The 116,915-nt window shown below is 59.7% G+C and overlaps 10 protein-coding genes across 12 annotated transcripts in view; 6 read left to right on the forward strand and 4 right to left on the reverse strand.

Annotated features, from left to right (window-relative positions):
* The window catches only part of ZPBP2 (zona pellucida binding protein 2), a 6,393-nt gene extending 5,861 nt beyond the window's left edge, over window positions 1-532 (forward strand). The window contains 1 exon segment of the mRNA XM_054088015.1: window positions 1-532. This exon segment is cut by the window's left edge and continues 838 nt beyond it. The gene's annotated coding sequence lies outside the window, so the exon portion shown is untranslated.
* A 7,481-nt stretch (window positions 533-8,013) lies between these two features.
* LRRC3C (leucine rich repeat containing 3C) lies at window positions 8,014-19,343 on the reverse strand. 2 transcript variants are annotated; one of them, XR_008453590.1, is made up of 3 exons: window positions 11,410-11,545; window positions 8,325-9,318; window positions 8,014-8,117 (listed from the first exon to the last, which is right to left on the reverse strand). XR_008453590.1 is itself a non-coding variant. In XM_009570592.2 (2 exons), the coding sequence occupies exon 2, from the start codon at window positions 9,238-9,240 to the stop codon at window positions 8,458-8,460; it is 783 nt and encodes a 260-aa protein (XP_009568887.1). In that variant the 5' UTR covers window positions 9,241-9,318; window positions 18,691-19,343; the 3' UTR covers window positions 8,444-8,457. The 2 variants fall into 2 exon arrangements, 1 of the variants encoding a protein (XP_009568887.1); XM_009570592.2 differs by lacking the exons at window positions 8,014-8,117; window positions 11,410-11,545 and adding an exon at window positions 18,691-19,343 and having other exon boundaries at window positions 8,444-9,318.
* ORMDL3 (ORMDL sphingolipid biosynthesis regulator 3) lies at window positions 17,965-26,856 on the forward strand. Its single transcript, XM_054088654.1, has 4 exons — window positions 17,965-18,091; window positions 23,227-23,433; window positions 24,966-25,117; window positions 25,268-26,856. The coding sequence occupies exons 2-4, from the start codon at window positions 23,260-23,262 to the stop codon at window positions 25,401-25,403; spliced, it is 462 nt and encodes a 153-aa protein (XP_053944629.1). The 5' UTR covers window positions 17,965-18,091; window positions 23,227-23,259; the 3' UTR covers window positions 25,404-26,856.
* Window positions 26,857-30,543: 3,687 nt separating this feature from the next.
* On the forward strand, window positions 30,544-38,174 carry GSDMA (gasdermin A). Its single transcript, XM_009570570.2, has 11 exons — window positions 30,544-30,567; window positions 30,814-30,932; window positions 32,053-32,312; window positions 32,963-33,173; window positions 33,734-33,899; window positions 34,006-34,099; window positions 34,859-34,906; window positions 35,136-35,290; window positions 36,065-36,215; window positions 36,699-36,772; window positions 37,572-38,174. Exons 3-11 carry the CDS (start codon window positions 32,102-32,104, stop codon window positions 37,806-37,808), a joined length of 1,347 nt encoding a protein of 448 aa, XP_009568865.2. The 5' UTR covers window positions 30,544-30,567; window positions 30,814-30,932; window positions 32,053-32,101; the 3' UTR covers window positions 37,809-38,174.
* On the reverse strand, window positions 38,004-40,306 carry LOC128854461 (uncharacterized). The gene is made up of 2 exons (XM_054088016.1): window positions 39,854-40,306; window positions 38,004-38,219 (listed from the first exon to the last, which is right to left on the reverse strand). Exons 1-2 carry the CDS (start codon window positions 40,304-40,306, stop codon window positions 38,004-38,006), a joined length of 669 nt encoding a protein of 222 aa, XP_053943991.1.
* On the forward strand, window positions 40,258-45,295 carry PSMD3 (proteasome 26S subunit, non-ATPase 3). Its single transcript, XM_054088652.1, has 12 exons — window positions 40,258-40,479; window positions 41,802-41,992; window positions 42,331-42,468; window positions 42,652-42,788; window positions 42,887-43,077; window positions 43,241-43,344; window positions 43,452-43,566; window positions 43,830-43,949; window positions 44,029-44,132; window positions 44,368-44,523; window positions 44,621-44,671; window positions 44,785-45,295. Exons 1-12 carry the CDS (start codon window positions 40,305-40,307, stop codon window positions 44,860-44,862), a joined length of 1,560 nt encoding a protein of 519 aa, XP_053944627.1. The 5' UTR covers window positions 40,258-40,304; the 3' UTR covers window positions 44,863-45,295.
* A 2,092-nt stretch (window positions 45,296-47,387) lies between these two features.
* On the forward strand, window positions 47,388-53,054 carry CSF3 (colony stimulating factor 3). The gene is made up of 5 exons (XM_054088653.1): window positions 47,388-47,710; window positions 47,982-48,145; window positions 48,489-48,596; window positions 49,298-49,444; window positions 49,868-53,054. The coding sequence occupies exons 1-5, from the start codon at window positions 47,695-47,697 to the stop codon at window positions 50,036-50,038; spliced, it is 606 nt and encodes a 201-aa protein (XP_053944628.1). The 5' UTR covers window positions 47,388-47,694; the 3' UTR covers window positions 50,039-53,054.
* A 155-nt stretch (window positions 53,055-53,209) lies between these two features.
* MED24 (mediator complex subunit 24) lies at window positions 53,210-73,712 on the reverse strand. 2 transcript variants are annotated; one of them, XM_009570550.2, is made up of 26 exons: window positions 73,621-73,712; window positions 72,844-72,982; window positions 70,156-70,238; window positions 69,674-69,712; window positions 68,121-68,194; window positions 66,774-66,997; window positions 66,086-66,197; window positions 65,468-65,618; window positions 65,111-65,224; window positions 64,402-64,449; window positions 63,884-63,966; window positions 63,415-63,501; window positions 62,990-63,101; window positions 62,255-62,397; window positions 61,430-61,467; window positions 60,671-60,753; window positions 58,958-59,136; window positions 58,730-58,829; window positions 58,304-58,479; window positions 57,965-58,229; window positions 57,223-57,404; window positions 56,842-56,935; window positions 56,395-56,494; window positions 54,370-54,447; window positions 53,705-53,853; window positions 53,210-53,566 (listed from the first exon to the last, which is right to left on the reverse strand). In XM_009570550.2, the coding sequence occupies exons 2-26, from the start codon at window positions 72,971-72,973 to the stop codon at window positions 53,450-53,452; spliced, it is 2,961 nt and encodes a 986-aa protein (XP_009568845.2). In that variant the 5' UTR covers window positions 72,974-72,982; window positions 73,621-73,712; the 3' UTR covers window positions 53,210-53,449. The 2 variants fall into 2 exon arrangements, with proteins under 2 accessions (XP_009568845.2, XP_053944626.1); XM_054088651.1 differs by having other exon boundaries at window positions 63,884-63,969.
* Window positions 73,713-82,244: 8,532 nt separating this feature from the next.
* Window positions 82,245-102,221, forward strand: THRA (thyroid hormone receptor alpha). Its single transcript, XM_054088100.1, has 10 exons — window positions 82,245-82,343; window positions 91,501-91,553; window positions 92,990-93,193; window positions 95,762-95,823; window positions 97,118-97,218; window positions 97,308-97,455; window positions 98,583-98,788; window positions 99,212-99,358; window positions 99,452-99,710; window positions 101,794-102,221. The coding sequence occupies exons 3-10, from the start codon at window positions 93,141-93,143 to the stop codon at window positions 102,042-102,044; spliced, it is 1,227 nt and encodes a 408-aa protein (XP_053944075.1). The 5' UTR covers window positions 82,245-82,343; window positions 91,501-91,553; window positions 92,990-93,140; the 3' UTR covers window positions 102,045-102,221.
* A 4,826-nt stretch (window positions 102,222-107,047) lies between these two features.
* Window positions 107,048-112,431, reverse strand: NR1D1 (nuclear receptor subfamily 1 group D member 1). Its single transcript, XM_054088093.1, has 7 exons — window positions 111,703-112,431; window positions 111,520-111,608; window positions 111,279-111,423; window positions 109,470-109,933; window positions 109,156-109,341; window positions 107,776-107,986; window positions 107,048-107,689 (listed from the first exon to the last, which is right to left on the reverse strand). The coding sequence occupies exons 1-7, from the start codon at window positions 112,196-112,198 to the stop codon at window positions 107,490-107,492; spliced, it is 1,791 nt and encodes a 596-aa protein (XP_053944068.1). The 5' UTR covers window positions 112,199-112,431; the 3' UTR covers window positions 107,048-107,489.
* Window positions 112,432-116,915: the final 4,484 nt, after the last annotated feature.

Consider the following 116,915-nt stretch of genomic DNA (forward strand, 5'->3'; position numbering starts at 1 on the left):
AAGAGGGCAAGTGGGGAGGCTGCAGAGCCTCCTCTGCCTACTTGCTTCTACATCTTTCCCTTCAGCTGTATCAAATCCTCGTGGCAGAGCCCTGCCAGCCCCAGGTGCTGCGCTGTCTGAGCAGATGATCCTTTTACACCAGCTGTAAATTCCCAGCAAGTTCACCGGATGACTAACAAGTCAAGTCCCAAATTGCTAAAGCACTGAGATAATGGGAAAGGATTCTTTCCAGCAAAGACTTATTCCACTTGGCTTTTGAAGGGTGGCTGCTGGAGCTGCAGAAATTGATCATTTTGCTCAGAAAAAAATCAGCATTAATAAAGATTTTATTTCCCGATTTCAAGAGTTGCATGAGAGTAACCCTGATTTCTCCATGGTGCAGCTCCCACCAGAGCAGTCGGACTGCCGCAGGCTCCCGAGAGCACAACAGCAGAGCTACCAGAACACAGGCTTTTAGAACTTGGCTTTAAGCTCTGTGAGCTGCTATCTTCCAGACTTTGAGGGACACTAGAGAGCTCTTCCCCTCGCTTCCCTGCTGGCCACCGCAGCCCCTTTTGCAGTCGCTTGTGCTGTTGGAACCCCCCCCGAGCAAAGGGATGCTGCACCCCATTCCCTGCACGCACACAGCCATGGAAAGCCTTGCTCCCTTCCTAGCAGGACCATTCCTATTTTTTTCCCCAGTAGGTAAGACTAAATCAAGCAAAGGAGCACCTCCTACTCAATAACTTCAACTTCTTATGGCATCTAGAAATCCCTTGGTGGGTATTCATCCAAAAATCGACCAGATTCAACCCAGTTTAACTTATCCCTTTTGACAGGAACACAGCAGGAGACCGTATGGGCACAGACCACGCTCCGAGCTTTTCAGATTCATTACGTATTAAATACTGATGAATAAAATGTACTGTAACGAGCATTTAAACTGCCTGTAGGCTGATTATCCGAGCTGCCAACTGGACACTGTGTGCGCAGCAAAGGCTTATACAGATTAAGCAGACGGGGTTGGCAGCCACTGCTTGCGTCCCTTGGCCTATTTTACAACAGAGGAATGCCATGTGCATCAATTATTAGAGGGAAAAAAGCAGTGAGTAGGTACTAAGTGCAATGGCAAGCGAGTCACAACGGAACACTTACTCCCTCCTCTGAAAGCTGGAGGAACAGGGAGCTTTTAGAGCGCCTCAAGTTTTTCAGGGGGCCTTCAAAGTAGAAAAACTGGTCAAATATTTCAGTGTTGGGTTGTGGAGGAGTTTGTGTCATTAGTTCTAGGGAGGCTTGCATGAAAAACTGATGGGAAATGGCTTAATTCTGGCTTTCCTGCGTAAGTCCTTTCCAGCCAGCCAGAGCTCCCCAACTTCCCTGCCTGTGACAGCCCAAACACAGCTGAATCTTTTCTTTCTAACACACCACCCCTGCAGCACTCTCCATTCTCCCCTCCCTGCTCCCGAATGCCTGGCACACTTCAGAGTTTACAAATCACTGTAAGCAGCTCTCCCTTTCTTTACTTTTAGGTACTTTACCTTTACTTTTCACAACCACTTCCTACCTCCTCCGCTGCTATAGCTCACAAGGAATTACAGGAGCCCTCCTTATGGCTTTAAATCATCTTTATTCGCTCCCCTTTGGTTTTACACAGCACTGTCTTGGAAATCCAGGTTGTAGCCAAGATTGTAGCCTGTAGGTTGCCCTGACCAGGCAGCTCTGATCTGATGAGTTGGGTTGGAAAGGACCTCAAAGTCCATCCAGTCCCACCTCTTGCCACGGGCAGGGACACCTCCCACTGGATCCAGTTGCTCCAAGCCCCATCCAACCTGGCCTTGAACCCCTCCAGGGATGGGACAGCCACCACTGCTCTGGACAACGTGTTCCAGGGCCTCCCCACCCTCACAGGAGAGCATTTCTTATTAAGGTCTCATCTTAATCTCCCCTCTTGGAGCTGGAAACCATTCCTCTCATCCTGCACTCCCTGATCCAGAGCTTTTCCCCAGCTTTCCTGGAGCCCCTTTCAGTCCTGGAAGCTGCTCTAAGGTCTCCTCAGAGCCTCCTCTTCTCCAGGCTGAACAATCCAACTCTCTCAGCCTGTCCTCGTACAGGAGGTTCTCCAACCCTCGGATCATCTCCGTGGCCTCCTCTGGACTCACTCCAACAGCTCCGTATCCTTCCTTTGTTGAAGGCTCCAGAGCTGGACACAGGGCTCCAGGCAGAGAGGCGATCAATTCCCACAAATAATAAATTCCAAATTAAAACTTCTCATCCCTTTCTCCACACAGGCCTCCAATAACTCAGCCCTTCCCGCAGGCTGTGAACCAAAACACTTTTAAACATCCACAATGATAAAAACAATCTGCCCATCGGAAGCCACAACTCAGTCTTTTACCATCAGAGCTCCCTTTTTCCCCAGCCTGGAACAAACCGCTAAGAAGCACTTAACAAACGCATGTTGAAGCACTCACCGTGGAGCTCCTGTGCCCACCAGCTGTGATGGGACCACGTCCTGACAGCAACATCTCCACTCTGGTGGGAAGGTCACCTCCCAACTCCTGACAGCATCTCTGTTGATCCACAAGTGAGCTGTTCCTCTAAAGTTAAGTCAAGAGGAGTTGAAGAGATCATAGGGCTCCCCAAAATGACAGCACAACATCCTGCAGCCCCTCAACTCCCTTTGACGTGGTTGAGAATGTCCCTCTGACCAGTCGTTTATAAGGAGAAGGGCTGGGAGGAGCGGAAGCAGGTGCCCTGGGATTGGCACATCCTGGGAACTCATCACACCTGGGACGTGGGGATAAGCCAAGGAAGCCCTGGGTGCAGCTGCTGCTAATCCATCCCAGGGGAATCTTCCCGAAGAGCCAGTCCAAGGGCTGCTTTGGTGGAAAGTGGCTTGAAAACAAGACCTGGCCAAGAGTTGAGGGAGTAATTTCTCCCCTAAAGAACCCCTAGGTGATCATAGAGTTATGGAATGGGTTGGAAGGGACCTCAAAGCCCATCCAGTTCCAACCCCACTACCACGGGCAGGGACACCTCCCACTGGTTCCAGTTACTCCAAGCCCCATCCAACCTGGCCTTGATGGGGATGGGGCAGCTGCAGCTTCTCTGGGCAACCTGCACCAGGTCCTCCCCACCCTCATCTGAAGAATTTCTTCCTAATGTCTCATCTAAACCTCCTCCCCTCCAATTTAAAGCCACCGATGCTGCAGGTCCTCTGGGCTGGGTGGCATGGGGACAACCCAGGATGCAGCTCGGGGCCTCGGTGAGGATGTGTTGTTGAGAAAGCTTAAATCCCACACTCTCGTGGAGGTAGGAGGAGGGCTGGGACATCGCTTGAAGGAGATCTGCCAAGTCAAAGCCAACAGCTGGGAGCCGAGGTGCTTCTGTGAAAGGCAAAGTCTATTTGGGTCCAACAGCTGCGGCGAATTCCTTGATGGGACTGATGGTTTATATAAAACCACACATATTTTCGAGTGCTCTGCTGAACTGGAACCAGGGAATTGGGGAGGAAAAAAGGAACTTGTGCTGCTCTCTGGCACCTAAATCCTGGGCTGGAGCGAGGCTGTGGCAGTCCAGGATGCTCCCATGGGAATGGAATGGACACGAGCCGCAGCCCATTGGTGCTGACAGCCCCACGTCTCCCATCGAGGCAGGAAAATTGCTTGAGAAGATAGCGAGCAGAAAATTTGCAGGTTCCCCTTCTTTTATTCCCAGCTACAACCTCATATTAAAACAAAGGCAGTCGGAAAAGTGGTCCCTCTGCCCAGCGATGCCCACGAGGGCTGGAAGGGAGACAGCAGTGAGTCAGGAGGGGAGCGTGAGATCTTAACCACACACAGGAAGAGATGCTGTGATTTTCAGCTCCGTTTTGGTTCCTTATCTCCCAAAATTTCCTCCTGCCCAAGTCCAGTGACCACATTTTCTGCGCAGCACCGTTCCTATAACGCGCACCATCATCGGATTAATGAGTCCTTTGCAGGCAGTGAATAAGTGTGATTCATTATTGGCAGCAACGCCACTCTAAATGGATTTTTTTTGGTGGCGAAAATAAATAAATAAGGCTGCATAACTGAAGGGCTGTTGATGAAGTGTAGACCAGCGTTAATCACAGTGAAATTGCTGCTATCAGTCCTAATTATTGATAAATATTTTTCTAATTGTGGAAATTAAACAAGTAGACATCCTTCCTTCCCTCTTCTAAATCTAATCAGTTGAAAGTTCAGGATGCAGGCTGGGGCCGCGGCTGATGAACGTACTTGGTTCAGAGGCTGAGAAAAACATCGCTTTACCTTCCTTCTAAAACACCCACCCCGGCAAAAGGGAATGCACCGAGCAGAGCGGCTGAAAGGATGGACCCGCACTCAGCTCGATAAAGAGCCCAGAGGAGCCGGGGGTGACGCAAAGCCTGGCTCGGAGAATCGGGGGGTCATTAAGGCTGGAGAAGCCCTCTAAGCTCATCCAGGCCAACCATCAGCCCAACGCCACCGTCCCTGCTAAACCATGTTCCAAAGTGCCACATCTGCGTGTTCTTTGAAGCCCTCCAGGGATGGAGGCTCCGCCGCTGCCCTGAGCTTCACCACTCTGTCAGGAAAGAAAGTTTTCCCAATATCCAATCTAAACCTCCCCAGCACAACTCGAGGCCGTTCCCTCTCATCCTATCCCTTGTTACTTAAGAGCCCGGCGCCCACCTCACCTCAACCTCCTTTCCAGGAGCTGCAGAGAGTGATGAAGTCTCCCCTCAGCCTCCTCTTCTCTAGATTAACCCCCCCAGATCCCTCACTGCTCCCAGAACCCCCGTTTTCCAGCCCCTTCCCCAGCTCCATTCTCTTCTCTGAACACACTCCAGCAGCTTCCCGGGAGCATCGCTCGATCCCTGGGCTCCCGGCAGCATTCGGAGTTTTGGTGCCAGGTGGGCAGAAGAGGCGTCACCGCCACCAAGGACCCAGTTCTTAAATCTTGCCCCAGTGACACATTTTCCTCCATCCCAGAGAGGATACCCAGAGGATGCCCAGGGCAGTTAATTATCCGCCCGGCGTGGGTGGGCAGAGCGCCTTGGAAGTTAATAACGGAGATTTACCACCGTGCTGGCACCGTGCAGAAGGAGGTCACGCTGCTAATTCTCCCGTTGCTGATCCCAGCAGATAAATCTACAGTACATCAAGAAACGAATTACCCAGAAACGCAGCATTAAAAAAAGGATGATTCTATTTCCTCGCTTAAAGAAAAGTGTTGGCTTTAAGGCTGAGCCCTCCCAGCTGCCGGCAGGAGCTCGCCTGCAGCAGCTTTGCTGCTGGGGAGTAAATAACGAGGAGAAAATCCCTCCTTGGGACGTGAGCCCTCCGGGCGCCTGGCATGCTGCCGGCCCCAGACCTCCTCCAGGTCTTCAGACCCCTCCAACACCAGGGCTGGACCACGGGTACCTCCTCTAAATAATCCCATCATCCCAGTTTTCTGCTCTTCCCCATTCCCTGTGGCACCTGATTAAATATCCAATTATCCTTAGAGCATAAATCCACTCCAATTCACTCCATTCCAGCCCAAGTTATCTTGGACTTGATGGTCTTAGAGGTCTTTTGCAACCTTAACGATTCGATGATTCTATGACCTTCCCAAAGCTCATTGCAGATTTTTATGAGGTTGCTCGTCCGTTTTACTCCCCCGTCCATCCGCGCAGACCGGCGGCTGTTCCACACGGAGCCAACATCCCGCATAGCGGGGGCTGCTACCGGAATCCACCTCCTTTCCCCCGCGCTCATTAGTGTTGGCTGTAACGAGCCTGGTGGTTTCCATCCTAATAACTCCTTGAGTAGGAGAGCCAGCGCAGGCGCCAGCCCTGGGGATTCGGTGTTATCCAACCCCCGGGGGAAACCGGTGGGACCACAGGGAGCCACAAATGCACCGAAGGGGTGGCAGCAGGGGCTGCCCATCCTCCTGCCCCCTTCCAGTTGCTCCCAGTGCCGCGGGAGGTGGGTTCGCAGGGAGCGATCTGGGCTGGGGGACGGTAACCATCTGCTTTGGAGCCTGGGGTCCGCGGGCTGGCGCAGCCGTGCGGTGCCGCGCTGCGTCTGGAGACAGACGAGTGACAAATGAGGTTAATGTCGCGCGAGCGGGAGCTGTCACCCCACGTTAGGTCCCGGGTTTCACCCTCTGTGGCACCGCGCTTCGGCACGCACCAGGCGAAAAGGCGCTGGTGAACCAGCACGGAGCTGCTGTGGATGCTCTTGTGGGGACTTTGGGCTTCCCTGCCCCGTGTGCCGTGGGGTTTGATCCGATGGGGCGGCAGGGAGAGGAGCAGGGCCCCCCACAAAGTCCTGGCACAACGCGGCTCGGGGACCGGCACCGTGCCAGTGACCTGAGCCGCGCTCGCAGGAGCCGAGCCGTGGGGTGTTGATTTATTGAAGGCGAAGGCAGTGTTACCGGAGGGACCAAGTATCGCATTTCTGAAAGCGCCAACCCGGGAGCACCCAGCAGAGCCAGACGTGACTCCGGGAAAACATCGGCTGTCACAGACCCGTCCTTTGCAGCCAGGATGTCACCAGGGCTCAGGGCAACCCTGGCAGAAGGCGATGCCGCCTGCCTCGATCCCAAACCGCAGCGGCAGACAGCACACGCCGGGCACAGGCTCCAAAAGTCAACTTTATTGTCGTATAAAGAACATAAAAGGTCCCTTAAACAAAAACATATTGGGTCAGACGGTCCCGGGTGCCTCCACACACCGTGGGCACGAGCACGCGGTGGAGCATCACCCGGGGCCACGGTGCGGCGCTGGCTCGGTCTGGTCCCCCCAAACCCCTTTTCTCCGCAGCTGGTTGAACGGAAAGGGGAGCTGCCGTGGGGCTGTGGATCCAAGAGATGCCTGGATCGGAGCTGGGGCGGAGGCGCTTGTGCGTTGTAGACCCTCAGGTCTGTGCTGGGAAAGGAGGCACTTGTGGAAGGGTGCGGGCGTCGCTCCCGGCCAGCTCTGGCCCCACAGCACCCACTGGCACCCAGGGAACGGGAGGATGGGCAGCAGGCAGGGGCCAGAGCCCTGCCTACACCGAAACACGCTGCCCGCGCCAGGGTCCGACGCCAGACCTGGCAATAAGACGCCGGGGAAGCCGGAGCCGCGTCTGGCCTGGCACGGAGGATGTTCAAGCAGCTTTGGTTGGTGCTCTTGGTGAATTAAGGCAATTTAGCTACAGTTGGTTTGTCTGGATTTGCCCTCTTTCAAAACCATCTCTCTCAGGGGCCAGACGCTTGGGTGGAAGAGGTTGGCTTTGCTCTGAGTTGCTGCTAGGACTCCGAGTGCCCAAAGGTGGGCACCGACACCCACCCTCGCCTCCACCCACCAACACCAGGAACCTGCCGCCCAATACTGGAAGCATCAAGAAGGGACATTGCGGCATTTTAGGGGGGATTCGGGAGTGGGGAGAGGAGGAACAGCAGCTCCCTCCATTCCCGCTTGCCGTCACAGTGAGCGGTCGGCAGGCTCGTGACTCCGTGATGAGGGAGAGGTGGGAGATCTCCTCCGTGGCAGATTGGAGCAGGATGGTGAGGGGAGCTACACCCATCCACGCAGTCCCTGGGGAGCACCGAGGGGAAACCTGCCCCCCGGCACTGTGGCAGGGCTGGACCCACTGCCTGGAGCCCTCGGGGGTCCCCCCCTCTGTCAGCACCCACATCCCAGAGGAGCTCGTTTCCCACTTGCCTCTTATTCCCCATTTGCTTCTTACAGAAACTGGTGGCTCCGAGGGTGAAGATGCTTTGCCCATCAGCCATCCCATCTCCAAGCGAGGACCCCCATATCCCTCACTCTCCCTGGCCTGGGGGTGCTGGGAAAGGAATGCGGAGCAGAGGGAGCTGAGATGGGAGCCAGGATGGCACCATCCAGCACAAGAGCCGGAGTGGGGCACCCCAGGACCTGCCTCTTGCCTTTCCCAATCGATGTGTCCTCACCTCTCGCCCTGTCCTTTGGTCCCACCGGGCTGTGGTCACAGCCCGTCACCCTCCCGGGGCCGGTGACCCGACAGGGCAGTGGCCTGGTGGCCGTACCGCCCCTCCCCATGGCCCAGACCTGCAGGGAACATCCCTCTGGCAGCGCAGGGTGAGCCGGGAAGGGATTCAAACACCGATTCCATTAATGCCCCAAAGGATCTCTCTGCAAAGGGAATATAAACGTTTTAGATGAAGTCTAAATGTCCACGTTGGTCGGAGCATCAGCCGCACGCCGGGGCGATGCTCGAGGTCTCTCCGGTCCTTCACAAGGCAGAGGCAGCGAGCGGACACCGCAGCCGCTCCGTGCTCGTCACCGATAGCAGCGTCGGACCGCTTCGCTCCACGCTGCACCGGAGCCACGCACTCACCGGCCGTGGCTCCTGCTGCCAAAACCCAAATCCATGACTATTCCTGTGCGATGACGGTGCCTCGCGGCTGCTCCCACAGTTGTGGAGCGGCCGATCTCCAGCCGATCCCCGTGTCCTCCAGGATGCCGGTGCTTCACACCACTGTGCTGATGGTGGATGACTCCTCCGACCTTCGCTGCTTGCTGGGCAGAGACTTGAGATACTCCAGGTGTCGCCGGGCATCTTCCTGGTTCTGCCGCACGTAGTAGACCAAGTAGGAGATCACCATGGTGAACCAGCCGAACATGGTGACCAGCATGGCGATGTCCGTAGTTCGTTTGTACACGTTGCAGAAGTCCGTGTCGGCGATGACCTGCAGGAAGGCTTTGCCAACGTGCTCCTCGTGTGCAGAGGAACCACACACGATGCCGCTCGAGGAACCGGCCACCAGGTCCACCGTACGGATCAGCTCCTGCAGCCGACAGTCACACAGCCAGGGGTTGTTGGAGAGGTTGACCTTGGCGTTCAGGTTGCTAAAGGCTTCTTTGCTGATGGACACCAGCCTGTTGGAAGACAAGTCCAGAGAGTGCAAGTGCTCTGCCAGACCCCGGAAAGCCCCGCTCTCGACGCTGGCGATGGCGTTGTGGGACAGATCCAGCTCCAGCAGGAGCGGCAGATCCCGGAAGGCGTCGCGGGGGAGGAAGGGGATTCGGTTGGAGTCCAGGTAGAGCTTGTTGGTGTCATTGGGTATGTCTCTGGGGACCTCGGTCAGCTGAGCGTTGCTGCAGCGGAAGGTCTTCAGCCCCTCCTCTTCCGAGGGGTAACAGCCCTTGGGGAACGCGGCGGCCGAGCGGAGGCAGGAGGCCAGGAGGAGGAGGCTCTGCAGGAGCTGCCACATGGTCACCAAGCAGAAGGGGACCTGCTCCACCGCAGGCATGGTGCCGCGCTGCCTTAATCACGCGGCTCCTGGCCCAGTGGCTCTCGCCCACGGGGGTTTCAGCTGAACTTGGTGCATCTGAGGTGGAAACAAGGGGACAGCGTCAGGCCAGGGGTGACAAAAGGCAGAACCGAGCTGCGCACTTGGCCATGGCACAAAGACAAGGATGGGGACAGCGATGGCTCACGCCTCCCTCCATCCTCTGCCATCCGTGGCCTCGCTCAGGGCTCTTGCGTGGCAGGATCAGACCCCGAGGGGCTGAGCGAAGGCACATCTCCTGCGCGCCGGCAGCTGGGCTGTAACAAACGGAGACGGCTCGGGCTGAGCCAAGGTCACTGGTGTGATCGCTCGCTCGCAGAAGGCCGATACATCCTGCAGCGGCGGCTGGCGGGACGCGCCGGAGGGTGAGCCCTGGCTGCAGGCAAGCAGCCGCCGCAGGCAGCCCCCCGGCCAACGCGATGGAAAACACGTGCGGGCAGAGACGGAGCAGATTCCCACTCCTCACCTCCGCTCTCCAGCAGGACTTTCCTCTTTTGGGGGGACTGGCGCAGGTGGGTGGCTGGGTGCCACCGTCCCCTGCCCGATGCCACCCCAGCTATGGGGCTTGGCTGCCCACACCACCCCCGTAACCATGGTCTCCATCCAACCCTTAATTCCGGAGGGGAAAAACGTCAGCAGGAAAGAAACCAAAACAGAAAAAGGAAATTCACTGGAGCTGGAGCGAGTTCCCAGGGTGGTGGCAGCAGATAAGGGCCACCACTGAGCCTTGTGAGCGTGCTGCCCAGCTTTCCCAGCCGTGGGTCCCACTGCATTCAATCCAGACCATCCCTGGTTGGGCTGCGGCAGCAGAGCCGTCGGGGCAGGATGGAGGTACTCTCCCACCATCCCACAATTAAAGACGTTGGCATAGAAGGGCACCTTGTGGCATCTCAGCTCAGTGAGATGTGTTGCAGCGCATGGAAAGCCCCGTGCTGTGACACTCCTGGGACCTCCTGGTGCCACCACCTCCCTGGAGCACCCTAACACCCACAAACCTGCTTCAGGGCGCCGAGTGGGGCTCCCCGGCGAGGGGCAGAGGAGCCCACCCAAGGGTGGCCCTGGTAGCACAGCCTGGATGAGCACCCTGGGTGCCAGGCACCCCAACACAGCCCAACTGTGCTGCTTCCCCCCACTCCCCATAGGCTCCTTGAGGTGCCCAAGCAGGGACCAGGGCTTCAAGCAGCTGAAGGGCACCAGGAACCCCAAACCACATCAGTATTGGGGGGGGAACAGCCCCCCAGGTCTGCCAGGAGTAACCTGGGGCAAACGCTGCCCCTCGGACCCCCTCCTGCTGCTCCTGGGGATCCATTCCCACTGCCCCTTGGACCCCCCTCCTGCTGCTCCTGGGGACCCCATTCCCACCGCCCCTTGGACCCCCCTCCTGTTGCTCCTGGGGACCCCATTCCCACTGCCCTTTGGACCCCCCTCCTGCTGCTCCTGGGGACCCCATTCTCACCGCCCCTTGGACCCCCCTCCTGCTGCCCCCCGGGACTCCCTCTTGCTGCCCTTTGGACCCCCTTCTTGCAGTCTCTTGGAACCCCCATCCCGTTGCCCCTCGGAACCCCCATCCTCCTGCCTATCAGCCCCCCTTTCTCTGCCCCTCAGCCCCCCATCCTGCTGCCCATCAGACCCCCATCCTGCTGCCTCCCAGCCCCCTTTCTCTGTCCCCCAGCCCCCCTTTCTCTGCCCCTCAGCCCCCCTTTCTCTGCCCGGAGGCGAGCGCAGCCCCGGGCACTGCGGGAAACCCACCGGGCTGAGCCTGGCGCCGGTGACCCGGTGCGGAGTTGTGGGGGGGTGGGGGGGTGTTCGCCCCATGGGACCCGGGGAACCCCCGGAGTGGGATGCGGCTCTTCGTGTCCCCCGGGGTGGTCCCCGGTCGCGGTGCTCCAGACTCACACAAGGTCGGGGGGTCCCCTGCAGCCCCGTTTGAGATGCCCGGAGGGGGGGGAAGGACCCACCGGGGATGCCCGGGATTCCCCCCCCGTCCCCGCTCCGGGGGCGTTGCGGGCGAGGGAAGCCCCGGTGCTTCCCCGGGGGAAGCTGAGCACAAAGCAGGGACCTTCCTACCGGTTACCGGGGATGGAGGCTGGGGGGGGGGGGACGGAGGGGGGAAGTGGGGTTCGGACTCACCTGCCGTTCGCAGCCCCGCGCCCCGGAGCGGCCGCGCCCCGCGCAGCGCGGCGGGCACGGAGCCGGCGGCGGAGGCGGGGGGGGGCGAAACGGGATCGGTGGGCGGGATCCTCCGACCGGGCCTCCCCGGGGCTCCCCGCCCCCGGACCGCCCCGCCGGGGGGGGGCACGGACAGCAAAGAGCACCCGCGGCCCCGCGAATGGGTCCTTTCCAGCCTCCCCCTCACCCTCGTGGGAGCCCCCCCGGCCACGCAACCGCGTCCTTTCCAACCCAGGAATGGGGTTGGGGGGCACCGGGACCCCCAGCCCCGCAAACGGGTCCTTTCCAGCCCCCTCGAGCCCCGTGGGAGCCCCCCCGCCCCGTAACTGGGTCCATCGCACCCCCTCGCCGTCCCACGGGAGAGGCTCTGTCCCGGGACCTCAGCCCGGCAGTGGCGGCAGAGGAACGGGGGGACCCGGCAAGAAGCTCCCGGGACCCCCGAGCCCGAGGCACCCACTGTCAGCGGCTCCCGGGGAGCTCCACGCCCCCCCCGAACCCTTGTGGGACTCCCACCACCCTCCGGCCGCCACACCCCTGGCCCCGACACCCCCGAATCCCTCCTGGGAGCCTCTCGGGGAGAACAGGACCCCCCCCCGACACCGTGGGGTCCCGGTGCTCCCACCCCGCCCTCAGCCCCCCCCCACCGCCGGGCACCGGCATCGCTTACCCGGGGAAACCGGAGCCGCGGCGGCAGCGTGAGGGGGGGGCAGGACCTCTACCGGAGGGGGTGGGGGGGCACACCGGGCCCCCAGCCCCGCTCTGCCCGAGGTGGGGGGCGCTGGGCTGGGCTGGGCGGGGGGCGCTGCGAGGGTCCCGCCGCTCCGGGCACCGGCGGCGCCGGCTCAGCACCATGGAGAGCGGCGCCGGTACCGGCCCCGACGCGTCCCGAGCGGGTGGGGTTCCCGCGGCACCGGCACAGACACCGAGAGCCCTGCGCGGGGCAGCGCTGGGACCGCTTGGACGGCACTGGGATTGCCCCTGGGGGACACTAGGACCGGGCATCGCCCCACCGGGACCGGGAATCTCCCCATCGGGCACGGGGGATAGTTCCACCGGGCACCGGGGATCGCCATGGGGGGACACCGGTACCGAGGATCTCCCCACCGGGCACAGGGGATCATCCCGAGGGGACATTGGTATAGGGGGTGGCCCCATTGGGCACCGAGGATCACCTCGGTGGGTACCAGGGATCATCCTGGGGGGACACCGGGTACTGGGGGTCACCCCATCGGTACCAGGGATGGTCGTTGGGAGACATCGGGAACCGGGAATCACCCCACCAGGCACTGGGAATCATCCCGGCAGGTATCGGGGATCATCCTGGGGGGACACCGAGTACCGGGAATCACCCCACGGGGCACTAGGGATGGTCCCGTGAGACACCAATACTGGGGATCACCTCACTGGACACCGGGGATCACCCCCGGGAGACAGTAGGCACCGGGGATTGTCCCAAAGGGATATCAGGCACCTGGGAACACCCCACCAGGCACTGGGGTCGCCCCATTAGGCACCGGGGATTGTCCCACGGGAACACTGGGCACCGGGAATCATCCTGGGGGGACACCAAGGCACCGAGATGGCCCCATCAGGCATCATCCCAGTGCGACACCGCTACCGGGGATCACCCCAGCCCCCGGATTGCCCCACCGGGACACCGGGGGTCCCTGGATAGCCCCAAGGGGACACTGGACACCGGCAATAATCCCAGCAGGACACCGGGGATCATCCCAGGCCCCACATCATCCTGGGGGGACACCAGGTACCGGGGATGGCCCCATCAGGACACCGGGCACCAAGGGCAAGGATCGTGCCCGTGCCGTGTGGCAGCAAGGAGGGTGGCAGCCGCCTGCACCCCGTTTTTCTTTGGCAGGAAGGCGCGCGCGCTGCCATCCTCCCGCTGCTCAGGGATAAACCGTTTACCGGGCGCCTGGCCTGGATCTTGGCTCAATTAGGAGAACAAAACCTGACGGGAGAGGCACAGGCAGGCAGGGACGGAGCCAGACGCTCCCCGGGGACCCCCGTGCTCCTCAGGGAGACCCCAGCTCCCCAGTTGGGGGGCAGGCAGAGAGGACCGTGCCAGGACCAAGCCGGTGGTGCTGCCCACCGTGCCCCAAGCTCTGCGCCCCACGGTGCTGCCGCCAACGAGGGTTTGCCGGAGACTCGGCACACACCATGGAGGGCTCCAAGGCTGCCGAAGGGTCCGTGTTAAGGATGCTTCAGCCACACTGTCCATCGCTGGGGCTGGGACCCAAGACCAACACCGGGCTGGGGCAGGGGGGTCACTGGAGCAGGGCTGGCCCGGGACACGGCCAGGAGCGTGGCAGGAGCAGCCAGGGAGCCACCCATGCTCCGCGCCCTTGGGCACCTTCCCTGGTGTCTCCCTGTTTGCTTGAGGAGCAAAACAGCCCCATGGTGCCCATCGCTGGCGTCCACGGAGCAAGAGCGGTGCTGGGACCGCATGGCATTACCTCCAGATGACACCGCTGCCCACCGCGGGATGGGGCCGGTGGGATTTGAGGATCCAAGGCAGCAAGCAGGGATCTGGGGGTGCTTGAGCTTTCGGTGAGTCCCAGCTCATGCCGGGACCCAGGGAGGTGGCGGATGCTCCAGGAGCAGCACCGGAGCTGCACCCTACGTGGCGATGCCAGGACACAGCACCCGCCAGCCGGAAAACCCAACGCCTGCAGTGCAGCACGACCCCGCGCAGACCCTTCCCGCTGCAGGGATGGCTAAAAATAGCCAGCACCGGCTTCTTGCTGCTACCACAGTGCTAAATATAGATGGAATCGACAGGGCAGCGGGATCGGCAGCTCAGGAGAGCAGGAGGGGAGCACAGAACCCCGGAATGGGGGGAGAGCGGGAGTGAGGAAGACTCGGGGATCCATATGGGCACAGCCCCACTGAGCATGGAAGAAACATTGGGCCAAGCAGCTGCCACCGGGGCTGTGGATGGGGCTGGAACCCCTCCTTGGGAACCCCCTATGCCCAGGGCTGGGGTTCCCTGGGTGGATGAATCCAGTCTGGGGAGCCCAGGGAGTGGGTTTCCCCCCCTCCCCAACGCTCGCACCGGCAGCCAAAGGCTGCCTGCTGCATCCCCGAGAGGGATTAATATTTATGGGCATTTAAAAATAGCTGCCACATTGTGCTTCCCCCTCACGTGCGGAGTCAGCGGGGTGCGGGGAAGCTGCTAAATTAGATGTCACCGCGCAGAGGGAGCCGCTCAGTCAGGCAGGAGCTGGGATAAAAATAGAGCCTGCTGTGCGCGCGTGGCTTCCCTGCAAAGCAGGGCCAGCTCCTGCGGGATCCCCCGCCTCCGCACAACGGCATCCCCGCTCCTCACTCTGTCGGCGAGGGCACGGCGGGATTGGGTTCTTCTTGGAACCCATTGGTGACCCTACGGCTGCTTGAAGCGCCCGCATGGCCCACAGTGCCCACAGCTCTCCGCTGGCAAGGTCCGGCTCCGGGAAGCAACCCCGGTGCCGTGCCAGCGTGTGGCACCCAGGCACCTCGTGGTGTCTCCATGCCTTCACCATTCCCAGCCAGCACACAACAACGCGCCAACAGCCAGCTCTGAGGCTGGATGGATGCGCATAGGGTCAGGATGCAGATTGGAGCTTGGGAGTCCCATGGGGATGGAGGTACCAGGAGCACCCGCTTCCAGACAATGCCAAGATTGATTACTTCCATGCAAAGCAGTGCCACGAACCCACCAAAACCAAAACGCCAACTCCAAATTGGCTTTGCCAAGTATCCAGAGAGGGATGCAAGCAACACCCTCAGAGCTGATGCACAACGTGGGCAACCGGAGAGCATCACAACGCCGGGTTCCGCACCCAGGGATGGGGGCTCTGCCCTGCCCAGGACCCCGGCGCAGCTCCGGGCAGGGGTTTATTTTGCGGCACAAAGCATCTTTGCAGTTGGGCGATGGTGCTGCACCCGCTGCCGGGAAGAGCTGGCGGCGGCTGGTGTGCACAAAGCCCTGCACAGATGGCTGCGCGCACCGCGGGGCCACGACAGCACCACGCTATTAGCTTTGATCGCTCTGCAAACAAAAGCAGAGCCAGATGGTCTCCCCTCGTGCTCCAGCGCAGGAATCCAGTGCTCCCAGCCCCTGACCTTGGCCTGGCGTCCCGGCAGCCCGCTGCTGGCCTCCTCGGGTTGGTTGCACAATGCCTGGTTGGTGCCTCATTGAGGTTTCCTGCTGGGAAGAGCAGCAGCGGAGAGAGGGAGGGAGCTGACCCTGCCTGAGCAGGATGGAAGAGCCTGGAATGGTCTGAACCCCCCGAGCCCTCTCCTGGGGCTGATCCCCCCCCAGCTTGGGGAGGGCAGAGGATGGAGAAGGCTGTGTTGGCTTCTGCTGGTCCTTGTCATCATTAGTAGGGATTATATGATTCCAACTCCTTCTCAGGCAATCACAGAACCATGGCAAGGTTTGGGTTGGAAAGGACTTCAAAGCCCATCCAGTCCCACCCTCTGCCATGGGCAGGGACACCTCCCACTGGATCCGGTTGCTCCAAGCCCCATCCAACCTGGCCTTGAACCCCTCCAGGGATGGGGCAGCCACCACTGCTCTGGGCAACCTGGGCCAGGGCCTCCCAAACCTCACAGGAGAACATTTCTTCCTAAAATCTCATCTCAATCTCCCCTCTTTCAGCTGAAAACCATTCCTCCTTGTCCTATCCCTGCACTCCCTGATCCAGAGACCCTCCCCAGCTTTCCTGAATCCCTTTTCCATCCTGGAAGCTGCTCTGAGGTCTCCCCACAGCCTTCTCTTCTCTTCTCCAGGCTGAACAAGCCCAACTCTCAGCTTTGTATGGGAGGTTCTCCAGCCCTCGGATCATCTCCGTGGCCTCCTCTGGCCTCGCACCAACAGCTCCGTGTCCTTCTTTTGTTGAAGATTCCAGAATTGGACACAAGACTCCAAGTTTTCGGCAGTGTTTTGTGTTCATAAGGTGATCTTAGGAGGTGGGTAAACAATTTTGCAAGGTACGGTTCTGAGGCTCCACATCATGATGTGAATTGAAGGATCCATCATGTTACTAAGAGCGCGACGAGGATGAATATTATGGGTTATTGGTCCCTTGTGAAGCTTAGTGGGATTTTGATGTCGATGGTGAATTTGACTCTTGGGGAGATGGCACTGTCTGTATCGGAGTACACGGATGCTGCTGGCACACGGCTGGTTGGGAAAGCAGCTTGGACAGCATGGATGGTGGCGGTTGGAGAGTTTGGGGATTTCCTGACAGCAGTGGAAGCAGCGTTGGCGCGAGGATGATGTAGAGCAAGGAGCGTGGAGCAGCCACCGGCCTTGGGTGGGGGATGCCCATGGCAGGGCACGGTGCCAGGACTGTGGCTCCCAGCATCCCCGCCCCCAGGACTCCAGCTCTTGGGATAATGGGTACCAAGGCTCCAGCCTCCAGGACCCCAGCTCTATGGGGTCTATGGATTCGGGAACTCCAGCTCCCAGGACAACGGCTCCCAGGACTCCAGCCCCTGGCACTCCATCTCCTGGGACTACGGCTCCCGGGACAATGGTTCCTGACAGTCCAGCTCCCAGGAAAACGGCTCCCAGAACTGTCTCCTGGGATAATGGCTCCAGAGACTCCAGGTCCTGGGACAACGGCTCCCCGCACCTTGGCTCTCAGGACCGCAGCCCCCGGGACCCCAGCACCCAGCACTCCCTGTCCCAGGACAACAGCTACCAGCACTCCAGCCGCCGGTGCAGAGGCTCCCAGGACCCCATCCCCATTTCTGAGACCCCATCCTCGGTCCCGGGATCCCATTGCCGAGTGCCAGAACCCTATCCCTGATCCTGGGACCCCATCCCTCGGTGCCGGGATCCCAATCCCAGTGCCAGGACCCCATTCCCAATCCTGGGACCCCATCCCCTGGTGTCAGACCCCATCCCCGGCCCCGGAACACCAGTCCCAGTGCCAGGACTCCATTCCTGGTCCCGAGACCCCATCCGTGGTCCCAGGACCCCATCCCCGGTCCCGGGACCCCAATCCCAGCGCCAGGATCCCATCCTCCGGTGCTGGGACCCCAATGCCAGGACCTCATTCCCCGGTGTCAGACCCCATCCCCAATGCCGGGACTTCATCCCCGGTGCCGGGACCCCATCCCCGGTGCCGAGACCCCATCCCTGGTGCCTGGACCCCCTTCCCCAGTGCCAAGACCCCATCCCGGGGCGCTGCGGGACCCCATCCACTAGTGCCAGGACCCCATCTCCCGGTGCCTGGACCCCCTTTCCCGGTGTCGGGATCCTCTTTCCCGGTGCCTGGACCCCATCTCCAGTGCCGGGACCCCCTTTCCCGGTGCCTGGACCCCATCCCCAGTGCCAGGACCCCATCCCCGGTGCCGGGACTCCCTTTCCCGGTGCCTGGACCCCATCCCCCGTTGCCTGGACCCCCTTTCCCGGTGCCAGGACCCCATCCTCCGGTGCCTGGATCCCCTTTCCCGGTGCCGGGATCCCCTTTCCCGGTGCCGACACCCCACCCCCCGGCTCCGGCCCCGCTCCCGGGACTCCGCCCGGGACTGCATCTCCCGTGGTGCCGCGGTGCCGTCCCGCGGTGCCCGCCGGGAGCGCAGCCGGGGAGCGCGGCGGAGCGAGTCCCGGTCCCGCCGAGACGGGCCGAGCGGGGTGAGTGCGGGGCAGCCGCTCCCGAGCCCCTTCCCGGGGGGAACGGGGCCATCCCGGGGCGCTGCGGGGCTACCAGAGCCCCGACCCCTCCGGGGCGCAGGGGGGCGGCCGAGCCCCGGGCCCGGGCGGGGTTTTGGGGGGCGGGGAGGGGGTTCGCACGGACCCACCGAGCGGCCCGGGGGTCCCGCAGGGGTTCGGGGGGTCCCGGACGGCCCGGGGGGAGCGGGAGGCGCTGATCCACCCCCACGGGCTTTGTGCTCTTCCCGGAGGTTTGTGACCATCCCGGGAATTCACATCCTTCCCAGGGCTTTGTGCCCATCCCAGGGCTTTGTGCCCATCCCGGGGACTTATGCCCTTCCCGGAGGTTTGTGCCCTTCCCAGGGATTTGTGACTATCCCGGGAATTCACATCCTTCCCAGGGATTTGTTCCTGTCCCAGGCCTTTGTGCCCATCCCAGGGATTTGTTCCCATCTCGGGGCTTTGCAACCTTCCTGGGCTTTGTGCCCATCCCAAGGATTTGTGACCATTCCGAGGCTTCAGGTCCTTCCACGGGCTTTGTGCCCATCCCAGGGATTTGTGACCATCCCCAGACTTAATACCTTTCCTAGATTTTTGTGCCCATCCCATGGCTTCACATCCTTCCCAGGGCTTTGTGCTCTTCCCAGGGGTTTGCATCCTTTTCGGAGCTTTGTGCCCATCCTGGGCTTCGCATCCTTCCCAGGGCTTTGTGCCCATCTCAGGGCTTTGTGCCCATTGTGGAGCTTTGTGTGTTTCCTGGAGCTTTGTGCCCATCCAAGGGGCTTTGTGCCCTCCCCAGGTGTTCATGCCCTTCCCAGGGCTTTGCATCCTTGCCAGAGCTTGGTGCCCATCCTGGGGTTTGTGCCTTTCCTGGAGCTTTGCACCCTTTCCCAGGCTTCTCGTCCTTCCAGGAGCTTTGTGCCTTTCCTGGGACTTTACGCCCACTCCAGGGCTTTACATCCTTCCCAGCGGTTCGTGCCCATCCCAGGCATTAGCGCCCATCCCGGAGCTTGGCACCCTTCGTGGGACTTCACGCCCTTCCTGGGGTTTCACACCGAGGTAGGCAAGTTCCGCACACCCACCACGGAGCGTGCCCTGCGCATCAACACCATCTCCCTAAACTCAACGGAAAGGGCCAAGGGAAGCAGAGCCCCAGCAGCTCCTGGGCCCACCGGAACGGCTCCCGCTTCTCCTCATCCCCATGTCTGATCCCTGGAGCTGCAGAGCAGCCAACCCTCACTGCTTTCCTGCCGGCTCTACCAGTTCCAGGTCCTCCTGACTTCTCAAGGGCATCCCCAGGGCACAGTCCAACAACAATTCCAGGCTGGAGCAGGACACAAAGCAGCGCTGCCTTGGCCTGACCCCTCGCTCCACTCCCTTGCCTGTCAGTTGCCTCTAACCCTCCGTGTTTGCCAACACCTTGGATGTCCTGGATGCTCGGGTTCAAACACTGATCCCATCTTGCAGAGTTTAAAATAGTTACCTGTTTGGGAATTGTGGTTGCTGCCAGAGATAAGGATCTCGGCTCCTCAGTGGCTCCATGGAATCATAATCATTTCCATTGTGGGAACACTCAGGAAGACTGACCGAGATAAGCACCTGCAGCCCTCCTTCCCGTCATTCCCAGGTGAAGTTCCCGCAACGAGCTGAGGCAGGACAGCGTGCCGTGCCCAGGGAAGATGCAGGAAGAGCAATGTCTCCGCTGAGCACTGACAGAGTCAGAGCACAGCTGAGGCATGAGGAGACAGGAATGGATGATGCTCATACTCCTGGAATAAAAGCCAAGGTGGGAAAGGAGCTGCACCCCTGTTGGTGGCACAGCTATAGGTCCTCCTGCAGCCAATGGATGACACAGCCAGTGGGAAGGCGCTGATGCTGTTTTCTTTCCCCTTTCCTGAGAAGAAGGGAGATGCTGTCACACCAGAAGCGGAGCTGGCAGCCCTGATGGGGCTCCAAACCCCAGAATAGGAACCTTTCCCTACAGAGCCATCCACAGGGAGCCGGTGCAGTGGGAAGTTAGGAACGGGAAGGATCAGGCAGAAGAACAGCTTGGTGTCATCACCCCTTGCCATTTGCCTCTGACCACAGTTATGACTTTTCCCCTCTTTGGATGGACACTGTCCAATGTCAGCGCAGTCCTGGCCTTCACGCTCCGTCTGGTGAAACATTAATGCTTTTCTGTCCCAAAAAACTGCTGTGCAAGTGGGAAAGCAAATCTTGGCCACCAGCTGCTCTGGGGGGAAGCTGGAGTTCCTCCCACTGTCGTGTTCTGCCTTGTCCTTCCTGCAGGTGACCAAATTCTCGGTGTAAAATCAGAAAGCAAACAACATGGGATTGCGGATGGGGGTAGGGATCAGAGCTCCAAGAGCCAGAATTTTGCAACGCTGTGCAGAGCCGTGTGTGCAATCCAAAGGGAGCAAAGAGCTTGGGCACGGGCAGCAAACGCAGCTCAGAAATGGAGAAGACTGGCAGATGGAATATTTTTAAGGTGGGGAAGGATGGGATTGGAGACACATGCAGAATTATCCCTGTCGGGGGACCAAACGCTTGATGTCGCCACTATCTCTCTTGCAAAAATGACTTAACCTCCTCAGTGTCCTAGCATTTCACCAGTGTCACTCTTACAAGCCAGGAAACTGAGGCACCAGGATGGGAATTGCCTTACCTACAGCTCTTAAACTTGGCCCTTTGCCACCCAACTGCAGGTCTGCAGTTGTCCTCGCTTGCAGAGGGGACCAAGAAGAAGCTGATCATTAGGTTTTGAAAAAACACGCTCATGGTTGTCCTGAAATGGAATCTTCATTTGATCACGACATCAGTGAGAGGCATCTCTAGCTGTGAGCTCACCAGAATGTCCTCTGAGCTCCCGCAGCCTTCAGCTAACGGCATCATTTCAAAAGAGCCCTGAAGAGGCTGCCTGGTCAAATCCCCATTCCAAAGAGGAATCTTTTAATTTTTCTGCCTGTTCATGAAACATGATTTTGAAGCCTCCGGTGGGGCCACAGATCACTTCCTGTGCGCAGTCTCTTAAAACATCAGTCCTGCCTTACTGAGTTGCTCTGAGTCTCAAACATGTGGAAAACTATGTGACTGGTTTCCCTTCCCAGCGACGCTATCTGTTACATGCTTGAAGTCTGTCCCTCAGCCTCTCTCCAGCCTTCTCTAGACTAAACAAACCCATTTCCTTCCATCTGTCCTTGCAGGTCGTGTTGTCCTACACCTCTGCTCCTTCTCACTGCTCTCCCCCGGCCACCTTCCAGCTCCTTCCAGAACTGGACACTATTCCAGCTGAGGCCTCACCAATATCAGGGAGAATTGTTTCCTAAGTCTGGCAAACAGCAGTCCTGTTTATGCATTCCACACTGCTGTTTGTCTGCTTTTTGTTGCAGTGATGATTTTTCACTCATGTTACGCTTCACCGCAACCCCTAGATCTCCTGAAAGCCCTTAGGAATTGCACCAAAGGATGGAGCTGCTCCCCCAGCTAGGACAGGAGTGCTGAACCCCAGCTCCAACTCCTGCTTCTAGACTGAACTCCAGGCTTTTCTCTGGAATATCCAATAGCTGGTAGCATTTGATCCAGGTGACAGGAAGCTGAGCCCTCTGCAGACCTGGGTCGCAGAGGCATGCGAGTGTCTGCTCAGTTCACCTGGCAGTCCTGCCTCACTGGAGCTGCGACACCGAGCAAGCAGCTGCCTCTGTGGCTGGAAAAGGCTTGGAAGTTCCAGCGAGCGTCCCAGGAACTGCGGAGTCAAGTGTTGGCTCTTTGTCCCCAGCCCTGGGCAGGAAGCGGGGACCACGCCAGCTTCTGAAAGAAGCCAGGCCCAGCGCTCGGCAAGGGAACTCAAACAGCTGGCAGCGACAGACAGAACGTAATGTGAGATCTGGCCTGGACTCGCCTCTGGAGACCGAAGGCTGCAAGAGCTGGAGAGAACAGCCATGCTGTCCGCCAGCTGCGGGAACCAAAGCAGCAAACCCACAAGGGCAGATATCAGGAAATAGCCCTCGCCTTGGGGTCCTCTGTCCAGGAAGGGATGGACTGTATTATCCAGTGAAACTAAATTTCATGGGACAGGGGTAAAGAGGATTTTATGCAAGAACTTCCCTCATCTTGGTATGAAAACATTCAGCTTTACAGGGATTCTGATTTGTGCTGTTTCCTGTCATTCCTGGAAAATAGTAAACCAGAGCTCTCATCTTCCCAGAAAGCCTTAAAGTGGACCACTAACGGTGCAGCAGCCCAAAAGGACACACCAATACCCATGTTGTCCATAGGGCACCACTCCAAAGACTCGCTCCGAGAAGATGATGCTGGTTTGCTTCCTTGCCTTCCTGGCACTGTTCAGAAAACACCTCTCTGAATTCCTCGTACATGGCAGCTGCTCTTTCCGGGTAGAGAAAGAGCCTTTCTCCTCTGCAGCTCTTGCCACCGAAATATCCTCCCAACACAATTTTCTATGTTATCTCTGACTTTCTGCATTGCTCAAAAAGCAGCTCATTCCTTCCCTGTGGGGGAATTCTTTTGTTCCCTCCTCCATTTTAAATTGGAAGGCAAAACACATAAGCCAGGCCAGGAGACCAGCAGGCCTCCGGAGCCCTGCAGAACCGCGTTAATTTAGTTGAACTAATTAGAAGATCTGATGATACAGACCTGCCGTGCCTTTACACTGCAAAAAATTGTGCTTGCATTTTGAGTTTAAGGTTTGCTGAACCCATAAACACATAGAAAGCTCTATGTGCCAAGCGCTTCCATGGTTAACATCATGATGATGACTTATAAAGCACCTCAAAGTATTTGTTTGAGCCTTGTCAGGCAGTTGTGGGATTGAACCTTGACATCTTGGTTCCATGAAAGTGTTTCAGTAGATCACAAGTAGCTGCTGTCACAGACAGGCTTCCCACATGTTATTCCCAAACCTCTGCCGCTCTCGGATTTAGCTTTCCCTCGCCAACGTAAGCTCTAGAAATGGAAATAAAGAGGTACAGAGAAATGAAAAGACTTGTGATTTCTTTAACAAACAAGATTTCAGGTTTGCTTAACAGCAGGAGGGTGCCCCACCTGGCACGGTTTTGATGGAGCGCTGTTGCGATCCGAGCACTGACTCCCTTCTGCTTCAGTTTCAGGGGTGCCCGTTCAACACAAGAGCCAATATGAATGTGGGAACAGCACACAGCGAGGTGAATCCCAACACCCGGGTCATGAACAGCCGAGGCATCTGGTTGTCCTACGTCCTGGGAATTGGCCTGCTGCACGTCGTACTCCTCAGCATCCCCTTCTTCAGCGTCCCTGTGGTTTGGACTCTTACCAACATCATTCACAACATGGTAAGGGAACTGCGTGACTTCCCAGGGCACGGAGAGGTCATCTCGGTACCAACTGTTCTTTTGAGAGCAATCTATTAAGATTCTTGTTGAAACAATTCCTTTCTCTGTATTTCCAAAAGTGCGGGTTAAGTTACTCAACCTCCACCCCTCAGACTACACCTTTGCCTCTAGGTCATGTATTTAAACCCAGTCTAGGCAGTATGAGACAAACTGTGGTGAGGCCGCTCTGGGGGACCTGAATTCACCTGCCTGCAGGGCGAGTCCCTTTGTCACATCCTCCAAAGAGGAATAGCTGTGACAGGCACAGAAGCTGGCACCGCAGCTTTCATTTCAGTTGATACACTCTGAATTGGCCTCAAGAACTAAAAAACTCGCCAGATTAAAACACAAACTTTGTTCTGCTTAAAGTTAAAGATTAGTCCAGGAAGAGATTTACCCTGTTTAAGGATCAGGTATCAAGGGAACAGATGTTGGAGCGCTGTGCTGGGGTGCTCAGGTATGCGTAGCACGCGGCACCCGATGGGAACCAGGGCACCTGGGTTCCCTGCGATGGCAGAAGCTGCAGTGTTTAACTGCTCCCTTCCGTGCCTCCGCATCCCACTGTGCAAGTCTGGGAATGTTGGGCCCTCTAGGTCATATATTTAAGCCCAGCCTAGGTTCTACGTGATAGCAAACAGTGGCGAGGCTGCGCAGGGGGACCTGAATTCATACAGGAGGACTAATCTGGGCATGTTTGTGTCCCCCAGACCTCTCGCACCCTCAGGCACAGGGGACAAATCACTCTGTCCCAACAGAGATGCAGCGACTGATTTTGCATCCCTTATCTTAAAGAGAATCTTATCCTGGGGGTATTCCAGAGTCAAAAATGACTCCCTTACTGGGGAACCTCATGGGAATGTTATTCACGTTTCTAGTTGGGGGAGGGAAAACTAAACAACTACCGAGAGCTGCTCAGGGCCCTGTTCACAAGCTGCCTGCTTTGCATCCAGCTCCTTCCCCTTATAGGTAGGTCCTAGGATGAAAAAGGAGCTTAAAGACCAGCAGTGGGACACGGGACGCAGCCAGGCGCTTGCTGTTTATCTGCAACTGGTGTTCCACTAAGAGGTTAACTCGTAATCAGAGCAGGGACAGACCCTCACTGCCCATAGCTCTACCAGCACCTCTCTAGAAAGTATTTAGTATTGCTGTTGCATGGTTCAGCCAGTCCGTGCTAATCTCCTGATCCCAGAGATCCAAGGGCTGTAATCTTGCAACCACCTTCTTGGCTCACGCCCAGGAGCTGAACGAGAGGCCTCACGTGTAACACCCAAGCCCGAGCGAGCCCTGGCTAGCAAACTTCCTCCTGAACTCCAGCTCCGTTGGCCGCTGGGAGTTGGGGCGCATTCCCCAGCAGCGCCGCTGCGTCCCTCTAGCGGAACCACACGCTGGTGCAAGCTCCCACATGGCTGGTTTGGAAGCTGAACATTCCTGGTGGTGCAGTGAGGGGGGCAGAGAACACTGCGTGCTTCACGCTGCGTTTGTGTTTGCTCCAGAGCATGTACATCTTCCTACATACCGTGAAAGGAACGCCTTTTGAGACTCCGGACCAGGGGAAGGCTCGGCTGCTCACGCACTGGGAGCAGATGGATTACGGCGTGCAGTTCACAGCATCGCGCAAGTTTCTGACCATCATGCCCATCGTCCTGTGAGTACTGCCGGGCGGCTGAGCTGCCTCATGCATCTATGCCGAACACTGCCGCTGCTGCTGCACCTCCTGACAGGGGAAATACAAACACAAAGCATTATAATTCAGTTTCCCTCTCTCTCTCTCTCTCTCTGTTCCCCTCCTTTCCAGGTATTTTCTAACCAGCTTTTACACAAAGTATGACCGGATACACTTCATAATCAACACCATCTCCCTTATGAGCGTCTTGATCCCCAAACTGCCTCAGTTTCATGGAGTCCGGATCTTTGGGATCAACAAGTACTGAACTGCGTGGCTGGAGCGAATGGAAGAGGAGCAGGGGAGAGGGGGAAGTTCCTTCTCTCTCGTCCTGTTTCTCCACCCCCACGCACACTGGGATATAATTTCACAGCGGCTGTTTAAATGCAGTATCCAATAGACATAGACCGCATGCTGGATCCTCATGCCCAATAAATCTAAACAAGCTCCAGAGTAGAGTTTAGTGCAGAGCAGGATGCGTGACGCTGGGTTTCTTTTATTCCAGCATCACAAATAGATGCAGATACACTGAGACTTCAAGGTACAAAGAGGGAGAATTCTGGGGAGATTGTTATCTATCCCAGGCATTGGATGAGGAGAAGAGGGATGAGGAGAAAAGCTTTTAGTGCTGGTACTATTGCTGTGGTAAATGCACTTTAAAATACATTTCCCTTTCTGAAGCTAGGTGCTTTAAGCGATACGTGGGGGAAATTCAAAGGGATACAGCCACACTTTCCCAATACTTGACTGTTTTGGGGTTTGAGTTCCATTTTTGGGGCAGGGGAGCGGGAGGTGAGGGGGAAGACAATGACAGATTTTTACTTTGCAATCTTTTACACCACTGAGAAAAGGAAGTTCTTTTCCTAAAAGCAGCACAGGAAGGAATGACCTGCAGTTTGATGGAGTTTTCTGTTTTCTATGGTACCATTCGTGTGGTTCAGGGAAAAAGGCCAAGAGATCCTAAATGCTACTTGTTATTTGCAGCTTGCACTGGAATCTGCCTGGTTAACAGCTCCCCACCCCAAACTGCCAATTTTAAAGCACTTGAGCGGTGCAGCTTTAGGATTACAGGTTATTTTAGTGATGACACCACCACTGCCACTGAGCTACGTGGTACACGGAGACCACACAGGCATGGGAGAAACTGAGGACTGGCAGGTATAAGCCAGACCAAGACGGATGGCTGCGTGCTGCAATCAGTTAATGACTGTAATTGGAATTTTTCTCCTCAGTCCAGCTCCTCGATCTCTTAAGTCTGTGTACGTGTTACTGGATGTGTCGGTGGACTCAACTCAGTGTCTGACTCAAGGCAAGCGAGTTTGATTTCTGGCTTACATGGAAGTGTGTCGCAGTGTCCCTGGGGCCTTAAGGTGGTCCCTGGCAAGGGGAGGGAGCTGCGGGAATGCTAACAGAGCACCAGGCTGAACTGGCCAGCAGAAGGCTGCAATGGGCCACCAGTAATTGATTAGTATAAAACCAAAACTGAGCCTTTTTCCCCTAAAATTACCACCCAAATGAAGTAGGTTTGCAGGTTTAGATTTCCTGGCTGAGATAGGTTTCTGCTGTTCAAAATAATCAGTTTTTCTTTTGGGTTGTGTGCTGGATGAGATGTGGTTTTTCCTCATGCTCCCCCCTGTAAACTCCTGAAAGCCTGTATTTTTGTTGTCTTAGTGCTTATATTGTCTCACACTTTTGACAATGGTATAAACATTTTAAATATGCTCTTTCTGTTCCTGATTGTAGCTTTAGAGGTCAGGGTGGGTACTGTCGAGTTCTGTTTGATGGTCTGAGCATAGGACATGGATAGAGGAACTTCAGGTTTGCGTACAAGATCTAGCACTGCTCCGTGCATAATTTTAGGCAAGCTGCTTTCCTCCTCTCTCTCAGACTCACTGTTGGGCTGCTGCGGAGAAGGGAAAGCCATTTAAGTGTACCTCGGCAGGCTGCTGGAATGCATAATCATTACTTAATATGTTTGAAGAAAAAGGCAGTATTTTAAGTGAAAAGGAATTTTCAGGAAGGTGGGAAGAAGAGAGAGTCTGGCTCGATACGCAAGTGCTGTTCTGCAGCGAGAGAGCTGACAGAGGTGCGGTGTACGTGACGGGGGTTAAGCTTTTGAACCACCGTGACGTAAGTACTGCTGTTAGGTAAGGTACTCTATACCCTAAAGCCAATGCACTCTCTCAGCTGTTAGACAATGACTTTGGGAAAATATATTGTTTTCAAAGTGGAAATACTTCATCAATCAGCAAAGTACCTTTGAGATGACTCCAAAATCCACAGCATCAATGCCCAGGAGGCTTTCGGAAAGGCACTGCCCTCCGAGCTGTCCGTCTGTCCTTAGCAGGATGGCTAAGACCATACCCAGAGCGCAGGCTGCAAGTTGCTGAACTGCCCTGAACGCAGAACAGAGCCAACATGGCAATGGTTAACCTGCAGAGGAAAGACAACTCCTTTGGTAGAATACCAGGGCAAAATCATCAGCTTTCTGCAACAGAAACAGTTGCTCTATGCTTAAAAAACCTTACTCCTGCATACAGACATATACTGGTGATTTCTAAGTAGATGCACATTATGCAAAGCCGCCAAAGAAGGTCTGACATTTTTAGCCTAAGTATGAATTAAAGGTGAAGTTCAGCTCTTCTTGATGCAGTACAGCACTTCAGAGACTCTTCAAAGGCCTTGGCATTCCAACAGCTGAGGATTTGAACACGTTAGGTGTGCTTATAACTGACACTATGCACCCTTGATTCTGTTTTGTTAATGTGAAGATCAACTGCAAAACAGAAGGGGATTATAAAGCTCCCAAAAAGGCAGTTTTTAAAGACTAAAACTTCTTAGGCAATGCCTTGATTATAACAGTAAGCTTCTTTGGTTTACCTTGTTCACAGAAATGATTAAAATAGCCGTTACACAGATACGTGTTACATGGGAAATAACGTTCTTTCCAACAGAGGGATAGCATTTTTGCTATGGAATAACTGCTGTTCACTTGGACTCACACAGTTAATCCAGCCAAGGGAAACATAAATGAAAATTGGAGAAATATGGAAAGAAGCGAGAGACCTGAAGAAAGAGTTCATGTTAATAATGTGGTGTTTCAAGCATCTACGTAAGATTAATATTTACTTGAACAATTATACATCTGGTAGCATCTTCCCAAAGATCCCATCTTAAGGGTAAGCTACAGAATTAATCCAAAATAGAAAAGAAACCTTAAGTTAATTGCAATTAAACCAGTTGCAATAGCTACTCGTTAGGTGTACCAGAGGTAGCTGGGAGTGCAGGAGTTTTGGGTACGGCTGTTGCATGGCTCCTCCCTGTCGGCATCACAGGGCCAAATTTCCAGCTTAAGTCTCCACTGCAGGGGTGTGACAGCAATGGACACAGCTCTAGGTCTCCTGGAACTCTGTTGAAACCCCTCCCGGCTTATTTGTCTTTGTTAAATCCATACAGAAGCAAGTTCAGCGCTCAAAAGGCCAATCGTGCACACAAACAATGAGTGAAAGAGCATAGTCAAAGCACTAACGCTTGCATGGGATAACTCATTTCTGAGACAAGGGAGATGGGGACAGCGTGGACAGGAGAAAGGTTTCTCAGACACGTACTTGCAGCTAACGCAGCCGTGATCCAAGGGTGAAGCTTCTCTTTTGCATGGAGATCCAGAACGCGCGTACAAAGACTGTCTGGTCATCCTCTGTTGGATTTTCTCCTAGCTACCTGTGTTAAGGAGGTTATTCATTGTTATTGATTTTAAATGGGATTTGGATCACACTGCATTTGACAGACGTTCCTCTCAAACTCATACTGGCTTCCTGTTTAGTGACCCGGGTGGTGAACTCAGCTGGAGAATTAAAGGTGGGCTCTGTCTTGAGACTGAGAAACTGGGTAATAAGGTACTTAAAGTGCTTTTCTCTTTTGTTCTATCATGAATGCCAAAGGAGAAAAGCTTTAGAAACCCACTACTTGAGCCCTGCACAGGCGCTGGCAGAAGCCATCCCCCCTTGTCCAGGGCAAAGCCTCTTCTAAGCCTCTGTCAGGACCTAGCGCATACTCACAGAGCACGGCAGCCGCTGTGCTGGGCAAGAAAACCAAGTACCAACAGCCTGATGCTTCTGAATTAGGGATCCTCTCTTGAGATTCGTTTAACACCACTAACGGGACGGCACAGCCCAACTCTCTGCTAGAAAAAGCCTTTAAAAGAAAAAACAAGGAAAGAAAAGTACTTCTTTTTTAATCATTGTTTAATTTTTTGTTTAATAGGACAGCAGCTGGCTACGATTGTTAACGCATTAATATTTCCTGTTGTGACTTTAGGTTGCTCTATCATTGCCTATAATATCTTTTAAGCATGCGAGTGTTTGTGTATAGGTAACTCCTGGGGTCAGTTTGTGAACTGAATTATTAGTTGGGGTTTTTAACAGAACATTCTGACATTGTACAAAGTTTTAAAGTTTTTTCCAGTAGCCCTTTTTGCTGTGGATACCCAAGTCTCACATAGAGAACTTTCTAAACTAAAGTGTGAATATTTTTATTACTCCTTTGTACAGTATTCTAAGAGAAACTAATAAAGTAAGTATTCCTGTAAAAACTTGTGTCATTCCATGAATTTTCATACAGACAGGTTTTTTGCTTTTAAACAAGCATGGCAAATGATTGTAGATGGCAATTCCAAGCCCGCCAAGCAACTGACTGCTGCAGAGCAAAGAGCTTGCAGCCCACAGTGTGGGTTCCTTAGCACCAGTGAGGCTCCAGGCTGAAGAGACTCAGTTCTCTTGGCCCTTCCTCCCACGATTGATGATGTTCCAATCCCTTCATCATTTCTGTGACCTCCACTGGACTCTCTCCAGTCATTCCTGAGCTAGGAAGACCAGAACTGGACACAGGACTCCGGATGGGGCCTCCCTAGGGCAGAGCAGAGGGGGAGAAGAATCCCCCTCAGCTGCTCCCCACCCTCTTCTCCACGCGCCCCAGAATCCCCTTGGCCTCCTGGACCGCGAAGGCACGCTGCTCCTCATCCAAGCAGAACAGAAGGATGAATGAAAACCAGTGCTAGAAACTAAACAAAACAGAAGGATGAATGAAAACCAGTGCTAGAAACTAAACTAAAATCATGCTAGAAACTAAACAAATCTGACAGGAATGGTACATCTGTAGGACAAGCTGAAGTTATCCATAGCCACTTTAAGAGACCCACGAAAGGCTGACTCAGGTCAATGACTAACTTTTAGGAAGAGAAGGAACACTGCAAACCACGGGCTTTTCATGCCCTAATTTAGCAGACGTTTCCGGATAGCGGAACGGAAAGGCGGGGAAAGAGCATTTCCACAGGGCAGCTGCATATTTGAAGTCACATTGCTTCAGAGCCACGGCAGACGGCTCTGCACATGGCCCACAGACCGTGACGGAGAAGCCAACCGCCCCACAAGCAGGCGAGTATATTTCTAAGACTTATCAGTATGGAAGAGGGTTGGAGCAAACTGTGAAGCACGCTGTCTGTGAAGTGTTCTCGTTTAGTTTTTTTCTCTTTCTGAAGCCTCCCAAGAGAATAAGTCCTGTGGGCACGACTGAAATGATCCTACATTAAACACACAAGACTGTTTCCCTCTGCAGCTCCATCTCATAGGACGCACCACCCCTTCTGGAAGAATCAGACTGAGTGAGTCTCTTTTTTTCAGACCCCTGTGGGACATCAGGGAGAGGGAAGGTGCCTCCATCTGCTCTGCTGGACTTTCTCTAACAACACTGGACATCGCAGGGTGCAGAAGAGGGGAAGACCTGCACATTTCTCTTCTCAGTAAGTATGGGAAGCTTTTTGACTTGTAGATGAAAGCTCTTCTCTTCCCCCACACCTTCCACACTCCAGCTGAAGCAAAAATCAAAACTGAAACTGCAGTAAAACCAAGCTGCAACAGCATATGAGCAGTGATTTTTTTTTTTCCTGCCTGTCCAACACCCAGCTCTCCTCCATGGGGACACAGGCAGAGCACCAGGGCAAACCTAGGGAGCTGTGCTGGGATGGGTGTTTTACATTTTGGGGGGGATTTTCCATAGAACAAGCTCTCCTACACCCCCCAGGCCTGCGTTCACCTCTCAGCACTTTCACTTCCTTTTGTCCAGGCTTTGACAAAACCGTTTTTCTAACGCTCTATTTCGAAACAACGCTAAGCCACTCCTGTCTGGTGGCATTCAATATCTGAGGGGAAATGCTGAGCAGTAAAAAACAGCAAGAAATTGCTCAATAATTACTTGAACAATTTTTCTTTTTAAGCTTCCATCAGGGCAAAGCATTGATTAAAATTTAAAGCACTTAGGGCCATGATGATTTGACTCAATGATCTCAGAAGTCTTTTCCAACCTGGTGATTCTACGTTAGGCCCTAGGTTAAGGGGCAACGTTGAGCTCAGAAATGAAAATGTAGTGGTATATGCTACAAAAAAACTTAATCCAAAGAGCAGTGACGGATTCCAGTGCTGCAGACCAGCATACTCAGGAGCTGCGACCACATCCTCAGCCTGCAGGATGACCAGGAATTCGTCAGCGAAGGGGGATGAGGCTGAACAAGCCTCACCAGAGAAGCACCCCTCTCCAACTGCTTCCCTAGACATAGCCACGTGAAAGTCGTGCCCATGTACTAATGTGAGATTTTGGGGGGTTATTATTGATTTTAAAAAGCTCTTAATTAAGGGAACAGATATTTTGTTACAACAGGTTGCCCAGTTGTGGGTGCCCCTTCCCTGGAGGTGTTCAAGGCCAGTCAGATGGGGCTTTGAGCAACCGGATCCGAAGTGTCCCTGCCCATGGCAGGGGGTGGAACTGGATGGGCTTTGAGGGCCTTTCCAACTCAAACTATTCCTTGATTCTAACTCCCTGCTTGAAAGTCATTTCGCTTACCTAGCCTTGCCTCTTTCCCTAAGGCACCACCACACTTCACTTTGCTTCAAGAATTTATCTGACTGCAGCAGCATGTTTAAAAAAGTCACCCAATCCATTGTAAACCAGATGGATCCCAGTGGAGATCTGGTCCCAGTTCAGAGCATTTTGGACCACGAACATTTCAGACCCCTCTGTCTGGTGAGAAGAAAAAACAAAGCCATATTCCATCCATCTCCCTGCTACAAACAGACATGGTACAAACTTGATGACGTCCTGCTGCATGGAGACAACAGAAGCACAGGTAAAGACCACGTTAATTCTTAAGTTTTCAATTTCCATAGGCAAAACACTTGGATCATTCATGTCTCAACTCTACCACGTTTCACCTTTCTGGTGTGTGCAATAGTTGTAATATTGAGACTGTGTAATCATGTTTAAGTGACTGTGCCAAATTATTTAGGACATGCGACCATTGGAGCGAGTCCAGAGGAGGCCACGGAGGTGATCCGAGGGTTGGAGCACCTCCCATACATGGATGGGTGGGAGAGTTGTTTTTTTCCAGCCTGGAAAAGAGAAGGCTCCAGGGAGAACTCAGAGCAGCTTCCTGGACGGAAAAGGGATCCAGGAAAGCTGGGGAGGGGCTCTTTATCAGGGAGGGCAGGGATAGGACGCGGGGGAACGGTTTGTAGCTGAAAGAGGGGAGATTGAGGTGAGATCTTAGGAAGAAATGTTTTCCTGTGAGGGTGGGGAGGCTCTGGCCCAGGTTGCCCAGAGCAGTGGGGGCTGCCCCATCCCTGGAGGGGTTCCAGGCCAGGTTGGATGGGGCTTGGAGCAACCAGATCCAGTGGGAGGTGTCCCTGCCCATGGCAGGGGGTGGGACTGGATGGGCTTTGAGGTCCCTTCTAACCCAAACCACTCCATGATTCAGATTCTGTGATTCTATGATTTCAGTGTCCCTCTTTCCCAATGATGACGATCAAGATTTAAGAAAATTTACAGTGGAAAAAAGCTGCAGTGACAGAGTCGATGGGAGTCTAAGCCTTTGCGTTGACTCTACAAGCGCAGAGCTGACAGGAGCTGCCTCATTTTCCAAAGCATGGTCCATTAAGCTGGAAAAGAACCACATACCAGTACCAAAACTTGAGGCACTGACAACGCAAAGGTAAGACAGACGCAAAGCAACAATACGTCCTCTGTCACCTTCCTCCATGCCAAGTTACGCAATGTTTTTTCAACAGTCAAAACCCAAGACTAAGAGCCAAGAGCACGCACCCTCCCTAACTATACTTCTAGGGGGTGGGAAAGAGAGACGATAGATTCCTTATGAAGCTGTAAAGATTCCTTACACAGTTTTGCAATGCAAAGTGTAACCTGGCACATGGGAACACCTTAGCATGAAGCCAAGTCATCCTGTCTCACACTTGTACCTGGAGAGGAGCCTGCAGATCAGGACCGATCACCTGCGCGTGCTGCCAGGCTGCAGCCACGCTGCCCCTCAGACACAAAAGGGGAATACACTGAGGACAGCAAGCATTTCAGCCCATTTTCTGCCCTCTTTTCCCTCCAGAAGTCCCCAACACTGGGATACTTCCATCCATACACACAACACGAGAAAGGAAACAAGTGTAGGGGTTCTGGCTCCCACAGATTACAGGACTTCTCTAACTCAGGAGAACAGCCAGGATAATGCATCCTTTTTTTTTTTTTTTTTTTTTTTTTCAGAAAAATCAATGTGAATCACTCCTTCATTCAACAGCTACAGAAAACAAGACAACATTTATACGTGGTTCATGAAAGCATCGAAGCCTCAGAGGAGACTCACTACCAGGAATCCACAGAGGCAGAGGGCAGCTTCATGGCCCAGCTTTACGCCAAGTTTTGTGCAAAGGTTTGGTTCCTCTTCAGAAAAAGGGAAAAGTCATGGAAAAGTCAGTCCTTTCCCACCACCTCCACACCATCCAGGCCCCCTAACAGTTTTTATTCCCCTTGACCAGGGCACCAGACAGAACAAACAAAGCATAACCATTCCCAAGGGCTGCACCCTGGCCTTCCGGGCAATCGAGCTCTCCATTGCAGATGGATCATGGGGTAAGTACCTTCCAGAAACAACCAACTCCTCCATCCAGGAGACAACAAAGAAGAGGAAAACCATTTTCTGAAGTACCATTCAGCCTCATGGCCACCCTTAGCTCATTTGCAAGGACATGAATGCATATGAGTGACAGAAATCCCATTACACAGTAAGTTAAAAGAGTTACCTGGGAAGAGACGCAGTTTGGAGGGAGGTTGGCAAGGAAATAAAAGAAGGATACTGGAAGTCTCAACTCTAAATTTTAGGAACTGCAGAGCTCCTGTTGAAAAGCAGCAGAGAAGACAGAGGTTTGTTGTCTCTTCTTCTCTTCTCTTTTCCTACTTGGAAGAAAAGAGCCAGAGAGAAAACAGGGCACTGATCATTCAGTGGTGTAAAAGGCACTTCTGATGGATAGGGAGAGGGAAGATTAAGGTCCACAAACCTGCTGCAGGATTCTAGAGACCACGTTTGGCTTGCTCCACGTGCTCCGTGCTTCCCACGCTTGCACAGGTCCTGTTGGGTATAAGCCATCATTTTAATGTACTCATATTTTAACACACTTATCAGCTGATTCAGACCCCAACATAAGACAGAAAGGAACGAGGCCTGGGAATAATGATTTTTAAATAACAGGCATAAGACAAATGCAGTGGATCGAGTGCGAACACCAAGCACTTGAGATTTCCAAACTGGGATACCAGTAGCTTTCGACCAATCCTGGTAAAAAAAATCCCTCTCCAGTTTTAAGTGTTTTTCTAATTCTCATTCTGTTGCAGGTTTAAACTACTTCCCAAAAGAACAAGTAAACATGTTCGCATCCGATGGTAAGTCTTTTACTGCTTTTACTGCTCCCATTTGCACTGCTTTTACCTGCTTTGGGAAGAGGGAATCTCCCAGAATGAACACAACCCCTCAGAAGCAATGTGCAGAATGCTACCAATCCCCTGCAACACCACAACCATCCAACTCAAAACGCCTAAATTTAGGGGTGGCAGTGAATTTCTTGGGGGATTGCCTGGTTTGGAAATGATATGGGGACTCTCTGATTTTCAGGTTCCTCCCAAGAAAAATTAGGAGCAGTGCAGGAAGAGGTTAAAGACAATTGTCAAATTTTCTCCAATTTGTCTTCCAATCTGCTACCAGTATTCTTAAAAGCCATCAAAGCTGTGATGAGAGACAGGAACCTCTTTCAAGAACTGACCGAGAAAGTAAGCAAAGCTCTTCTTGCTACCGGGATTTATAAACACAGACAGCCACGACCACATCTCTTGCCCCAGATGCCGTCCCTTCCGTGTCACAACTACCAACCCCCAAATCCTCAAGCAGCACATCTGTCTGGTTTTCATCACGTCTGGTGCTCGGGACAGACTCAAGGGCTGAAATATCATAGAATCATGGAACAGTTTGGGTTAGAAGGGACCTCAAAGCCCATCCAGTCCAATCCCCTGCCATGGGCAGGGACACCTCCCACTGGATCCGGTTGCTCCAAGCCCCATCCAACCTGGCCTTGAACCCCTCCAGGGATGGGGCAGCCACCACTGCTCTGGGCAACCTGGGCCAGGGCCTCCCCACACTCACAGGGAAACATTTCTTCCTAAGATCTCATCTCAATCTCCCATCTTTCAGCTTCAAATCGTTCCCCTCCGTACTATCCCCACCCTTCCTGATCAAGAACCCCTCCCCAGCTTTCCTGGAGCCCCTCTTCATACTGGAAGGAATGTCCTGAATATAATGAAAATGACATACGTCCTGAATGTAGCCCAGCAGACTTCCCTGAAGGCTTCGAATCATTTAAATTTCATATCCTGTCTTTAACCAGAGCCAGTGTGAACATTAAAGCCTCAATTACAGCTTCATAAATAGTTTAGATAGGGGAGACAAAAAGTATATGACTGTTCATGTGCTGCTGTGGTTAAACTCCAAGGAACTACAAGCCACCTCTTCTCTTAAATCTTAGCATTTCTGTTCCTTATCCCCCCCAGATGGAAGCAATTCTTGATGAAACCAGTAGCTGTGAGCTGAAAACAGAAAGCCCGGACTTAAAAGACCTGTTGAGCAGCTTACTGAACTCTTCACGGCATCTCCTCCTCCAGCTGGCAGGAGCAATTGCCTACACTCTGGATGCTTTGGACGGTAAGGTTTTCTGGCTGTGTTAATAGGGAAATCCAGGGGCACCAGGATATATGAAGAGTAATCATACTGACAAAACTAACAGAACACAGAAAACTTAAGACAATTTAGGTAAAACCATTTCTCCAGTGGTGGGAACGGCTGTGGTTTGTGCCAGGAGCACGGAGCTGCCTATAGTGGGAGTAGCAGAGCAGTAACTGCTGAGAACCTGGCACCAAGCTAACGCTTAGCCCGGAAGAGAGCACAGAGGATCCTTGGAGAGAGGGCTTGAAAGCAGAACTCAACCGTGGAGAAAAGGCAGTGCAAATTCCAGGCTTCCTTTCTCAAGGCTGCTTCTATCTCCCCCCAGTTCCTACACTCAGCAGTGCCATCACCTGTTCCTGGAGGAATGGCTGTTTTCTTCTCACAGGGAGGCTGCACTAATAATTCAGTTTAAAATATCCAAAGATGGGTTTTTTTTGGTTTAAACTTGTTTTAATTCTACAGAACTGAGAGAGGATCAGCTGCTGCTGCTGCTGGAGTCCGTGGAAGAGGGGATCGTGTCCCAACAGCTGAAGCTGGTGAGAGCACAATACATCATGTTTGGCTCCAGATGAAGGGGCAGGGGGCATTATTTTAAGTGAAGCAGCACCTAAATGATAATGACATTAGCAGTGGAATCACAGCTTGAAATAACATCAGCGAGAAGGGAAGGAACAATTGTTTCAAACTTGGCAGGGATCACAATACTGACTTTGAGAGAAACCATGTGAAGACATGAAGAGCTAAGATTTCTGACAACTGTTTTGCTGATAAACTAAATTGGACACAGCTGACTACCATTTTTCTTGAAATGGGGGTCAGTTTTCTGGCTTCTTTAGCTCCAGATTTAAAAAAGAAACACATAAACACACTACAGTTTTAATTTCTTGGACATAACTAATTTGTAAGAAACTGGAAACTGGATATACGTGCACAATAGTCTTTCAGGGTAAAAAAAAATCCCCAAAAGAGGGGAGATTTAAATGAGATTTCAGGAAGAAATGTTTTGCTGTGAGGGTGGGGAGGCCCTGGAACAGGTTGCCCAGAGAAATAGTGGCTGTCCCATCCCTGGAGGGGTTCAAGGCCAGGTTGGATGGGGCTTGGAGCAACCGGATCCAGTGGGAAGTGTCCCTGCCCATGGCAGGAGGTGGAACTGGATGGGCTTCAAGGTCCCTTTCAACACAAACCATTCTAATTCAATACATAACGTGGATTATCCAGTGCACCTGTAAGACAGTGAAGCATTTTAGGAGTCAAAGAGATCATTTACGTAACTTCCACAGATGGGGGGCACTGTGAAAAACACTGATTTTGCCTTTTTTTGTTGTTGCTGCACAGGTTGAGAGCATCCTGGAGCAGGACATCAAGCATAACAAGAAGCCTTTCTGTGTGGATGCCAGCCTGCTCTCCTTCGCACAAGAGAAGGAACAAAAATTAACCATGACCATGGTGGCGATGAGCGGAGTGAAGCTGCAGAAAGATGGATCCGCTGTCTGTGCGGGAGAAGCCTTCTCATCCATGGCAGCTCTGTATGCATCCCTGTACGTCCTCAATGCTCTCAGTAATTCGGATTAAGTTATCCCTGTTCTTTCATCCAGGATGATGGAAAGGGAATTACTTAAGAATGTATTTGAAAGTCTCTGCAAGCCAGTTTCTTTCTCCAAATTTCATCTGTACTACTGCTCAGAGCTGCTTTGAAATGAGGGGGAAAAGCAGGCTTAAGGTGAGAAAACTCCTTAGGGAAGCCAGAATCCAGATACTAAAATTGATTTATCTTTCCCCCCGATATGAACGCAGAATGGCAACGGAAAAATCCACCAGCCCAAATAACCACAAGCCTGTTGGCTGCCCTGTAAGTGATCCTGGTTTTCCCAAAACATTTGGGCACACAGCTGTTTGTGTGATCAATAAGATACACGGCAATAAAACAGCAATAATCCACTTACCCTGGTCCCATCCTTGATTTGTGTGTGACTCAGGAACCTGCTAAGGGTTAGAAAGCTGTGGGATCTGAGCATTTTAATACTGCACAGCAGGTAAAGCAGCCCCTCAGGGCTCCACATCCTAGCAGTAAGGAAGAAATCACAGCATCAGAGAACCATGGAATGGTTTGGGTTGGAAGGAACCTTAAAGCCCATCCAGTTCCAACTCCGTACCATGGGCAGGGACACCTCCCACTGGATCCGGTTACTCCAAGCCCCATCCAACCTGGCCTTGAACCCCTCCAGGGATGGGTCAGCCACTATTTCTCTGGGCAACCTGTTCCAGGGCCTCCCCACCCTCACAGGGAAACATTTTCTTCCTAAGATCTCCTCTCAATCTCTCCTCTTTCAGCTGAAAACCGTTCTCCCTCATCCTATGGCTACAGGCCTTACTAAAACACTTCTCCCCATCTTTCTTACAAGCCCCCTTTAAGTACTGAAAGGCTGCTTTAAAAATAAAGAGAATAACTTCTCACTGACGAACTAGATGTTCTGAAGCCCAGTTTTTCACCCTGCAGGTGTTTTCAGGTCCCCAGTTGCCTTCAAGCCTTGGAGGCTCCCTCAGAATCATAGCATCACTTGGTTGGAAAAGACCTTTGAGATCATCGAGTTCAACCGTACCTGTTCTCCAGCCCCTTCCTCAGCTCCATTCTCTTCTCTGGACATGCTCCAGCCCCTCAGTATCCCTCTTAGAGTGAGGGGCCCAAAACTGAACCCAGGAGTCGAGGTGCAGCCTCAGCAATGCTGAGTCCAGTGGGACGATCCCTGTATTCACTCCATGGCTGATCCAAGCCAGGATGCCGCTGGCCTTTTTGGCCACCTGGGCCACTTCTGGCTCATATTCAGCCACGGCCAACCAGCACCCCCAGGTCCTTTTCTGCCAGGCAGCTTCCCAGCTGCTCTTCCCCAAGCCGGGAGCTACACGGGGTTGTTGTGACCTAAGTACAGGGCCTGGCACTGTGCCTGGTTCAACCCCATCCCACTGGCTGCAGCCCATGGATCCAGCCTGTCCTGACCCCTCTGCAGAGCCTCCCTGTCCTCCAGCCCATGGATCCAACTTCTCCTAACCCCTCTACAGACTCTCCTTGCGCTTCAACCATGGATCCAGCTTCTCCAGGTCCCCCTGCAGAGCCTCCCTGACCTCCAGCCCATGGATCCAGCTTCTCCTGACCCCTCTTCAGAGCCTCCCTGACCTCTTTCCATGGATCCAGCTTCCCCAGATCCCCCTGTAGAGTCTCCCTGCCCTCCAGCCCATGGACCCAGCTTCTCCTGACCCCTCTTCAGAGCCTCCCTGACCTCTTTCCATGGATCCAGCTTCTCCAGATCCCCCTGTAGAGACTCCCTGCCCTCCATCCATGGATCCAGCTTCTCCAGATCCCTCTGCATAGTCTCCCTGCCCTCCATCCATGGATCCAGCTCCTCCAGATCCCTCTGCATAGTCTCCCTACCCTCCATCCATGGATCCAGCTTCTCCAGATCCCTCTGCATAGTCTCCCTGCCCTTCACCCATGGATCCAGCTTCTCCAGATCCCTCTGCATAGTCTCCCTGCCCTTCACCCATGGATCCAGCTTCTCCAGATCCCCTTGCAGAGCCTCCTTGCCCTCCAGCCCACGGACCCAGCCTGCCAGGCTCCTCACCAGCACGAGTGGTCCGGCTGCGCCCTGCAGCGGACCGCAGCCCCGGCCCAGAGCTCCATAAAGGCGGCGGGGGTGGAAGATAAGAACGGCGACCTCTCCCCGTGGCCGAAGCCTCGCACTTCGCTTCAGCGCGGCAGACTCAGACCCGCCCGCGCATGCGCCGCGAGGAGGGCGGGAACAGCCGAGCGGCAGCCGGAAACACCCGAGAGCCTGACGAAAATACCCGAACCTCTGGCGGATATCCCCGAGAGGCCGGCGGAAACGACCGAAGGCGTGACGGAAATACCCGAGCGGCTGGCGGAAGGAGACGAAAGCGTGACGGAAAGAGCCGAGCGGGCTCAGCGGGAGGAGCCGATCGGTGCCGAACTCGGCGCTCAACAGCCCGAGTGCCGAGTTCGGCTGGTCGCGCCTGGCTCCCGGTGCGCCCCGCGGTTGTTGCAGTGTCACGGCCATGAAACAGGAGGGCGCGTCCCGGCGCCGCGGGGACAAGGCCAAGGCGCCCCCCGACGGGCCCCCTCCGGCACCCCCCGACGTGGAGATGCAGGAGGAGGTGGGGACGGGGACGGCGGCTGAAACCGCCGGGGAGCGGCAGCCGCAGCGGGAGCTGGATGCCATCACGTTGGAGGGTGAGGGGGGGCCCAAACAGAGGGGAACGGGGAGGGAGGAGCTGAGGCGGGACGGGGGCTGGTCCCGGGCTGGGGGGAACGGGAGAGAGGAGTGGGAGAAGAGGGGAATGGGGAGCAGGGGGAGTCCCAGGCCAAGGGGAATGGGGGGGTCCCAGGCCGAGGGGAACGGGGAATTGGGGGGTGGGGGGGTAGGCCGAGGGGAACGGGGAGAGGGAAGAGGAGACGGAGATGAGGGGAACGGAGAGTGATCCTGAGCTGAAGAGATCGATGAGGGGGGGTCCCAGGCTGAGGGGAACGGGAGGGGGGGGCCGGGTCGAGGGGAACGGGGTGGGAGTGTTGGTGGAAATGAGGGGGGGGGAGGGAGAAGGGAGTGGGGATGGGACTGGGGGAGGCAGAAACTGAGGGGGGGGCCTGGGCCGAGGGGTACAGCGAGGGAGTGAGAATGATGGTGGGGGGCAAAGGGAATGGGGAGGGGGAGGTGGGGGGGAAGGGGCTGAGGGGAAGGAGGAGGGGAATGGGAGCCTGGGCTGAGGGAAACTGGGGTGGGGGGAGAGGGGAGCTGGGCTGAAGGGAACGGAGAGGGGGGGCTGGGTTTGAGGGAGCCCAGGGAGGGGCCTGGATACAGGGAAATGGCGGGGGGCACCAGAGAGAGGCCCCTGTGACGCGGATCTGGAGGGAGGGGAACGGGAAGGGGCCTGGGTTGAGGGGAACAGGGGACACTGGAGAGGGGTCCCTCTAATGGGGATTGGGGGGCAGGGGTTGTCAGAGAGAGGGACCAGGGCTGGCTTAGGGGAGCCTCCTTAAGGAATCTTGGGGCAGAGGGGAATGGGGGGGCTATAGGGAGCCCTGGGGGGGGGATCCTTATTGAGGAAAGGGTAGAAAGGGGTGTCTGTGGGGGTAGGAAGGGAGGAGGGGAGTTGTCGGGGGAGAAATGCTGGAAAAGGTGTTGGAGGAGGGGAATGGGGCGTCACTGTGGGGAAAAGGAGTTGGGGGGCCCCAAAGAGTCCCTGTAAGGGGCAGAGGGAGCCACAGGAATGCCACGATGGGACCCTGGCAGGCTGCAGGGGAAGGATGGAGCCCACAGGTGGAGAAAGGGGCCTCTGGAGGGGTCTTCTCCAGCCCCTGCTCTGAGCAGGGATGGCTGCAGGGTCGGGTCAGGCACTGGGGATGCTGAGGATGCTCAGTCCCACTCCCACAAATGGTTAGAGGGTCCCAACAGCAGCCGGATGGACCTGGAGGGATCCCAACTCCACTCTGGTGCATCCTTTGGCTGATGCCTCAGGCAGATGCGTGCTGACAGCACATCCCCTGTGCTCCCGCAGATATCAAGGAGCACGTGAAGCAGCTGGAGAAGGCCGTGTCAGGGAAGGAGCCGCGCTATGTCCTGCGTGCCTTGCGGGCTCTGCCCTCCACCTCACGCCGACTCAACTCCAACGTGCTTCACAAAGCCATCAATGGCTTCTTCACCTCCAACAGCACCGTGCGGGATTTCCTCCTCGGCTTCCTCGAGGAGGTACGGCAGCAGGGGATGGGGAGAGGGGCCTGACTGTGGAGGGGCCACCTTTCCCACACCCGTGAGCCTCCAGAGCACCGTTCTGCAGGGTGGGAGCGCACCGGGAACAGCAAGGGCTTGGGGATTCCTGGGACACGCTGTTCAGGAGCGCGTGTGGGGTGAGATGGGTCGCTGCAGTGCTGGCAGGGGTGGGACTGTTGTGCTGGCAGCCTAGGCTGGTTCTCCTGTTACCCCTGTAGCAGAGCTGTCACCAGGACAGGCTGGGGACGGGCCTTACTGCCAGCAGGGCATGAGGTGGGATGGGGGGATGGAATTCCAGCATGTCTCTCCCTACCCAGGTCATGGAGACGGAAGCTGAGCTGCAGTTTCGCCCACGGACAGGGAAGGCGGCCTCAGCCCCTCTCTTGCCAGAAGTGGAGACCTACCTCCAGCTGCTTCTTGTCATCTACCTGATGAACAGCAAGCGATATGTTGAGGTGAGATTCCCCGAGCTCTTCCTGTGGTGCTCCTGCACCAGGCAGAGCCTGGAGAGCATCAGGGACCTGCCTGGTGTCCTGGTGTGGCCCCACACTCTCCCCTTCCCTTCAGCTGTGTTTGGAGGCAGCCCTTGGGCTCAGCCTCCTGGTTCCTCAGCTCTGACCTCTCTTTCCCTCTTGCAGGCTCAGAAAGTCTCCGATGACCTGATGCAGAAGATCAGTTCCCAAAACCGACGGGCCCTTGACTTGGTGGTGGCAAAATGTTATTACTACCACTCCCGCATCTATGAATTCCTGAATAAACTCGACGTGGTCAGGAGGTGGGGTAGATCCTGCATGCAGGCACTCACTGAGCTGTGTCCTGACGAGCAGGGCTCCTTTCTTTCTCCCTCCCTGACATTCTCTCCCGTTCTGGCAGCTTCCTGCATGCCCGGTTACGGACAGCCACGCTGCGTCACGATGCGGATGGGCAGGCCACCCTCCTCAACCTGCTGCTGAGGAACTATCTCCACTACAACCTTTATGACCAAGCGGAAAAGCTCGTCTCCAAGTCCGTGTTTCCTGAGCAGGCTAACAACAATGAATGGGCTCGGTACCTCTATTACACAGGTGAGATCCTGAGGATCCCATGTGGCACCAGCAGCTCCGGAACCAGGAGCTCTGCTTCCCGAGGTAACCTGTTGGAGCGGCTGGAGAGGGGCCTTGCAGGCAGGATGTGAAGCTCTTGTTTGGCTGGATCCAGTTGGATTCACTCTGGCTTTTCCAAACACAGGGCGCATCAAGGCCATCCAGCTGGAGTACTCAGAGGCGCGGAGGACTATGACGAATGCCCTGCGGAAGGCACCGCAGCACACGGCTGTTGGCTTCAAGCAGACGGTGAGTGAGCATAGGGAACACTGGTAGGCTCTGGTGCCTCCTGGCTCCACAGGAAAGCTGCCGCAAGGCTGGGCAGTCAGGACTCACCGTGTCTCTCTCTGCTTAAGGTGCACAAGCTGCTCATCGTGGTGGAACTGCTCCTTGGGGAGATCCCGGACAGGCTGCAGTTCAGACAGCCCTCCCTCAAGCGCTCGCTCATGCCCTACTTCCTCCTGACCCAGGGTACGACAGGCTGCTCCTGCCTGCGCTCCATCCCTCTCCGGTGTCTTGGCACAATGTCCCGTGCTTTGAGGGAGCAGGGAAACCTGGGAGGGAGAGCAGGGGGTATTTCTTTCCTCTTGATGGGAGCTGGCAGCAGGTTCCACTTGGTGCCAGCCCTCCCCTGGCAGCTCTGAAGAGGAGGGGGCAACAGGCCCAGGGGTCATCCCTGCCTCCTGCATCCCTGTCCCTCACTCCTTATCAATTAACACATTCCCCTCTTCCAGCCGTCAGGACCGGGAACCTGGCCAAGTTCAACCAAGTCCTCGATCAGTTTGGGGACAAGTTTCAGGCCGACGGCACCTACACCCTGATCATCCGGCTGAGGCACAACGTTATCAAGACAGGTCAGGAGCCACAGCCGGGGCGCCTGGGGTCACGGTCACGGCCACTGCCGGCGGCTCCACTCTCCGTCCTCCCTCGCAGGTGTCCGTATGATCAGCCTCTCTTATTCTCGCATCTCCCTGGCCGATATCGCCCAGAAGCTGCAGCTGGACAGCCCGGAGGATGCAGAGTTTATTGTGGCCAAGGTAGTGAAGTCCCATCCTTCCTGGTGCTCCCATCCCTGTTTCTCTTCCCTCTCTGTGCCCAATTTTCCATCAAGACCCTTCTTGGGACACCCGAGGCAGCAAGTCCCCTCTTCTGTGCGCTGTGTCGCGGTCCAGCTGCTCCCACCGCCGCAGCCCGCTCCTCCCTTCACTCCAAACGGTTGCTGCAGCGTTCGGGGGCTGTGGGTGCCCTGACCGCCTTTCTTCTTGCTCACAGGCCATTCGGGATGGCGTGATCGAGGCCAGCATTAACCACGAGAAGGGCTACGTCCAGTCGAAGGAGATGATCGACATCTACTCCACGCGGGAGCCCCAGCTGGCGTTCCACCAGCGCATCTCCTTCTGCCTCGACATCCACAACATGTCTGTCAAGGTGAGCGCAGCCGCTCCGGAGGCTGGCAGGGACAGCGGGGCAGAGCTGAGACGTTGCTCAGCTCCAATCTGCCTTCTCTTTCTTCTTTTTTTCCCAGGCCATGAGGTTCCCACCTAAATCTTACAATAAGGACTTGGAATCTGCAGAGGTGAGATCTCATCTGGGTCACTGCAGCCTGAAACTGCTCGTGCTCGGGACGGACGCGGCCATGAGAAGGACGCAGCTCCTGTTCCTAACCTCTGCCTTTTTTTTGCCTTCCAGGAGCGCCGGGAGCGCGAGCAACAGGACCTGGAGTTCGCAAAGGAGATGGCGGAGGACGATGATGACGGTTTTCCGTGAGCCTCTTGTCTGGCTGTATTTTTTTACCTGTCCCTTGGGAAGGCGCTGTCTGAGCGGAGCTGCTCCACGCAGCCCCCGCCCCGCCGTCCGCCTTCCTTTGATAAATACCTGCATGTCCGTACTGTGGGAGGGGGACAAGGGGCTTCCCTGCTCCCCCGTCCCCCACCGGGAACCCTTTTCCCCATAACCCCACATTCTTTTGAGGGTGCTGGTGGTCTCAGTGGTTGCTGCGCCCAGTGGAGGCGTAGACGGAGCCGGAGAATTGGGAGGTCCTGGGGAAGCAGGGTCAGGGCTTATGGGGGGCAGGAGCACACGGCTCCGCAGGGACTGTGGGTGCCCCCAGCTCTCGCGACAATAATGGGGTCAAACTTTGTTAAGCTTCAATTATGACTTTTAAAATAAAAGTTGGAAAAACGCCAGCCCAGCCACCTCCTCCTGTCGATTTGTGGTACCTGTGGGGCAGAGTTTCTGCTCTCTGCTGCCCACTTTGGGGCTCAGGACCAGAGCTGGGGCCACTTCTGCCATCCTGGCTGTGCTGGGACCGGGACCGGCAGCTCTGGGATGGGGTGGCAGGGGCTTTGGGATCCAGGGACCAGCTCAGAGCTGAGCCAGGGAGCATCTGCTCCATCCTGTGCGGATCCTCTTTCCCAGAAGCCACTTTGTTCTGTGGCCGTAGACAGGGAACAGGACTGGGAGCGGGAGTCTGAGCTCCGCCGCCCCCTCACCCTGCCAGGAAAGGCTCGGGGGCCAGGCTGGGCCCCCACAGCCACCAGCAATGGGACCAGGGGCTGTGCAGCCACCTCGAGTGGTTCTTGCCAGCATCTGGGACCAGCTGGGCTCGTCCTCTGGGGAAATGTGGGAATCTCCCACTCTGTGACCATTCTGCGCTGAGCGTCAAGGGTGACGCTGTCCCTGGGGTGATGGACACAACCCGTCCCTGCTCTCGGAGGGCTCCCAGGGGTGATGGACACAGCCTGTCCCTGCTCCGGGGGCTCCCAGGGGTGATGGACACAGCCTGTCCCTGCTCTCGGGGGGCCCTGGGCCAGACCCCACTATCTAGAGTGGCACCAGGGATGCTGGATCTGGCACAGGGGACAGAGGGACACCCTGGAACTGCTCGCTGGGTGCCTGTGCCAGGAGCTGCGGGGAGGAAGGGTGGCCACAAGGCAGAACCCCAGCGGGGTGGGCGCCCAGGACAGTCCCTGGGCCCAATCCAGGCAGCGCCAGCCCCGGGGGAAGTGGTGCTGGGCCACCTCCGCTGCCTGGGCCCCACCACCCACAGGGTTTCGGGTCAGGCCACCACTTCCTTCCTTGGAAAGATGACAGGGGGCTTTGGGCCCCACCAGGCGCTGATTCACGGCCCCCCCCTTCCCCCTGATTCTTGAAAGCATTGACCTGCTGAGATGAAAGCTCCGCTCTGGAAACAGGGTGATCCCCAGGAACTCGGGCCCACTCCAGCGAGGGGCACCCCGTTCCGGAATGGCCCCTGGCTTCCCCCGGAGGCCGAGGGTGGATTTCTCCTAGGAAACCCCACAAACAAGCTTTGCTCCTGAGTTCCTTTTACACAGTTTGGACCCCAGCGCTGCCAGGACCTGGGAAGGGAGGTCATCATTAGGTTTCAGAGTTAACAGCTGGTGGTGCTCATGGATTGGATGCAGCTGCCATGGGTTCCTTTTTCCAGCTGAAGATGGGGGCAGCTCCTGGTGCTCAGGGCTGACTGTCCCCTCACCAAGGTCTGCGTTGTGTAAGGACAGGGGTCCCGGTCCCCAGACTGGCCCCATGCTGCTGGGAGCCAGGCCCAAGTGACACAAGGACCCCTGGGGTCACCCTGCCCGGATGGCTGTGTGTCCGATGCCTCCTGCACTCGTGCTGGTCAGGATCCGGCCCAGCTGGCACCAACCCAGATCATCCTAGAAGGACTTGCGGGAAGCGGCACGAGCCAAAATTCCTACGTCAGCAGGGCAGGGAGCAGCCGGCCCCGCTCCCAGGGCTGCTCTGGCAGCCGCTTCCCCGAAGGGACAAGTGGGACAGCCCCTGGCTGGGGTGTTGGGGTCCTGACCCCACCGAGTGCTCAGTGCTGCACAGCACAGCCCTGCGGCGCCCAGTGGGGCAGGATCTGGCCCTGGGGTGCTAAGCCGGGGGGGGTGCATCCCTGGGCAGGTGCCTGGATGGGGTCTGACCTGACCTTGGCCACCTCCGGCAGGTCCCAGCACCGCACCGGCCACCAGGGCTTGGGCAGCTCAGGGGGACGATGCCCCCACACAGGGTTGGGATGGGAACGATGCCCATATGGAGTTGGGATGGGGATGATACCCCCACACTGGGTTGGGATGGGAACGATGCCCACATGGAGTTGGCATGGGGATGATGCCCCCACGCAGGGTTGGGATAGCGACAGTCCTGGAGGGACTCCGGCTGTGAAAAACCACCTTCCCCTCACCCGGTCACCCGCCAGTGACCCCGTGGCACTGGGCGGCGAGGCGGGAGCCCTGCCAGTGGGTTAATGAGTCACCGAGCCACCCTCCCAGCGCCCAACATCTACCCTGGTGCCAGGGCTCCCCTGGGCACCCATCGCTGCTCCGAGGGGCACCGGTGGCCGGGAAAGCCCCACAGGCTGGAAGGTGTGGGCAGCGGCCGGAGCACCCGGCTCCCAGGATTTGCATGTTGGTGATTAAGACAATGAAGCAATCGTCACTGTTGCCACATCAGTGTGAATCCCCCGGAGCCCGCTATAAATGCCCTAATCGATGAGGCCGCGCAGAGCCGGGGCAGGAGGAGCTGTGCTGGACCAGGCCAGGCTCGCAGAGAGGAGAAGACACCGAGCCAGGCATCATGTGCTCCCTCACCCGTGAGTACCCGCAGCCCCAGCACCCACAGCACCCATTGCAGCGCCCGTAAAACCCTCTGTACTTGCAGCACCCACAGCCCCGGCACTGCGGGATGCAGCGATCACCCCATCGCTCTCCCTTCTCTGCCCCATCCATGGGGTCTGTGCCCCCTTCCCTGGGCTGCATTGGTGCCACCATCCCTGGAGGGCATCTGCCAGCTGAGCCCAGACCCTGGCGCTGGGCTGGGGACCGCGGTGTCGCTGGGATGGGCGCTGAGCCGTATTCCCGCAGGAGCGCTGGCGCTGGTTGCGCTGCTGTGGGCGCCGTGGCGGGCGCTGGATGGGGCGCCGCTGGCCGAGCTCTCGGGGGACCAGGACTTCCAGCTCTTCTTGCACAAGAACCTCGAATTCACCCGCAAGATTAAGGGGGACGTGGCCGCGCTGCAGCGCGTGGTGGTGAGTCCTGGGTGCCGCGCAGGGGGTGGGGGGACGGTGGCCACAGGCGCTGTGGGGTCATAGATAAGGTGACCTTCCACTTATCAGCACCGCAAGGCCAGGAGCCAGCGGTGTTCCCTGTGCCTTGGCCTCTCGCCGCACTGCTTGACCCCGGGATCCTGGGGCACCTGTAGGGGTTGGGGACACTTGGGGACCTCCCCGGGGTGGTTTGCTCTTATTCTATCCCACCAGGTTCACCCCATCCCCTCTCTCTTCCTCCTCGCTGGGTTGCAGGGGGGGTCCCACGCCCCAGGGATGGGTGGTGGGATCCTCCGGCCACCCTGACCCTGTCCTTCGGCTGCAGTGCGACACCTTCCAGCTGTGCAAAGAGGAGGAGCTGCTGCTGGTGCGGCAGGACCTGAGCATCGCGCAGGCACCGCTGGAGCAGTGCCACAGCCGCACCTTCCAGGCGGTGAGTGCAGGTGGCCCACCCATGTCACAAGCTGGCCGGTCTCAGCCCTGTCAGCATCGCTTGGGGCAGTGCGATGCCCATCATGGTGCTGTGGCCGGGCTGAGCCCAACGGACCGCTCCGAGCCCCACTGACCGCTCTGAGCCCCACTGACCGCTCTGAGCCCCGCTCTGAGCCCCAATGACAGCTCTGAGCTCTGCTCTGAGCCCCACTGACCACTCTGAGCCCCATTGACCGCTCCGAGCCCCACTGACCACTCTGAGCCCCACTCTGAGCCCCGCTGACTGCTCTGAGCTCTGCTCCGAGCTCCACTGACCACTATGAATCCCACTCTGAGCCCCACTGACCGCTCTGAGCCCCGCTCTGAGCCTCAATGACCACTTTGAGCCCTGCTCTGAGCCTCAATGACCACTCTGAGCTCTGCTCTGAGCCCCACTGACCACTCGGAACCCTGTTCTGAGCCTCACTGACCGCTCCGAGCTCTGCTCTGAGCCTCAATGACCACTTTGAGCCCTGCTCTGAGCCCCACTGACCACTCAGAGCCCTGCTCTGAGCCTCACTGACCGCTCCAAGCCCCATTGACCACTCTGAGCCCCGCTGACCACTCCGAGCTCTGCTATGAGCCTGACTGACCACTCTGAGCCCGACTGACCACTCTGAGCCCGACTCTGAGCCCCGCTGACCGCGCTGTGCCTGCCCGCAGGAAGCCTGCTTCAGCCAGATCCGCAATGGGCTCCGCAACTACCACAGCTCCCTCGCCACCGTCCTGGAGCTGCTGCCCACGCATGCCGGCCTGGTGGAGACCCTGCAGCTGGATGCTGCCAACCTCTCCTCCAACATCCAGCAGCAGGTGAGGGGCGCGGGGGGTGGGCATCCATGGGGTCTGCATCCCCGGGAGGAATAGGGATGGCTCGGCAGGAATACAGCGTCTGCATCCCCAGGGGGATGGGGAGAGCTTGGCAGGGACAAGCGTTTGCATCCCCTGGGAAGGCTCAGCAGGGATATGAGATCTGTATCCCTGAGGGAAAAGGGAGAGCTCAGCAGGGACACGGGGGGGTGCATCCCTAAGGAGAGCACAGGAGGGCCACAGGATCTGCATCCCCAGGGGACAGGGAGGACACAGCAGGGATACGGGGGCTGCATCCCTGAGGGAATGAGCAGGGCTCGGCAGTGATATGGGATCTGCATCCCCGAGCTCGCAGCAGCTCCGCAGGCCCCCGGGATGCTGCCGTGCTCGTGGGCTGTCTGGAGCTGACAACTCTGCCCGCTGCAGATGGAGGACCTGGGCTTGGCCACGGTGACGTTCCCCACTGAGGACCGGAGCCCCCTCCCCGTCTTCTCCTCCCGCTTCCAACACCAAGTTGGCGGCTTCTTCATCCTGGCCAACTTCCAGCGCTTTCTGGAGACGGCGTACCGAGCGCTGCGGCACCTCGCCCACCTCTGACAACCCGGCTCTGCATCACCGCACCCTATTTATGTCCCAGCCTGAGTGACCTTCCCAGCTTTTCCGCTCTTTTACTATTTATCGCTATTTAATATTTATCCGGCGGGGATGCTCCCCCGCCCAGTGGTCCCAGAGCAGGGACGCTGGCATCTGTGCACGGTTATCCGTGCACAGCATCACCTTTGTTTAATATTTAAACAAAAGCGTATCTCTGCTATGAGGTTCAGGAGCCGCGGCTGAGCCCTGGCAGCTGCCGTGGGCACCGCGTGTGCCTCAGTTTCCCCACGGCTTGCACAAGGCGCTGCGGGTACCCCCTAGCATCCCGCCTGGCCGAGGGAAAACCATCTTCATCCATGGATGAAGCTACTTCAGAGCATTTCCCTACCTGGGCTGCAGCCTGCAGGGATGGCTCTGATGGCTGTTATTGCTATTAGGCATAGTTACATTAATTAATATTTATTAGCCATTAGGTAAGGACGACGGAGGAGCCGTAGGGATGCGGCAGCCTCTCAGGATGAGGCTTTTCCAGGGGAGCTCCAACACCTTTGAGAGGGCTGAGGCTTTGCTCTGCCAGCGCCTGTCCCCCTTCCCTGCTGAACTCGAGTATTTATCGCGGTTTAATTTATTTGCACCCATCTCCCGGTCCCGGGGAAGCCGCTCCTGTCTGCCCTGAGCCCGGCACAGCCTCCGGTCTCGTGGCTGTGCCAGCAGCTCCCGCCGGCCCACGCAGCCGTATTTGTATATGGGAAATTTCACAGCCCACCCCGGTGTTTTGTACTGTATTTATTGCCGCAGCTGGGTCAGCCCCAGCCAAACACACGCTAAGGGTTTTTTTTTTTATATGTGATAAAAAAATGGAAATAAACTCTATTTTTGCCTTTCCTGCCGTCTCCTGCCTGCGTGGGGTGGGATTCTGCATGACGAGGGGACACAGGGACAGAGATGGGACACAGGGAATGGGTTCCTTTCCACCGTGGCCGCTGGCACCGGCTCAGCAGTGCCCAGTTGTGGTGCAAACCAGCATCTCTGGTGCTCCTGCCCCCTGAACCGCAGCACAAACCTTCCCAAGGGCCAGGAAGCACCCGTGGGTGGCTGGGTGCAGTTGCCCGGGGGTGGCAGCTTCCTCCTGCATCCGGCAGCACCAATTAGGCAAGAGCTGATTCCTAGAAAGCGCTGGAGCCTGGCAGTGCCCAGCTGGCAGCTCAGGGCCATGGGGAGCATCCCCGGCACTGGCACCACACCGGGACCTGCCGGCAGCTGACGTGGGGGCTCACGAACGCCCCGGCAGCGCTGAGCATCCCCATCCCATGCAGGGAGGGCTGGGAGAACGAGAATGGGTGTGATGAGTGCTCAAGGGCTCTGCAAAGGCAGCTGAGCCGGACACTCTGGCCTCACCACAGACCTTGGGGTGGAACCTGGTCACCTCTCTTTCGCTGCTGCCGCAAGGAGAATCAGCCCCACAGCTGCCCGAGGAGCCCTCCCAGCATCACTGCCCTGGGATGGCACTTCCAGCAGTGAGAAACCTCAGGTGGATGGACAAACGGACGTGCCCAAGCGAAACCAGCAGAACCAGAGGACCTGGGAAGCCCCCACCGTGGCCATCCCCAGCTGGCCCGCGGCATCGCCCCGCTCCTTCAGGGGTGTTTGGCCACCCTGGGCTGTCCCTGCGCTCCCAGGCTTGCACCAACCTGGCTTCCTCCCACTGGTCCCATGCTCGTCAGCAGCCCTGCACGGTGCCCAGCCTGGCCACAGCAGAGACGAGCCCCGGTGGGTGCTGGGGGTCCCTGCTCCTGCCCTTCCTCCTCTTTTCCTGTCCTGGGAAGGGGCAGGCATGAAGCTGGAGCCCCACTGCCATCCACCACTCCATCCCACCACCTCAGGGAAGCCACCACTGCCTGGGCTTGTTTGGCCACAGCCCCTGCGTAGCAGCTCCTGGGAGAGCAACCAGCAAGAGGTATTGCTCCTTCCTCGCTTATCGGCGCTTACAGGAAACCCCTTCTGCTCCAGCCCTTTCCCAGAAGGTGAAGCGCCAGGCGCCAATAGGGAGCGTGGGGCTGCCGCTGGCAAATATTGACAGAGCCTGGAAGGCCAAGAGCGCCAGGGCTGCTCTTTGCTCCGAGCTAACGGTAAAGAGCCGCCCCTGGGCAAGCGGGAGCTGCCGCTGGACCAGGGCTGAGGTGCCTGGGAACGTCGGTGCCAGCTCAGTGCAGGACGCAGGCCTGGTGGGGAGCAGCACTGGCTGTGGCACAGCACGACAAGGCTCCTCCGCTCACCGCATCGGGGTCTCTCCCTCCAGGGAAGTCTATGAACAGCTAAGAGCTGAGATCATCCCGGGGATCAGGAGCAGGCAGGCCCTGAATCACCATCCCACTGCCTTTTTCCCTGCCAGCACTGATCTAAGCCCCGTGCACCGCTCCAGGACCTTCCCGTGCCGCCTATCCTGTAGCACCGTCAAAACACTTGCTTCAGAGCCCCCCAAAATGGGGGCTGTGAACCCCACTGAAGCCAAGGCAGGGCAGGAGGCACAGCCCAGCCCCACGGATGCGGCTGGGACCCAGCTCAGAGCCGAGGCACCCTGAGGGGAAAGCTGACGCCCCACTCCCCAGGCACCGCTTCCCCCTTTCTTGTGAGTCAAGCAGAAAATACAAATGAAAGGATCAGAGGCAAAGCCACCCCAGCTCTGCCACCCCCTCAGGGTTGGGGTTTCATGACAGCGACTGGTGGATTCACCACCAAAGCAGCTGACTGGGAGCTGGGACACCCCCGCAGAGGAGCCTCTCCCAGCATGACGCCAGTGCAGCACTGGTGAGGCCGCGGTTACCATGCTCACAGCCACGGATGCGGGGTGAACCTACGCTCACGTGGAAGAATTTCCAACAGGAATTCGCTTGCAGCTTACAGAGCGGCAGGAAAGCATGTCCGCTCCATCCAGCCGCACACCTGCAGCTGGTGAGACGCAGGAACCCACTTCCAGAGGGGAGCATCACGGGCAGCCCATCGTCCTCCCAGCTTCTCTGGGATCAGGGCATGAGGGATAGGGACAGAGCGGGTGTGATTTCCCTCCCCCGGCCACCACAGGGCTTGGCTACTTTCCCTCCTATCGCTCTCCACCAGAGAGTTCACTGCGGGGAGCCCCAGGGCCCAGGAAACCAAACAGAACTGAGGCAAAGCCTGGTTCTACAAAAAGAATGAATTATAGAAAAAAGGCAGAGGGGTTTGTCTTGGTCTCTGAAAGCCCATTGTGAGGCAGCAAAGGAGCCAAACGGGGAGAAGCAGCCTCCGGGCAGGGCCAGGCAAAGCCCGTGGTGGCAGAGAGGCTGTTCCAGGCATCCCAGTTCCAGCCCAGTTCTCATAGATGTCCCAGCACCGCCCGGCCACCCTCTCCTGCATGGCAGAAGGGAGCTGCCCCACTCACAGCGCAGCGATGGCCTTGGCGGCAACGCGGCGGCCCAGGGGCAGGCTGAGATCCGTGATGGCAAGGACAATTTTGGGACTGGACATGGTGGACACTTTGACCAGCTCCGAAACCTGTTGGGAGAGAGGAGAAACACAGCTGGCTTATAACAGCGCTGGAGACACAAGAGCCAGGCAGCTGGATGACCCTGGTCACAGGGCCAGCATCCCACAGCACGCTGTGATCAGGGAGAAGGTCTCCACGAGACTCACCATGGAGAAGGGCATGAACTGGAGGATGCTGCTGTGGCTTCCCTGTTCCAAGCAGTCTACACACTCCTCCATGAACCACTGGACAAACTGGGTGTGGGTGCCGGCTGTCTTGGCCCCCAGGATGGAAGACATCAGCAGGAAGAGGTTTGCTGGGGAGACAAGGAGATATCAATCAGCAGGCTGGTTCAGGGGGGCTGGGGGTGGCCCAAGCCTTCCATGCAGGGAGCAGATCCCCACGAGTATCTCAGCATGGTTGGATCCAACCCTATTGCTGCTGCACACGCCCACTGGGATCCAGCCTCCCCATTCCAGGGAGACCTTCGAGCAGCTTCCAGTACTGAAAGGAGCTCCAGGAAAGCTGGGGAGGGGCTCTGGATCAGGAAGGGCAGGGACAGGGCAAAGAGGAATGATTTTAAGCTGGAAGAGGGGAGACTGAGATGAGATCTTAATAAGAAATGTTTCCCTGTGAGGGTGGGGAGGCCCTGGCCCAGGTTGCCCAGAGCAGTGGTGGCTGCCCCATCCCTGGAGGGGTTCCAGGCCAGGTTGGATGGGGCTTGGAGCAACCAGATCCAGTGGGAGGTGTCCCTGCCCATGGCAGGGGTGGAACTGGACAGGCTTTGAGGTCCCTTCCAACCCAAACCATTCCATGATTCTACGGTTATTACCTAGCACCCTCTTCAGCGGGTCCCTCATGCTGACGGCGTGAAGCTGGGAGGCAGAGAGCGAGCTGCTCATCGAGCGATCTATTGGGGAAGAGAACACATGTCAGAATCAAAGAATTTTTTGTGCTGGAAGGGACCTTGTGCAGTTCCAACCCCCTGCCATGGGCAGGGACACTTCCCACTAGACCAGGCCACTCAAACCCCCATCCAACCTTGAACACTTCCAGTGTGGAGTCATCCACAACTTCTCTGGGCTGGGGAGAAGGCTGGAATGGCCTCTTGGCCCTCTCCTCAGCCACGCCAACTTGCCCTCCCTGGCCAGCTCCAGCCATTTGAGCTTGGGCTTCAGGAAGGGCTTTGCCCTGAGCTACACCATGGATCAAAAGAGGTTCGGACCATGGTCCTTAGCCCCGTCTGCACCAAACGAGCACAGTCTGTTCTGCTTGGGCATACCAGAGACATGGAGAAGGCAGACGGTCTCTGCCTCGGTCTCCATCCCTCTTCACCAGGGTGCGGGCAGCCCCAGCAGGCAGCACAGGCCCCACATAACCCAGGCGTGACGGAGCACAGCGCACGCTGCCACTGCTCCTCTTGGGCTGTGACATTTTGCTCTTGCACAAGTCGGATTCATCCTGAGTCTGACCAAGATGAATGGTATCTCCAAGGGGTAAGCGTGAGTGAGAGCGTAAGCGTGCCTCCCTGCTGCTCCCTCTTGGGTTTGAATTGCAGCAGTGACTCGTCCCTGACGCTCCGCAAGGGCACGAGCAATGTAACGCGATGTCACCATCGGCAGAGGAGAAGAATAGCGCGCTACACATCCTGTGCACGCTGCCTGCAGCACAGCCGGCTGGGCGGAGCGAGCCAGATGTTCAACAGCTGCACAGCAGCGCTCAAATCTCTCTCTCGAGGTACATTTCACTACCAGAGGCGTGTCCATCAGACCAGCAGCAAGGGGATTTATCTGACCCAAGCTATGAAGCTGGGTGCTCCTGCGGGAGAACTGAGCCATCTCTGGTCCAACAGGACTGAAGCTTCCCAGGAAGGTTCTTGTGCAGATCCATAGCCCACAGTGACTGCCAAACCCAGCACGACCCACCTTGTGCTGCTCCAAGGATGCTCACCCAAAAAAAGAAAGCCCTCCCACACTTTTCTCATGGAATCACATGAGTTACGTGGCCACCGCAGGAAGCGACGTTTCCACATCGCTGCAGCAAAGAGCCCAAAAAAGTCCTGAATGTCACTGGAAAGAGGTGGAAATGTCTCAAAAGTTAAAAAAAGATAGTGGAAATAAAGGGAAACCCCCATATTTCGACAGTAATGAAACCAACAAAAACCACAGGTTGATGGATGGGTTGAAAACTAATACATAAGGAGTAAATTTAAGAGAAGGGCATCAGGAGAAACAATGACCTAGGAACAGCCTGACTCACTGCCCAGGAGTCCAGACAATGTATGTGGGGGCCGTGACAGCACCCTGCCATGGCTGGAGGGCACGGATACCCCCCCGGCACGTCCTGCCGGAGCTGTCGCAACCCACAGCACCGTGCTGTAGGGACACAGAGACGTGACTGGAGGGACTCATCAGCTCCGCTCACTGCCTTGTTAACAGCAGTGGAATTCCTGGATTTAGCCACAGATATAAGAACGTCACCTCCTGTCACTCGTGCTGCAGCACATCAGCTCTCTGGTTCCATGTGGATTGGCCAGAGGGTGACAGGGCTCCAAGGAAACCTCCTCAGGGCCCTTATGCGTGACACACCGGCAACGTCACAGAGGAAAGGTGTAACCTCAGCCCTTCCTAAGTTGTTCTGATCAGACAAATAGAGCTTAACCTTTTCTAAGTGCAAAAGCTCCAGGGTGACCAAGCAAAACACACTCAAGCACTCTAAGTCTTGACCTGGCCAGCTTAGGAAGAGAAGCCAAGGTTGTGCTAATTGGTTTTGTGCCAATACACGTTTCACACCCAGAAAGGAGCAGCGAGGCAGGACGGTGCCTTCCCCAGGAGCCATCACCCCTGCCTGCACTTACTGGGGCTCGAGAGGATGTTGGCGTCTTCCTCGTTGGAGCTCAGCAGGCGCATGAGCTTAGAAGGCTGCGCATCATCCAGCGGGAACAGGCTGATGTAATCCTGGGGGAGCAGAGGGGTTGTTCAGACCCACCAGACCCTCTCTGAGGGGATCCCAGTCCCGAGCCCCCACACTGGGTTCTGCACAGCCCCACAGCCCAGGACCATGAACTCAGTTCACCCAGAGCATCTCAGCCTGGGCCAAACTCATACGAACCACCTCATTCCAACCCCTTCTCCAGAAAAAAAAGAAGGGAAACCGCCATATTTCAAGGTCAAAGGACTTCAGACAGCCCAGAAAACCCACACAGGGAGTCCAGTTTCAGCTACTCACTCCCCCTGCCACTGTCACCTCCTGCACTTGTGCATGAAAGAGCCTCCAACCAAACCCTGCTCCGTGTCATACGCACCTCAATATCCTCGCGGTGCCTCTTCTTCTGTCTGGCAGATGCTTGGCCCTTGTGATGGGACGAGTAGGAGCTCAGGGCACACCAGACTGAGAGCCTGGGGACAGAGCAGGGACACTGTGAGGCGCTGCCAGCCCACACACATGGTGGTGCACAAGCAAGAGAACACGGCAGAGTCTCGAGTCCCATCGGGATGGGATAGAGCAGATCCCTTCTCAGGAAGAGTTGGCAGGGAATGGGGCCTGGGACATCATCGTGTCTGTTCCTGCACTGTGCTGTGGCCAGAGGCAGAACTGGGCAGCCGGGACCCCCACCCCAGCACGGAGCATCTTCCCAGCCCCACCAGCCCCAAAGAAGAAGGTACCTATGCATCCAGGGTCTTACTTGGCCAGGGCCTTTCCTGGTGGGTCCATGAGGGTGTGCCACTTGGAGGAGTCCGTGAGCAGGTTGGTCAGGATGTGGCCCAGCAGCGTCAGCGTCAGCTGCTGCATGTCCAGGCAGAAGATAGCATAGAGCAGCTCCACGGCGCGCAGGGTGTGCTCCTTTCGTGTCTCCTTCAGCAGCTCCTGCAAGGCAGAGGGCAGGGCTGGGGGAGGCATGGGCACTGCCGGGCCTGCCCCGCTCACCTCCAGCGCCTGGCACTGTCACAACAGCCAGCCCGGCCACGGCTCAGAGACCTGGGCTTGGCCAGCCTGGAGAAGAGAAGGCTCCAGGGAGACCTCAGAGCAGCTTCCAGCACTGAGAGGGGCTCCAGGAAAGCTGGGGAGGGGCTCTTTATCAGGGAGGGCAGGGATAGGACGAGGGGGAATGGTTTGTAGCTGAAAGAGGGGAGATTGAGATGAGATCTCAGGAAGAAATGTTTCCCTGTGAGGGTGGGGAGGCCCTGGCCCAGGTTGCCCAGAGCAGTGGTGGCTGCCCCATCCCTGGAGGGGTTCCAGGCCAGGTTGGATGGGGCTTGGAACAACTGGATCCAGTGGGAGGTGTCCCTGCCGTGGGTGGAACTGGATGGGCTTTAAAGTCCAATTCAAACCACTCCAGGATTCTATGACTCCTGGGTGCCAGGAGATGGGCAAGACCTCCAGTCTTATCCTTGACACCAGAGCCACCTCCCTCCTTCACTCCATACCTTGACCAGGTTGTTGCAGAACCAGTAGACACCCCCCATGTGCAGCAGAGTGTTGAAGATGTGGATGGAGCGGCTGTCAACCCAGCCCTTCTCCAGCACCTTGGTGAACACACTCATCAGCACCTCTTTGATGGGCTTCTTGGGGGGCAGCAGATTCCAGTAGGGAATGGTGTCCATGCCCGTGGAGGGGAACTTGATCTGCGTGGCCGTCTGCTGCAGGACATCCACGCACATGTGCTCCAGGATGGAGCTCATGATCACCACACTGTGGCAGAGACAGACAGGGGTTATGCAGGGCCGGAGAAGTGGAAGGACACAGCACGGGGCACCGGAGCGCACCGTTCGTTGTAGAACTGCAGTGTGTTCTCGCTGTACAGGGGAGTAGCCAGTTGCCGGATCATCTGCAGGGACTTCTCCCGCTCATCCAAGCCCAGCATGCGGACGTGGGCCACCAGCCAGGCCACCGCACACACCGCCATGCTGCACACCTTCCCCTTGATGTTGTCTGTGATTTTCTAGGGGAGGAGATGGGAGAGGAGATGGATGAGCGTGCGGGTCCATAAGCTTCATCTCAGCATCACCTCCTAGAGCTGAGCGCCCAAGCTACGATCTCCACACCCTTTTTCCTCCATGGGGTGAACTTGGCACCAACGGGGCCAACAAAGGGGCTGGAGTCACATCAGCTCTGCACTCAAGTCATAGAGGAGGCAACAAGCTCCGCAGCATTCAGGGCTCTGCCCCACACCATCCTCCCACCAGACTCACCTGGATCGACTCAAAGGTGAGGACGCTGTTCTCCCAGGCGTTGAGGATCTCCAGGATGGCAGCGGAGATGCTCAGACACGCTTCATGCCACTTCATCTGCCTGCCGGGAAAGAGAGGGATGTTCAGGAAACTCATTCAAGGCAGCTACAGGGCTGGGGAAGACAGCATGGGTGCTTCCATCCCGCTCTGATCCAGCTTGGCGTGAGGGCACGTGGGCTGAGCTCTTACACCAGCTTCATCTCAGAGGAGTTGTTGAGGAGGGCAACCAGGGATTCCACCTTGGTGGAGTCAGGACGAAAGCAGGGGTGGTCGGGGTTGAGGATCTTCCCCTCCTCAGGCATGCAGGTCAGCATCCAAGTCTCAAAGAAGGGCACCTCGCCAGCCGGGCTCGACTCCGACAGGATCACCTGGAAAGAAACCAGTCCAAGGTCTGCCAGGGGGCCTGATTCCCGCAGGGACCCTGCTGGGGACCCCCACCCTGAGGTCTGACCGCTACCCTGGGCTGGGACCCCCATCCTGGGAGTTCATGGACAGGGGAACAGCGCCGCCGTGTGGCCGGCATGGAGAGGCACTGGTCAGCCACCAGTAAGGCACCAGTCAGACACCAGTAAGGAGTGAGTCAAGCCACCAAAAAAGCCTCTAGAAAGCGCCAGTCAGGTCCCAGTCAGCCACCAGTAAAGCATCAGTCAGGCCACAAGTAAGGCCCCCAGTAAGGTGCTGTTCAGGCCACCAGTCAGTCCCCAGTAAGGCATCAGTCAGGCCACCAGCAATTCCCCCAGTAAGGCTCTGGTCAGGCCCCAGTCAACCACCAGTAAGGCCCCCCAGCCAGGCACTGGTTTCCAGCCTGGGGGCTGTGGTTCTCCCCTCCACCTAAGGGCTCCCCAGGGACCTCAGCATCCCAAGCAGCACCCCAGAGCTTCCAGTGGGGACATGCCAGGCCAGGACCCGTCCCGAGGGGTTGCGAGGGTGGCAGCGGGGTCACCGCGTCTGCCCAGAAAGGGCCACTTGTCCCCTGTCCCCCGGGCGGTGCTCAGACTGCCCAGACTGCCTCACAGCTCCGTGGGGTTGGGGCGCAAAGCACAGCTGGCAGGCAGCTGGAAGGGCTCCTGGGGGGAATGGGAGGTGGGAATCCCGTGCACCGCTTCCTCCCTCCAGCCCGCCATCACCCAAGGGACACTATTTTTGTCAAAAAAAAAAAAAGACCGTTTTGCACATCTGTTGAGCAGCAGCTGGCCCGGAAAATCACTCTGGGTTGGGGGATGAGATCTCAACAGACAGCCCCGGGCACGTCCGCTCCGAGCTACATCCAGCTAGGACCTCTCTGCTCCCCAGCACTGGCCGAGCAGCCCCCCTCCCACCTGCTTTCTGCTCCCTCTCCCCTTCCCGGTATTTTGGTATCGTTTTGGTATTGTTCCAGTATCGTTTCACCTCCCAAAACAGGCAGATGTCGAAACCTGGAAAGTTTGCATCCAACCAAAGCGCTGTTTTCTGAGCGTGGCTGCAAGTTCCTCCTTTCTCAGGGGAAGGGAGGATACTCAGCCTGGCTGCCTCCCCCTCGCAATCAGCCAGCACCAAACTAGAGGGGAAAGGCTGGGAAAAGTCCAGGAAAAGTCCTTGGTGAAATCACAGTCAGCCCAGAGGGGGTGTGGAGGCAGTGTTCCCACCCATACTATGGGACAAGGAGCACAACCAAAGCCCTCGGGAAGGCTGCAGCCACCCCTGCTCCATCACCTGGCACAGATGGATCCTGCAGGCATGGATTTCCACCTGCACCAGGCAAAAGGCACCGGGCGCTGGACCCCTGGCTGTGGGGACAGTGACAGTGACAATAGTGGCGGTGGCCCGCTAGAGGAGGCTGGCAGGCTACGCTCACAAGGTCAGTCTGCAACCCTGCCTCCGTGAGCGGGAACGGGGACACTTCCCTCCGAGCGGGATCCTTACCTCCGAACCGTAGGTCTGGGCCACATGGCACAGCATGAGGAAAGAGATGTCAAAGAGCAGGGCCCGGACTGAGGCTCCTTTGGCTGAGGGAGGAGAAACAAAGACCTTGAGGATGTCCAGGCTCAGCACAAGGAGCCAGGCAGGAGCCCTGTGAGCTCAGGGGTCAGGACTGCTGACCTCGGCAGCTTTTCTAACCCCGAAGTGTTTGTGTGTGAACAAGGGCTCCAGCGGATGCGCCAAGTGCCTCCCTTCACCCCATCTGCCTCTTCTTGAGCCCCCAGAGCATCTTTGGCCTCCTGTTCCCTTCAGCCCCGGGCTCCCCCCGCACCGTGGAAGGTCAGAGCACTCAGTGTGTTTCATCACACGCGAATGCAGAGTCCTTATCTGGGGCTCCATGCTGACACATCACCCCTTCCAGGGAGGGAGCTGGGGCAGGGTTGACCCCAAGGGACCCCACATGCCAGGGAGAAGCAGCTCTGCCCCACAAGAGGGGCAAACCCCGCATTTGGGATGGACACACGTGTGCCGTGTGTGAAGGCAGCGGCTCCCTGGGAGCCCAGATCCTCGCTGGCACCCAGCCACGGGCTCCCAAATTGGGACTTCTGCCCACAGCCCCCAGCCGGGCCCGGCACAGCTCGGCGCTCCCTGGCGCCGGAGTCAGTCTCGGTTTAATCCAGCTGGGCCCCACAGCATCCCAGTACGTGGCAGAAGGGGGAGAACAGCTCAAACCACCCCACACACGGACACGCATGCACTTACAGCTTTCTCCACTGATGTCCTTTGTGAACTCATTCAGCCTAGAGGAGGCAGAGGAGCAGTTATCATCATGTTAAACAGGCCTCTCCCCATCCCCGAGCCGGACGTGGGCTGCCCCTGCTTGCAGACCCCTTCCTGCATCCCATCCCAGTGCCCAGCTCTGCGTGGAGGAGCAGGGTGGGCACAGATTGAAGCCCGGCACGGCTCTGCAGACACCCTCCAACATGGCAGGGATGAGCCACCTCCTCCCTCTGCTCCTCTGCAGCAAAACAGGTCCAGCAACGCTGCTTTTCCCCACACCCAGCCCGCCATTTGAACTCGTCCTCTCGCCGGCACCAGCTCTGCCCGGCTGTGTGGGGATTTCGGAGCACGGTCCTCTCCATCCCTCAGCGATATGAACTCCCGAACATAGCAAGCATGGTGGAGCCCATGCATCCAGCCAGGCTTGGCATGGTTCGAGCTGCCTCTACCCTCCTCGCTGAAGTACATCACGGCCTCCCACGCATGTCGGTGCGTGTGCTCTAACCAGGACACGGGTGACTGAAGGCACACACAGAGCGAGCACCATGGATTCGAGGCTGTGCACCACTTTCAGTTCTCTTAACACCCTTAAACCAACCTGACTTTGATTCTCTGCCCTGTTCACGCAGATGCAAAGGACAGGGGGGCTGCAGAACGCAGTCTTCCCGAGATCCCAGCCCTCCCCAGGGCTGCACAGACCCTGTGCCAGAGGCACATCCAGCTCCATCTCAGGGAGAGCTTGGGGGGTGCCTGCACACCCCAGCCCCACCGGTCACCAGAGACAGCGTTGTCCAGGTGGACACTCACTTGATGAACTTCTGAGCGAAGGATTTCAGCTTGCCTGTTGCTGCTGCCGCTGCCAGCAGCAAGTCCAGGCTCTTCCCAGACAGCATGTGTCCCAAGACCCCCAGTAGGCCTTCAGGGGACTTGGAGTGATCCGCATCCATGGTCTACAAAAGGAAACAGAAGAAAGAGAAGTCACAGGGAATGTGTGCTACAGAGCAGCAGTAAAACTCGCAGCCATGGGGGCAGAGATCAGCTGGCAGAGCTGTTTGGTGAGGGCTCGGCGAGCTGGGACCCACGGGGCTCAGGGGGTGGGGATGAAGCCCCCCCCAGCGCCACAGGGCAAAGCCGCAGTGCACCAGGGCAGCACGACTGGCAGCAAAACACCGTCTCATCTTCAGCAGCAGAGAAGCAACCACAGTGACACAGGGACAGAGGGGAGTCCCCAGGGACCAGGGGAGACACACAGGGAAGCAGCTGAAAGCAGGACGGGTAGAGCTGGCTGGGCTCAGGCTGCTTGCAGTGACAATAATGTGCTGCCTGTCAGCTCCTCCAGATTCCTGGGGAGGAAAAGGGGAGCTCCTGGTCTCCACGGCAGAGCAGCAAGGCTGGAAGTGATTCCTCCTTTCCTCCACCCCAGCGCACAGTGGGATCAAGCACCTCCCAATCACCTTGGCTGCCTGGTGAGATGGGTGCTGCTGGAAACGGGCTCTGGGGCCAAGACCAGCCTGTCCTGCATGGATGCAGGAGCAGACTCACCTTCAGGATGTTGGTGACAGTCGGCTCTGCCCTCAGGATGAGCCTTGGATTTGGCTGGATGTTGGCGTTCTCTGCCGACTTCAAGTGCGGAGCGTGTTCTCTGTCTGCCGTCCTGGGGGATCCACAAAAAAAGGGCAATGAGCAGGCATTCATCACCCTGTTTCACTCCCCGCTATGCTCAGCCACCACCCACCAGCTTCTCCCAAGGGAAAGCCACCACCTCAGGCCACCACCAGCTGCCACTTCTGAGAGGACAGACTCTGTACTCAACCCATCACTGAAAGCAAAGCCTTGTCCCTCCAGGCCATGGTGTCCCAGCTGCAGGACAGCCAGCGGCATCACAGCTGCTCCTTCATGGTCCCCCCCCAAAGGAGGACAGCAAGATGAGAAGCTCCAACTCCACCTGACTTTTGAGGGGGCTGTACCGTTTGGTGATCAGGTTGTCCATGTTGGCCTCTGAAAGCAGCCCCTGCTTGCTGCACTCCTGCAGGAGCAGACTCATGCAGTTACAGCTGAAAGAAAGAGGAGAGTGAGAGCCTGAGGGACAGCATTCCTGCTGCCCCAGGCAGTGCCACAGGGCAGGGGGGCTCCTGAGTTGCCCCTCCTGGTCCTGCTCCCATCCCTCTGAGGACCTTGCACGGCCAAAACCAGTTCCAGATACCTCAAGGTACCATCAACACGTGAACGAACTGTCAGACACTCACTGCCTTGCTCATTTGGCAGTGCCAGGTCCTCAGGAAGAAGGAATTAGATCAGAAACTCAAAAAGCCTTACTAGGAGCTGCCCCAGCATGCCGTACCACAGCTCCCCACAGAGAGAACGGGGTGATTGTGGCACAGACTGGCCGCAGGCTCAGAGTGCTGCAGGTCAGCCCTGGACACGGTGAACACTCACTTGCATCGCTGATCGGCTTTGTTGAGCAGAGGCGTCAGCTTCAGCAGGAACTCAAAGGCGCAGTTCACGTCCTCAGTGAAGTCCTGCTATGCACAAGGCCAAGCACTCAGCTCAGAGCTCTCCAAACACAAGCCCACGTTCCCCTCCCTCACTACCCTGTCCATTAGGGGAAGGCTGTTAGGACTTAGACCGTTTCCTAGCGCAGTCAACCCCATGCAGCTCTGGCCAGGCACCAGCACCATCGCAACAAACACAGCTCACTTGTGCACATGGAATGGTTTAGCTTAGAAGGGACCTCAAAGTCTGTCCAGTTTGACCCCCTGCTACAGGCAGGGACACCTCCCACTGGATCCGGTTGCTCCAAGCCCCATCCAACCTGGCCTTGAACCCCTCCAGGGATGGGGCAGCCACCATTGCTCTGGGCAACCCGGGTCAGGGCCTCCTCACCCTCACAGGAAAACATTTCCTCCTAATATCCACATAACAAACAGCTCCAAACGACTGCCCTCAAGACTCACCTTCTCGCCTTGGTGATAGTTCTTGAGTTTAACCAGGACCTGAGGGATCTGAAAGACACCGGGCATGGATGTGAAGGACCGAGGCACACATTCTACACTCAGGACCTCCCAGCAACACAGGCCCAGGCAAAACACATCTGCAAGCAGCTGCTCTCCCAGCTCAAGAGCGTTTCTGGAGCAGCTTGTGCACCCAGGGGACTTTATGCCCCTGCCTTCCCTCTGTGAGGTCCTTTCTACCATTATGGGGAGCCACAGGGCACGTTCACCTCCCAGGAGGGGACTGAGGCTGCAGAGAAGCGCAGCACAGGGCAGAGCATGCGCCAGGCCCAAAATCACACCCCGATCCCTTGTCTGGTATGAAGGAAGGAGGTGAGCAGGCTGCTCCAGGGCTGCCCATCACTGAGCTGTGGGAATGCAGATGCCAGGGCTGCTGTGGCATCCTGCAAAGGCCACGATTTCCCCCCACAACATCCCAGTTAGGCCTCTCTACCAAACAAAGTGGGGATGGGCTGAAAAGAGGCCCTGGACAGCAAAGCTGATGGTCAGTAGGTGGAAGAGCACTGCTGCAGGTTCAGTCGTGGCGTGGGGGATGCTATGGGAGAGAGGAACTAATGGCTCTGCCAGGTTCAGTGCTCAGCAGGGCTGGGAGTGCAGGGAAAAGGCAGTGGCAGGCTTGGAGCACTGCACTCACGGCATGGCTGGGTTTTACCTTCAGGAAGGTGAAGGCTGTCCACTTCAGCTCCTCCGTGCCCTCAGGGGACTCAATGAGGCCCACAAAACAGGCCTTCCAGATCTCCAGCATGAAGAGCGGCGTGGGGATGCGCTGTAGGCCACACAGACAAAAACCCTCAGTGCTGGAAAGGCAATAAAGCGCCTCCCCCAACCACAGCCAAACCCTGAACCCCCTGCAAAGGTGTTGATGGGCCCACGCTGCTCCCTGCAGCTGTGCCCATATCCTCAGACCAGGATCAGTGCAGAGACGTACACGGCACAGAGATGCAAGCGAGGCCCTGGTCCCACAGCCCCAAGCCACCCCGAGGAGGAGAAGAAAATGTCACTTGTGTACCTGCATCCTCTTGACCATCATCAGCTGCTCCACCAGTGGCTGAATCTCACCCGTGAGGTTCATGGTCCCCTCCAGCAGCACCACGGCATGCACAGTGGGGAAGCCGGTCTTGTTCAGCTGCTCGGAGCGAACTGAGAGCATGGTGGGGATGCTGGGTGGGAGATGACAGCATAGGGTCACTGGAGCATTACAGGAATGCTTCCCCTGTCCCATCCGCCCTTCCTGGCCTTTGCCATTCTGCATCTCTTTGGGCCAGAACAGCTTGTAGCTCATGCACCCTGCAGTGGAGCCTTTGGGCACAGCCGAGACCTGCTTGCCACCGCCCTGGGAGCAGCTCCGGGAGAATCCACGGCAGGGAGAGCAGCTATGGGTTGGCAAGAGGTTCCAGGGCCACCAGAGGAGCAGCCTCTGGGTAAGACTCCTTTGCAGCAAGTCACCACCAGCCCTATCCCCTCTCCTACATGAGCCCCTGCCCACTGCCAGGGCAAGGCTCCAAGCCGGAAAGGGACAGGAAAGCAGGGAGCCAGCGTGGAGGGAGCCAGGAGGTTCTCAGCCCTCAGAGCAGGACTCAGACCCATTTTACCCTCTGAGCCCACAGACACAGCAGCGCAAAGCTACCTCTTGATGACAGAGACGCAGTTGTCAGCCTGGCTTCGCAGCGGGGAGTTGCTGAGGCTGTTCAGGTTCTCTCCCAGCTCGACGAGGGCCTGCTCCACAGCGTTCCAGGAGGCTGGGAACAGAGGACAGGTGTTCAGTGGTGGGGACAGTGACACGCTGAGAAGCCTGGCAGGCTGGCTCCAAGGCCCACGGCAGCACAGAAGGCCTGCCAAGGCTGGGACTCCCTGATGGGCCCTGTGGCGAGCAGAAGTCAGCGCATCTCCGCAAGCCCAAGCCAAGGGTCTGCCTGCCACCTAGCAGCAACTGCTCTAGGCTCAGCCCCGCACAGCGTCTTAGCCAGATGCAGGCACCATCCAAAGGTGCAGGGTCTGTCCAGGCACGCTGGAGGAGAACAAGACCTGCCGCGTGCCCAGGAACAGCTCATGCAGCCTTCACATTAATTCTGCTCCTCTTCCAAGGGCAGCATGGAGGGGAGGGGGCAGAGGGTGGCACGGAGCCAGGGAGGAGACGGTTATAGCAACAGGGCTGGAAGATGGATGGGCTTGGAGCTGCAGGAACACTGCGGCAGGAGCTGAGCAGGGGGAAGGGAGAGGTGGCAACGACACCTCCCCAGGGCTAGAAGTGACAAGGAGGAAGCCCTGGCAGCGGCCACGGGGAGAGCGTGCTGTGGGGCAGGGCAGGGACATACATATCTCCTCCAGCTTGGCGATGTGGATCAGGGCGCGGTTCTTGGTGCTGCTGAGCATCTTCTCTAGCCGCTCCAGACACATCTTCAGCTGGCTCTCAGCTCCTGCCTGTTCCAATGTCTCCTTCACCTTCTCAGCATAGAAGGCTGTGCAGCGCAGGAGCCAGCTGAGGGCACTCATCAACGCCCGGCAGAGGCCGATGCACTCCTCTGCGTTGCCGTGGCAGCTGGGAAGCAGAGAGAAACAGGAACGTATTTGTGGTGGGCCGAGCTGTTGCCCCTAGGGAAACTGAGGCACAGAAACAGGGCAGCTTGCAGATCCAAATCCATATCCCACGCTTCCAACTCCATGCGCCCATCAGCTCCCAGCTCCTCTATGGCAGATCCCAACCTGCTCAGCCCACGAGCATCCCTGCTGTGCCAGGGGTAATAAAGTCTCCCCAGCTCAGATTCCTCTCTGGCCACTCTACTGCAGGGAAACTTTCCAAGCCTCTAATGAAATTATCTTGCTAAGAGAGGCTCAGCATCGATCAATGTGCTGTGAGAGGTGAACGTTTTTCCCCTCCTTATGCACAAATCATCGTGGGGCCAGAAGTTTTGATCAAATTAAGTAGAGGATCAGATTAGGCAGGGACTGGATTAAGCGGCCGGCTCTGCAGTTGGCCAACAACAGCTCCTTGTCAACATCTGTGACTGATGCATATTCATTGCTGCTGCTTCATTTCATGTCATTGAAAAGCTGCTACCTTCCGCCTTCCTCCTCCTCCCACCGTCCCCCGCCACATGCTCTCCACTCCAACCTCCCAGAATTGGCTTTCAGGGGTTAACAGGAAGATTTCCAAGCTTTCTAAATAACTTTTTGTGGCCTGAATTGTCTGGACTCCCCTGGGTCCTGCAACACCAGCGGAAAAGCATGAAGCAAAACAAGGCGGCTGTCTGGGGCAGCACAGGCAGGAGAGTGAGCACTGGCGGACAGGGACATCGGAGCCAGAGCCTTGGGAAGCCACAGAGGCCACACAGGAGAAATGGAACGCTTTAAGGGGACAGATACCCTCAGGCCACAGGGCTTACACCCACTCCTATCCATCTGAGCCCAGCGGAGATTTTTATGCCAGTATAGGTGGGTTTCTTGAGCTCACTGCAAAGCTGGTGGGATTTTGGGTGCTGCTCTGCCCGTGCTGGCACTGGTGTGGCATCCCAGCCCGCGGCAGCTGGAGAGTGGCAGCAACTCGGGAACGGATACAGAGCTGGAGGGGGAACCTGCCTCCCTCTGCCAGGGCGAGTATCCTGAGCTCAGCCAGGCTCCACTGGCTCCCAGTACAGCCCAGGGCTGGAAGGGCCACACCATACCTGAGGCGGTCGCAGAACATGTCCATGATCTCCAGCAGCGACTGGACACACAAGTCCCGGGAGAAGTCATCAAACTAGAGTGAGAGAAGAAGGAAGGATTTCAGATTGAGGCTGCCAGGCTTCAACAGCTCTGAATACAAACACAAACCCTTCCTCCACGGGCTGGGCTGGGCGCTGCCGCCCGCAGGACGTTCGCTCTGGCAGCTGCCCAGCAGCCACTCGAATGAGAACTAGGTCAGGGCTGTCTGATGGCTGGGTCATGCCCTCCCAGGGTCACGGGAGGCAACCAGGCCACGGCAGCGAGGCTAAGCCTGGGTTTTCTCAGCAGCCTCTCCAAGACGGCGGCTGGAAGCCTTAGCTCTGCTCCCCCACCGGCTGCCTTGACGCGGCGGTGGCTCGGTGCCAGCCCCTGTGCCCACCCCCAGCTCGGCAAAGCTGGCAGCGTGTGCCAACAGCCCGGCTGGCCGCGGGGCCGGGAGGACAGCGAGCAGCAGAAGCACAGCTCCCCACCTCCTCATGGAGCAGATGGGGCCACCCCGCCGAGCCGGAGCTAGCCCGCAGGTCTGCTCTCGGCCCATGCTGATCTGAAGGAGGAAGGCTCGGCTGTCAAGGTCAACGCTCTGCCCGCCCTGCCAGAACGAGCAGCAACACGGGACCAAGGGAACAGCAACAAGCCGGTGCCGTTTGGAGCAGATCTGTCACTATACTCGGAGGCAGCCGGCCGTGTGCTGGCTCTGCCTTCCCCTGGGAGCGCACCTGCCAGCCCGGATCAGTGCTGAGCCCTCTGAAGGGATGTCCACCTCGCTTTGCGGCACAGCTCCAAGCTCAGCCTGCACCACCCCAAAACAACGCCGGCATCCTGTGCCTACCAGCGCCTTTCTCCTGTCCTACAGGGAGGTGGGAGGAAAGAAATGATCCCCCCCCCGCTTTAAACTATTCTTCCTTGTCGCCCTGACAAGTCTGGTGCCCAAGGAGGGCGAGGGGCAAACACGGCCTGCGAGGGGCTATTGCTCCTGGCAGAGCAGCCCCAAACACCGAGAGGAGGCAGCCGCACGGGGCTCGTCCTCAAGGGGACACCGAGCACCCACAGGAAGGGGGCCAGCAGCCGTTCTGGGTGGCCACAACCGCGTGGCTTGGGTGGTGGCAGCACCACAAGCCGTGCTGCTTTTCTACCGCCAGCTCGGGATCCCCACAGTGCTGCCAGCGCTGCAGGCTGCCAAGGGATGTGGTTTGCGGCAGCCAAGGCATGGTTTACACGCAGGGCGCTGCGGGAAAGGAGCCTGACAGGCCCCACACGATGGACAGACGAGGCTTTCGCACCCATGGCTGTCCCCAAAAGCAGAGCGGGACTCGCCAGGCGCAGTGGCAGCCTGTCGCCAGCGGGACACGGAAGGATCCAGGCGCTAATCTGTGCTGTCTGACCGCTGCTGACTCAGCAGAGGATGTCGTTTTCCACTTGACCTATATTTGGTGAGAGTTGCGGGGAGGGAAATGGATACGCGGGGCATAGGAAAAGAGAAAAAAATACCCAGCAGCCCTTGGCAGAGCCGTACCTTGCTGATGGCTGTCAGGACGGTGGAATAAGACACCATCTACGAACAAAAAAAAACACAAAATCAAAACAAACCCGGTGTAGCAGCGTGTTAGCGGGTGGCGTTTGCCAGCGCGGCGCTGGTTGCTGAGAAACGGCAAGGTCAGGGCACGGCCCCGCTGCCTGTCACCGCAGACGGGGCTGGGGCACCGACCCGGCACAAATGCAAACGGACGTTTTTAGGTGATCGCTGGTTTGTTTCGCACAAACTTTAGACGATATGAAATGCGCTGAGCTTACAGCATGCACGGGAGCTCTCAGAGGGCAAGGATTTCCACCCGGCGTGCAGCCAGGCGATGGGCAGAGGCTATTTACGGAAACATTCCTGCCTCGGGCACGCGCTGAGCCCTCTGCCACCCCCCCAAGCCCAGGGAAGGTGCAGATGGGAAACTGGGGGTGTCCGCACCCTGGGTTTGCCCAGCAGCCCCCGGGGAGTGTTGTTACCTGGGAGCTGATAGCGTATTTCAAGTAGGACAAGATGAGTGGGTTTGGTGAAGGCCCGATCATGGCCTGCTCCAGAAGAGCCTCTGCAAACAAAGGAGAGGGGCCGGGAGATCCCAGATCAGCGCGTACACAGAGTGGAGATGCTCAGACAAGCACACGCTCTGCCCTCATCCCGCAGGAAAGGTGGCAAAGACAAATCGTCATGACCACAGCGACCCTACACTTCCCTGAAACTAACTGAATCCCCCAACTTTCTGATCCCCGATGGCAAAAGCTGGTAAATAATTCAGGCAGCATAAGCAGCTTCCTGCTAACTCGGTTCTCTCCAGGCACCCTGGCCCCAAAACAGCACCGGCTGCTCTCCAAACACATTCCCCTCCCTCCCATGTCCTGCCCAGGAGGTTTGTGTATCCTCCACCGAGTGACTTTCGCTCTGACACCTGGGGCTGAACTCCAGGCAGACGGCCCCTCTCAGCTGGGCCCAGCCCTGCACGTCTGGCCCTTCCTGCCGCCGGCTGCTTGCCAGCGCCGGCCTGTGGATGCTGGAGGGGCTCTGCCCGTCCTATCTGCTCAGTCAAGCCTTTAATTGACCATTTGAACTATGGCAAAGCGCAGGAACCACCTCCCGAAAGCAGGCCCCGGGCTGCGGCACGGGCTGTAAGTAGGTCAAAGCACCCAGATGCAAGAGGGGACAGCAGCCGTTTGGGAAGTCGGTGCCTCAAAGACAAGGAGGAGCAGCAGCCGTTTGTCGGATCCTGACTGCGGGAGCAGGAGACTCCCTGGGTCTCACTCGAAGGCTGAGATCTCAGCCAAAAGCATCTCAGCTCGAGGACAGAAGGCTAATGGCAGCCTTCCCCTCCCCATCCAGTCAAGGAGCGTCAACACGAGCCAGCCACACGCTGTTACCCACTGCAGACGTGTCAGCATAGATTTGCTGGGCACCGACGTGATCCTGGCAGCTCGTGCCAGCTTCTCCTCCTTTCTAGTTGAAGCCTGAAAGGCACGAGCTTGAGAAAGGACGGCTCTAGGGCTGCGGTGAGAGGCAATAGGTGTTAGAGCCATCAGGGCCTCAAGAACAGCCTCCTGTGTGCCCAGGACGGAGTCAGCATCCAGCCCGAGCATCTCCTTTGGCAGCAGGGAGAAAGGGACCCAGCTCCATCCCTTTCCTTGCAGAGGGGCTGCCCTCTAACGAAGCCTAGGCTAATTAACCTTTAGTCCCGGCACTAAGAGGTGGCTAGGAGAAACCTATTTCTACAAAAAATCGTAGCGGTGGTTATCTCCAACCCAGCCTCTGAGGGCAGAAAGCTGACACCCTGCTTTTGGGGATAGGCAGATGAGCCCCAAAGCCTTGTTGCCTCGGCGAGTGAAGCAAGAGCCGGTCGCGTTGGGCTGGGAACAGGCACCAAGGAGCCCCAGGACCAGCTGGCCAGCAGCTGGGCTGGCCCTCGAGCCAACCACCTCCCACAGCCTCCACCATCGCACTTGCAGCCCCCACTCCCCGCGCCGTGCCAGCCTTCCAGAGCAAATCCAGCTGCCCCATTGCCGCAGCCAGGCCCCACAGCTCCAGCTCGGCTCCGCCAGCCCCACATCGCCATGAGGCTGAGCGCATCCAGGCGCCGACCCCAGCATGGGCTGAAGCAGGAGAGGAACAAACCCAGGCTGAGGAGCTCAGCTGTGAGGAGATGGTTTGACACATTCTATCAAGGAGTGCAGGAACAGGGAGAGGGGAATGGTTTGAAGCTGAAAGAGGAGAGACTGAGATGAGATCTTAGAGAGAAATGCTTTCCTGTGAGGGTGGGGAGGCCCTGGAACAGGTTGCCCAGAGCAGTGGTGGCTGTTCCATCCCTGGAGGGGTTCAAGGCCAGGTTGGATGGGGCTTGGAGCAACCGGATCCCGTGGGAAGTGTTGGATCCATGGCAGGGGTGGAACTGGCTGGGCTTTGAGGTCCCTTCCAACCCAAACCATTCTATGATCCTATTCTACAATTCTAGGACAAAATTCACCATTACAAGGCTTTGACAAAAAAAACACTGGTAGGATGGAGGAAGGAAAATAAACCCCACTGCTGCCCTCATCGGGGTTCTTTCCCTTTCAGTCTCCCAGTGCAGCGATCCTGGTGTAGCGCTCCGTTTGTTTATCCAGGGCTTGCAAACAGGCACTTGCTGCACGTGGGGGGGGAAAAAAACCTAGCAACAAGTTTCTATAATTGACATAAAAGCCTGGCAAATCTTTAAACCATGGAGCTCAGCGGGTACCAGCGTTTGGCAGGATTTGTGTCAAATGCCCTTGAAGAGGGATGGGAAAAGAAACCCCAATAACCAGGGGTGGGAAACGGCCTTTGGAGCAGCACCTGGCTCCTTTGAAGAGCTTTTTCCTCCCTTGATGATGGAGAAGGGGGTTGTTAAACCCTTGTGATGGGGGAAATTGAGGCAGGTGTGGAGATGGAGTGGTGTCATCCCAGACCTCTGGCACATGTTGCTGGAGCCAGCAGCGATCCCAGCCCTGATCAGCATTAGGGTGCTTCCCTGGGGGGCCATTCCAGTGTTCCACCACCCGCTGGGGGAAGAACCTTTTCCTGTCCAACCTAACCCTCCCCTATCATCTTCCTGCCATTCACTCAGGTCCTGCTCTGGGCCCCTGCTCTGCCCCTGTCCTCCCAGAGCTCCCCCAGCCCCAAAAGCCTCGGACCTGCCAAGTTGAGGATGTCCCAGGTGGCTCCACGGGGGAAGAATCGCTTCATGTTTATGGCCCACTGGTAGTCGCTCCATCGCTCCTTCCAGGCCTGCAGAATGGCCTGCTTCAGGTTCACCACCTTCATGGCCGCGCCCTGGGGAGGGAAGGCATCAGAGCAGGGCTGGCAGGACTTTAGGCAGGGGGAGGAAGGGTCCCTGACCCCCCCGGTAGCCCATGGAAAAGAGGGAAGGGATGAAGGGAAGGGATGAAGGGAAGGGATGAAGGGAAGGGATGAAGGGAAGGGATGAAGGGAAGGGATGGATGAAGAGGGAAAAGAAAAGGGAAGACGTTAGAGCAGCTTCCAGTACTGGAAGGGGCTCCAGGGAAGCTGGGGAGAGGCTCTGGATCAAAGGGTGCAGGAATAGGATGACAGGGGAACGGTTTTCAGCTGAAAGAGGGGAGATTGAGATGAGATCTTTAGGGAGAAATGTTTTGCTGTGAGGGTGGGGAGGCCCCGGCCCAGGTTGCCCAGAGCAGTGGGGGCTGCCCCATCCCTGGAGGGGTTCCAGGCCAGGTTGGATGGGGCTTGGAGCAACCGGATCCAGTGGGAGGTGTTGGATCCATGGCAGGGGTGGGACTGGATGGGCTTGGAGGTCCCTTCCCCCTCTCGGTTCCACGACGGGCAGCGCGGAGCTGGCGGAAGGGGAAGCAGGGAGGGCTCCCCACCAGGAAGAGGAGGGGGTCCAGGTGTGCTCCTGCCCCTCCGGTACCGGAATCGCCGCCGCCCCTCACCTCGCCCGACCGGGCCTCGCAGCACTCAGACCCCGGGCAGAGCCATGGCGCCCGCAGTAGCACCGCGCATGCTCATTGGGATGTGGGCGGTGCCTCGGCGCGGGGCATGTCGGGAGTTGTAGTTCCGAAGTGGATTCGCTTCTCGGCGCGGGGCATGCCGGGAATTGTAGTTCAGCTGGCGTGCGTCGCGCGGGGCATGCCGGGAGTTGTAGTTCAGTGGGGGCGAGGAGGGGGCAACAGGATGCGTACAAATTGGGGGGAGCAAAGGAATGGGGGTGCAAAGATGTGGGAACACAAGTGTGGTGCGTGCAAAGGCGGGAGGGGCAAAGGAGCAGGTGTGCAAAGATGCGGGAGCACAAGTATTGTGTGTGCAAAGGCGGGAGGGGCAAAGGAATGAGTGTGTGAAGGAATGGGGGTGCAAATATGGGGGTGCAAAGGTGGGAAGGGCAAAGGAATGGTTGTGCAAAGGTGTGGGAGCACAAGCATGGGCACGCAAAGACAAAGGCTGTGCAAAGGTATAGGAGTGCAAAAGTATGGGGGTGCCAACGCGTGGGTGCTCAAATATGACGTGTGCAAAGGTGTGAGTGTGCAAATGCATCGGTGTACAAACACACAGGCAGGCAAAGGTGCGGGTGTGCAAACACGGGGGTGCACAGAGCCCTGTGCATGGGTGGGTACAGGCGCTCAGGGAGGGTACAGGCAGTCACGTCTGCACAGGCCCCGCACGTGGGTGGGGTTTGCACACGTGTGTGCATACGTGTGCATGCGGGGGGGTGTGCACGCATGTGAGCAACGCTGTGGGTACAGACGTATGTGTGCAGACACAGGCGGAGCCCTACGAGCGTCTGGGCACGCGCACACGGGGGAGCAGGGCCCTACACATGTGTAGGAGCGTGTCCGCACACACACACGCGTGTGCATGCACACGTACCGGCCCCCGTGGGGCTGTGCCCCCCGCTTCCCGTGCGGTACCCGCGGCTAAAAATATCCCCCTTGGCTGCATCCAGCCATCGCCATGGCAACCGGGGAGGGGGAGAAGGGATGGGGGGGCAGCCCCCCATCACACTCACACACACACACACACACACACACACCCCTCGTGCAAGGCAGCCCAGAGGGGGGGCATCCCGTGCCTTTGCACACAGCGTGGTTGTGAATCCATCCCTTTGCACCCCCAGCCTTTTGCACACATCATTGTTGTGCACCCACGCCTTTGCACACCCATCCCCTTGCACCCCCTCTATTTGCACATACCATGTTTGCACCACCACCCTTTTGCACACATCATGGTTGTGCCCCTACGCCTTTGCACCCCCACCCCTTTGCACCCCACCCCTTTGCACACATCATGGTTGTGCCCCTACACCTTTGCACCCCCAACCCTTTGCACCCCCACCCCTTTGCACACTTCATGTTTGTGCCCCTACGCCTTTGCACCTCCACCCTTTTGCACACATCATGGTTGTGCCCCCACCCCTTTGCACCCCCACCCCTTTGCACCCCCACCCCTTTTCACCCCCACCCCTTTGCACACACCATGCTTGTGCCCCCATCTCTTGGCACGCTCCCCCCTTTGCCCCCCCTTCCTTTGCACACACCACATTTGCACACCCACCCGCTTTTGCACACACCGTGTCTGTGCAGCCAGGCTTTTGCCCACCCGTCCCTTTGCACCCCCACCCATTGGCTTGGCGGTGATGCTGGAGGGGGGGCACCCACTGCCCCCCCCCATCCTCCAGTGCTCCCATCTCCACTCGGGGGGGGGGCACTGAGCCCCCCCTTTATTCCCCTGTGAATCATTCATGGGGTTTGGGAGCTGCAAATCCCCCTGTGCGGGGCTGGATTACACGGGCGAGGGGCCCCAGCAGCCGGGGGGGGGGTTTAGACTTGAACAGGGATTTTTTTCCCCTGGGGGGGGTCCCACTCTCTACAGCTGATGTGGGGAAACTGAGGGGGGGCAAGATAGGATTAGGGGAGCCCCCTTGACCCCCCCTCTTGGCAAAACTGGGGGGTCCTGACCATGCAAAGGGATTTTTTTCCCCTGGGGGGGTCCCACTCCCTATAGCTGATGTGGGGAAACTGGGGGGGGGCAAGATAGGATCAGGGGAGCCCCCATAGCCCCCCCACTTTAATGAAACTGGGTTATCCTGGCCATGGGGAAGGATTTTTTTCCCCTGGGGGGGGGGGGGGGGGTCCCTCTCTCTATTGCTGATGTGGGGAAACTAAGGGGGGGCAAGATAGGATCAGGGGAGCCCCCTTGACCCCCCCTCTTGGCAAAGCTGGGGGGTCCTGGCCATGCAGAGGGATTTTTTTTCCCCTGGGGGGGCAGTCCTGCTCCCCACAGATTGGGGGCGGGGGGAGAACTTGGGATCACGGGGGGTCAAGATGGGATCAGCGGAGCCCCCATGGACACCCCCTGCTTGTCAACCCCCCGCCTCAAAGCAGCCCCTGAGCTTGGTGGCGGGGAGGGGGGGTCTGTGGGATGCTCTCAGGGGTGCCCCCCCCTCCCCAAAGCCGAGCACGGAGGAGGCGTTGAGGCCTCGCGCTGCACCCCGCTCTTGGCAGGGCGCCCCAAGCCCAGCTGCCTGCAGCCCCGCCAAGGGGGGGGCCCGGAAGGGGACGGGGGCAAGCGGGGGGCAAGCGGGGGCCAGCATTGGGGGGGGGGACACGACACCTTCCCACGGGGGAACCGGACCAGCTGGGACCCCCGGGTACATCCCTGCTGGGGGGGGGGCATGGCTGGTTCCCACACACCCCCCCTGTGTCGGTGTTTGATGGCGTGGGAAGGATTGGATTCCCGGGGGGGGGTCCTGGGGGAGGGGGGGAACACAGCCTGGGGGGGGCACATAGCTTTGGGGGGGGGGGGGGCAGCTTGGGGGGGGGCACACACAGCCTGGGGGGGGGGACACACACATCCTGGGGGGACACACATAGCTTTGGGGGGGGCGTAGCTCGGGGGGGACACACATAGCTTGGGGGGGGCAGCTTGGGGGGGGCACACACAGCCTGGGGGGACACACATAGCTTGGGGGGGCAGCTTGGGGGGGGGCACACACAGCCTGGGGACACGCACATAGCTTTGGGGGGGGGGGGCAGCCCGGGGGGGGCACGCACAGCCTGGGGGGCACATATAGCTTTGGGGGGGGGGACAGCTTGGGGGGGGCACACACAGCCTGGGGGGGGACACAGAGCTCTGGGGGGGGACACACATAGCTTTGGGGGGACACAGAGCCAGGGGGGGACGACACACACAGTGTGGGGGGCACAACCTGGGAGAAGGGGGCACAATTTGGGGGGGGGGGGCACAGCCTGGGGTGGGGGGTACAGCCTGGAAGGGGGGGGGGGCACACAGCCTGGGGGGGCACAGCTTGAGGGGGGTGAGCTTAGAGTCTTTGGGGGGGCATAGCCTGGGGGGGGGCATAGCCTTAGGGGGCGGAGAGGGAGCACAGAATCTTGGGGGGGGGGCACAGAATCCTAGGGGGGTGGCAACCAGCTTGGGGGGGGGGGGCACATCCTTGGGACACACAGACAGACAGCTTAAAGGGGGGGGGACACCCCCGTGGGGCCCCCCAAGCCTGCGACAGGTGCTGCCCCATGGGTGCCTCCAGTGATGGGGATGCAGCACCAGCATCATCCCCTTTCCTGGGGGGCCCTGGGGAGGGGGGGGGCCCTGGGGAGGGGCCGGGGGGGGGGGGGCCCTGCTGCCAGGCCCGGGCTATATTTAGCATCTCGGTGCCGCAGAGCAGTGGGATGAATTTTAATGAGCTCATTCCACCCGACTGCATCGCACCCCGAGAGCAACAACCCCTCCAGTGATACCCCCTGAGCTGGAGGGAGGGGGGACACACATGGGGTCCAAACCCTGTTTGGGGGAGACTGGAGGTGGCGTTGGGGTAAATCCTGGGTTTGAGGCTGTGCCTTGAATCCTCGGTTCAGTTTTGGGCCCCTCACTCGAAGAAGAACATGGAGGAGGTGGAACGCATCCGGAGAAGGGAATGGAGCTGAGGAAAGGGCTGGAGAAGAGGGGTTGTGAGAGGGTGAAGGGTCTGGGGGGGCATTTAGAGAAGAGGAGGGTGATGGGAGCCTTCGTCGTTGTCTACAACTCCTAAAAGGAGGTTGGGGTGATGTGGGTGTTGGCGTCTCCTCCCAAGAAACGAGGGGTGGAATGAGAGGAAATGGCCTCGAGTTGCATCAGAGCAGCTTCACATTGGACAGCAGGAAAAATTTCTTCACCCAAAAAGGTTCTCCGGCCCTGGCAGAGGTGGTGGGGTCCCCATCCCTGGAAGGGGTTCAGAAGGTGGGTGGATGAGGTGCTCAGGGATCTGGTTTAGTAGTGGGAAGCGATGGTTGGATTCGATGATCTCAAAGGTCTTTTCCAACCAAACGACTCTACGAAGATGGCTTTGGGATTTGGATCCCAACTCCTGAGCAGGGCTGGGAGCTTAGGGGTGACCAAGGACCTGGAGGGTGGATTGAACCCTCTGAGAGGGGAATTAAGGCCCTTGGAGGGTGGATTGAACCCTCTGAGAGTGGAATTAAGGCCCTCGGAGGGTGGATTGAACCCTCTGAGAGGGGAATTAAGGCCCTCGGAGGGTGGATTGAACCCTCTGAGAGGGGAATTAAGGCCCTCGGAGGGTGGATTGAACCCTCTGAGAGGGGAATTAAGGCCCTTGGAGGGTGGATTGAACCCTCTGAGAGTGGAATTAAGGCCCTCAGAGGGTGGATTGAACCCTCTGAGAGGGGAATTAAGGCCCTCGGAGGGTGGATCGAACCCTTTGACAGTGGAATTAAGGCCCTTGGAAGGTGGATTGAACCCTCTGAGAGGGGAATTAAGGCCCTCGGAGGGTGGATTGAACCCTCTGAGAGGGGAATTAAGGCCCTCGGAGGGTGGATTGAACCCTCTGAGAGGGGAATTAAGGCCCTCGGAGGGTGGATTGAACCCTCTGAGAGGGGAATTAAGGCCCTTGGAGGGTGGATTGAACCCTCTGAGAGTGGAATTAAGGCCCTCGGAGGGTGGATTGAACCCTCTGAGAGTGGAACTAAGGCCCTCGGAGGGTGGATTGAACCCTTTGAGAGTGGAACTAAGGCCCTTGGAGGGTGGATTGAACCCTCTGAGAGTGGAACTAAGGCCCTTGGAGGGTGGATTGAACCCTCTGAGAGTGGAACTAAGGCCCTTGGAGGGTGGATTGAACCCTTTGAGAGTGGAATTAAGGCCCTTGGAGGGTGGATTGAACCCTCTGAGAGAGGAAATAAGGCCCTCGGAGGGTGGATTGAACCCTCTGAGAGGGGAATTGAACCCTCTGAGAGGGTAATTAAGCCCTTTTGGAGGGGTTTAAAATATGAAGAGCTCTGGGATCTGGTTTAGTAGTGGACAGGTAGGGTTGGACTGGATAATTTCAAAGGTCTTCCAACCCAATGATTCTACGATTCCACCATTGTGGGGTTGGCGGGTGGGACAAAGCACCCACCCACACCCCACAAGGGATCATCCCTGCCTCAGTTTCCCCCTTTTGGATGGAAGGTGTGGGCCATAGGGTGGAGGGAATTTGGGGTCACGGTGTTGTGCTGAGGTGGCCGAGTCCAGCGGGTTGGGGGGCAACGGAGCTCATGCTTATCGCGGGCAGACGGCGTTACGGGGCTGTGGCTCCAGACAGGACGTGTTTGCCGAGGATAAAGTGTACGGTACAAGCGGGGGCCAGGCTGGGGGGGGGGGGGGGGCGCCACCCTGCCACGCTGGCGCCCCGCATGCCGTCCCCCGTGGGGATGGGGGATCCGGGGTGCCGAGGGGGCCACAAGGACCGTGGGGACAGGGGGACCGCAAATGCGCACGGGGATTGAGGGCAGCGCAGGGACCAAAGGGGCCGTGGGGGTCGGGGGGGGGTGTGGGGACCATGGGGCCACCGGCGTGGGTGACCCCCGGCCTGGGGTGGAGGCTGGGGGTGCTCTGGGCACCACAGAGCCGTGGGGACCCCCGTCCTTTGGGAACCCCATCCATTGGGGTCCCTCTGTTACCACTGTGCCACAGGACCCACTGCCATGTGGGGGACCCCATCCTCTGGGGACCCCCCTCCCCTGGGAACCCCATCCCCTCAAGACCCCCATCCCCTTGGGACCCCCATCCCCAGGGTACCTCTATGCCCTCAGTGCCCCCATCCCCAGGGTACCCCCATCCCCTTGGGATCCCCATCCCTTTGGTGACCCCATCCCCTCGGTGCCCCCATTCCCAGGGTACCCCCATCCCCAGGGTACCCCTATCCCCTCAGTACCCCCATTCCCTCGGTGCCCTCATTCCAGGGTACCCCCATCCCCAGGGTACCCCCATCCCCTCGGTGCCCTCATTCCCAGGGTACCCCCATTCCCAGGGTGCCCCCATCCCCAGGGTACCCCCATCCCCTCGGTGCCCCCCTCCCCTGGCTGCTGCCATGCCTCTGTTATCCCCCCTCCCCTAGAAACCTTCATCCCTTGGGGACCCCCATCTTCCTCCCCCCCCTTGTCCATCCCCTGCCTGTGCAGCCGGGGGGGGGGGGTCATAGGATGGGGGTGAGGGGGTTATCAGGAGGAGCCCCCCGGGCCCCCCCGGGGGTCCCAGCGCCGAGCTGCGATGCCCTGAGCAGGAAGGGGGGGACATGGCGGGGGGGGGGGGGGGGGGGGAACACACACAGTAGTGTCCCTTTAAGCCCAGGAATGATGGGATGTGTAGTACTTGGGGGGGAGGGGGCGCAGGGGTTGCTGGGAAGGAGGTGGGGTGGGCTTTTTGGGGTGCTGGGGAGGGGGGACATGGGACGCCCAGCTCCCTCCCCAGCGAGTCCCTCTGTGCACGCCGCCACCTCCAGCCCCGCAGGGGGACACCCCATAGAGCTACATCTCCACCTCGGGGTGCGGGGCTGGCTGCCCCCCCACCATGGGCACCATCCCCACCCCACCATGGGCACCATCTCCACCCCACCTTGGGCACCATCCCCAGGTCCCCATGGGCACCATCTCCACCCCACCATGGGTACCATCCCCACCCCATCATGGGCACCATCTCCACCCCACCATGGGTACCATCCCCACCCCACCATGGGCACCATCTCCAGCTCCCCATGGGCACCATCCCCACCCCACCATGGGCACCATCCCCAGCTCCCCATGGGCACCATCTCCACCCCACCATGGGTACCATCCCCAGCTCCCCATGGGCACCATCTCCACCTCACCATGGGCACCATCCCCACCCCACCAGGGGCACCATCTCCACCCCACCATGGGCACCATCCCCAGCTTCCCATGGGCACCATCTCCAGCTCTCCATGGGCACCATCTCCACCCCACCACCATCCCCGACCCCTGTGGGCACCATAGTCCTTCACCCTTGGCACTGTCACTGCATCCCTGTAGATGCCATCCCCAGCTCCCTGTGGGCACCATCCTGCCCTGCGACGGGCAGTGTCCCCAGTGCCTCTGGACGCGATCCGCACTCTGCTACGGGCATCATCCCAAGGGGTCTTTGTGAACACCATCTCCAGGTCCACACAGAAACTGTCCGGAAACCCCATGGGACACCATCCCATGTCCGCACTGTCACAGCAACCCTGTGGACACCATCCCTCGACCTCTGTGGGCACCATCTTCACCCGCCGTGGGCATTGTCCCTGCGCCTTTGTGGGCACCGTATCCAACTCCACTCAGGTACCATCAAGAAACCCTGTGGGCACTGTCCCTTGTCCCCATTATCACTGTCACAGCATCCCTATGGACACCATCCCCAGCTCCTGTGGACACCCCCTCTACCCATCATGGACACCCCCTCCACCCAACCATGGACACCCTCTCCACCCCATCATGGACCCCCCGTCCGCCCCACCATGGACACCCCCTCCACCCCATCATGGACACCCCTTCCACCCAACCATGGACACCCCCTCCACCCCATCATGGACACCCCTTCCACCCAACCATGGACACCCCCTCCGCCCCCCATGGACATGTGTGCGCCCCAGTCCTCCATGTCCCCCCGTGCCCCCCTCACTGCTCCCATGTCCTCTCCCCGTGTCCCCTCTGTCCCCCATGTGTCCCCTCGTCGCCCCCATGTCCCCCCCGTATGTCCCCCCTCCTATGTGTCCCCCCGCCGCTCCCATATGTGTCCCCCCCAGTCCTCCATGTCCCCCCGTGTCCCCCCCCGTCCCCCATGTTCCCCCCGTCGCTCCCATGTCCCCTCCCCGTGTCCCCCCAGTCCCCTATGTGTGTGTCCCCCTCCCCGTCACCCCCATGTCCTCCCTTGGTCCCCCATGTGTCCCCCCGTCGCTCCCATGTCCCCCCCCCGTTCCCATATGTGTCCCCCTGGTCCCCCATGTGTCCCCTCTCCGTGTCCCCTCTGTCCCCCATGTGTCCCCTCGTCGCCCCCATATGTGTCCCCCCAGTCCTCCATGTCCCCCCGGACCCCCCCCCCCCGTCGCCCCCAAGTCCCCCGTCGCTCCCATGTCCCCCCCCGTTCCCATATGTGTCCCCCCCGTCCCCCATGCCCCCCCCCCGCCGCTCCCATGTCCCCCCTCCCGTGTGTCCCCCCAGTCCCCCACGCTCCCCCCCTCCCGTCCCGGGCGGTGCAGGGAGCGGCTGCTGCCGGCGGGGGGGGCTGCGGCCGCGGCGGAACGGGCGGCGGGGCGGGGGGAGGAGCCACGCTCGGGGCCGCCGCCGCCGCCGCCGCCGCTGCGCCCGCTCCGCTCCGCGCCCGCCGCGCCCAGGTACGGCCCGACCGGGACCCCCCCCTCCCGGGGGACCCCCAACCCCCCCGCTGAGACCGGGTGTAATTCGGTGCGTGTAATATTGGGGGGGGGGTGAGGAACGGGAGGAAACGGGGACCTCTGTTTCCCCCCCCCTACTTCTTTACCGACCCCCCCAGCTTCTTTACCGACCCCCCCGCTGAGACCGGGTGCAATTCGGTGCGTGGAATATGTGTGTGTGGGGGGGAAAGGGGAGTCGGGAACGGTGGGGAACGGGGCCGAAGGGGTACCTCGGGCTACCCCCCCGCTTCTTTACCGACCCCCCCCTCTCTGCGCGAAGAGCGGGTGCGATTCGGTTCGTGCAATATTGGGGGGGGGGGGGGGGAAGGAACCGAGAGCGTCGAGGAATGGGGGGGGGGGGTCGAGAACGGCGAGGAATGGGACCCCCCCCCTTCTTTACCGCTCCCCCCCCCCCTTTGAGACCAGGTGCGATTCGGTGCGTGTAATATGGGGAGGGGTCGTGGGGGGGGGGGGGCAGGAAGGGGAAGAAACGGGGGCCTCGCCCCTCGCCTGCTTCGTTACCGACCCCCCCCGTCTTTACCGACCCCCCCGTTTCTTTTCCTTCCCCCCCCCGTGCTGAGACCGGGTGCGATTCGGTGCGTGTAATATGGGGAGGGGGCGTCGGGGGGGGGCAGGAAGGGGAAGAAACGGGGGCCTCGCCCCTCCCATGCTTCTTTACCGACCCCCCCCCGTCTTTACCGACCCCCCCGTCTTTACCGACCTCCTGTCTTTACCCCCCCCGTGCTGAGACCGGGTGCGATTCGGTGCGTGTAATACGGGGAGGGGTCGTCGGGGGGGGGGGTCTGTAGGGAACAGTAGGAAATGGGAGAGAATTTTTTTTCTGAGGGGGGGGCGCGACGACCCGAAGAGGAAAAACACGGATAAATATTTATGTTGGAAAAATCCAGGCGTTTGGCGTGGGGCGGGAGGGGCCCCGGGGGGGGGGGGGCGCATGGTCGTTTCCCACCGCCCGCCACGCCACGGCTGGAAAGGATGAGGGGGGGGGGGGGGATGCTGGGAAAGGAGAGGGGGATGCGGGGGGGGGGCAGCTCCCCCACCCGCCCCTCCCTCCCCGCAGCGCCGTGACCCCCCCTCGGAGGCTGCGTGGCCGTGGAGGGGGGGGGGGGGGCACCGTGTCCGTGTTTTTTGGGGAGGGGGGGGGCACATCCGTGCCCCGTGGCCGTCCCCGCCCGCTCCCCGCTGCTGGAATGCCGACGATTCGTGTTAATTTGTTTAATTATTATCATTTTTTTTCTGCACGCTGAGAATGGAGGGGGGGGGGGCGGTTCGGTCTATCTCGGTGTTGGGGGGGGGGGTGTCCATTCGGTCTCTCCCGGTGTTGGGAAGGGGTCGGTTCGGTTTGTCCCGGTGCTGGGGGGGTCCATTCGGTCGCTCCCGGTGCTGGGGGGGTCCATTCGGTCTCTCTCGGTGCTGGGGGGGTCCATTCGGTCGCTCCCGGTGTTGGGGGGGTCCATTCGGTCGCTCCCGGTGTTGGGGGGGTCCATTCGGTCTCTCCCGGTGTTGGGGAGGGGTCGGTTCGGTTTGTCCCGGTGCTGGTGGGGGAAGGGGGGGCATCATTCGCTCTTTCCCGGTGGGGGGAGGGCTCCATCCCCGCACCCGCGGGCTCCCCCGGGCGTGGCGGGGTCTCCCCCCTCCCCACAGTCCTGCCTGGGTGGGTGGGGGGCGGATTGCTGCGTGTGTGTGTCCCCCCTCCACATCCACCAACCCCCAGGGACAGCGTGTGTGCAGGGGGGGGTCGAATCCTGCCCCGGTGCAGCCGGTTGCGGGTCCCGTGTTTTCCCCCCACCACCACCACCGTGGTGCGAAGTAGGGAAACTGAGGCAGGGCAGCCGGGCGCCGCGGCCAAGGTCACCCCGGGACCGGGCACCGCCTCGACCCCCCCCCCCCCGCCCAGTTAAAAGCCGGTGGCCCCGTGGCGACCTTCAGCCTTGGCGACCGCCGTGACCCCCACCGGCACCGGGTTTGGGGGTGGGAGGGGGGCACCGGGGCTGTGCCTCCCCCCGCCTGACCCCGCCCCGCATGGGGGACCTCCGGGGGCGGTGAGGGGGGGGCAGGGAGGGCTCGGGCCGCCGTGGGGCGCGGGCAGGACCCGGTGGAACCGGTTTGGGGGGGGCTTTCCCCCGCCCGGGGGTCTTGGCGCATCCCCCCCTCCCCTTTCTCCTCCTCCTCCTCCTCCCAGCGATGCTGTGGCCCCCCCGCAATGCTCCTACGGGGAGGGGGGCGTCCCCGCCTGCCAGCCCCCCACCCCAACCCCCCCATCCCGATCGCGTGGCAGCCCCGGGGGGGTAAAGCGGGGGCTGCGCACGTGTGTGTCCCCCCTTTCCGAGGGTAGCGAACGCGGGGCCCCATCCTGCCCCCCCTCCGGTGTCCCCATCCTGACACCCCGAGGTTCCTCATCCTACCCCCCCCGGGGTCCCCATCCTGACTCCCCCGAAGGTCCCCATCCTGCCACCCCACCGGGGTCCCCATCCTGACACCCCCACCGGGGTCCCCATCGTGACACCCCCATCGGGGTCCCCATCCTGACACCCCCATAAGGGTCCCCATCCTGCAACCCCCATCGAGACCCCATCCTGCCCCCCCATCGGGGTCCCCATCCTGACACCCCTGAGGGTCCCCCTCCTGCCTCCCCCCCCGGGGTCCCCATCCTGCCCCCCGAAGGTCCCCATCCTGCCCCCCCCAGGGGTCCCATCCTGGGTTATTTCATCCTGTCACCCCATGAGACTCATCTCGGGGTGGGGGGTGTCCCATCCGGCCCCCCCCCCTCCACCCCCTGAGGATCCCCATCCTGTCACCCCATCCTGGGGGTCCCATCCTGCTCCCATCCCACTCTGAGCCTGGGGTTCGCATTCTGCCCCCCCAAAGGTGCCCATTCTGGCCCCCCCCCCAGGGGTCCCATCCTGCTCCCATCCTGGGGGTCCCATCCTGCTCCCATCCCACTTTGAGCTTGGAGTCCCCATCCTGCCCCCCTGAATGTCCCCATCCTGCCCCCCCAAATGTCCCCATCCTGCCACCCTCAGGGGTCTCATCGGGGTCCCCATCCTGCCACCTCCGGGGGTCCCCGCAGCCGCTGACAGGGGGGGGACACGACAAGAGGAGGAGGGTGGGGGATGCGGTGAAAGCGTCAGTGGGCAGCGCACCCTGACCCCCGCGCAGCCCCCCCCGGGATAGGGCTGCATGGCGGTGACCCCGGTATTGTGAACCCCCAGACCTCTAGTATTTGAGACCCCCCAGCTTGGTGGGGGTCGAGCAGCCGTGGGGTCCCCTCGTGTCCCCTCCCTGGGCAGGGGGGACACCCCCAGACCGTCTCCTGCACCCGGTCGAGCAGCCGTGGGGACACTGTGGGGAACGAACCCTGTGTCCCCTCCCTGGGCAGAGGGGACACCCCCAAACACGCTCGGTGCTGCTCCAGTGGCCACTGGGCAGGGGTCAAGTGGTCATGGGGACTTGATGTCCGCTCCCTAGGAAGGGGGGACACCCCCAAACACTCTCGGTGCTGCTCTTGTACCCGCTAAGCAGTGGTCAAGTGGCCATGGGGACCTCATGTCCCCAACCTGGTGGGATGGACACCCCCAAATGCTCTCGGTGCTACTCCAGAGGCCACCAGGCAGGGGTCAAGTGGCCATGGGGACTTGGTGTCCCCTCCTTGGGTAGGGGGACACCACCAAACATGCTCAGTGCTGCTCCCATGGCCACCAGACAGGGGTCGAGTGGCCATGGGGACCTGGTGTCCACTCCCTGGGCAGGGGGACACCCCCAAATGCCCTCGGTGCTGCTCCAGTGGCCACTGGGCAGGGGTCAAGTGGCCATGGGGACCTGGTGTCCCCTCGCTGATGGGGGGGACACCCCCAAACACGCTCAGTGCTGCTCTTGTACCCACTGAGCAGGGGTCAAGCGGCCATGGGGACCTCAATGTCCCCACCCTGGTTGGATGGACACCCCCAAACACTCTCAGTGCTGCTCCAGTGGTCACCAGGCAGGGGTCAAGTGGCCATGGGGACTTGGTGTCCCCTCCCTGGATAGGGGGGACACCCCCAGATCATCTCCTGCACCCACTGTGCAGGGATCGAGCAGCTATGGGGCCACTGCAGGGTCTGTCCCCCCATATCCTCTTGCCCGGTGAGGTGGACACCCCCAAAGAGGCTCATCGATGCCAACCCCGGACACGTCGCGGTGTCATCTGTGTGTGTCCCCCCCTGCTGTGAGCTGGGCCCCCCCCCCCCCTGCAGGGAACCCAGGAGCCCCCCCTCGTCCTCCCCCGGCGCACGTGAACCGGAGCCCCCGATTTAGCAACGTCCCCGTCCCCGTGCCAAGCTCCGAGCGCTGAGAATAGCGGCACAGCCTCCCGGGGACGGGGGCACCCCACGGGGTTGGGGCCCCCCCACACCGGTGAGCTGAGACCGCGGGTGCTCAGCACACGCTGGGTGCCCCTTTGTGGGTGTTGGTGGTGGCTGGGAGAAACGGAGCACGGGGATTCCGGCGGCGTCCCGCTGCGCTGGCACGAGGGCACGGTGCTGGGGAAGTGGCACTGCGACTCTTTCGCCGGCACTGCTGGGGTGGGGAAACTGAGGCACGGCTGAAAGCGGCTGAGCTGAGTGGAGGGGGCAGAGCTGGGGCTGCCACCTTGTCCTGGTCACAGCGGGCACCGTGGGAAGCCTCGTCCTGGCACGCTGGGCACCGCGGGAAGCCTCGTCCCAGCCGCACGCGTGGGCACCGCGGCGGGAAGGAGCGTCCGTCATGGCTTCGGTTGGATGGAATGGCACCAAGGAGTCCCTCGGGGGTCACAGAGGCTGTGGGGCCAAGTGGGGGTCAGGGTCGCAGCACAGGTTCCCACAGTGGAGATCCAGGACCCGTCGGAGGCCGCGGCAGCCGGCAGTGCCCGGTCAGCGCCAGGACAGGTCACCGTCCCTGCGGTCGCCGACCCGCGGGGTGGATGAGGTCACGGTGCCCGCGCGCCGTGGCGGCAGCAGAGCGGGGCTCGGGCAGCCCGTGCTGTGGCACAGCCGGAACACCGCATGCGTGGTGAGGGGGCACCGCGTGGGTCCCCATGGCGCAGGGTGTGCTGCCCTGATGTCAGACCCATGGCATCCCCCGCGCTCCGGCTGCCCAGCTGCTGCGCATGCCTGGCATTCCTGCAGCCTCTCGGCACGCCGGCCCCACCGCGCGCTGCCACGCGTGCCCCACGGCATCGGGCACCCCACGGCACCGGGCACTGCGTGGCAATGGCTGTAGGGTGAGAGAGGGACTGGCTGAGCTCGGGGTGAGAGCGTGGCACTGGGCAACGGCACCAGGTATCCAGCTGCACTGGGCACCCCACTGCACGGGCACCCCATGGAACTGGGTATCCCCTGGCACCGGGCACCTCACGGCACTGGGCACCCCCTGGCACTGGGCATCACACGGCGCCGGGCACCCCCTGGCACTGGGCACCCCACGGAACCGGGTATCACCGGGCACCTCACGGCACTGGGCATCCCACAGCACCAGGTATCCCACGGCATGGGCATCCCCCTGGCACCGGGCATCCCCCTGGCACCGGGCACCCCACGGCACCGGGCATCCCACGGCTCTGGGCATCCCATGGCACCGGGCAGAGCTGCACGTCCCTACCGTGCACTGCCATGCGTACTCTGCGGCACCGGCCACCTCCTGTCACCGTACACCGCATGGCACCGGCTATAGGGTACCGGGGACCAGCAGAGCTGGGGGGCAAGCGCATGGCACTGGGCAGAGCTCCGCATCCTATGGCACCAGGCGTAGGGTGGCACCGGACACCCCACGGCACCGGGGTGACGGGAACCGGCCGAGCTGTGCGGCGAGCACACGGCACTGGGTGAGGACACGCGTGTGGCACCGCGCAGAGCAGCACATGTGGGTACCAGCGTGTGCCGGGTGGTGCCAGCTGTGCCACGGCGGGTACCGCTGCGCCCGGCCGCGCTCCCACGGCACAGCTCCAGCGTTCCTGGTGCCGGGGGCTCAGCGATGCTGCGCCGCTGCCCACCCGGGCATCGCTGCCCATGCCGCCCTGCCCCCAGCCCGTGCTAATCACGCTAATTGGCACCCTGGTTAAAGCGCTTAGGCCCTCACCTCCCTGACCCAGATGGCAGCTGGGCGGGGGGAGACGGCGCCCGGGACCCCCAGAGCCCATCTGTCCCCGGGGGGGGGGCAGCGGCACCACGGCATCCCCGGCACCCATGTCTGGCTGCGCCGAGGCCGCCGGTGTCTCGGCCAAGCGGTGTCCACTAGGGTTGGGTCCCCATCTCGGGGGTCCCCACCAGTGGCATCTCTGGGGAGAGGGGTGCTGGGTGCGTCCCGTGGGGCGACGTGGCTCCCGCCACTGGCCCAGCCCTGGACTTTACCCCCAGGTTGTTTTCTATCGCCTGCAACTACCCGACTCAGCAGAAACGCTGCCCTGGGCGTGGGGCTGGGCTGGGGGGGTGTGGGGTGGGGGCCCCCGGCGGCTGCTCCCCCGCTCCCAGCCCCACACCTTGTCGTGCAGGGTGGGGAGGATGCGAGGGTTGGGCTGCCAGCGGGTATGGGAGGGCTGAGACCTGACTGCGCTCATCACACGTGTCCTGCAGGGTTGGGGGGGGGTGCACAGTCTGGGCTGCCGGTGGGTGTGGGGAGAGCTGAGACCTGACTGAGCTCATCACATGTGTCTGGCAGGGTTGGGGGGATGTGCAAATGGAGCTGCCAGTGGGAATGGGGGGCTGAGGCCTGATTGAGCTCATCACACATGTCCTGCAGGGTTGGGGAGTGCACAGTCTGGGCTGCCGGTGGGTATGGGGAGAGCTGAGACCCGACTGTGCTCATCACACGTCCTGCAGCGTTGGATGGGTGCACAGTCTGGGCTGCCGGTGGGTATGGGGAGAGCTGAGACCTGACTGTGCTCATCACACGTGTCCTGCAGGGTTGGGGGGATACGCGGTCTGTACTGCTGGGGGGTATGGGGAGAGCTGAGACCTGACTGCGCTCATCACACGTGTCTGGCAGGGTGTGAGGGATGTGCAAATGGAGCTGCCAAGGGGGAATGGGGGGGCTGAGACCTGACTGCGCTCATCACAGGTGTCCCGCAGTGTGGGGAAGACACGTGGGTTGTGCTGCCGGCAGGCACACAGGGCTGAGACCTGAGTGCACTCGTCACACGTGTCCTGCAGAGTTGGGAGGATGCGTGGATTGGGCTGCCAGTGGGTATGGAGGGACTGAGACCCGACAGCGCTCATCACACGTGTCCCGTGGATTGGGCTGCCATCGGGCATGGGGGGCTGAGGCCTGACTGCACTGCCACACATGTCACATTGAGTCGGGGGGATACGTGGTCTGGTCTGCCAGCGGGTATTGGGGGGGGCTGAGACCTGACAGCACTCATCACACATGTCCCGTGGAGTGGGGAGGATGCACGGGTTGGGCTGCCAGCGGCTATTGGGGGGCTGAGACCCGATGGCACTCATCACACGTATCCCGTAGGTTGGGCTGCCAGTGCTGAGCCCGGGCTTTAACCCTAAGCCCCTCCAATTCCACACTACCCCAGTGGGGAAACTGAGGCAGGGGTGGCCGAGCCACCCCACCCACCCCCCCCGCAATGCTGCAGCGCCAGCTCTGCTGTGGCCGTGCTGCCCCCCACAAGTGCGGTGAGCGGGTCGGGGCTCTGCCGGCGTGTGGGGTGCCGGGGGTGCCGGGGTGGGGGCCGGTGCCCGCGGGGGCTCTGGCGCGGCGCCAGTGCCTATACTTGGAAATCTCGGCGCGCTTCCCATATGGAACAAACATTTGCTGCGGGGGCTCCATGGGTGCCACCCCCCAACCGGCCCCAGCGCCAGGCCCGGAGCTGGGGGGAGGAAAGCTGGCCTCCCTCCTGTGTCCCCCGAGGTGGTGAGGGCAGCCTGGGGTCATGAGGTGCCCCCTCGTGCCTCAGTTTCCCCACCCAGGGCACCCCAGGGGTCGTGGGATGCCCCCTCGTGCCTCAGTTTCCCCATATAGGGGTCGTGGGGTGCCCCCCAGTGCCTCAGTTTCCCCACGCAGGGCATGCTAGGGGTCGTGGGGTACTCCCTCGTGCCTCAGTTTCCCCATATAGAGGTCATGGGCTGCCCCTCGGTGCCTCAGTTTCCCCCCCAGGGATCATGGGCTGCCCCATGGTGCCTTACTTTCCCCACCCAGGGCACCCCAGGGGTCGTGGGGTGCCCCATGGTGTCTCAGTTTCCCCACACAGGAGTTGTATGGTGCCTCAGATTCCCACATAGGGGTCGTGGGGTGCCCCTTGGTGCCTCAGTTTCCCCCCATAGGGGTCTGCGGTGCCCCTCAGTGCCTCAGTTTCCCCACATAGGGGTCGTGGGGTGCCCCTTGGTGCCTCAATTTCCCCACATAGAGGTCTTGGGCTGCCCCTCGGTGCCTCAGTTTCCCCACATAGGGATCTTGGGGTGCCCCTCGGTGCCTCAGTTTCCCCACATAGGGGTTGTACAGTGCCTCAGGTCCCCACATAGGGGTCTTGGGGTGCCCCTCAGTGCCTCAGTTTCCCCACCCAGTGATCAGTGGGACCCCTCATACCTTCCCCCTCCATCCTCTCCCCCCCCGCATCCCCCTTTTTGCCCCCCAGGTTGTTGTTGGGGGGGGGAAGTCGGGGATCCATTTGTGGGGGGTCTCCCTTTGGAGTTGGGGGGGACTCATCCATGGCCCCCCCCTCTCCCCCCCAATTTTCCCCCCCCCCCTTTTTTTTTTCATTTTCAATCCGCCGGAGGAATTTCTGCGTCGGCCAAGACAAACGTGACCTACTTTTCTTTACGTCCCCACGCGCAGCCGCGCACAGCGCCGCCACCGCCCCCCCCCCCGCGCGGCCTGGGGGCCCCCCCGAACCCCTTTTTATTAAAGGGGGGGGGTCATTAAGAAGCTTAACCACCCCCCCCTCCAGCCCCCCATCGTCATCCTATGGGGGGGGGGGGGGGTGTGCTGGGTACCCATGGGGATTTGGGGGGGTTGGGGGGGAGGGAAATCCATTGTGGCTGTGCCTCAGTTTCCCCATTGTGGGGTTTGGGGGGGGGGGGGCCGATGGATCCCCCCCCCCCCACACCCCCTAAAATCCTACGGTGTTGTGTCTTTGCTACAGGAGAGCTCGCAGAGGAGGGAGCAACCAACACCCCCCCACGTGCCCCACACCCCGTAAGTGCCCCTCTCCTGCCCCATAAGTCCCTCTCCTGCCCCGTAAGTCCCCCTTCTGCCCCATAAGTCCCTCTCCTGCTCCATAAGTCCCCCCCGCCCCATAAGTCCCCCTCACCACAAAAGTCCCTCCGCACCCCATAAGTCCCCCACCTAATAAGTCCCACTCTTGCCCTATAAGTACCCCGCCGCCCCATAAGTGCCCCTCCTGCCCCACAAGTCCCCCCACCCCATAAGTCCCCCTTCTGCCCCACAAGTCCCCCCAACCCATAAGTCCCCCCTGCACACCCATACACGCTCTCACACGCTCTTGCACACTCCTGTGTTCTCCCACAGCCCTGCACACCTCTACATGCTCTCACACACCCATACATGCTTTCGCCTGCTTTTGCACACTCCTGCACACACTCACACACCCATACATACTCTCATGCCTTGCACACTCCTGCTGCTCCTCTTGCAGTCACACGCACCCCCTGAGCCCCCACTCCCTCCGTGTGCTCTTGCACACCCCTCCTGCTCTCCCCAGCCCCTCTTGCACGCTCCTGCATGCTCTCACATAGCCCTGCACACCTCTACACCCTCTGACACACCTCTACGCACTCTCACACACCCATACACGCTCTCACACGCTCTTGCACACTCCTGCGTGCTCTAATACAGCCCTGCACAATCCTGGATGCTCTCACACCCATACACGCTCTCACACACTCCTGCGTGCTCTTACACAGCCCTGCACACCTCTACACACTCTCACATATCTATATACGCTCTCTTATGCTCTTGCACACTCCTGCATGCTCTTACACAGCCCTGTGCACCTCTGCACGCTCTCACATATCTATATACGCTCTCACACGCTCTTGCACACTCCTGCGTACTCTCCCACAGCCCTGCACACCTCTACACGCTCTCACACACCCATACATGCTTTCACCTGCTTTTGCACACTCTATACGCTTTCTCATGCTCTTGCATGCTCCTGCACGCTCTCACACACCCATACACACTCTCTCATGCCTTGCACACTCCTCCTGCTCCTCTTGCAGTCACACGCACCCCCTAAGCCCCAGCTCCCTCCGTGTGCTCTTACACACCCTCCTGCTCTCCCCAGCCCCTCTCACATGCTCTTGCACGCTCCTACATGCTCTCACACACCCATACCTGCTCTGACACACTCTTGCACACTCCTGCGTGCTCCCCCACAGCCCTGCACACCTCTACACGCTCTCACACACCCATGCATGCTTTTGCCTGCTCTTGCACGCTCCTGCACGCTCTCACACACCCATACACACTCTCATGCCTTGCGCACTCCTCCTGCTCCTCTTGCAGTCACACGCACCCCCTAAGCCCCCGCTCCCTCCGTGTGCTCTTGCACACCCTCCTGCTCTCCCCAGCCCCTCTCGCACACTCGCTGATCGGCGTTGTCCTGGCAGGCGGCGCCGCGGGATGCTGCGCGGCGCTGAGCACTGAGCTGGGCGCCATGGGGAGCGCGTCCTAACGCCGCGCCGTGGCCCCCGTGCCGGTGGCACCGGTGGCGTCGCCCACTCGGTCGGTGCTGAGCGCTCCTTGATGGAATTGCGGTGAATGGAACAGAAGTTCGGCACCCTGGACCCGCTCTCGGAGCCAGAGGACACCCGGTGAGCGCCACGTCACGCTTACGGGGTCCCGGGGGACACGCGTGGCCCCGGCGTGTCACCGTCCTGCCTCGCGTGTCACTGCCTGTCCCCGTGCCTGGCGCATCCCTGCGTGTCACCGTGCGCTGCAGCGCTGGTGGAGACCTGTCCGTGCGCCGTGTGTCACCGTAGCCCGTGTGTCACCACGTGTCACTGTACCCGCGTGTCCCCATGTGTCACCATAACCGATGTGTCCTCGTGTGTCGCCGTACCCGCATGTCCCCACATGTCACCGTACCTGCGTGTCCCAGTGCATCCCTGCGTGCATCCGTGCTTCCTGCATCCTCATCTCCCGTGTGTCCCGCGTGTCCCCGTACCCCTTTGTGTCCCCGTCCCCTCTGTGTCCATGTCCTCTTGTCTCCACCCGCTGTTGTCCCGGGGTGTCCCCCTGTGTCCCTACGTGTGCCCCAACACATGCTCGTGTCCTCGTGTCCCTCTTCCCCTCATCTCCCCGTTCCCTCCATGTCCCCATGTGTGTCCCCGTGTCCCCACTCATGGCCCCATGTGTGTCCCTGTCCTTCTTGCTTGTGTCCCCTACTTGTGCCTCTGCCCCCATGTCCCTCCTCATGCCCGTACCCCCATGTCCCCATGTGTCCCCATGTCCCCACTTGTACCTGTACCCCCATGTCCCTATGTCCCCACTCATGCCCGTACCCCCATGTCCCTGTGTGTCCCCGTGTCCCCACTTGTCCCCCCATGTCCCCATGCATGTCCATGTACCCACTCACACCTGTACCCCCACGTCCCCACTCGTACCCCCAAGTCCCCAGGCATGTCCATGTCCTCATGTCCCCCCTCGTGCCCATACCCCTATGTCCCCATGTGTCCCCATGTCCCCACTTGTGCCTGTACCCCCATGTCCCCCCATGTACCCCCTCGTGCCCGTACCCCCACGTCCCCATGTGTCCCCATGTCCCCACGCGTCTCCGTGCCCCACTGTACCCCGTTCTCCCCATGTCCCCGTGTCCTCTTGGTGCCCTGTGCCCCTGTGTCCCCACTTGATCCCATGTCCCCAACTTGTCCTCGTACCCCCATGTCCCTCTGCACCTTTGTTCTCCCCATGTCCCCCCTTGTGCCCGTACCCCCATGTCCCCATGGGTCCCCATGTCCCCACTTGTGCCCATACCCCCATGTCTCCATGCGTGTCCATGTCCGTGTGTCCGTGTCCCCATGTCCCCACTCGCGACTGTACCCCCACGTCCTCACTTGTACCCCCAAGTCCCCAGGCGTGTCCATGTCCTCATGTCCCCACTCACGCCTGTACCCCCATGTCCCCATGTGTCCCCATGTCCCCGTGCGTGTCCATGTCCCTGTGTCCCCTATTCACCCCCTGTACCCCCATGTCCCCCCCGTGTCCCCTATTCACCCCCTGTACCCCCATGTCCCCCCCATGTCCCCTATTCACCCCCTGTTCCCCTGTATCCCCCCCGTGTCCCCTATTCACCCCCTGTACCCCCATGTCCCCCCCGTGTCCCCTATTCACCCCCTGTACCCCCATGTCCCCCCCGTGTCCCCTATTCACCCCCTGTTCCCCTGTATCCCCCCCGTGTCCCCTATTCACCCCCTGTACCCCCATGTCCCCCCCGTGTCCCCTATTCACCCCCTGTACCCCCATGTCCCCCCTTGTCTCCTTGTCCCCATGTCCCCCCTCCCCTGCCCCCCAATCCCAGGGCTGTTTTGGGGGGTTACTCTCTCTCAGTGCCGGGGGGGTGGGGGGATGGACACCCCCGGGGTCACCTTGGGACCCCTCTGTCCCCCCCCAGCCGGGCTGTAGGGGACCCCCCCCCATTGGCCGCGTCCCGCTGATGTCACTTCCCTCCTCAGCCAAAAGGACATTTTGTCTTTGACTGTAAATGAGCCCCTCCCCCACCCCCTCCCCCACCCTCCCCTGCCCCTCCCCCACCCTCTTCCCCCCCCCGCTCCCCCTTTTCCCTTCCCCCCCTTTTCCCTTCCCCCCCTTTCCTTTCCACCCTCTCTTTTCCCTCTTCCCTGCTCCCCCTTTTCCCTCCCCGCCCTTCCTTCCCCTCCTTTCCTTTCTCCTCCTTCTCTTCCACCCCTCCATTCTCTCCTTCCACCCCCCCTTTTCCCTTCCACCCCCCCTTTTCCCTTCCACCCCCCCTTTTCCCTTCTGCTCCCTCTTTTTTCCTTCCATCCCCCCTTTCCTTCCCCCCCTCTTTCTTCCCCATGTCTTCCACCCCCATTATTTCTATTGCTTTCCCCTTTTCCCACCCCTTTTCCCTTCCAACCCCCCCTTCCCTCTCCCCCTTTTCCCCTTTTTCCCCTCCTTCCCCCCCTTTTCCTTTTGTCCCCCTCTTCCCCCCCCCCTCGCTTCCCCCCAGGTGATGCTGTGCCCCACATTGGGGTCCCCACGGTCCCCTCTTCTCTCTGCTCTGTGCTCTGACACCCCAGTGCCGCTGGAACCCCCCGGGTGAGGGGTTCCCCCTGCCCCACAGCTCGGGGGGGGCCTGGGGGGGTTTTGGGGGGGCTGTGGGGCACCGTCTCAGCCTGTCCGTGTCCCCCCCGATCCCGCAGGTGGTTGGATGGCAAACGCAAAAGAAAGGGAAACCAATGTTTGGTGAAGAGCAGCATGTCAGGTACGGCTCCCCCCGGCACTGCCGGACACCTCCGGGTCCCCTCGGCACCCCGTGTCCCTGACGGGCACGCCAAGATCCCGTCGGTGCCCCGTGTCCCTGCTGGGCACCCCAGAGTCCGCTGGACACCCCAAATCCCTGCAGGGCACCCTAGTGTCCCCTGGACACCCCATGTCTCTGCAGAGCACCCCAATGTTCCCTGGGCACCCCATATCTCTGCAGGTCACCCCAGAGTCTCCTGGACACCCCAAATCCCTGCAGGGCACTCTAGTGTCCCCTGGGCACCCTAAATCCCTGCAGGGCACCCCAGAGTCCCCTGGACATCCCTTGTCCCTGCAGAGCACCCCAGTGTTCCCTGGGCACCCCACATCTCTGCAGGTCACCCCAGAGTCTCCTGAACACCCCAAATCCCTGCAGGGCACCCTAGTGTCCCCTGGACACCCCAAATCCCATCAGGACACCCCATTCTCCAGCCCCCCCCCCCAGTCCCTGCAGGGTCCCCAACATGCCACATCCCCTTTGGGGCACCCCCGTTCCCCCCCGAGTCCCCGTCCCCCTCTGTGCCCCGCGGGTCGGGCAGTGCTATCAGGCCGGCAGCACCCTGGGGTGGGAGATAAGGGGGGGCCCCTCTGGGCGCTGCCCCCCAGCCCTGCCCCATTCCCCAGTGGGGAGCGGCCGATCCTGACGGGCGAGAGGAGGGACCCGTCCGTCCCTCACCCTTTCCTGTCTCAGGGTGGGGGACACACACACACACACACACAAACACACACACACACACAAAACTTGGGGGGCCCCCACAGGGGGGTGGGCTCTCAGGGCCCCCACGCTTGGGGTTCGCTCTGTCCTCGGGGAGGCATGAGGATCCTGGGGTGCTGGGGGAACCCTCCATGCGTGGAACCCTCCATGCGTGGGAGGTGCTCCGTGCCTCAGTTTCCCTTTGAGATCAGCGATGGAGGCGCTAGGGACCCCGGATAAGAGCGGGGACAGTGGGTCATTGTGTGCCAGAGGGGCTGGGGGTGCCCCCCCTTCCTCCACAGACTGATAATAGGAGCTTTATTGCTGCAGGGGGTGGGGGGGGGGCTCAAGCAGCCCCCCCAGCCTCCAGCATTTAACCCATCCTGTGCCACGGCACGAGGACAGCGGCAGGGCTGGGAGAAGATGCTGCCCCAGAGGGAAACTGAGGCATAGCGGGGTGGGGGGGATGGGGCAGGAGCACAGAGGTGGTGGGGTCCCTGATGCGGTTGGGGGGCACACCGGAGTCCCTGATTTGTGCCCCTTACACCCCCCTTTCCCCCAGGGTACATCCCTAGTTACTTGGACAAAGATGAACAGTGCGTGGTGTGCGGGGACAAAGCCACCGGCTACCACTACCGCTGCATCACCTGCGAGGGCTGCAAGGTGTGTGAGGGTGTGTGGGAGGGGGGTAGGTGAGCAGGGGGGGGGTCACTAGGGGCTCACCATGACCCCCCCTTTTCTACTCTTCCCAGGGTTTTTTCCGTCGGACCATCCAGAAGAACCTGCACCCCACCTACTCTTGCAAGTACGATGGCTGCTGCGTCATCGACAAGATCACCCGCAACCAGTGCCAGCTCTGCCGCTTCAAGAAGTGCATCTCCGTGGGCATGGCCATGGACCGTGAGTGCGGGGGACACCGCCGGGGGGGGCGGGGGGGCACCCCCTACTGCCGTGGGGACAGCGTGGGGTCACTCAGGGTGCCTGGTGCGGCATCACGACTGGGTTGGGATGCTGGATGTGGGGTGCAATGCCTGGGTGCCCTTGTTGCCGTGCCCCTGTTGGGTGCCTCGGAGTGCCCTGGGCACCCTATGTCCCTGTTTGGCACCCCTGGGTGCCCTGACCGTCCTGTGTCCCTGCTGGGCACGCTGTGTCCCTGCCAGGCACCCCTGGGTCCCCTGGGTACCCTATGTCCCTGCCGGGCATCCCTGGGTGCCCTGTGTCCCTGCTGGGCATCTTTGGGTCCCCTGAGCACCCTATGTCCCTGCTGGGCATCTTTGGGTCCCCTGAGCACCCTGTGTCCCTGCTAGGCACCCTTGGGTCCCCAGGGTACACTATGTCCTGCCAGGCACCCCTGGGTCCCCAGGGTACACTATGTCCCTCCTGGGCACCCCTATGTCCCCTGGGTGCCCTGTGTCCCTGCGGGGCACCCCAGGGTCCCCTGGGCACCCTATGTCCCTGTTCGGCACCTGTGGGCATCCTATGTCCCTGCTGGGCACCCCTGGGTCCCCTGAGCACCCTGTGTCCTGGATGTGGGGTGCAGTGCCATGGGCTGCAGCACCATCGGGTGCTGGATGTGGGGTGCAGTGCCATGAGGTGCTGGATGTGGGGTGCAATGCCACGGGGTGCAGTGCCATGGGGTGCTGGGTGTGGGGCGCAATGCCATGGGGTGCTGGATGTGGGGTGCACTCCAGTGCTGTGGGGTGCAGTGCCATAGGGTACAGTGCAGTGGGGTGCAGTGTCATGTGGTGCTGGATGTGGGGTGCAATGCCACGGGGTGCAATGCCACGGGGTGCTGGATGTAGGGTGCAATCACGGGGTGCAGCACCATTGGATGCTGGATGTGGGGTGCAGTGCCGTGGGGTGCTGGATGTGGGGTGCAATGCTGTGGGGTGCAATGCTGTGGGGTGCAATGCCATGGGGTGCTGGATGTGGGGTGCAATCACGGGGTGCAGCGCCACGGGAGTGGGTGGGGGTGCCGGGTTGGGGGGCAGCGGGGGGGGTACCAGCTGACGGGGGGCTCCCGGCAGTGGTGCTGGATGATTCCAAGCGGGTAGCAAAGCGGAAGCTGATCGAGGAGAACCGGGAACGGCGACGGAAGGAGGAGATGATCAAATCGCTGCAGCAACGCCCCAATCCCAGCGCCGAGGAGTGGGAGCTGATCCACGTGGTGACGGAAGCCCATCGCAGCACCAACGCCCAGGGCAGCCACTGGAAGCAGAAGCGGAAATTCCTGGTGAGGGCACGGAGCAAAGGGGGTCCCCCCCCATCACCACCCCCACCCCACCCCTGGCACCCCTACATCGGCCTCTGGCAGCTGAGCCCTTACGCGCTCGGTGCACGTGTGGCCAGCAGCGCTCCCAGCACCGGAGATGGGGGTGGGTTTGGGCTGTCCTTTAGTGTCCTTGAGCCTTGTCACCCCCCGAAAGGGTTATGGGGTGAGCGGTGAGCGAAGGGGACAGCTGTCGGGGTGGCCCTGCGGTGGCACACAGCTCCCTCTCCTGGCTGCTGCCCTGCTGCTGGGCTCTGCCTCAGTTTCCCCACTGCTGCTATGGGGGTCCTGGAGGCAGGGGGTGAAGGATACACCACGGTGCCACCGTAACCAGGCAGGGGATGAGGGATATATCACGGTGCCACCGTAACCCGTCTATCCCCGCAGCCCGAGGACATCGGCCAGTCGCCCATGGCCTCGATGCCCGACGGGGACAAAGTCGACCTGGAGGCGTTCAGCGAGTTTACAAAAATCATCACCCCGGCCATCACCCGCGTGGTCGACTTTGCCAAAAAACTGCCCATGTTTTCGGAGGTAAAAAAAAAAAAAGAGGGGTTCAGGGTGGGGGGGCAACGGCGCAATCCCCCCCCCCCCAACATCTGACGCCGTGTCCCCCCCTCATCGCAGCTGCCTTGCGAAGACCAGATCATCCTGCTGAAGGGCTGCTGCATGGAGATCATGTCGCTGCGGGCGGCCGTGCGCTACGACCCCGAGAGCGAGACGCTGACGCTCAGCGGGGAGATGGCGGTCAAGCGAGAGCAGCTCAAGAACGGCGGTCTCGGCGTGGTTTCCGATGCCATCTTTGACCTGGGCAAATCCCTCTCTGCCTTCAACCTGGACGACACCGAGGTGGCCCTTCTCCAGGCGGTGCTGCTCATGTCCTCAGGTAAACGGCGTCGGCGTCGGTCCCGGCGGATGCGGAGGGGAATGGGGTTGGGGTTGGGGGGGGGCGCCGTGGGGAGGGAGGCGTAAGGAGGGGGGTACGCTGGGCACCCCGATGCTCGGAGCACCCAGTATCTTGGGGGTGCGCTGGGTGGTACCCTAATGCCTAGAGACCCTGGCAGCTTGGGGGTGTGCTGGGTGGGCACCCCAGTGCCCAGAGGCCCTCACATCTTGGGGTGCTGCATGGGCACACTGATACTCAGAGCTCCCAGAACCTGGGGGTACGCTGGGTGCGTACCCCAATGCCCAGAGACCCCAGCAACTTGGGGGTGCACTGGGTTGGTAGTGCAGTGCCCAGAGCCCTCAGTAACTTGGGGGTGCGCTGGGTGGGTACCCCAGTGCCCAGAGCTCCCAGTATCTTGGGGGTATGCTGGGTGGGTACCCCAATGCTCAGAGCCCCCAATAACTTGGGGGTGCGCTGGGTGGGTACCCCAATGCCCAGAGCCCCCGAGCAACCTGGGGGTGCTGCATGGGCATGCTGATACTCAGAACCCCTGGCACCTTGGGGGTGCACTGGGTGGTACCCCAGTGCCCAGAGCCCCCAGTAACTTGGGGGTGCACTGGGTGGGTACCCCAATGCCCAGAGGCCCCGAGCAACCTGGAGGTGCACTGGGTGGGTACCCCAGTGCCCAGAGTTCCCAGTATCTTGGGGGTGCATGGAGTGGGCACCCCAATGCCCAGAGGCACTCGCATCTTGGGGTGCTGCATGGGCACGCTGATACTCAGAGCCCCCGGCATGTTGGGGGTGCATGCACTGGGCACCCTCATCTCTCATGTCCAGGTGTAGGAGGTGGGCACCCAAATCCCCAGTTCCCACGAACACGGGGTTCAAAGGATGAACACCTCGATGTCTTGGGGAGCTGTGCCAGGCTCTGTGGAGGTCTATGGGGCACCCCAACATCCAGGGGGTGCAGCTGGTCCTTGCAGGAGGGTGAACCCCCCCCCCTTGGTGCTGGATTCTGCTTTGGGGACCCTCAGTACAAGAAGGACCTCGAGGGGCTGCGACACATCCAGACACGGGGACGGAGCTGGAGAAGGGGATGGAGAAGAGGGGTTCTGGGGGCGATTGAGGGATCTGGGGGGGTATTTGGTCTGGAGAGGAGGAGGCTGAGGGACCTCAGCACGTCCTGGAAAGGAGGTTATGGGGAGGTGGGTGTTGGGCTCTTCTCCCAAGTGATGGGATGAGAGGAAACGGCTTCAAGTTGCGTCAGGAAAGGTTTAGAATCCTTTGGTTGGAAAAGACCTTTGAGATGTTCGAGTCCAACCGTACCTGTCCACGGCGAAACCACCCCTGAGCATCTTGTCTCTCCATCTTTTAAACCCCTCCAAGGATGGAGACTCCACCACCTCGCTGGGCAGGCTCTGCCAGTGCCCGAGAACCGCTTTGGGGAAGGAATTGTTCCTGATTTGAACCTCAATTAGATATCGGGAGAATTTAGATAGGATATTGGGAGAATTTAGATAGGATATTGGGTAACATTTCTTCCCTGATGGACTGGTGAAGCCCTGGCAGAGGCTGCCCAGGGCAGTGGAGGCGTTTCCATCCCTGGAGAGGTTCAAGGAGCGTATGGATCATAGAATCATCAAATAGTTTGGGTTGGAAGGGACCTTGAAGATCATCCATTTCCATCCCCTGCCATGGAGAAGGATATGTCCCACTGGCTCAGGCTGCCCAAAGCCCATCCAACGTAGCCTTGAACACCTCCAGGGATGGGGCAACCACAACGTCTCGGGGCAACCTCTTCCAGTGCCTCATCATGAAGAAATTCCTCCTTCTGTCCAGTCTAAATCTGTTCTTCTCCAGTTTATCCCCGTCGCCCCTCATCCCATCCCCATCACCCCTCATCCCATCCCCATCACCTTTGTGAGGAGCCCTTCTCCAGCTTTCTTGGAGCCCCTTCGCATCCTGGACGTGCGGCTCTTTGGGACCCGTTTTAGCGTGCGCGACGGCGGCGTTTGTCTTCACGGTTGACTCGGACGCTCCTCCAAATACTTCTCCAACCTCAACTCTTGTTTTATTTACGCAGACCGGACGGGGTTGATCTGCGTGGAGAAGATCGAGAAGTGCCAGGAGACGTACCTACTGGCCTTTGAGCACTACATCAACTACCGCAAACACAACATTCCCCACTTCTGGCCCAAGCTGCTGATGAAGGTGACGGATCTGCGGATGATCGGCGCCTGCCACGCCAGCCGCTTCCTGCACATGAAGGTGGAGTGTCCCACCGAGCTCTTCCCACCTCTTTTCCTCGAGGTCTTCGAGGATCAGGAGGTGTAGAGTTTGCCCACACATCACCCCTTCCCAAGCCCCCTTTTTTGCGCCCCCCCTCCTCAAATTTTCTTCTCCTCGCGAGGGCGATTTTCGCTCCGGGGATGAGTTATTATATTTTTTTGGGGGGGGGGGTGGTTGGTGGAGGTTGGGGGGTGTCCCGCTGTGCCCCCCCCCCCTCCCCTTTTTTCCTCTTCGCAGCCGCTTCCACACCCCCGGACTTGATGAATTTTGTTTGTTTGCACAGGGAAGGGCCCCCCCCCCCCCCCCAAAACGGGCGAGAATTTCCTTTATTGTCCTTCTCTTCTTAGATTCTTATTTTTGAAGCATTTATTTTCCCTCCCTGAGAGGCTAAAAATATTAAACTAACTGCACTTTGGAAGGAGAGAGGAGGAGGAAGAGGAGGAGGAGGAGGAAGAGCAGAGGAGAGGAGAGGGGGGCTCGGGGCTGCCGGGGGGGGGCGGTCGCGGCCACTCGCACTTTTGGCCGCAAGGGGGGGTGGGACCCCCCCTTTAAATCAGGGCGAGGAGGTGCAGGGGGACCCCCAGCCCATAGATTGGGGGTGCAGGGCTGGTGCACCCTCTTTTCCCTCTTGAGTCCATTGGCCTCTGGGGGGGGTGTCTGTCTGTGCGTGTGTGTGTGTCCTCCACACCTCCATCACCGCGACACCCCCTTGCAAACCCCCCCCTGCCCCCCTCCACCCTTTTTTATTCCCCCCCCCCAAATTTGGGGCCAGATTTGGGGCTTTGGGTTTATTCAGTCTTTTATTTTTTGGGGGGGGGCTGAGAGGAGACGATTTTGTGCCAAGCGCCGGCGGACGGTGGGCGCTGCGAGGACGGGGGGGGGGGGGGGCATGAGGACCCCCCCCCACCCCCTTCCTAACCCCCCCCCACTTTTTTTTCCCCTTATCCTCTTTTTTTTTCTGGTTAACCCCCCCCCCCCCCAATTCGTCCTCGTGGGTTTATGTCATGTCCGTCAGGAGTTGTAACGGCCTCGGAGGCACCAACAAAAGGGGGGGGGCAGCGGGTGCCCCCCACTTTCCCATAGAACCCCACATACCCCCCACTGCACTACTGCCCCGGTGTGTCCCCCCCCACACAACAGCAGCACTTTGGGGGGGCGGGGGGGGGGCTGCACCCCCCAAACACCCCCTACTCCCATTTTTTTGGGGGGGGGGGGTTTGGGCTGCAGGAGGAGGAAGAGGGGGGTGTTTTTCTTTTTTTGGGGGGGGGGGGTTAAGGCTGTGGAAGGGGTTACCCAGAAATGGGTTTATCACCTTTTTTTTTTTCTCCCCCCCCCCCTCCCGCCAAACAAAAAACAAAAGGATTTTCGGTTTGTGAATTTTTTTTCTTACCTCAGGCGGAGGCTGAGGGGGGGGCGCGGGCTTTGTGTGTGTGGGGAGGGGGGGGCCCCCCACTGCCGGGCCCACCTAAGCTAATATATATATATATATATATATAAATATATATAAAATATATAATTTTTGTAATTAAAACAAAAAAAAAATCTTTTTACGGGTCGTTTAAAAGCAGAAATCCCATCACAAGACACTCCCCCCCCCCAAAAAAAAACCCCTAACAAGCATAGAAAGAGGGGGGGACCACAACCCTGTACCCCCCCTTCACTCTTGGGGTGAGGTTTGGGGGTCCCAGCGGACCCCACACCCCCCCGCCCCCCCACAGCCGGGTTGGGGGTGCAGTGAGGCTCTGGGGGGGGGGGGGGTCACAGTGTGCCCCCCCCCAAAAAAGTAGGACCAGATTTGCACGTGGTGCAAAATGTCTTAAAGTCTCCCCCCGGGGGGGGTCCCCGCAAACACTAATGCCTGTGCTGAGGGGGGGCTGGGGGTTCAACATACCCCCCCCCACACACACACCCCCCAAAGAACCCCCAATTTTCCCCCCAAACCCCACCTTCCCCCCCCCCCCCCGGCAGCCCCACGCGCAGCGCCCGCCCGAACACGTGCCTTGGGGCTGCGGCAGCGCCACGGCTGGGATTGCGCGGTGGCCACGCTGGGCTGGGCAGTGGCCACGGAACCCGGTGCGGTGGCCACAGACCTTGGTGCAGTGGCCATGTGTCCTGGTGCGGTGGCCACAGACCCCAGTGCAGTGGCCACAGACCTTGGTGCGGTGGCCACGAACCCTGGTGCAGTAGCCCTGCATCCCAACACAGTGGCCACGCATCCCGGTGCGGTGGCCACAGGTCTTGGTGCAGTGGCCACACGTCCTGGTGCAGTAGCCACGCATCCCGGTGCAGTGGCCACGGACCCTGGTGCAGTGGCCACACGTCCTGGTGCAGTAGCTATGCATCCCAGCACAGTGGCCATGCATCCTGATGCAGTAGCCCTGCATTCCGACTCAGTGGCCACAATCCCTGATGCAGTAGCCCTGCATCCCGACTCAGCGGCCACGATCCCTGACGCAGTAGCCCTGCATCCTGGTGCAGTATCCATGCATCCCAACTCAGTGGCCATGAACCCTGGTGTAGTAGCCCTCCATCCCGGCACAGTGGCCACGCATCCTGGTGCAGTAGCCCTGCATCCTGATGCAGTAGCCATGCATCCCGACTCAGTGGCCATGAACCCTGGTGCAGTAGCCCTGCATCCCAGCACAGTGGCCACGCATCCTGGCCCAGTGGCCATGCATCCTGGTGGAGTAGCCACGCATCCTGACGCAGTAGCCCTGCATCCCAACTCAGTGGCCACAATCCCTGACGCAGTAGCTCTGCATCCAAACTCAGTGGCCACAATCCCTGACGCAGTAGCCCTGCATCCCGGCTCAGCACCGCCGCACCGCGCCCACGCCGTGCCCACGCGCGTCGGTACGTGTTCCCGTGCCCGCGTCGCGCCCCTCGCTGGGCCATGTCTCCACCGCCACCCCCATCGCGTGCAACTCGGGGTTCACCCCCCCTCCTCCTCCTCCTCCCCATTCCCCCCCCTCCACGCCATCGCGCTCCCCACACCCCCCTCCGGGCCACCCCCCCTTTTTTTGTCTCCATCGCACGTCCAGCACCGGCATCACCTTTTGGGGGGAAGGGGGGGGGCAGGATGGGTGCCCCCCACTTCCTTTTTACCTGTCCCCACGTGTCCCCCCCCCCACCCCAAGCACATACCTCATGGCTCTCCCGGAGCTGCCCCCGCGCTGGGCTGCGGCGAGCGTGGCTCGGCACGGCTCGGCACGCCCTGGCACGGTTTTTGGGGTGCCCCTACTATGCACGGTGCCGGCGATGCCGAATGTAGGGCGCGCGGGAAAAAAATGGGGGGGGGGGGACACAGGGATGGGGGATTGGGGGGGGGGTGGGCATCGAGTTCCGTGACAATCACAAGTCTGTGACGTGCGATATGAAACCCTTTTGTGTTTTGGTCAGGATTTTAAAGAAAGATATTTTTATGGTAATTGTTGCTGGTCTATTTTACTATATATTTATGTAATAAATATATGATGAAAACAAAAACAAAAACAAAAAAAACAGAAAAAAAAAACCCAAAAAAAAAAAAAAAGAAGAATCCAAGCAACCAAATCCACCCGTACGGCGCGGCCGGAGACCGAAAAGCGGCAATCCCGGCGCTGCCGGCGGAGCCGTAGGGTGGGCACCCAGCTGGGGGGGTGTTCTGGCAGCCCAGTGCCCAACTGGGGGTGTTCTGGCCCCCAATTGGGGGTGTCCGGGCATCCAGCTGGGCATGTCGTGGCATCCCAGTGCCCAACTGGGGGTGTCCTCGCCCACAACTGGGGGTGTTCTGGCATCCCACTGCCCAACTAGGGGTGTCCTGGTATCCAGCTGGGCATGTTCTGGCATCCCAGTGCCCAACTGGGGGTGTTCTGGCATCCCACTGCCCAACTAGGGGTGTCCTGGTATCCAGCTGGGCATGTTCTGGCATCCCAGTGCCCAACTAGGGGTGTTCTGGCCCCCAGTTGGGGGTGTCCAGGCGTCCAGCTGGGCATGTCGTGGCATCCCAGTACCCAACTGGAGGTGTCCAAGCCCCCAGCTGGGCATGTTCTGGCATCCCAGTACCCAACTGGAGGTGTCCAAGCCCCCAACTGGGCATGTTCTGGCATCCCAGTACCCAACTGGAGGTGTCCAAGCCCCCAACTGGGGGTGTCCTGGCATCCCAGTGCCCAACTAGGGGTGTCCTGGTATCCGGCTAGGCATGTTCTGGCATCCCAGTGCCCAACTGGGGCTGTCCTCACCCCCAACTGGGGGTGTCCTGGCATCCCAGTGCCCAACTGGGGGTGTCCTGGCCCCCAACTGGGGGTGTCCTGGCATCCCAGTGCCCAACTAGGGGTGTCCTGGCATCCAGCTGGGCATGTTCTGGCACCCCAGTGCCCAACTGGGGACGTCCTGGCACCCTGGCATCCAGCTGGGGGGTGTCCTGGTGGTATCCCAATGCCAAACTGGGCATGTCCTGGTATCCTAGCACCCAGTTAGGGGGTGTTCTGGCATCCCAGTGCCCAACTGGGGGTATCCTGGCACCCAGATGGGTGTGTCCTGGTATCCCAAGACCCAACTGGGGGCGTCCTGTCACCCAACTGAGGGGGTGTTCTGGTATCCCAGTGCCAAACTGGGGTGTGTCCTCGTATCCCAGTGCCTAACTGGGAGTGTCCTGGTGCCCTAGCATCCAGCTGGGGGGTGTTCTGGTATCCCAGTACCCAACTGGGGGTGTCCTGGCACCCTGGCATCCAGCTAGGGGGTGTGCTGGGATTATCCCGGTGCCCAACCAAAGGTTGTCTTGGAATCCCAGTGCTGAACTGGGGGGGTGTTCAGGCATCCCAGCACCCAACTGGGGGCGGGTGTCTTCTGGTATCCCAGCACCTAACTGGGGGCTGTCCTGGCATCCCAGCACTCATCCTGGGGATATCCTGGTGCCCATCTTTGGAGGGGGGGTGTCCTGGTATCCCAGTGCCAAACTGTGGGGGGGGGTCTTGGTATCCTGGCGCTGAACTGGGGGTGTCCTGGCATCCTGGCACCCAACTTGGGGGGTGTTCTGGTATCCCAGTGCTCAACTGGGGGCATCCTGGTGTCCCAGCACCCAACTGGGGGGGTGTCCTGGCATCCCAGTGCCCAACTGGAGGTGTCCTGGTGTCCCAGTGCCCAACTGGGGGGGTGTCCTGGCATCCCAGCGCCCAACTGGGGGCGTCCTGGTGTCCCAGCACCCAACTGGGGGGGTGTCCTGGTGTCCCAGTGCCCAACTGGAGGCATCCTGGCATCCCAACACCCAACTGGGGGGGTGTCCTGGCATCCCGATGCCCACCTTGGGGGTATCCTGGCACACACCTTGGGGGGTGCAGCCCCCCCCCAGGAGTCCGGTGGGCGCCATGGGGTTCGTGCTGCCCATGGTGGGGGGGGGGTCTCGCCTGTGCCCCCTAACCCGCAGTGCTATGTACATGGAGGGTGGGGATGGTGCCGGGGGAGGGTGGGCGGTTGGGGGGTTCCCCCTGGAAGGGGGTGTCCATCAGGGCCTTATTGGGTATCGATGCGGAAGGAGAGCAGCTTCTCGGAGTGGAGGTTGTTGAGGGTGCGCAGATCGGGCAGTTTGAGGAGTAACTTGGTGAAACGCGACGTCTCCGCCGGGTGCGTCTTCAGCACGAGAGCGCGTAGAGCGCGGATCAGCGTCTCCTGCAGCTGCTCCACCGACGCCGTGTCCTCCATACCCGAGCGGTCTGTGGCGGTGGAGAAAGGGGGGAATTCAGCCATCCAGGTTAGGGGGACCCCCCCCCTTCCTCCAATAGATCCCCCCAATTCCCACCTGCCGAGACCAAGACGACGGCGGTGAAGAGCCCCAGTTCCTCGTCGGTGAGGTCGAGGGCGCTGAGCTTCTCGCTGAACTCGAACATGGAGCTGAGGAGGTCGCCCATGCCCATACCCCACAGCTCCTCCAGGCTGTACTTCGTCCGACTCATGAACGTCACCGTCTGCTCCTTCACGTCGAAGAGCGAAGCGAAGCGAACCATCAGCACCTGTGGCACAAGCGGCGTCAGCGCCGGGGGGGGCACCGCGATGGGAGAATATGGCAATGCCATGGGCTACCGTGCCATGCCGTGGGCTACCGTGCAACACCATAGGCTATTGTACCCTGCCATGGGCTACTGTGCAACACCATGGGCTACCATGCCATGCCATGGGCTACCGTGCAACAACATGGGCCATTGTGCCATGCCGTGGGCTACCGTGCAATGCCATGGGCTACCGTGCAATGCCATGGGCTACCATGCAACAACATGGGCCATTGTGCCATGCCGTGGGCTACCGTGCAATGCCGTGAGGCATCGTGCCATTCTGTGGGCTACCATGCTACACCATAGGCTACCATGCAACGCTATGGGCTACTGCACCTTGCCCTGGGCTACTGTGCAATGCCATGGGCTACCATGCAATGCCATGGGCTACCGTGCAACAACATGGGCCATTGTGCCATGCCATGGGCTACTGTGCAATGCCGTGGGGCATCGTACCATGCTGTGGGCTACCGTGCTACATCATAGGCTACCATGCAACGCTATGGGCTACTGCACCTTGCCCTGGGCTACTGTGCAACGCCATGGGCTACCATGCAATGCCATGGGCTACCGTGCAACAACACGGGCCATTATGCCATGCTATGGGCTATCATGCATCACCATAGGCAACTGTACCTTGCCATGGGCTACCGTGCAACACCATGGGCTACCGTGCAATGCCATGGGCTACCATGCAACAACATGGGCCATTGTGCCATGCCATGGGCTACTGTGCCATGCCATGGGCTACCGTGCAACACCATAGGGCATCATGCCATGCCATGGGCTACCATGCAACACCATAGGCTACTGTACCCTGCCATGGGCTACTGTGCAACATCATGGGGCACTGTGCCATGCCATGGGCTACTATGCCATGCCATTGGCTACCATGCCATGCCAGAGCTCACGCTTCAACACTGTGGGCTCCCACGCAACGCTGTGGGCCACCGTGCCATGCCGCGCTCCATGCCATGGGGCACCGTGCCACGCCAGGAGGTGGCATCTTGCAGCACTGTGGGCTACCGTGCACCGCCGTGGGCCACCGTGCAATGCCATAGGCAACCGCCCACCGCCACAACGCCGCGGGACTTCGTGCTGAGCCGTGCGGGGTGGGGGGTCTGACGTACCTCGAAGGTGCCGGCTTTGAGCAGGGTGACTTGGTCGTGCTGGGAGAGGGCTTGGAAGCCGGGAATGTGTTTGGCGAACTCAACCACCTCACGGACAGCCGGAGTGAAGCTGAGGGAGAAATCCTCCCAGATCTCCTGCACGGAGCGCCCGCTGCGGCCGGGCGGGTGGCTGTTCATGGGGCAAGCCTGCGGGCGACGGCACGGCTCAGCCCGGCGCCACGGGGCTCCCCCAGCCTCGCGGCACGCACGAGGCGATTAACACGATTAGCGGATAAAAATATCCAGGGAGGGAGCGGGAGCCCCCGGGTGCTCACCGGGAGGACGTCCTTGGTGCCACGGGGCCAGGGGCAGCCGCGCGGTGGGGGCTCGGGGTAGGCAGGAGGGCAAAGCCGGGGTTCGGGGGGACCGGGGACCCATGTGGGGTGAGCATCCCAGCGTAAGAGGCCGTTGTCGCAGGCGGAAGGGGGTCCCAGCTTGTCGTGAGCGTAGACGAAGATCTCCTTGTGCGCCTTGGCCACTTGGGCGATGACGTCCTCGGTGGTCCCGTTGGGGCTGGGCGAGCGCGGCGGCGTGAGCTGCTGGGGGAACTGGGAGAAGCAGGCGGGGGGAGCGAGAGGCAACGGGCCCGGGGGTGGTGCACGGCCCCCGCCTGGCGCTGGACCCTCGCCAGGGCTGGGCATCCCCGGTAGAGCGGCGTTGGCCATGCCGGTCATGGCGCTCTGCATCTCCGCCAGCATCCGCTGCTTCTCCCGCTTGGGGATGCGCCCGAAGCGCACCGCTGCGGGGAAGAGCGGCGTTAGTGGGCGGCCTCGGCACCATCCAACCTCACCAGTGGGGGAACGGGGGGCTGCTGGGAATGGGGCTGCTGCACCCCGCGGGGGAGGGGATGTAGAACCCTGGGGATCCATCTGTGGGCATTGGGGTCCAACCCTGGGAATGAGGGACCCATCTCTGGAGGGGATGTAGAACCACGGGCATAGGAGATCCATCCCTGGGCATGGGGATCCATCCATGGGCATGGGGGACTCATCTATGGGCATGGGGATCCATCCCTGGACATGGGGAACCCATCTATGGGCATGGGGATCCATCCCTGGACATGGGGAACCCATCCATGGACACAGGGGATCCATCCATGGGAATGGGGGACCCATCCATGGGCATGGGGGACTCATCCCTGGGCATGGGGATCCATCCCTGGGCATGGGGGACCCATCTCTGGAGGGGATGTAGAACCATGGGCATGAGAGATCCATCCCTGGACATGGGGAACCCATCCATGGGCATGGGGATCCATCCCTGGACACAGGGGATCCATCCATGGGCATAGGGAACCCATCCATGAGTATGGTGGATCCATCCCTGGGCATGGGGAACCCATCCATGGGCATGGGGATCCATCCATGGACACAGGGGATCCATCCATGGGCATAGGGAACCCATCCATGAGTATGGTGGATCCATCCCTGGGCATGGGGAACCCATCCATGGGCATGGGGATCCATCCATGGACACAGGGGATCCATCCATGGGCATAGGGAACCCATCCATGAGTATGGTGGATCCATCCCTGGGCATGGGGAACCCATCCATGGACACAGGGGATCCATCCCTGGACATGGGGAACCCATCCCTGGGCATGGGGATCCATCCATGGGCACAGGGGACCCATCCATGGGCATATGGAACCCATCCATGAGCATGGGGGATCCATCCCTGGGCATGGGGAACCCATCCATGGGCATGGGGATCCATCCATGGACACAGGGGATCCATCCATGGGCATTGGGGATCCATCCATGAGCATGGTGGATCCATCCATGAGCACGGGGGACCCATCCATGGACACAGAGCATCCATCCCTAGACATGGGGAACCCATCCCTGGGCATAGGGGATCCATCCCTGGAGGAGATGTAGAGCCTTAGACATGGGGGAACCATCCCTGGACGTGAAGGATCCAACTCTGGAGGGGATGTAGAGCCCTGGGCATAGGGAGGACCCATCCCTGGAGACACCCTGCAGGTCTGACCATGGGGGATCCCCCTTCAGAGGGATGTTCAGCCCTGAATATGGTGTCCCAGGTTTTGGGGGGGGGGTTCCAGGGGGGGTCTCCAAGCTCACCATCACGGGACATGCCAACCAGCAGGCACTTCTTGAAGCGGCACTGCTGGCAGCGGTTGCGGTTGATGCGGACGATGGAGCAGTTCTCGTTCTTGAGGCACTTCTTGTATTGGATGTTCTGCTGGATGCTGCGGCGGAAGAAGCCCTATGGGGCAGACAGGGGTGGGGGGGGTCACTCAGGGCTCCCCCCCCTATCACGGCAAGGGCTCCGTGCCCCCCCCAAACCCCCCAACCCTGCTACCTTGCAGCCCTCGCAGGCGTGGACGCCGTAGTGGAAGCCGGAGGCGACGTCGCCGCAGACTTTGCAGAGCAGCACCATCCCGTTGAGCTCTGCGGAGGGATTGGGGTGAGCCGGGGGGGGATATCCTCTGCAAAGTGGGGGACGGGGATTCCCCCCTCTTTCCTGCTGTCCCCCCAAACTCACTGGTGACGGTACTGCCGGCTTTGCTGGGCGAGCTGCGCCGCCGCTCATCCGCGGGGACCTGCTGCACGCCGGGGAAGTTCACCGAGGAGGCGTAGGATGAGGAGGAGGATGATGATGAGGATGAGGATGAAGGGGAGCCATCCTCACGGGGAGGCACCAAACCCCCACCGTAAGTACGGGAATCCTGGAGGGAACCGGTGGGTGATGGAGGAAAATAAGTGGGAAAGGCTTGGGAGCCAGACTGGGAGCTGCTGTTGGAGCTGTCGCTGCAGAGCGAGACGGGACTGGTGCGGTTGGGTGAAGCCCCACTGGAGCCCACGTAGCTGATCACACCGCCTGCGGACAGAGAAGCGGGGCCACACATGCACCGAGCTGCGCCGGCCTCAGCTCCCCCAGCCCAGGTCTTTTTTTTTTTGGGGGGGGACACTGACGACACCCCAATAAAATGGATCGCAACCCCATCTGGACGATGCCCTCGGAAGCACCTTGGTTGCATCTTGGCCTCACGGGCGTCCCCGCGGCACCGCACGTGTGCCGCCTGCCCTGAGTCACGCACCGCGCCCGCCGGCTGCCACGGGTGGCGGCTCCACGTGGGACGGGGACAGCCTGGGTGCGTGCCGGATGGGGACACGGATCCAGCACCCCGGAAGCGCCCGCGGGAGGAATGAGGGTTGGGAACCCGCTGGAGGTGCAACCAGGAGGTCACGGCACTCACTCACGCTTGGCAGCTCCTGCCCCACGGCGAAGCGATGAATGGGGGGCACAATGCAACCCCCACCCCACCCACCCCCGGCTGCAGGGATGCAGCTGCGCTGCGGGGTGCAGTGTCTTGGGGGGGGGCAGTATGGGGGAACCCCAAAAAGGTGGGAGCCAGAGCTGGGGGGCACATTCCTACACCCCAAAAGATGTGGGGGAGCACATTCCCAGCCCCCAAAAGATGGGGGGAACATTCCCAGCCCCTAAAAGGTGGGGACCAGAGCTGGGGGTTACATTCCAAGCCCCCCAAAAGTGGGGGCCAGAGCTGGGGCGCACATTTCCAGACCCCAAAAGATGGGAGGCATATTCCTACACCCCAAAAGATGGGGGGCACGTTCCCAGCCCCTAAAAGGTGGGGACCAGAGCTGGGGGGCACATTCCTACACCCCAAAAGATGGGGGGGGCACATTCCCAGACCCCAAAAGATGGGGGGCACATTCCCAGCCCCTAAAAGATGGGGACCAGAGCTGGGGGTTACATTCCAAGCCCCCCAAAAGTGGGGGCCAGAGCTGGGACGCACATTTCCAGACCCCAAAAGATGGGGGGCACGTTCCCAGACCCCAAAAGATGGGGGGCACGTTCCCAGACTCCAAGAGATGGGGGGCACATTCCCAGCCCCTAAAAGATGGGGACCAAAACTGAGGAGCACATTCCCAGCCCCCAAAAGATGGGGGGAACATTCCCAGCCCCCAAAAGATGGGGACCAGAGCTGGGGGGTACATTCCAAGCCCCCCAAAAGTGGGGGCCAGAGCTGGGACGCACATTTCCAGACCCCAAAAGATGGGGGGCACATTCCTACACCCCAAAAGATGGGCACATTCCCAACCCCCAAAAGGTGGGGACCAGAGCTGGGGGGCACATTCCTACACCCCAAAAGATGGGGGGAACATTCTCAGCCCCTAAAAGGTGGGGACCAAAGTTGGGGAGCACATTCCCAGACCCCAAAAGATGGGGGGAACATTCTCAGCCCCTAAAAGGTGGGGACCAGAGATGGGGGGTACATTCCCAGTCCCCCAAAAGTGGGGATCAGAGCTGGGGGGCACATTCCCAACCCCCAAAAGGTGGGGACCAGAGCTGGGGCGCACATTTCCAGACCCCAAAAGATGGGAGGCACATTCCTACACCCCAAAAGATGGGGGGCACATTCCCAGCCCCTAAAAGGTGGGGAGCAGAGCTGGGGGGCACATTCCTACACCCCAAAAAGATGGGGGGCACGTTCCCAGACCCCAAAAGATGGGGGGAACATTCCCAGCCCCTAAAAGGTGGGGATCAGAGCTGGGGGGTACATTCCCAGCCCCCCAAAAGTGGGGACCAGAGCTGGGGGGCACATTCCTACACGCCAAAAGATGGGGGGCACATTCCCAGCCCCTAAAAGGTGGGGATCAGAGCTGGGGGGTACATTCCCAGCCCCCCAAAAGTGGGGACCAGAGCTGGGGAGCACATTCCCAGACCCCAAAAGATGGGGGGCACATTCCCAGCCCCTAAAAGGTGGGAACCAGAGCTGGGGGGCACATTCCTACACCCCAAAAGATGGGGACCAAAGCTGGGGGGTCACAGCTCCCCCCCTCCCGGCACGGGGAGGGTGACATTGGGGGTCCACTGCGGATCACGGACGGAGGTCCCCGAATTGGGGACAATGAGTCTATACCCCCTCCCTCAAAAACACTTTCTGGGGACCCCAGGGACAACAAAATATTGGGGTCCTGCGGGGGGGGTCCCGGGGCTTGGGGGCGGGGGATCCCCCCAGGGGGTGTTCTATCAGGATGCGGAGGGGCCATTCCCAACCCCGCATCCCAAGGATGCCCTGGGGGACCCCCCCAGAGATCCTCCCTGCATCCCCCCCCTTCCCCGCATCCTCACGCCGCCTCCCCACGTGCTCGAGCCGCACGTGTCGCCTCGAAGCACCGCCTCCTTCTCTCCTATTGGCTCATAGACAAACCCCACCCCCTCCTTTTGGCCTCCCCCCACCCCCCCCTTTTTTTTTTTACCCCCCCCCCCCCCCCAATTATAAAGCGAGAAGCGGCGTCCCCGCTTTTCCGCGCGTGACGTCACGAGGAGGGGGGAGCGGCGATGACGTCACGAGGCCACCGATGGGCGGGGGGCGGGGCTGCGGGGAAAACAAACTCCGCACGTGGCAGCAGAGGGGAGGGGGACACGTGCCGGGAGAAGGGGGGGGGGACACAACACCGACACCGCCTCCGTTCGAACGCCCCCCATCCCTTCCCTTCTCTTCTCTTTCCTTCCCCCGGTGCGCGTCTCCGCCGCCCACGGAGCCACCGGTACCTCTGCCCGGGATGCCCCGGTGTTCCCCATCCCGGGATGGTTTCTTTCTCATATATTCCCACCTAGGATTCCCAGATCCCGGGTTTCATCCTTCCTGCTCCCGGTGCCGGGGTTCGGCTCATCCCGGTGTCCAAGGTTCCCCGGTGCCAGCGCGCATCCCTCCCTCCTTCCTTCGCTCCCTTCCCATCCCGGTTCCCTTCCCACCCCCGGATAACTTTCTCCGGGCGTTCAGGATTCCTACATCCCGGTTTCCATCCTTCCTGCCCTCGGTACCGGGTGTCCAAGACTCCCCCGGTGTCCTTCCTTCACCTATCCCGGTTCCCTTCCCATCCCACTTCCCCCGGGCCGTTTAGGATTCCCAGATCCCCGTTTCCATCCCTCCCGTCCCCGGTGTCCGAGATGCCCTCCGGTGCCACCGCGCATCCCTCCTTCCCTCCCCGGGACTCCCCTATCCTTATCCCACCGGGCAGGACCGCCCGGTCCCGGCAGGAAAGAGCCCCCAATCCCGTTCCCTTCGCCCCCCTCCGCTTCCCCCTTAAGATTCCCACATCCCGGTTTCCATCCCTCCCGTTCCCGGTGCCGGTGTTGGGGTCATCCCGGTATCCGAGATTCTCCCGGTGTCCAAGACGCCCCCCCGGTGCCCCCGCGCATCCCTCCCTCCCTCCCCGGGACGCCCCCATCCTTACCCCGCTAGGCGGGACCGCCCGGTCCCGGGAGGAAGGAGCCCCGGTTCGGGATGCGGTCTCGGTGCGCATCCTTCCCCGGTTGTGGGGATTGGGGGGGGGGGGGGGTTGCAGACCCCCCCCGCCTTCGCCCCGCGGTGTCCCGCTGTCCGGACCCCTCCGAGCCGCGATCTCAGCATCCCCGAGACTCCGCTCCGCTGCTCCCGCCCGGTCCCGGTGCGCACGGAGGTTTTGGGGGGGTGATGGGGGGGAGCACTGACCTGTGCTGCCGGTCTCGGGGGGGGGCAGCCATCCTCGGCTGGGGGTAAGGGGGGGAAAGGAACGGGGGATATCCGGGCTCCGTCGAGCCTCCCGCAACCGAGGCGAGCGGAGCCGCTCCGAGCCGTGCCGTGCCGCCACCCGGTAAGGACTGTTGTGCGCCCGCCGCCCGCCCCGCCGCCCGCCCGGCACCGGTGGCGGCTGCGCACTGGGGCGCACGCGGCGCCGCCGCCTCCCCCATGTGATTCCCGGGGAGAGCCTCGTGCCCCAGTGACACACTTTCCGCCGGCGGCCCCGGCCCCGCCGACAACGGGGGAGCCCGCACATCACGGGGACCCCCCCCGCACCGGGGCTGCCTGACAGCCCGCGGCACCGGGACCCTGAGTCCCGGCCGGTCCCCGCACCGGGGACATCTCCCAAACCCCGGGGGGACCCATCCCCGCACCGGGACCCGACCCCGCATCCCGAATGGTCCCGCACCGGGACACGTTTTAAGCACCGGGACCCATCCCCGGCACCCCGAGTGCTCCCCACACCGGGACCAGACCCCGCATCCCGACTGGTCCCTTCACCGGGACATGTTTCCCGCACCCCGAGTGGTCCCCGCACCGGGACCGGTCCCCAAACCGGGACCCCTCCCCGCATCCCGACTGATCCCTTCACCGGGACACGTTTCCCGCACCCCGAGTGGTCCCCGCCCCGGGAGCGGTTCCCCGCATCCCGACTGGTCCCCGCCCCGGGGACACCTCTCAGCCCCCGTTACCGGCTCCTGCCCCGGGGCTGCGGGGACACGGCACGAGCATCGCTGTCACCCTGCAGCGGGGACACCCGGGAGCCACTGTCACCCCCCGCACTCGGTGGTCCCTGAGCTTTGGGGGGGTCGTTTCGGGGGTGCGGGGCCATTCCCAGCCCTGGGGGGACCCCTCCAAACAGCCTCTGTCCCCTGCGCTGGGGACACCGGGGCACGGGGTGGCACCGCTGTCACCGTGCATGGCACTGTCCCTGCACTGGGGACACCGGGGCACGGGGTGGCATCCCTGTCACCGTGCATGGCACTGTCCCTGCATTGGGGACACCTTGGCACAGCACTGGGCACCGCTGTCACCGTGCATGGCACTGTCCCTGAGCTGGGGACACCTTGGCATGGCACTGGGCACCGCTGTCCCTGCATTGGGGACACCTTGGCACGGCACTGGGCACTGCTGTCACCATGCATGGCACTGTCCCTGAGCT

This window comes from Cuculus canorus, chromosome 25 (genome assembly GCF_017976375.1).
Source record: "Cuculus canorus isolate bCucCan1 chromosome 25, bCucCan1.pri, whole genome shotgun sequence".
In the NCBI taxonomy this organism is placed as follows: Eukaryota; Metazoa; Chordata; class Aves; order Cuculiformes; family Cuculidae; genus Cuculus; species Cuculus canorus.

Bases quoted from the DNA above. Each gene is read 5' to 3' on its own strand.
- LRRC3C (XM_009570592.2), bottom strand. From the start codon at position 9,240: ATGCCTGCGGTGGAGCAGGTCCCCTTCTGCTTGGTGACCATGTGGCAG.
- ORMDL3 (XM_054088654.1), top strand. From the start codon at position 23,260: ATGAATGTGGGAACAGCACACAGCGAGGTGAATCCCAACACCCGGGTC. The intron at 23,434-24,965 runs GTAAGGGAACTG...TGTTTGCTCCAG, and splicing joins CCAACATCATTCACAACATG to AGCATGTACATCTTCCTACA. The intron at 25,118-25,267 runs GTGAGTACTGCC...CCTCCTTTCCAG, and splicing joins ACCATCATGCCCATCGTCCT to GTATTTTCTAACCAGCTTTT.
- GSDMA (XM_009570570.2), top strand. From the start codon at position 32,102: ATGTTTAAAAAAGTCACCCAATCCATTGTAAACCAGATGGATCCCAGT. The intron at 34,100-34,858 runs GTAAGTACCTTC...ATTCTGTTGCAG, and splicing joins CATTGCAGATGGATCATGGG to GTTTAAACTACTTCCCAAAA. The intron at 35,291-36,064 runs GTAAGCAAAGCT...TATCCCCCCCAG, and splicing joins TTCAAGAACTGACCGAGAAA to ATGGAAGCAATTCTTGATGA.
- PSMD3 (XM_054088652.1), top strand. From the start codon at position 40,305: ATGAAACAGGAGGGCGCGTCCCGGCGCCGCGGGGACAAGGCCAAGGCG. The intron at 42,469-42,651 runs GTGAGATTCCCC...TCCCTCTTGCAG, and splicing joins ACAGCAAGCGATATGTTGAG to GCTCAGAAAGTCTCCGATGA. The intron at 43,567-43,829 runs GTACGACAGGCT...CCCCTCTTCCAG, and splicing joins CTACTTCCTCCTGACCCAGG to CCGTCAGGACCGGGAACCTG.
- LOC128854461 (XM_054088016.1), bottom strand. From the start codon at position 40,306: ATGGCCGTGACACTGCAACAACCGCGGGGCGCACCGGGAGCCAGGCGC. The intron at 38,220-39,853 runs GTGAGGAGCCTG...TCTAACCCTTAG, and splicing joins CAGCCGGACCACTCGTGCTG to CAGGTTCCTGAGTCACACAC.
- CSF3 (XM_054088653.1), top strand. The intron at 48,597-49,297 runs GTGAGTGCAGGT...GCCTGCCCGCAG, and splicing joins ACAGCCGCACCTTCCAGGCG to GAAGCCTGCTTCAGCCAGAT. The intron at 49,445-49,867 runs GTGAGGGGCGCG...TGCCCGCTGCAG, and splicing joins CCTCCAACATCCAGCAGCAG to ATGGAGGACCTGGGCTTGGC.
- MED24 (XM_054088651.1), bottom strand. From the start codon at position 72,973: ATGAAGGTGGTGAACCTGAAGCAGGCCATTCTGCAGGCCTGGAAGGAG. The intron at 61,468-62,254 runs GTGAGTGTCCAC...TGCCTCCTCTAG, and splicing joins TTCGCTCAGAAGTTCATCAA to GCTGAATGAGTTCACAAAGG. The intron at 58,830-58,957 runs GTAAGAGCTCAG...CTTTCCCGGCAG, and splicing joins TCCTCTGAGATGAAGCTGGT to GCAGATGAAGTGGCATGAAG.
- THRA (XM_054088100.1), top strand. From the start codon at position 93,141: ATGGAACAGAAGTTCGGCACCCTGGACCCGCTCTCGGAGCCAGAGGAC. The intron at 97,219-97,307 runs GTGTGTGAGGGT...TACTCTTCCCAG, and splicing joins TCACCTGCGAGGGCTGCAAG to GGTTTTTTCCGTCGGACCAT. The intron at 99,711-101,793 runs GTAAACGGCGTC...TTATTTACGCAG, and splicing joins GGTGCTGCTCATGTCCTCAG to ACCGGACGGGGTTGATCTGC.
- NR1D1 (XM_054088093.1), bottom strand. From the start codon at position 112,198: ATGCAACCAAGGTGCTTCCGAGGGCATCGTCCAGATGGGGTTGCGATC. The intron at 111,609-111,702 runs GTGAGTTTGGGG...ATCCCTCCGCAG, and splicing joins AGCCGGCAGTACCGTCACCA to AGCTCAACGGGATGGTGCTG. The intron at 111,424-111,519 runs GTAGCAGGGTTG...TCTGCCCCATAG, and splicing joins ACGCCTGCGAGGGCTGCAAG to GGCTTCTTCCGCCGCAGCAT.